At 45.1% G+C, this 144179-nt stretch overlaps 1 protein-coding gene across 3 annotated transcripts; it reads left to right on the forward strand.

Annotated features, from left to right (window-relative positions):
• Nucleotides 1-13095: 13095 nt before the first annotated feature.
• On the forward strand, nt 13096-84248 carry CHRNA6 (cholinergic receptor nicotinic alpha 6 subunit). Of its 3 annotated transcripts, none has more exons than XM_063919494.1 (6): nt 13096-13425; nt 65558-65697; nt 68694-68738; nt 72613-72722; nt 72806-73784; nt 82982-84248. In XM_063919494.1, the coding sequence occupies exons 1-6, from the start codon at nt 13350-13352 to the stop codon at nt 83108-83110; spliced, it is 1479 nt and encodes a 492-aa protein (XP_063775564.1). In that variant the 5' UTR covers nt 13096-13349; the 3' UTR covers nt 83111-84248. The 3 variants fall into 3 exon arrangements, with proteins under 3 accessions (XP_063775564.1, XP_063775568.1, XP_063775567.1); XM_063919498.1 differs by lacking the exon at nt 13096-13425 and adding an exon at nt 16359-16493; XM_063919497.1 differs by lacking the exon at nt 13096-13425 and adding an exon at nt 24157-24350.
• The last annotated feature ends 59931 nt before the right edge of the window (nt 84249-144179 follow it).

Genomic DNA, 144179 nt, shown 5'->3' on the forward strand with positions numbered 1-144179 from the left:
AAATAAAATAGTTCAACAGAGGTGACACCAATCATATTGATTCTGCATCTAGCCCTAACAGCAGTCTAAAGGGCCCTAGACACTGGCCGATCCGCCGCCGAGCTGCCCGACGGCGGATACGGCCGACGGGCGAACCCGGCGGCGGAGGGGCAGTGATGGGGGGAGTGAAGTTTCTTCACTGAAGTGCAGGCAAATACGGACGAGATCGTCCATATTGGCCTGCATGTACAGCCGACGGGGGACCAGTGATTAATGAGCACGGGGCCACGCATCGTTCATCGCTGGAGCCTCCACACTCAAAGATATGAACGGTATCTCGTTCATTTATGAACGAGATCGTTCATATCTTTGACTGATGTTGGCCAGTGTGTAGGGCCTATAACTGTAATTCTAGCCCTTAAATCGACTGTCGATATTCACATCATAAATGTATACTCAAGTATGTACAAGGGTAGTTCAATATAGCAACAGGACCCCTCATGTGTGTAATGTTCTCTATTTCATTCTAATTTCCCACCAATCCAGAGCAGGTAGACCACTGCTTCCCCACTCAGCCAATAGACTGCACCTTATATCAGTCATACTGTCCCAACATTAGTCATAAGGTGGTGGGACTGGTGGAAACATGGTCAAACATTGAGGTGCGTAAGTATGATCAGATTTCTGCATCTAAAGGGCACATCAGCAGCTGAAATGTATTGCCAATTTGTCCAGGTGTACGGTGATAACGTCCTAGCGTGTGCAATGCTGCTAAAAGCAGCTAGCGAGCGAACAACTCAGAATGAGGGCCAATGTTCAGGAGTTCAGCTGGCGGACCGCTTGGGGAAATAAACTTTTGCCTCTGGTGGACCCGGCGGGGATGGCCCTGTAATGCCTGCCTGAAGGAAGCAAGTTAAACATGCTGTGGCCGGGGTGTAGCTGGTCCTTTACTATCTTCATTGCCCGTTTTTTAGCTCTGGACAAGTACAGGTCCTGGATTGAGGGAAGGTCAGCCCAATGATCTTCTCTGCATTTCAGACCACCTTTTGGAGCTGCATCTGTCCCTCATGCTGGCGGAGCCGTACCATGCCAGTATCGAGGGGCACAGTACCAACTCCACAATCGCGGAGTAGAAGAGGAGCAGAAGCTTCTGTGGGATGTTGAACTTCCTTGGTTGCCTGAGGAAGAACAACCTCTGCTGTGCTTTCCCAACAGTGGCATCCATGTTGGATCCCCATTTAAGGTCCCGGGAGATTGTGGTCCCCAGGAACTTGAAGGTGTCCACTAGGGAAACCCCACTGTCAGCAATCGTTAGCGGAGGTGCACTAGCTGACTTCTTCCTGAAGTCCACTATCATCTTGACAGTTTTGAGGTGGTTGAGCTCAAGGTTGTTGTGGTTGCACCACTGGGCCAACTGGTCTACTTCCCGTCTATAGGCCAGTTCATCCACGCCCTTGATGAGGCCAATGACGGTGGTGTCGACGGCGAATTTGATGATCTTTACTGATTGCGCCACTGAGGTGCAGTCATTTGTGTACAGGGAGAAGAGCAGGGGTGACAAGTCGAAGCCCTGAGGGCCCCCTGTACTAATGGACCGTGCATGAGAGGTGAATTCCCCCACTTTCACCACCTGTGTCCTATCTGTCAGGAAGTCTACTATCCAGGAACAGGTAGCTTCAGGGACTCCTAACCAAAGTAATTTGGGGTGGAGGATGCTGGGGACGATTGTATTGAAGGCCGAGCTGAAATTGACAAACAGGACCCTCGCATAGGTATCCGGAATGTCTAGGTGCTGTAGAATGTAGTGCAGGCCCAGGTTGACCGCATCCTCGACACACCAATTCCATCGATAGGCAAACTGTAGGGGTCCAGTTGGTGACCAGTCACAGTTTTCAGGTGGTTCAAAACCAGAAGCTCAAACGTTTTCATGACCACATACGTCAATGCTATCAGCCTGTAGTCGTTCAGGTTCGTGATAGAGGGTTTCTTGGGGAGCGGGATGATAGTGAACCTTTTGAGGCAGGAAGCGACTTTCTGTAGCTCCAGTGATTTGTTGAAGATCTTGGTGAATATGGGGGCGAGCTGACCCCACATGCTCTCAGGGCAGATGGTGACACTCCGTCAGGACCCTGAGTTTTCCTGTGTTTGGCTCTTTTGAACAGTGCCTCCACCTCTTCTTGGATGACTTGCAGTGCCTGAGTTGGCTGTCGGTGTTCGGGACATCGTAGAGGTGATTGTTTGGGTTGCAGGAGACTTCTTTTGCGAACCTGCAATACAAGTGATTCAGCTCGTCTGCTAGGTCTTGGTGCATGGTGCGCGGACTTCGATGTTTTCTTGTAGTGGTTATGGATTGCATCGCTTTCCATACAGATACGGGGTCATCGGTGGAGAGATCGTTTGTCAGCTTGTCCGAGAACCGCTTTTTTTGCAAGGTTGATTTCTTTAGTCAGAGAGTTCCTAGTTTGGTTGTATAGTGCTCTGTCACCGCTGCTGTATTAAATGTTAGTAGGGGTGGTTCGCCTATAGTGCCCACAGGGAAGACCTCAGTGGACTGTTGTGTCCATGAGACCTCTTTCATTTGTTGACATATGACCCCGCCCCCAGTCGACAGGCAATATTTAGATTTAGAACACTTGCTGTGTGCTGGTGGGCAGATAGTACAGGTAAGGTGTAGGGGTGCTGCTGCTGCCCATGTAAGGCCACTTCTACAGATTTTTCAAAGGCCACTTTTCTTTGTTTACACAAATACAAATTTACATTTTTCACAAATTTCGTACAAAATCATTCAATATATTATACATACATACCTACATATAACAATCTCCCCCCCCCCCCAAAAAAAAAAGAAGAAAGAAAGAAACGGGATTCACTTCCCCTAGCCCCCCCCCCCCCCCCCCCTCCTTACAAAGAAATCTCAGCATGTCACTGTGTATTTTCTTTCTCAGGTTGTCTTTCGATCCACTTTTACCTTTTTAGCCTTTTATACTGTGCTGGACTCTCTTACATTAATAGATCCTCTTTTTGAGACTTTATGCTGATTCCACCTTTTATTCTACCCTCCCTCCTCCCTTTCCTTTACCCCGCCAGTGTTACCACCTCTGTTAAAAAAAAAAAGCAAGCACCATTTACAGTGATACATATATTCCTTAAATTATTAGCCCTATATATTAGGAAGTATCATTACTGTCACGATCCAGATAATTTCTCATCTGTATTTACCTTCCAAATGCCTCCTGAGACTGTCACAGTGTTCCAAGCCTGGATTCCATCTGCGCTGTCTGCATGCAGCACGCTGCATCCCATTGCCTCAAGTCTCTTCATTGTGATTCTGGCCGCATCATGGTTAAAACTCACATGAAAGTTACAAACAGTCTTTCCCTCCAAATTCAAACATGGGTGCAGCCATGTTTCTTTACTTCACATGTTACTTTTCAGCCTATCAGCTGCACTCTGGTCTCTGTCTAATTACCTAGCAGCTGCACTCTGGACTCTGCCTAATTATCCAGCCAATGCCTGCTTCCCAGCAGGTATAAATATCCTGTTCCTGGGCTAGAAAGATGTCAGTGCTTCGGTTGTCAAACCCAGTGATACAAGTCTCTCCTGCCTGTGGTTGTTCTGCTATTGTTCCAGGTATTCCATCTCCTGAGTTCAGCTTCACTAGAGACCCGCACCTGCTACCATCTTGCGGTGCAGCCTGACTCTGCAGTGTCCCAGCATTGCATCCTGTGACCGGCAATTACCTGACACCGGCTTCCAGCATCCAGCTTCCAGCGGTGCTCTGCCCTGCCAGTAACCATCGGTGGTCCGTCATCGATCTCCAGTCACCATTGGTGTTCCGCCATCGATATCCAGTCACCATCGGTGTTCCGTCATCGATCTCCAGTCACCATCGGTGTTCCGTCATCGATCTCCAATCACCATCGGTGTTCCGTCATCGATCTCCAATCACCATCGGTGTTTCGTTATCGATCTCCAGTCATCACCGGTGTTCCGCCATCGATCGCTAGCTTCACCGGTGTTCCATCATCGCTCTCCAGCATCACCAGTGTTTCCTCAGTTCATCTCCTACTACATTGGTGTTCCAACATCATCTCACCATTCACCATCGGTGCTCCTATCAGCTAAACCTCACTTCATCCATGAGTTCCATAGCACCCTCACCACCTGGGCCAGTTCCACCCGGCATCCCTGGCAGTTCACAAGCACACACCTCATTCAGCATTCCACCAGCTTCCAGTGTGTCATCTGCTGGTCAGTTCCTACTCATACTATCTAAACAGCAAATGGCTGTTGGTTCTCTGGACTATTCCATTTCCAGGTCTTCCAAAACTTTACTGAGTTACACTACTCCCAACAGCATCCTACTATACCTATACTTAAGGAACTGTGTTTTCTCCTGTTGTGCTACAACTCCATAATACTGAGTACCACTGTCTTCCGTGAACTGTCAATGTGCAAAGATAACTGTGTTCAAAAAAACACTTTAAACTTTTACAAAGTTGTCTTGGTCACGCCTTCGGGCCTCTGTGCTAAAGGTTCATGTACCCCTCAGCCCCTACAACTGAGGCTTCCCCTGGTCAGCACCAGCCCTCAATTGTGACAATTACCCTTTCCCAGTTTGTGACTAACAAATGTCTAATAACAGTCACTCTACATATTGTAGCATGTTTGTGAAAATACCTTTACTTTTCATACCCCTCTTGATATTTTATATTAAACTTTATATTCCTTTAACTTGTATGTGCATTCAAATTTATTGATTTAACTACCATTTCTAATTATAAAGAAGAATTATTTATATAAACATATCCCCATCCTATTTTTTCCCACCTGCTAATTACCCATTTCAGCTATATCCACATTAACTTCCTCCGGTTTACCAAGTCTCGAATTTCTCCATCTATCCCATTTATTACTGAATTTCCCCCTAGCATTTCGAGATACAAACATAAAGCTCTCATGCCTAATTGTTTCATTGACCAAAGCCCTCCACTTAACTATTTCTGGAGGGTTGCATGAGAACCAACCATGCGCTATAATTACTTTAGCCAGTGTAGACAGACTCATTATATAGCTATAGATCACATAGGAATGCGTCTCCACCACACCAATACCATACAGACATGTCTGAGGATTTAAACTCGGTAATGATGGAACAGTATGTAATATATCCCTTCATATAAGTTCCCAGGAAGAGTACACCAATGGGCATTCCCATAACAGGTGCCAAAATCCTGCATTTTCCATTTGACATCTGGGACATAATGAGTCCACTTTTAGTTCCCCTCCGTCCCTGCATGTTAGCAGTGATAACCTCATGTAACATATCAGACCTCATGCAACATATCAGACCTCATGTAACATATCAGACAGGATCCTGAACTAGTCAAGATACACTTCCAGATGCCAGATAATAAAATTGTTTGTTTAATTGCCCCTCTACCTTGGCGTTAAGACTCCTTAAGGTCTGGTAGTACAACACTCTAGTATTCAATGCATTTTGTTGCCTTTGTGCCCTTTTGCCTTTTATGAGGGTAATCTGGTAACCTGAGGTCAACTTTTTCTGGGTAAGCAAGCAGAAGCACTCATGAGATGCATTGATGACTAGAGTGACATACTACCTGACTACAGTATACTTTTTTCCCATTTTATTTGGACTAGTGCTATCTCGTAGACATTTCACATGCAACTATGCACTGTGCAGATCCACAGCATTCATTAGAGCAGTGGTTCCCAAATGTTTGAATCACAGCACCCTACAGTATCAGATTTTTTTTACACGGCACCCCTAGGCCAAAAGTTTCTTATTGAGATATTAAATTAAGTAAATTGTGTTTATATGTCATCCTTAGGTTCAGTTATGTGGTGTGAGACAGGATTTGCTTCTGTTTGTCCACATAATTTAGGATTGACATCCACCAGCACTGGTTTTGCCTATTACATTGGCCACAAATCATTTGAATTGGTTCTGGACCACCAATCCAAGGCACCCTTGCAAGTGTCCTGAGGCACCCCAGGGTGCCACGGCACACAGTTTGAGAATCCGTGCATTAAAGCCTTACCAGGTTGATGTTCAGTATATAGTGACACATAAATGTTATTCAGCCCAAAAGGAATATCATTTCTGCAAAACTTTAACGGTAATGGAGACACACAATGAAAGCTGCTATTTTGTAGGCTGAGCTAACATTTATGAGAATGCAGCATACAAATTCCATGTAAGATAGTAATGTGAATGAGGCATTATGTGCTTTCCTGCATCAGGTACGCGATGGTCCTAATATAGGAGAATTGAAACTATGCATTGACATGGATTGCTGCTCCCACTGTGGTATACAGGGGAGGGGTCCTGGGGTGCACACCGGTAATGAGAGGTGCGACCCTGCTGAGACCTTTCAGTAGAACTGCATACAAAGAAAAAGGTTGCAGGTGCACAATTCAAACATTACCAATTTATTAATAATAATCATTGCAATAAAATGTTGCATTTTAAGCGAGGTTCTTCGCATAGTTATGGCCATAAGTAACGGCTTGCCCACCGCGTCCAGGTGACCTCATTAGTCGGGCAAGTCCCTAACATTTTGGGGGGTACAAATCTAGTGTGCGGGACCCCCCAAAATGAATCAGCTGAGTGACCCCAGGGCAACACAAAAGTGAAAAAATATATAGTGAAAAAGTGAAAATAGGTTAGTGAGATAGGCTGCTGAAAACAGCAGGTTTAAATTAGTGTGAGGTAATGAAGGGGGAGATAAAGTAGTGAGAGGTAAAGTAGTGAAAAGTGAAGGTAGGAAATGAATTACATTGAAACAAAACACACGATAGGGATGAAAGTAAATATGAAAATAAGTGTTAATATGTGTTGCTCTTGAGGCAAAACAGCCACAACAGTCCAGGGGGACCCACACCCCGGAAATGCACCCCCATCTGATAATCCAATATACATTTGTGCAGGACTCACCCTGCTCTGCATACAGTCTAAGAAATGTCAGGAACCTAATTAAAACCAATATATAGGACAGGTGGGTGTGGGTGCTACCACCAGGCAAAAGGGGTCTCTGGCCTTCTATTGTGTATGTGAATACACAGCATTAGGTATACAGGGGAGGGGTCCTGGGGTGCACAGTAACAAGTGTATTTTATGCTAATTATATATATTGTAAAAATAATGATAGTGTCACATGCAATAAAGACAGTCCTGATGTCTGATAATAAATTTAAGACCAAATTTACCTTTCTTCCTGTAACCACTTCTTTGCATCCTATCTCATGTCACCAGTTGTCCGTAATCTGTCTCCACTTGACCAACTGCTTTCTGAAATTGAACACTTCAATATCTAGTCACTGCCCCCTCCTTCCTTACATTTTCTTCCTAGGTCCTCTTATCCGTCATTCACTCTTTCTCTATTGGAATACCTCCCTCTCTTCTGTCCATCAAATCAACTCTCTTTGCTCCATCTGACTGTGCACTCAGTTCCTCTCGCAGTCCTGCCACATTGACTTCTGTAATATCACCTTTCTAACCCCAGAAGCTACAAAAACTTTTACTCATACTCTCTTTAGTTCTTGCTGACATTATTGTAGCCTATTACTCACTGTCATACCAATATCCTGCCTTTACCTTTCTCTAGTCTAGGATCAACAGCACTACCTACCTTATATTCCTCTCTTGCCCCTATGTTTCTGCTGTCCCTTTCAGCAAATGGCTCCACTGGATCCCTGTCCTTTACAGAAGTAATTTCAAACAAATTTTATTCAGTTACAAAGCACTCAATCTCCCTTCTCTCTCCCCTACATGACCAATCTTATTCCCACACACTCCCTCCCGCTGACTCCATGATTACCTTTTCCTCCTCCCACCTTGAGTATTTCTCCCACTCTGCCCTCAACCTCTGTAATGCCCCATGCTCAATTAAACTATGATCCAACCTTCATGAGACATGCCTATAAACATGCCTTTCTTAAATCTAGGCATGTCATTATGGGATGTAGTTACGTCACCGGCAGTCAGGAGACCGCCGGTCACAATAACGGCACCTACATCCCGCTCACCCACAATCCCGACAGTCGGCATGTCCATGACAACCATAGAGTGGGAATAGAACCTGTGCCCCTGAGCCTGCAAGGGGCTTCGTTGCGCTATCCCCCCCATCCCCACAGACATCTCAATGCCGGGATGCCGGCGTTGGTATTGTGACCGGCGATCACACAAAACACACCCGTTAGTACAATATAGAAGCAAAAAGAAGTATAATGGAGTGGGATTGGTCAACAGTAATATACAAGATTAGACATTAGTAATAAGGAAAACTGTATGGGAGTCGAGAAAGGGTCATAGCATCGGATAACAATACACAATTAAGTTAAAATGGGAGAGGGTTCCTCCAGTTAAGATAAGATTGTAAGGTTCTTAAAACATATATGAAATATTATGGAATGCAATTTCATCAATTGGTATTTCATATATAAATATATAATGCCCACTAAAATAATATAATATGCTGATAAGAATAGATAGATAGATAGATAGATAGATAGATAGATAGACAGATCGATAGATATCTACAGTATATATATATATATATATATATATATAGGGTGGAAGAGAGAATATTTACCCTTCATTTTATCATCTGACACTCACCAATGTTATGTGTTTGTGAAAGGGTCATCTCTTTTTAGTAATATGTGCTTTTAATAAATTGTTATTATTTATTTATTGATGTGGTCAATTGCTTTGCTGGTCAAGTAAAGGAGTGATTATTAGAGCCATCTGTTACATTTTTTGGAGGTAGTTTAGTTTGGTCCTGGCTAACAGTAGGACCGTTTCAGAAGGCAGCTATTTTACAGCGCAGGATAAGGGTGTTCTTGGTTTTCATATATATATATATATATATATATATATATGTGTGTGAATAAAGAGTAGAGAAGGGGCACTTCCACAGTGCATGAATGTTTTATTTAAAAAAAAACCCACTTAAGGTACTGCAGATATAAATAGTAAGATGCCCGTACCAAAATGTATCCGGTGTGGGCTGGTTACCACATGATATAAAACAAATTCCCACTGGGAAAAACAAATTCCCCCATGGAACATAGGGGCGCTAGTGCTCCAAAACGTTGGCTGTTTTATTGATGTGATGTGATGTGATGTGATGTGATGTGATGAATTAAATCACACCTTTCTTTGGGAACATTTGCTGTGACAGTCTCTGAGTGCAGCTGCTTGTTAGAGGTATACTTTTATATAAATATATAAGAGTTTGGATCTGGCACTCGAATGGTAAACTTGAAGATGTAAACAAATACATATATACACGCAGATTGAGTGTATCCCATATCCAAATATTCAGAGATACAGAATATTCAGAAATACAGAATTTTTTGGGTGAGACTGAGATAGTAAAACCTTTGTTTTCTGATGGCTCAATGTACACAAACTTTGTTTAATACACAAAGTTATTAAAAATATTGTATTAAATGACCTTTAGGCTGTGTGTATAAGGGCCCTCATTCCGAGTTGTTCGCTCGCTAGCTGCTTTTAGCAGCATTGCACACGCTAAGCTGCCGCCCTCTGGGAGTGTATCTTAGCATAGCAGAATTGCAAACGAAAGATTAGCAGAATTGCGAATAGAAAATTCTTAGCAGTTTCTGAGTAGCTCGAGACTTACTCCTACATTGCGATCAGTTCAGTCAGTTTCGTTCCTGGTTTGACGTCACAAACACACCCAGCGTTCGGTCAGACACTCCCCCGTTTCTCCAGCCACTCCCGCGTTTTTCCCTGAAACGCCTGCGTTTTTTACGCACACTCCCAGAAAACGGTCAGTTTCTGCCCAGAAATACCCACTTCCTGTCAATCACACTCCGATCAGCAGAACGATGAAAAAGCTTTGTTATGCCGTGAGTAAAAGACCTAACTTTTGTGTAAAATAACTAAGCGCATGCGCTCTGCGAACCTTGCGCATGCGCAGTAAGCGACTAATCGCAGTATAGCGAAAATCGGCAACGAGCGAACAACTCGGAATGACCCCCAAGGTGTATATAAAACATAAATGAATTGTGTGTATGTACACAAACTTTGTTTGAATGCACAGTTATTAAAAATATTAGCTAAAATTACCTTCAGGCTGTGTGTATTAGATGTAAATGAAACCTAAATGCATTCTGTGCTTAGACTTGGGTCCCATCGACATGATATTCATTATGGTATGCGATTATTCCAAATTACAGAAAAATCCGATATCCAAAATACTTCTGGTCCCAAGCATTTTGGATAAGGGATACTCAACCTATATATATTTATATATGTATATGAATAAATATGTCTGTCCCTAATTAATGAAAGAAAGCCACAGTCTGTTGTAGAAATCTGAGCAGCAAAACTACAAGTCCCAGAATGTTCAAATAAGGAACATTAGAAGTGCATTCTAGGATTTATAGTTTTTCTGAAATTGCATTCTATTTTTTCATATATATGTTTTTAATTGACTGCCTTACCAGTCGGACGTTTATTATTTGATAAGTTATTTAATTTTATTATTATTATTATTATTATTATTATTATTATTATTATTATTATTATATATTCAGCGCAGTTTTCGAATTTTTCTTTCTTATTTTTTGTTATTGGCTTGTTTAGTGGGAATTACATCACTAATTAAAATTCAGGAACTAACAACTTTTGGTAATTTTTTTATGTATCTTTGTACTTAGCTATTATAATTTTTATATTTATACATATGCATTATATATTTTCCATTAGTAGCACCTTGGAGACTTTTTTTTTATTAACAAAGCAAAAAAAGCAAGTAACTTTCTACCAGGGCAAACCACTGCAGATGGTGTAATAATAATAATAATAATACTTCTTCTTCTTCTTCTTCTTCTTCTTCTTATCATCATCATCATCATCATCATCATCATCATCATCATCATCATCATCATCATCATCATCATCATCATCATCATTGTCATGCAGATTAAACACTGCATGCTTTTGCATGAAGCCCACACATGGAGGACAGCTTCACTTTTACACTGCAATTTAGATTGGAGTTTGGACTCTCCTCTCTCATATTTAAGGGACATATTTAAGTGGAAGTGTTAATTACTTTTCTTCCTGTGGCACACAAAAGTTTGGGCAGACGTGCAGGTTTTGGTATTCAGTTAGATGTGAGAATTATAGCCCTGGTAATTTCTATAGAAATGAACATGTTTTTTTTATCCTTGCAGGTTAAGAACATGTGCATATTTAGGAAAAATGTGTTGTATGGCTGGCATAGGTGTTTTAATTGCTTTGCAGGGGGTTACAGCAGCTTTAAAAAATAATGATACTAATAATGTGCACTCAAAATACCCCAAAATCTACTTTTTCCAATGATGTTTCTCGCATTTATTTAAACAAATTTTCACGTTAAAAATGTGCAAGTATTGGGAGTGTGATTACCTGTGGTAATTGAAAAATGTGCGTGGTAGGCGCTTTAATGTTTTCTGCAAAAATCTTGCATCTAATTGCTAATTGAATATGCCTCTCAATCTCTCTGCACATTTTAAATGTGTACAGTGCAGCATGGTTTTGCCCAGGTGCAGTTACTTGTTGTTATTTTGCACAATCAGCCCCACTATGTACAATGCTATGGAACTTCTGTGGCAACACATACTGTACATAATAATAATAATAATAATAATAATAATAATAACAACAACAACAACAACAACAACAATAAAAACAATGCAAGTAATTTCCCTTAGCTGTAACTTACTTGAATTACTTTAGGGAGAGATGTACTAAATACAGAGATGTACTAATACATTACAGAGAAATTGCAACAATATCCTGATCTTCTAACAGCCAGGTAGGCAATTGGGAATATTAAACATGTTTAAAGTCCAGATTCCCCAAGCCTTACCAATAACGGTCGTTACTGATACATTGGCCATTTTTAACATGTTTAATTCTCCCAGGTCCATAACAGATTGCCAATCATCCCTGGCTGACGGTCGCAGTGCTAGCCAGGTCAGGGAATCGGATAGGGGCCTTAAGCCTTGGACTGTGATAAAGTGAAGAGAGATAAAGAACCAGCCAATCAGCTCTTAACTGCCCCGGTATAGGCTGTGGAGTCTATGTACTAAGCCTTGGTGAGAGATACAGTGGAGATAGATAAAGTACCAGCTTATCAGCTCCTGCCATGTTACAGGCTGTGGGGCAGAAGTATTAAGTCTGGAGAAGTGATAAACCAGTGATAAGTGCAAGGTGATAATGCACCAGCCAATCAGCTCCAATATGTAAATTGACAGTTATGTGTTGATTGGTTGGTGCATTATCACCTTCCACTTATCACTGCTTTATCACTTCTCCAGGCTAATACATCTGCCCCTGTGTTTGAAAAACGACAGGAGCTGAAGGTTTAGTACATCTACTCATTAGTATGAAATAAATTAGTTCAACTACAGTATGAAGTAAATTGTATATAAGTTTCTTCATGCTCTGCGGCTTCATTTCACATATCTATCCAATATAACAGAGACCCGCAGGGATATGCCTGTTCTAATCTAACCTGTAGAAAGAATATAAAGGTGTCTAGGAGACTACAGATATCCACATGTGTACTATACATTAATATAAGGAATCTGAAGGGAAAATAATGTCAGCCTTTGTGCACTGACCTATAAAACACCTGCTGTAGTCATTCACGTATTGAATAGTGATGAGCGGATTCGGTTTTACTCGGTTTTACTCGGTTTTACTCGGTTCTCAAAACGGCATCTTATTGGCTCACGGATGTCACGTGTTTTGGATAGCCAATAAGATGCCGTTTTGAGAACCGAGTAAAACCGAGTAAAACCGAGTAAAACCGAACCTCGCTCATCACTAGTATTGAATTCCAGCGAAGTCGGTGAATTATTCCTATGCCAAGCCATGCAATGTAACATAGGTATACAGTGTCATTTCATGTTTAAATTGTTTGTGGTAACACCCAGTCTAGGCGGTTTAAATTGGTAGCAAACATCTGGCTATCAGTGCAGAGTTGATTCAGGTTGCTTCCTGTTGCTCTGCATCTCTTGCTTTTTCTCTTAATATTCTGTGTTTGCTGCGTTTATCCCCTGGGGCTGTATTCTCTATCACATGAACGGGTACTTTTCCCTGTGAATCTTTTGCTCATGAAACACACATGCAGTCTCTGTGAAAGGAGAGCAGATAAAATTCTTCCAGTTACCTGTACGTGTTTTAGGAGCATTTCTGGCTGTCGTATCACCTGTGTCTAGTCTCTGAAGATCTTGATTTTCAACAGCGTTTAAATCCATCTATTTATCTGGATCCTGACATCGCATTTGTTTGCTCACCTCCAGTTTCTTTTTCTGCTTCAGGAGAAATGTTGCTTCGCAATGCTAACAAAATGAAAATATTGTTCTACAGCCATATACTTACTTTGCTGATGGCTTTTAGAGGTAAGACAATTTAATATAATTACCTGCAATGTTTTGTATTAAATATTGTTTGTTTTATTTTAAATGTAGCTCACATAGAAATGTTTATATTTTTTGTTCTGTGCACTTAAAGCGTAATATACATATTGTTTTTCTCTCCTTATTTTATATGTATTTAAGACTTTTGTGACATTTAGAATGTATGATGTAGAAATTAGTCATTGATTTCATATAAGTGATATAATTGTCGTTGGTTAATGTACGCTTTATTTGGAATACTGTATGTTTATTTTAAATCATCAGTCTTTTAGCAGGGTTTATATTTATGTAGTACTTTTGATCAATGAGCATTATTGTTTATTTACTGTAACATTTTTATAGTTGTTTGGCTGAATAGTCTTTTTAACAGATGTGTTTTTCAATATATCTTATGAAGGTTTACTTTGTGTTGTTGGTATTATAATACATTAATATATGATAATTATTATACAGTAATGAAAAGACAATAATTTAATTGCCAGAATATGCTGCAGTGAATTGTGGGGAATAACAGGCCCGCTGGCACTAAAAGGGTTGAAAGACCAAGACAATTTAGTCAATGAAATTTTAATATGGTTTAGCCATGCATTAAACAAGGACTTAGGGGAGAGTTGCAGTCACAAGTACCTTGCATAACATCTGCTTCACTTGTCATATCAAGATTAAGTGGATGCTGCAGAAATGCTCTGTAAACCTATTTCTGGGATCCTTTCAGTTCAATGTTTGTTCAATAAAACTTGAAACGCCTTGATGTTACTAGGCTTTTAACCTAATTTACAAGTCGAACAGATTACTCTGAAGATGAGTGGTCTATCTTATCTATCTATTTTATCTGTCTTGCGTGTGTATGTATGAGCCTGTGATTGTGGGCATTGTGGCAATGACAGCAATGTCATCTCTCACCTACATATATACATACCTATAATTTGTGTAAATCCATTTATATATAGGTACATAGTATACTGTATATATAGGTAAATAGTAAAGGCACAGCAAAGATGAAAGTGCAGCTACTCTATGTGTCTGCTAGGGCGGGTATTTATTGGAAACAGAGACCCTGCTATTCCCCTATTTAGTTACTTCATATTTGTCTATGCCAATGGCGGTTTAAGAGAAAAGGGGTCCCGTGTGCGCACACTGGCGTAGTAGACTCTGCACATGTGCAGGTCTGCGGAAACATGGCGCCTGTCATGTTCCTGGTAACAAAACTTTACTGTGCATGCACAAATCACAGGGAAAATGGTCGCTGTGACATTTTCCAAGTGATTTCTGCTGCAGAAGCATTGCCGACACAGGACTCCAGAGTGCTGCAGGGTGTGTGGCGTGGGCTCCCCCGCCCATATGCACCGCACACATTGCACCCATTATAGATACGCCTATGGTTTGTGCAGATATTTTGCATGACATCTGGATGGATTTCTATGACACAAATGTGCATATTGACAAAAACTAAAAATAGGACCTAAGGTTCTCCATAATACCACATTTTGAGGCCTATTTATTTAATTTATTTTCATACCTAAGCACTGCAATAAGCAATGCTTCTTCATTCCAATTTATTAAAAGTTGTTTTCAGCTCCAATAAGTGGTAATCATTTTACTGCCGGCCAGGACACCGCACATACAGAAAATATAATGTATGGGAGGTGAGGAGGAGGAGGAGAAGGATGAAGGCGGATGTGCAGGGATCAAAAGTTTCCTCTTCAGAAATAATCAGCAGATAAATCAGCAAGATAAGCGCTAACACCAATTGCAAAAAGCAAAACATTGTGAAACTTGGTAAACATAGCCAAGCTGCAGCCCCATTGAGAATCATGGGCACTGGGATCTGCAGTGTTCATAAGGGTTGGGTATGTGTGTCAGGAGACCGCCAGTCACAATACCGACGGCAGGATCCCGGCATTTAGATGCCTGTGGGGGGGCATGCGTAACGAAGCCCATTGCAGGCGCGCTGCGCTCGCCACACTCCAGGCTAGGTGGTGAGCTGCATCCGCCACAGGTTCTGTTCCCACTCTATGGGTGTCGGGGACTATGCTGACCAACAGGAAAAAGTCCCTATTGGTCGGCATGCTGACCTTCCAACTGTCGGGGTGTCGTGGACTATGCCGACCAACAGGGAATAGTCCCTGTTGGTTGGCACGCCACCCGTTGGGATAGTCAGGGTTCGGGATGTAGGTGCTGGTATTGTGACCGCTGGTCACATAACTACATCCCAACCGTAGGACTATTGTAGAAGATATATCTGATAGCTCCAACATTAGCCATACTTGCTGTTTCATTTTCCACACAACGTTAAGGAAAAAGGGACTTATTGTAATAAATAGGTCCCTTGCACTGCTGCCTAAATGATAAGTGTTACTGTTTTTCCTTAAAGCGCACATCACTACGGACAAATTCGGACAAAATAAGCCCAGCCTCCAATTTGCACAAACCAGGCCCCCGCTTTCCCTCATCCCCACCATGACCACTCTCTGGCCAAGCCAGTTTTACGCTGTCCCACCACACTCCGCACTACTGTAAGGTATGCGCAAACTGCTGGTCTTATTCATTTTGATATTTTTTCTACATTAGTTTAGCTGGGCATATCAATGCACTTAGATGACTGTGACCTCTAGTATGTATGGGGGTATTCAATAGTATTTATGCTCCACAGTGGTCTTTCGTGACATATGTATATATTATATGTGTACATAAATGATTTGTAATAATTATTGTATATTTATTTATTTGTAAATGCATGAATTTCATGATGTGAACAAGTAACCAATGCCTGCATATTCGGGGGCATAGAGTGGCATGCGAGGGACGGAGAGGTTGAGCTGGAGGCTCCCCGTGCACAAGGGTAACTGCCTGGGGGGTGAGCTGAGACTGATTCGCGGGGAAGAGAAAAAGACAGTTGCTCGTGTGAGGTCGTCGGTTGGTGGTGCAGAGAGGAGAGACAGCAGCAGCGGAGGTGTGAGCACCGGACGATAGAGGAGAGGTGAACTTACGGAAAGATTTGGGGGAGTGTATCCACGAAGCTCCCTGCCACCCGCATTGATCGATCCGAGGTAAGCCGAACAGAGGTGGGTGGATCTCGTCTATGCCCCGTCAGAAACCGCACTGAAGTCCGCCTCCTAAGTGAGTGGGCGGTACGTACTGGCAAGGCAGAGAGCTAGGAGGGAGGTGCGGCTGGGATACTAAGAGCGACGCGACCCTCCGGAGCTGCTGGATAGAGGACACAGCCTCATAGAGACTGAAGGGCAGCTGTCCTGGCCAATAATTGAGTTGGGAGGAGGAGTCGAGGGAGAGGCTATTCCCCTTTCAGGCTGACAGATGAATACGTAAGTGTTTAATACAGCCACACTGCACACAGGTATAGCACCTATCTGAGCTCATGATGTAAAGGTGACAGGACTAGAAACTGTCAGGAGGAAGCTATTATTGCCAAACATATTTAACACTACTATTAGGTACCAAGAGTATAATCTGCTGTTCCCTGCTGTTCTCACATGACTGCCATAGAGTGCTGGTAATCATCTGTAGACTACTAAACCATTAAAATCAGATGAGGAGTGCCCGAAACAGTAGAATCATAATACACCAGACTATTTGAACTATATTCGAGAAATTATAATCTCTACAATTATACAACTACTTAACGAGATGGTGAGAGGAGGAGGAATCTGCGATACTCAGTGATGTTGCCTGAACCTGAATACCTTAACAGTCAATATTTATGGATACTGTCCGTGCATATAACCTACTAGTGGATAGTGCATAGGGTCCTATTGCGTATAACCGGGGCCATTACTGGTTAACCAAAGTCTAGCTCCGGAAAACAAGATATCTTCAGTAATAGTACAGCTCTGATGAGGACTCAGAGAAAGAGTTGAGTATAAAAGACTAGGAACACAGAGTACCACTGAAGGACTCCCTGAATGCGGGTCTGTATTATTCAATTAAATACCCTTCAAGCCAGCCCGCTAGCAGAAGGAAGGAGGACCAGTCAAATTTAAAGGGAAAGCCACTTCAATTGCACGGGAGTAACAATAGGAGCCGTGAACCCATTAGACTTCTAATATAATTTGCAGCTTGGAAAGTATACTGTCTAACAGACCTATATTTAATGATACAATTCTATCATAATCATAATGAACTGCAGTGTGCACACTATAACCGCGGGCCCAAGTAACTGAGTATATATATAATTCATGTATGAGTACCCGGGTCACTCTAGGTAAAAGTTTTGGGTTTCACCCACAGTTTTTATGTCTTGCATGCATTACTGATTGTATAGGCGGAATATTTTTTTCAGTATATGTATTATATGTTATGTTGTGAGTACCATCAATATAACCCTAATTGTTGTAGAATTAAACCTGTTGGTAATAAAATAACCTTAAGAATACTTACCGGTGACGTTGTTTCCACATCCAAGGAAGAACCTGCAACGAAGAAATAGAAGGTGTAAAAGGTAACGCCGTGATATGAGGTACTTTATTATTAAGCAATTCATCATATTAAAACACTATTCACTCCTCCTGTAGAGGGTGTACTGGGGTAATTGGATTGGTGTACTGGGTGGAAATTACTCCAACACAATCACAAACGGCAGTCCTAAGCTAGCCGGGGAGATATACCAAAATCCCAAATAGTTTAGGTGGAGGCACTGGGCGGTGATACAGGGTACCCCTGGGCGAATAGAGGGGTTACATTGGAGGCACTGCTGAGATCCGGAAGGGAAGTAATTCCACAGACACATCTGGATCTCCTGTTTACCAAATCTGTGAAGTATGGAGTAGATTAATATGGAAGACATCTACCGATGGTGTAGAGAAAAAGGGGTGGAACCACTGTGCAGTTTTGGATTGGGGGGACCTCTAACATCAGTCAACGATGAAACTGTACTAAAATGGGTGGGAAGTCTTTATGGGATCTGTCAACCCTGGGTGGTGGAACGGCGGAGAGGACATGCTGGCGATACCCTTGCTATATTGGTGAGCAATCGATGTCCATTGGATCCCACTCTATTCCCCCATATGGTGATCATGGAGGGCGCTCCAGGGCGGAAGATACAATTATTATGGCCCGAAGGGAGAGATAGTGAGGATGCCACCTCGGAGGACCATGGGGATAATGCCCCCTCTACTGGGGAGTGTTTCCACACCAGTGTGGGAATGGAACCAATGGAATCACCAGAGATTCGAGATGGAGCTATTGCGTCTGGGGTGGATACAGTAGTAGATAAAATGGTTAGCCAGATGGAACGCTGGCATTATGAAGGCGGATACAGATGGTTAAGAATCTTCTCTGGGATCACTCCGGTGCCTACTGGCGAAGAGAATTATGACACTTGGCGTGAAGCAGCGGTACAGCATTCAGAAGAATGGCAATGCCCAGAGCATATAAAGAAACAACGCATTGTGGAAAGCCTCCGCGAACCAGCTATATGGGTGGTACAGGCCACCAGACGGAGTAAGATGACCGCGACGCTCAAAGATTATATTGAAGCCTTAGACTTTTCTTTTGGCACACTTGAGGATGTAGGGGATCTAATGGCCAGATTGACCCGCACATATCAAGAGCCAGGTGAGACCCTAACTCATTATATCTATAGAGTGGACCGTTTGCTTTACAAAATTATAGATAAAGGAGGAATTGATAAGGATGCAGTTGATGCCAGTAGGATGAAGCAGGTGCTTAAAGGGGCGTTGACCACCAATCCTGTGGCTCAGAGGCTCAGATGTACACGGGCTACTGGTCCCCCCCTACATTGACCGAACTGGTAAAAGAAGTAAAGTTTGAAGAGGTACAAATTGAAACTAGAGAACGTAACATAAAGAAAGTGAAAGTGGTAATACCAGCTGCCACTCCTCCTCCGATGGATGAACGACTACTTAATTTGATTGAGGAGCAAAATAGGAAAATTGATCAGTTGATTGCGCTTCAAAACTCCTGACACTTCCAGCCGCCCATATTGGTCTCTGGGAACAGGGCGAGGAGGGAATCGTGGAAGGGGAAGTAGAAATCCTATTATCTGTTACAGTTGTGGACAGCCAGGACACCGATCTTTTGAGTGCCCGGGTAATGGGTCACGGAGAGGAGAAAATAGTGAATTTCTAAGGAGACACACTACTCAGTTGGAAAACCCAAACTGTATTTCTATGACTCCCTCACAGGCTCCCCAATTATAAATGTTAGAGCAATGGGGAGGCACCGCTGGCCAAAGCAATGATCAATGGCCAAGATTGTAATATACTAATGGATAGTGGCTCGCAGGTCTCTATTGTGTTCGAGTCGTGGTATCGGGATCATTTGGCTGACATCCCCATTCAACTGCTTAGTGGACTTACTGTCTGGGGCCTAAGTGAGCAGAAGTACCCTTATTTACGATACATTATAACCCAGATTACGTTTGAACCGGGACTAATCACTCCCAACGAGACTGTTCCTCTGGTAGCCCTGATTTGTCCCGACTCTCCTGGGGACAATGGTCAGCTTCCAGCAATCGTGGGTACCAACACTCACATGTTCAAGAATCTTATCAGATGGTGTGAAAAGCAAGACAAGGATAATCTGCGTCTCTTGGGAGGGTTATCTAACAATGGGGACTATCGATGCCACCGGGTAGAAAGCCACGTAATAGCTGACTCAGAAAGTCCTTACGCATCACCAATTGTGGTAGCTCGCAAGAAAAATGGAGAAATACGGTTGTGCATCGACTATCGTACTTTAAATAGCTGTACTGTGCCCGACCAGTACACCGTACCAAAAGTTGACGAAGCACTAGATTGTCTCCAAGGAAGCCAATGGTTTTCAGTGCTGGACCTGAGGTGTGGATATTACCAGATCCTGATGAGTGTGGCTGATAGAGCTAAGACTGCCTTTATATGCCCCATAGGGTTCTTCGAGTTCCTGAAAATTCCTCAAGGTATCAAAGGAACTCCTGTCACTTTTCAGCGGGCAATGGAAAAAACCGTAGGTGACATGTGTTACCAAGAGGTTTTAGTATATCTTGACGATATCATTGTGTTTGGTAAAAACCTGTAAGAGCACAATCAACGCCTATTGAAAGTATTGGATCGTCTTCAAGCGCGTGGGCTGAAATTATCAATTGAAAAATGTAAATCATGCCAAACTTCGGTTAAAAATTTGGGGCATATTGTGAGCAGACAAGGTATATCTACGGACCCTGATAAGGTGGCTGCGGTGAAGAATTGGCCCAGACCCGACAACCTAAAGGATTTACGGTCGTTCTTGGGGTTCTGTGGTTACTATAGGAAGTTTGTGCATCACTACTCCAAAATTGCGCTACCATTGACTGAGTTGACCCGTGGCTATCCCCCGGCTCATAAGAACCACAGTCGTGCAAAGGACAAGGAGCGGATCTACTATAAACCTCGGGAGTCATTTGGAGTACGGTGGACTGAACAGTGCGAAGAGGCTTTCTGTCAATTAAAAGATAGATTGACACAAGCACCAGTGTTAGCCTATGCTCACCCTGAGCTACCCTATGAAGTGCATATAGATGCGTCATTTGACAGTCTGGGGGGAGTACTCTATCAAATCCAGGATAACCGACTGAGACCCATTTCTTATGTAAGCAGAGGACTGTCTCGAAGTGAGAAGAACTACCCAGTTCATAATTTAGAATTTCTAGCACTGAAATGGGTAGTCAGTGAAAAGTTCCATGACTACTTGTATGGGGTGTCATTCGTAGTTCAAACCGACAACAATCCTCTGACCTACTTCCAGATGTCAGCGAAGCTGGATGCAACTGGCCATAGGTGGCTAGCAGCTTTAAGTAATTATGACTTTACGATCAAATATCGACCTGGAAGTAATAATCAGGATGCTGATGCATTGTCCCGAATGCCACACTGTGAAGCTGGTAATGTAGGGGATGAATGGATTGAGGTGCCTGCTGCTGCAGTAAGAGGATTATGCCACCAAATAAGCATCAATCGGTACACTGATTCTGCTGCCATAATGTCTCTGGGAGCTTTGATGGCTGCTATCCCTTCCGCCTATTGTCACTTGAATCGTATTGCATTGGATGGGCTTAGTCGGGTTACTAAGGAACAAATGGCGTGGGAACAGTGAAATGATCCTACCATTAGTCCCATTCTAAGGATGGTAGAGAATTCAACCCTACTGGTTGACCAAGAGACATTGTCCTTGGAATCCAAGATCTTGTGGAGGCAACTAAGAAAGTTGAGCTTGATAAAGGGAATATTATATAGGAGAACCCAGAGACCTGATGGAACTTGTAAGCTGCAGAAGGTATTGCCCGCTATGTATAAACAACTGGTGCTTAAGTCATTACATGATGAACACGGGCACTTAGGATACGATAAAACCCAAGGCTTGGTCTCGGATCGAGTCTTTTGGCCGTTTATGAACCATGACATCAACCAGTTCTGCAGAATGTGTGGAAATTGTATCCTCCGAAAGATATTGCCAACTAAGGCCGCACCACTAGTGAACATTCAGAGTGCTGGACCGATGAAGTTGATTTGCATTGATTTCCTGACTTTGGAGGGTACACGGGGGCAAGATTGTCATATATTGGTGGTAACCGATCATTTCACCAGATACGCCCAAGCTTATATGACCACCAATCAAAAGGCTGTGACAGTTGCGAAAACTCTTTGGGACAAGTTTTTTGTCCACTACGGACTTCCCGTCAGAATACATTCTGATCAGGGAAGGGAATTTGAGAGCAGAGTGATCAGAGAATTGTGTCAATGCTGTGGTATTCAAAAATCTCGTACAACGCCTTACCATCCCCAAGGTGATCCACAGCCTGAGCGCTTCAACCGGACCCTGCTGAACATGCTAGGTTCTTTAAATGCCCAACGGAAGCTGCAATGGAACCGCCACGTATCCCCGCTAGTACATGCGTATAACTGTACAAAGAACGAGGCCACTGGATACACACCATATTATCTAATGTTTGGTAGAGAAGCTCGGCTCCCAATTGATGTTTGTTTAGGAACTCAGATGACCACCCTGCCTACGTCACATACCCAATACGTTAAACAGCTCAGACAGCAATTAAAGGAAGCCTATCATCTGGCACAAAATACTGCCTATAAAATGGGAGAAAAGAATAAAACCCAATATGATCGACATGTAAAAGAACAGCAGCTGAACCCTGGAGATAGAGTGCTAATTAGGGTTACCTAGGAGGCAAAAACTAAATAATCGGTGGAAATCAGAACCTTATATAGTAATGAAGCAGTTACCTGGTATACCTGTCTATCAATTGAAGTCTACAGATAGTACCGGGCCCATATTAACCTACCATAGACAACATTTACTGCCCATAGCAAAAGATATTCGGTGGGAGGATTGCAGAGACTGGGACCTGCGGGAGGAGGAGTATCCTGTAGCTACTGTCCCTACTCCCATTATTACTAATACAGGTGAAGATGATGATAAGGCAGAGTCGGAGGAATACACTTCGGGATACTACTATCAGGATAGTGCTGAGCCCACGGAACACCTTGTGCCTTCTCAAATTCACCAATCTACTCAGCTAGGTATGCCTGATGACTCTGATAGATGGGGACAGGAGGATGATGATATGGACAGGGACGAAAGTTGGGGAATAGGTGGAAAGGGGTCCCAGTTACCAATCAATCTGAGTAATGATTCAGAGGGTGCTGGTGGACTACCGCAATGGTCCCCTAGGCCTCAAAGGGCTTGGAGGCCCCCTAAATTACTTACCTACGATCAATTAGGAACTCCCACGGTAGTGCCGTGGGTACTACAACCCCATCTAGTGAGGTCCTGGCCCTATTTTGGGTATACTGTTTAAAGCAGTGAGATAGAAAGTGAATAGAGTGATTAAATTCGTAATTAGATGGTGAAACCCATTTTTAACAAGAAAAAAATTTATTCACCAGGGGGAGAGTGTAACCCCTAGTATGTATGGGGGTATTCAATAGTATTTATGCTCCACAGTGGTCTTTCGTGACATATGTATATATTATATGTGTACATAAATGATTTGTAATAATTATTGTATATTTATTTATTTGTACATGCATGAATTTCATGATGTGATCAAGTAACCAATGCCTGCATATTCGGGTGCATAGAGTGGCATGCGAGGGACGGAGAGGTTGAGCTGGAGGCTCCCCGTGCACAAGGGTAACTGCCTGGGGGGTGAGCTGAGACTGATTCGCGTGGAAGAGAAAAAGACATTTGCTCATGTGAGGTCGTCGGTTGGTGGTGCAGAGAGGAGAGACAGCAGCAGCGGAGGTGTGAGCACCGGACGATAGAGGAGAGGTGAACTTACGGAAAGATTTGGGGGAGTGTACCCACGAAGCTCCCTGCCACCCGCATTGATCGATCCGCTGTAAGCCGAACAGAGGTGGGTGGATCTCGTCTATGCCCCGTCAGAAGCCGCACTGAAGTCCGCCTCCTAAGTGAGTGGGTGGTACGTACTGGCAAGGCAGAGAGCTAGGAGGGAGATGCGGCTGGGATACTAAGAGCGACTTCTAATATAATTTGCAGCTTGGAAAGTATACTGTCTAACAGACCTATATTTAATGATACAATTCTATCATAATCGTAATGAACTGCAGTGTGCACACTATAACCGCAGGGCCAAGTAACTGAGTATATATATAATTCATGTATGAGTACCCGGGTCACTGTAGGTAAATATTTTTGGTTTCACCCACAGTTTTTATGTCTTGCATGCATTACTGATTGTATAGGCGGAATATTTTTTTCAGTATATGTATTATATGTTATGTTGTGAGTACCATCAATATAACCCTAATTGTTGTAGAATTAAACCTGTTGGTAATAAAATAACCTTAAGAATACTTACCGGTGACGTTGTTTCCACATCCAAGGAAGAACCTGCAACGAAGAAATAGAAGGTGTAAAAGGTAACGCCGTGATATGAGGTACTTTATTATTAAGCAATTCATCATATTAAAACACTATTCACTCCTCCTGTAGAGGGTGTACTGGGGTAATTGGATTGGTGTACTGGGTGGAAATTACTCCAACACAATCACAAACGGCAGTCCTAAGCTAGCCGGGGAGATATACCAAAATCCCAAATAGTTTAGGTGGAGGCACTGGGTACCCCTGGGCAAATAGAGGGGTTACATGACCAAAAAATCCACAGAAAGTAGTCAGACGTGTTTCCTGTAATGGGTATAGCAGGATGGGTATATGTTCGTATGTGTGTGTGTGGGGGGGGGGGGGGGATTGGTGCTGCGCTAGCGCAAACATTCCTAGTTCTTATATAGTTGACCTAAAAAAATAAGATTTTACTTACCGGTAAATCTATTTCTTGTAGTCCGTAGTGGATGCTGGGGACTCCGTAAAGACCATGGGGAATAGACGGGCTCCGCAAGAGACAGGGCACTTTAAGAAATAATTAGGATACTGGTGTGCACTGGCTCCTCCCTCTATGTCCCTCCTCCAGACCTCAGTTAAGGAAACTGTGCCCGGAAGAGCTGACAGTACAAGGAAAGAATTTTGGAATCCAGGGTAAAACTCATACCAGCCACACCAATCACACCGTATAACTCGTGATAAACTTACCCAGTTAACAGTATGAACAACAACAGAGCATCAGATAACCCTGATGCAACCATAACATAACCCTTATTTAAGCAATAACTATGTACAAGTATTGCAGAAGAAGTCCGCACTTGGGACGGGCGCCCAGCATCCACTACGGACTACGAGAAATAGATTTACCGGTAAGTAAAATCTTATTTTCTCTAACGTCCTAGTGGATGCTGGGGACTTCGTAAGGACCATGGGGATTATACCAAAGCTCCCAAATGGGCGGGAGAGTGCGGATGACTCTGCAGCACCGAAAGAGCAAACACAAGGTCCTCCTCAGCCAGGGTATCAAACTTGTAGAACTTTGCAAAAGTGTTTGAACCTGACCAAGTAGCCGCTCGGCAAAGCTGTAATGCCGAGACCCCTCGGGCAGCCGCCCAAGAAGAGCCCACCTTCCTTGTGGAGTGGGCTTTTACTGATTTTGGAAGCGGCAATCCAGCCGCAGAATGAGCCTGTTGAATCGTGTTACAGATCCAGCGAGCAATAGTTTGCTTTGAAGCAGGAGCACCCAGCTTGTTGGATGCATACAGGATAAACAGCGACTCAGTTTTCCTGACTCTAGCCGTTCTGGCTACATAAATCTTCAAAGCCCTGACTACATCCAGTAACTCGGAATCCTCCAAGTCACGAGTAGCCACAGGCACCACAATAGGTTGGTTCATATGAAAAGATGACACCACTTTTGGCAGAAATTGCGGACGAGTCCGCAATTCTGCCCCGTCCATATGGAAAACCAGATAGGGGCTTTTATGTGACAAAGCCGCCAATTCTGACACACGCCTAGCCGAAGCCAAGGCTAATAGCATGACCACCTTCCACGTGAGATATTTTAACTCCACGGTTTTAAGTGGCTCAAACCAGTGTGATTTCAGGAAACTCAACACCACGTTAAGATCCCAAGGTGCCACTGGAGGCACAAACGGGGGCTTAATATGCAGCACTCCCTTTACAAACGTCTGAACTTCAGGAAGAGAAGCCAGTTCTTTTTGAAAGAAAATGGATAGGGCCGAAACCTGGACCTTAATGGACCCCAATTTTAGGCCCATAGTCACTCCCGACTGTAGGAAGTGAAGGAAACGGCCTAGCTGGAATTCCTCTGCAGGGGCATTCCTGGCCTCACACCAAGCAACATATTTTCGCCATATACGGCGATAATGTTTAGCCGTCACGTCCTTCCTAGCCTTTATCAGCGTAGGAATAACCTCATCTGGAATGCCTTTTTCTGCTAGGATCCGGCGTTCAACCGACATGCCATCAAACGCAGCCGCGGTAAGTCTTGGAACAGACAGGGCCCCTGCTGTAACAGATCCTGTCTTAGAGGTAGAGGCCATGGGTCCTCTGTGAGCATTTCTTGTAGCTCTGGATACCAAGTCCTTCTTGGCCAATCCGGAACAATGAGTATTGTTCTCACTCCTCTTTTTCTTATGATTCTCAGTACCTTGGGTATGAGAGGAAGAGGAGGAAACACATAAACCGACTGGAACACCCACGGTGTCACTAGTGCATCTACAGCTATCGCCTGAGGGTCTCTTGACCTGGCACAATACCTCTGTAGCTTTTTGTTGAGGTGGGATGCCATCATGTCCACCTGTGGGAGTTCCCATCGCCTTGCAATCTGCGTGAAGACTTCTTGATGAAGTCCCCACTCTCCCGGGTGGAGGTCGTGCCTGCTGAGGAAGTCTGCTTCACAGTTGTCAACTCCCGGAATGAACACTGCTGACAGTGCTCGTACGTGATTCTCCGCCCATCGAAGAATTCTGGTGGCTTCCGCCATCGCCACCCTGCTCCTTGTGCCGCCTTGGCGGTTTACATGAGCCACTGCGGTGATGTAGTCTGATTGAATCAGCACCGATTGGTTGCGAAGCAGGGTCTCCGCTTCACTTAGGGCGTTGTATATGGCCCTTAGTTCCAGGATATTGATGTGAAGGCAAGTCTCCTGACTTGACCACAGACCCTGGAAATTTCTTCCCTGTGCTTGCATCCGTGGTCACCAGGACCCAGTCCTGAATGCCGAATCTGCGGCCCTCGAGAAGGTGAGCACTCTGCAGCCACCACAGAAGAGACACCCTGGCCCTGGGGGATAGGGTGATCAGCCGATGCATCTATAGATGCGATCCGGACCACTTGTCCAACAGATCCCATTGAAAGGTCCTCGCATGGAACCTGCCGAAGGGAATGGCCTCGTATGACGCCACCATCTTTCCCAGGACTCTCGTGCAGTGATGCACCGACACCTATTTTGGTTTTAAGAGGTCTCTGACCAGTGTCATGAGTTCCTGCGCCTTCTCCGTCGGGAGAAAAACCTTCTTCTGGTCTGTGTCCAGAATCATGCCCAGGAAGGGCAGATGCGTCGTAGGAATCAGCTGCGACTTTGGAATATTCAGAATCCAGCCGTGCTGTTGTAACACTTCCCGAGAGCATGCTACACTGATCAGCAACTGCTCTCTGGACCTCGCCTTTATGAGGAGATCGTCCAAGTATGGGATAATTGTGACTCCTTGCTTTCGCAGGAGCACCATCATTTCTGCCATTACCTTGGTAAATATTCTCGGTGCCGTGGAGAGACCAAACGGCAACGTCTGGAACTGGTAATGACAATCCTGTACCACAAATCTGAGGTACTCCTGATGAGGTGGATAAATGGGGACATGAAGGTAAGCATCCTTTATGTCCAGAGACACCATAAAATCCCCCTCCTCCAGGCTTGCGATGACCACTATGAGCGATTCCATCTTGAACTTGAACCTTTTCAGGTATATGTTCAGGGATTTTAAATTCAATATGAGTCTGACCGAACCGTCCGGTTTCGGTACCACAAACATTGTCGAATAGTAACCTCTTCCCTGTTGAAGGAGGGGAACCTTTACCACCACCTGCTGGAGATACAATTTGTGAATTGTAGCTAACACTATTTCCCTCTCTATGGGGGAAGCTGGCAGGGCCGATTTGAGGTAACGGTGAGGGGGCATCACTTCGAATTCCAGCTTGTATCCCTGAGACACAATCTCTATAGCCCAGGGATCCACCTGTGAGTGAACCCACTTGTGGCTGAAATTTCGGAGACGCGCCCCCACCGGGCCTGGCTCCGCCTGTGGAGCCCCAACATCATGCGGTGGATTTTGTGGAAGCCGGGGAGGACTTCTGTTCCTGGGAACTAGCTGTATTGTGCAGCTTCTATCCTCTACCCCTGCCTCTGGCAAGAAAGGACGCACCTCGGACTTTCTTGCCTTTTTGTGATCGAAAGGATTGCATTTGGTAATACGGTGCTTTCTTAGGTTGTGAGGGAATATATGGCAAAAAATCTGACTTTCCAGCCATAGCTGTGGAGACCAGGTCCGAGAGACCGTCCCCAAACAATTCCTCACCCTTGTAAGGTAAAACCTCCATGTGCCTTTTTGAGTCGGCATCGCCTGTCCATTGCCGAGTCCACAGGACCCTTCTGGCAGAAATTTTATATGCCCCAGGGTCAGTATTATAGTATCCTTATCCAAGGTATCAAGTTCCTCAGATAAGGTATCTGTCCATGCTGCTACAGCACTACACATCCAGGCCGACGCAATTGCCGGCCTTAGTAGGGTACCTGAATGTGTATATATGGACTTCAGGATACCCTCCTGCTTTCTATCCGCAGCATCTTTTAGGGTGGCCGTATCCTGTGACGGCAGGGCTACCCTCTGGATAAGCGTGTTAAAGCTTTATCTACCCTAGGGGAGGATTCCCAGCGTAACCTGTCCGTTGTCGGGAAAGGATACGCCATAAGCATTCGTTTGGAAATCTGCAGTTTCCTATCTGGAGATTCCCAAGCCTTTTCACATAACTCATTTAACTCATGTGAAGGGGGAAAGGTCACCTCTTGCCTTTTTTCCCCATACATATAAACCCTCTTGTCAGGGACTGGGGTTTCCTCTGTGATGTGTAACACATCTTTCATTGCTATAATCATGTAGCGGATGGCTTTAGCCATTTTAGGCTGTAACTTTGCATCATCGCCATCGACACTGGAGTCAGAATCCGTGTCGATATCTGTGTCAACAAGTTGGGATAGTGGGCGCTTCTGAGACCCTGATGGCCTCTGCGCTGTAGGATCAGGCATGGGTTGAGACCCTGACTGTCCCAAGGCTTCAGCTTTATCCAACCTTTTATGCAAGGAATTAACATTATCATTTAAAACCTTCCACATATCCATCCAATCGGGTGTCGGCGCCATCGGCGGCGACCCCACATTAATTTGTACCCGCTCTGTTTCCACATACCATTCCTCGTCAAACATGCCGACACAAGCGTACCGACACACCACACACACAGGCGATGCTCTATTTGAAGACAGTTCCCCCACAAGGCCTTTTGGAGAGACAGAGAGAGAGTATGCCAGCACACACCCCAGCGCTATATTACCCAGGATTCACACAGTAACTTAGTGTTAACCCAGTAGCTGCTGTATATACTGTTTTTGCGCCAAATTTATGTGCCCCCCCCTCTCTTTTTACCCTCTTTCTACCGTGATTCTGCAGGGGAGAGCCTGGGGAGCTTCCTCTCAGCGGAGCTGTGGAGAGAAAATGGCGCTGGTGAGTGCTGAGGAAGAAGCCCTGCCCCCTCAGCGGCGGGCTTCTGTCCCGCGTTTTGTGTAAAAATAATGGCGGGGGCTCATGCATATATACAGTGCCCAACTGTATATATGCTGCTTTTGCCAAGAGGTACCTAATTGCTGCCCAGGGCGCCCCCTTCCTGCGCCCTGCACCCTACAGTGACCGGAGTGTGTGGGTTTAGTGTGGGAGCAATGGCGCACAGCTGCAGTGCTGTGCGCTACCTCATATGAAGACTGGAGTCTTCTGACGCCGATTTCGAAGTCTTCTTGCTTCTCATGCCGGCTTCTGTCTTCTGGCTCTGCGAGGGGGACGGTGGCGCGGCTCAGGGATCGGACGACCAAGGGTGCGTTCCTGTGTACGATCCCTCTGGATCTAATGGTGTCCAGTAGCCTAAGAAGCAGGACCTATCTTCTAGTGAGTAGGGCTGCTTCTCTCCCCTCAGTCCCACGTAGCAGAGAGTCTGTTGCCAGCAGATCTCTCTGAAAATAAAAAATCCTAGCAAAATACTTTCTTTTCTAGCAAGCTCAGGAGAGCTCACTAAGGTGCACCCAGCTCGTCCGGGCACAGATTCAAACTGAGGTCTGGAGGAGGGACATAGAGGGAGGAGCCAGTGCACACCAGTATCCTAATTCTTTCTTAAAGAGCCCGTCTATTCCCCATGGTCCTTACGGAGTCCCCAGCATCCACTAGGACGTTAGAGAAAAGGTATGAAGTCATCCCATTTGTATTATTGGTAGCAAAAGACCCCTTATTACAAAGAGGAGTCTCTTCATTCAGGTTAAATTCCAAGTTGGTAGAAGGTCTCCTGGGACACATATAATAAGTGTCAAACAAAAAATAGGATTTTAATTACCTACCGGTAAATCCTTTTCTCGTAGTCCGTAGGGAATACTGGGAATCCATTTAGTACCATGGGGTATAGACGAGTCCACTAGGAGCCATGGGCACTTTAAGAAATTGATAGTGTGTGCTGGCTCCTACCTCTATGCCCTTCCTACCAGACTCAGTCTAGGAAACTGTGCCCGAGGAGACGGACATACTTTGAGAGAAGGATCGATAAGGAAAGTGGTGAGATTACGAACCAGTCCACACAAAACAAGAGGAAAGCCATGCTAACCAAACTTGAAACATGAACAGCAATAGCTGAACAAACCAGAATACTTAACCAAGTAACTGTGCAGGAAACACGAAGCACTGGACAGGCGCCCAGTATCCTCTACGGACTACGAGAAAAGGATTTACTGGTAGCTAATTAAAATTCTATTTTCTCTTACGTCCTAGGGGATACTGGGAATCCATTTAGTACCATGGGGAAGTACCAAAGCTCCCAAACCGGGTGGGAGAGTGCTCAAGTTCCTGCAGAATTGATTGACCAAACTGAAGGTCCTCAGAGGCCAAAGTATCAAACCTGTAAAACTTAGCAAACATATTCGAACCTGACCAAGTAGCTGCTTGGTAAAGCTGTAAAGCCGAGACGCCGCCCAAGAAGAACCAACCGACCTAGTAGAGTGGGCCTGTATAGATTTTGAAACCGGCAAGCCTGCCGTGGAATAAGCATGCTGGATAGTGAGCTTTGAAGCAGTGTAAAAATGTAAAAAAAAAGTAAAAAAGAAAAAGAAAACCATACTCAGCTGTCCAGGGAACCGGTGTCCGCTGCTCCGGTGAGCGCTGCCGTGCGCCGGGCCCCCCATATGCTGCAATGTGACCTCGGTGCAGTAAAGTGACGCTGCAAAATGGCAGTGCACTTTACAGCACCGGGGGTCACAGCGCAGGAGAAGTGCCCAGCGGCCCGTCAGCCTCCTGAAGCAGCGCGGACTGGCTCCCTTGACAGGTGAGTATATTATCCTGCTGGGGGGGTCCGCGCCAATCGGGGGTAGTCACGAAGAGGGGGCGGTCGATCGGGCGGCAGCGGTAGTGGCGATGTCGGCGGGGGCGGCGCATGCGCAGCAGGTCATCGGGGTATTTTTTACGAAAAATACCCGATGATGCTGCAAAGAGGCATCGCAGGGACTGAGCTTGACCGCAAGCTCTGTTCCTGCATGTGATAATTGATATATCCCTGCCATGTAATCAATTATCGCAGTGCGAGTTTGGGCGATTTTATCACCTGTCATTCTGGATGCGGATGGTGATAAATAGGCCCCTAAGTGTGTGCTGGCTGTGAAACATACAGCACAGACGGGACTGCATCTCTCCACAGAACATGTACTTTGGGAATACATACCATGTACCGGCAGACGGGATGCCGGCTGTCAAGATCCCGACAGCGGCATCCCATCCGCCAGTATGCCGGCAGTGGGGTGAGCGCTAGGAGTATGTCAGGATCCGGACTAGAGCCAGCCGTTACTCACCGTTATGCGGGTTTCCGCGGCACAGGGGTACTGTCAGTCGGCAGCTGTGGTGTCGACCAAGGGTTGCGATACATGCTTCTGTTTCATCTTATGTCTTAAGTGTGGAATGCTTGGTGTTTACAGAATGCTGGGCAGTCATGTTTAAAGTCAGCTGACTGCAGTAATACCCAATGGAAACCCTGGAAGTGCTTAGCTGACTACTCTATCCAATGGCTGTCTGTCTCAGGGTATATAAGTGGGATCCTGGGAACAGGAAGTCGCCTGTACAACTTCTTCCTCTAGTGCATGCTGTTGGATATTGCTGTTCCAAGTTCCAGGCTCCATTCTGTGGGCCTAATTCAGATCTGATCACTGGGCTGCATTTTTTGCTGCCCTGCGATCAGATAGTCGCCGTCTACAGGGGGAGGGGAAAACGCTGTGTAAGTGCGCGTATGCTTTGGTAGAAGAGCTGCACATAAAAGCAGCCCAGAACTTACTCAGCCGCTGCGGGGCCGGAGCTTACGTCAAACACTCTCCCTAAAAACGTCTGATCCCGTCTGCGTTTTTCCGGACACTCCTGTAAAACAGTTGTCATTCACAAATGGCCTCTTCCTGTCAATCACCTTGCAAATACCCGTGCGTTCGGATTTTTTGCCCCATCCCGTCGCTAGGCGCCGAAGTCTGTTGGTGTTGTGCAATGCCCGGGCGCATTGCGGCTCACACGCATGCACAGTTCAGATCTTATCGCACTCTGTGCAAAAACGCACAGCAGCGATAAGATCTGAATTACCCCCTGTGTCTCCACGTGTTTTCCAGAGCATTACTACGTGTTCATCAATTAGTGCTTCTTAACATCAATTGCACATCGATTCTACATTGTTCTTCGCCCTGAGTGATTTAAACTTTGTTTCTTCAAGTGTTTTCAAGTTCTCCAGTTCGCAAGATTTTGAAAGGGGGGTTTCCAAACAATTGTTTACAGATCAATGAAAAAATGTATTACTTTATGGGAGTTGCATAAGGTATGCACTAAAGGGAATTCTTATTTTATAATTTAAGTTGTATACTATGGAACCATATAGTAATTAAAATTAATTCTCTAGCTGCTAGTGTCTAAACCTAACCTCCCCCTTAGTGCCGAAACCTAACCCCACTCTTTCCACAGCCTAGCCCTCCATTTTTAGTGCCTAAAACCTAACCTTCCCCAGTGGTGCCTAAACCTAACCCCCCTCCCCGCAGCCTAACCCTATCCCCCCCCCCTCCCCACAGCCTAGCCCTAGCCCCCCTCCTGCATCCTAAACCTAACCTGGTGCCTAAACCTAACAAAAAAAAATTCCTTGAACTGAATAACACTGAAACGCTGGTGAACCCATCATTCGTTGACTGATTATTCAATAGTGTTTTATATATATATATATATATATATATACTCCACTGTCTGGCGGCACTCCCTGGGCTGAAATAAATTCTCCACAACGTGTATTACATCAACGTTTCAAAGTTTTCAGGATCATGAACACTTTGAAACGTTGATGTAATACACGTTGTGGAGAATTTATTTCAGCCCAGGGAGTGCCGCCAGACAGTGGAGTGTACGTGGCTAAATGCATTAGCCGGGACGGGCACTGGGCGCAGCATAGCGGAGGTAACTGCGGAGTGCCGGCTGGAGGAGAATTGTATATATATATATATATACATATATTTATATATATATATATATATATATATATTATATGAGAACAACCACCATCATTCCCCCCAGCACCCCCTATAAACAGACAGCATAGCCACCATCAAACCCCCCCTTCCCTTCATAAAAAGACAGCAAGGGCACATTATTCCCCCCAAGCAAACCCCCCCCCCTTCCTGGACAGACAGACACAACACTAAAATCCCCCCCCCTTCCCCATTGAAAGACAGGACAGCGCCATCACCTGCTCCCCATAGATAGATAGCGTAGCACCATCATTCTCCCACCCCTCCCCCATAGGCAGGACAGCACCATCAAACCCCCCCCAATAGACAGACATAAGAGTGCCAGCGCTGCACCAGCATATGTGTCATCTGGCTCTACTCCACTGAGTGCCTGGCTGCTGGCAGGTGCAGTGAAGCTATAAGCAGTGCCGCTACAATGTTGCTGCACCACTGGCATCAGTGTCTCTATCCTTTCACAGCACGTAAGAGGAGCCACTCCTCCTATGTTCCAGCCTGAGTGGCCAGTCTCGCGAAGCGCACGGAGTGACTGTGTCACACTGCAAGCCGAGGCTGAGCTGCTCCTCCGTGACAGATCAGCGGCCGGGGGGAAGGGGTTCTAGGTACTCTAACCCCCCTCCCCCGCATGCGCATATGAGTGCCATCAGATGGACATCGTTTGTATCTTCAAGTGTTTTCAAGTTCTCAAGTACCAAGTGCCATCAGTTAATCATCGGTTGTTTCTTCAAGTGCTTTCAAGTTCTTAAGCGCCAAGTGCCATCGGTTAGACATCATTTGTTTCTTTAAGTCTTTTCTAGTTCTCAAGAATCGAGTGCAATCAGCTAAACATCGATTGTTTCTCCAAGTGCTTCCAAGTTCTCCAGCTCACAAGTACCAAGTGCAATCGGTCATCATCGATTATTTCTTCCAGTATATTCAATCTTCAGTTATTCTTTGGAGTGTTTCTATCCTCTTTAACCCTCAAGATCTTCTCAGCGGTTCCTCTCAGTGCTTAACTTTTTCAAAGACTCTCTCATTATCAGTCTGCCACTAGTTATTTCTTTATAGGATTCCTCAGCTATTTCCGGGTACCTGTCCGTGACCTGCCTATTGGAAGCAGCGAAACCCAAATCCCTATTGGAGGGGGCCACTGGTGAAAACCTTCCGGTGGGTTAGACTCCGCACCTCTGGGCAGGTCTCGTAAACACTCAGTTCTAGCGGTATATGAAGAAGTCCTATATTCGTCCACCTCGATTAGTGTGGAATTCTGATCCAGTGACCACATCACAGGGGTCACCAGCTGAGTACACAGGGACCCAGGACGTGACAGTTTGTACAGGCCAAATGGATATGCAGGATTCTCACAGTGCTGGGGCTATTCAGAACCTAGCTTCCTGTGTTGAGAAACAAGAAGCCACCCAGCAACAGGTGGTTCAATACCTGCAAGACTTTTCAGCTCAGCTGTTATCTATTCAAAACACTTTAGCTTCCATGTCTCCTGCTTCAACAGTTCCAGTGCCAGCCCCAGTGAATCCATCTAGTGCACATTCTCCTTCTAAGTCTTGCCTTCAATTACCGACCCCAAGTCATTTTGATGGCAGCCCCAACCTCTGTTGGGGTTTCATTAATCAGTGTGAGATCCAATTTGAACTTCTCCCTCAGAATTTCCCTACTCAAAGGGCTGAAATTGCATACATTATTTCTTTGCTTTCAGGTTCAGACCTGAAATGGGCTTCTCCTTTGTGGGAAGGATCAGATGAGTTTGTTTATATTATACAGACTTTATTTAATCCTTCAAGAGGATTTTTGATGAGCCTTGTAGGCTCATGTCAGCCTCGTCTGAGATTCTACGTGTACGCCAGGGGTCTCGCAGAGTGGGACAATACATTGTCCAGTTTCAAACTATTCCTTCTGAGTTGGAATGGGATGTGACAGAGTCCCCTTGCAGGCTCTGTGGCTTGCTGCGCTTGCTACATGATCTATTCCCACTCTATGGGTGTTGTGTACACCCATGAGTGGGAATAGTCTTGTTTTGCCGGGATTCCGGCTGGCAGCATTGCTGGCTGGCGGGATTTCGGCAACGGTATCCTGCCCACCAGGATCCCGACAGCCGGCAAATTGAACGGATCCCGTACATTGCTACAGTGTCCATATAATTATGGTTGTATTCCCTTAATAAATACAGGGGATATCATCGGACACAACAACTTTTTTTTACATATATGTGGAATCTGGGATTATATTCTAGCAACAGCGAGACTGTGCACCGGTTTATTTCAATTCAGTACATTAAGTATTTACACTTAATGGGGGAGATTCAAATGTTTGAAAAGTCAGTTGGGAGTCTGTTTTTTCCTATCTAATAGACAGAAAAAACAGACACCCAACTGACTTTCCAAACATTTGAATTCCACCCATTTAGTTGTGCTTTCTGTTCTTGATGAAGACATATACGGAATAAGTGGATGCTTTTATTATCCTTTTTAAATACTTTTTGTTTATGATTATGTTATTAAACATTTATTTCTGCATTGGTTGAGTGAGCATTTATCTATTATGTCTTTCCCACCATTCCTGAGCTGCATTTATGCGTTAGGTATTGCATTTCTACATCTTTGTTTTGAATTCATGCATTTGAAGATATGTACAGACTTATTGTAGTGAACAGAAGCGCTCATAGCAAAAATGACAATCATCATCGGGTTCTAAATTTGTGCCCGGTTTATGTAGGTACAATACTTCCTCTAGCAGCTATTATAATGATCCATGTAATTCAAAATAGACCCTTGGAGATGCTAATACAGTATGCATTACCAAGAGGCATGCTTAACTATGTGTGCTAGAAATAAATGTTGTAAGACAATGTAGTGTCCCAATTAGTCAGAATAAAGTATATTAAACTAAAACATTGTAAGGATATTGGTATAAATTATATTTTTCTATTTTTTCAGACTTTTTTTTTAAATTAAATTAATATAATTTGCAACCATATGGCGTTTATGTAAATTAAACAAATGTTTTAAAGTCTGAAAGATAAATTTAAATGATTTATAAAAGTTAATAATAATAATAATAATAATAATAATAATAATAATTTTATATATTTTATAGGGAATGTTGTTGTGACTGATGTAACTTGAACATAGTCCTTATCCCCTCTTTACCGAGCTGCTCAGTAAGTGCAGTGCTTTCATGTGACGGACATCTGGAGATTCCACTTCCAAGGCTAAAACTTTTCATGATTTTCCACTTAACTCTTTTTCTAATCTGAATTTTATTATGTTGTTGCTTTTTTTAAATTCTGACTTAGAAAATGAGTTCTATTAGATGGCTTGTTCACTGGTCCAGGTCATCCTCCAGATCAGGGACGTGCAGTCAGGGGAGGCAGGGGAGGCAGTGGAGGCAGTGCCTCCCCTGTCATTAATGATTAAGATAATACAAAGAAGATGCATATGACACATATTCTGTGTCATATGTATCTTCTTAATATTATTCTGATCATTGCTCCCCTCCTTATGTGTTTGGGAGGCACCGATCGTGGTGCCTCCCGTTATCTCTGGGGATAATATGGGGAGCGGGGGGCGGACACGGGCGGGGACTAGCCATGGGCTGTAAAAGCCCATTGAAAATGTATGGGAAAGCGGCACCATTAGTGGTGCCGCTTTCCTACAGGGACGTGCTTTCAACCTATGAAAGCACGTCCCTGTCAGTGAGGCTACAGTGATTGGATCCGCTGTCAATCACTGTGCGGGCGGCTGAATGCGGCGATTGTGCGGGCGGCGGGATGCGGCGGCGGTGGTGCGGGTGGCGGTGGAGCAGGCGGCGGGTTGCGGCGGCTGTGCGGCGGCGGAAAATTACCTTTATCTGCAGAGTTTGGCAGCGGAGCGGTTCCAGTTTCAAAAATGGCGCCTCAGCGTCATTTTTGAAATTCAAGATGGCCGCCGCGAGCCAATCACGGCTCGCCGCGTCATCGCCCCGCCCCCTCCGGCTGACTTATATAAGTCAGCGCGAGGCGGAGGAGAGTCAGTCCGACGGCGGAGGAGGAGCTGTGAAGAGCTCCTGAAGAGAGAAGACGGCTGGAAGGCGGCTATGCAAAAGAGCTTAGCAGCCGCCGCCCACCAGGTGAAGACGCTGGAAGCCCAGGTGAAGACGCCGGAAGCCCTGGGAAGGCGGCGGCCACGCAAAAGAGCTTAACGGCCGCCGCCCCCAGGTGAAGACCCAGTTAAATAAAGCTTCTTTTCAAGACGTGTGGCGTTTTATTTTAATATTTTCTTTACAGGTGGACTATAGGTGCCAGCGGGCCCTTTATGTCCGGGCATGCTGGCACTTGTGGTTCTCCAAGTGCCAGCATGCTGGGGCAGGCTTGCTGGGACCTGTAGGCTACCTGTAAAGAACAATATTACTATTCTTTGCAGGTGGACTACAGGTGCCAGCAGGCCCTTTATGTCCGGGCATGCTGGCACTTGTGGTTCTCCAAGTGCCAGCATGCTGGGGCAGGCTTGCTGGGACCTGTAGGCCACCTGTAAAGAACAATATTAACACACAATGAACCCCGCACCCACCGCCACCAGGGGTGCGGGGCATAGCACTGGGCTATCAGCCCAGTGCTGGTTATTGCTCGGGAGGGGGGACCCCATTTTTATTTTTTGGGGTTCCCACTTTCCGAGGAATTCCAACCCTGGGCTGACTGGCTGGGGGGGCAGATTAATGTTATGGCAGGGGGACCCCACACTGAGTGTCTCCCCTGCTATGGCATTACTCCCCCTGGCTGGTTCTGCCTAGTGCTGGTTTTCCTGATGTGTTGGGGGACCACACTTTTTTTTTTTCCGGGGTGGGGGGGCTTGTTAGCTGCCAGTGCCTCCCCAACCTGTGATCCCACCGCACGTCACTGCTCCAGATCTTCTTTTTTTTTCAAATGTGTTTATTGAAAAATGACACCCAAAGTATAGAAGGCAAACAAATATGTATAAGAACAAGGGGCCTAATTCAGATCTGATCGCTGTGCTGCGTTTTTTGCTGCCCTGCGATCAGATAGTCGATCAGATAGTCGCCACCTACAAGAGGAGGGTAAAATCGCTCTGCAAGTGTGCGTTCGCATGTGTTGCAGAGCTGCACAAAAAATCAGTTTGTGCAGTCTCTGCACAGCCCAGGACTTGCTTTTCCAGTGCGATTAAATCCTGCTGATCGGGGCCGGAGCTGACGTCAGACACCCTCCCTGGAAACACTTGAGCCCGCCTGCGTTTTTCCGGACACTCCCTGAAAACGGTCAGTTGCCACCCACAAACAGCCTCTTCCTGTCAATCACCTTGTGAACGCCCGTGTGTTAGGATTTTTCGACCCATTCCGTCGCTAGGCACTGAAGCTCGTTGTAGCCGTCCGACAAGCCGGCGCATTCATAAGCGCAGTTCAGATCTGATTGCCCGCTGTGTAAAAAACGCACAGCAGCCATCAGATCTGAATTAGGCCCAAAGTCCACTTCTATCACAGAAAGAAAAATAAAATTAATAATAGCAGAGATAAATTTCAACATGTGAAGTAGCAACTTCTTCAGTGCAAAACAGCAGTACAACTAAGCACATGGAATAACCTAGAAAGGCGACCCATTGGCGAGAGTTTCCACATTATACCTAGTAGTTAGTCTGACCATTTTGTGGACACTGGGGTAAATTTACTAACATTCGTTTTTTTGCCGATGTCAGCCGAGATCAATCTCGGCTGACATCAGCTGTTTGAGAGTGCAACTTTTTTGAAAAAAACACGGTAATTTACTAAACTACTGTGTTTTTTCAATTTACACTCACTGATGTCGATTCCATTCGTATTGTTGCGCAGCTCGTAAGGAGAACAGGAGTTCAAGCGATCCTCATTGCTCCAGACTGGCCAAGGCGGGCTTGGTACGCGGATCTTCTGAGTTTCTTGCAAGAAGAGCCGAGGCCTCTTCCTCTTCGGGAGGACCTGCTGCAGGGGCTGTTTCGCCTATCAAGTCTTACCGCGGCTACGTTTGATGGCATGGGGGTTGAACGCCTGATACTTGCTCGGAAGGGCATTCCGAAGAAGTTAATTCCTACCCTGATACAGGCTAGGAAAGGGGTAACGTCTTAACATTACCATCGTATTTGGAAGTAATATGTCTCTTTGTGTGAGTCCAAGATGTTTCCTGCGGTGGAGTTTCAACTGGGACGTTTTCTCCTCTTCCTGCAAGCAGGTGTGGATATGGGCCTGAGGTTGGGATCTGTGAAGGTCCAGATTTTGTCCCTATCCATTTTCTTCCAGAAACAATTGGCTGCCCTCCCTGAGGTTCAGACCTTTTTGAAGGGAGTTCTGCACATTCAACCTCCCTTTGTACAACCTACGGTGCCTTGGGACCTTAACGTGGTGTTGCAGTTCCTCCAGTCGGACTGGTATGATCCTCTACAGAAGGTTGACGTCAATTTCTTACATGGAAGGCTGTCACTTTGTTGGCCTTAGCTTCTGCTAGACGTGTGTCAGAATTGGGGACTTTGTCCTGTAAAAGCCCTTACTTGATCGTCCACGAAGATAGAGCTGAGCTCCGGACACGTCAGCAGTTTCGTTTGAACGGTTGTGTCGGCATTTCATATCAACCAACCTATTGTGGTGCCAGTGGCTACTGACTCCTCAATTTCATCAAAGTCTTTGGATGTTGTGAGGGCTTTGAAAATCTATGTGAAGAGGACTGCTCGTCACTGGAAAACGGACTCTCTGTTTGTCCTGTATGATCCCAAGAAAATTGGGTGTCCTGCTTCTAAGCGGACAATATCTCGCTGGATTAGGTTCACTATCCAGCAGGCTTATTCTACAGCGGGATTGCCGTGTCCAAGATCTGTTAAGGCCCACTCTACTCGTAAAGTGGGGTCTTCCTGGCCATTACAACTTTGCCGAGCGACAACTTGGTCTGGGTCAAACACGTTTGTTAAGTTCTACAAGTTCGATACTTTGGCCTCTGATGATCTGATGTTCTGATCAGTTCTGCAGGAGCCTCCGCGCTATCCCTCTAGTTCTGGAAGCTTTGGTACTTCCCCATGGTACTAATGTGGACCCCAGCATCCTCCAGGACGTAAGAGAAAATAGGATTTTGGTTACCTACCGGTAAATCCTTTTCTCGTAGTCCGTAGAGGATGCTGGGCGCACGCCCAGCGTTTCGCTTTCCTGCAACCGTTGTCGGGTTCAGTACAACTGTGTTTAGTTATGTACTGCATTATTACTTGGTAAGTAATGTTTCAGCAGTTGCTGAGTTTTCAAGCTGGTTAGCTTGATGTGCCTTGTATGTGTGAGCTGGTATGAATCTCACCACTATCTGTGGTAAATCCTTCTCTCGAAGATGTCCGTCTCCTCGGGCACAGTTTCTAGACTGTGTCTGGTTGAAAGGAAATAGAGGGAGGAGCCAGCCCACACTCTCAAACTCTTAAAGTGCCAATGGCTCCTGGTGGACCCGTCTATACCCCATGGTACTAATGTGGACTCCAGCATCCTCTACGGACTACGAGAAAAGGATTTACCGGTAGGTAACCAAAATCCTATTTATTCCTTCATGATAGATAGATAGATAGATAGATAGATAGATAGATAGATAGATAGATAGATTTGCTGAGGTAGCCTTCAAATACACTAACAATTTATATTCAAGTTATGTTATTTTTTTTTTGTAAATACAGGTCATATGATTTCATCATAAGTTCCATGTTCCATGATTTCTATATTCTATGAAATAGACTTAAACATACTTAGGATAGCCCATATCAAGCCCTTTGAGCAGTGCAGACACAGCTTATCAGAAAATGTCAGCACATTACCTCAGCATCATGGATATTATTAGTGTGAGCCTGTGACTCAGAGATACAGCACTGTGTGAGCCATCATGGTCACTTGCCATCTCTAGCAATAGCAAAAGGTCCGTACTCGCTCTTTGCCAAAAGCAGCACAGTAACTGTGTGGCTGCATGTGCATGATTAACTGAAGGAGATCATCTGCATTGTCTGTCCAATATAGAAAATACAATGTATTCCTAAGAGGTGGCATAACTTACTTAGATCATTTCCTTGCATAAACCATGAAATATAAGCTCAAAACAGTTTTATTCCATATAATCACACTTTAACCATGTGCAAATAGCCACCATATAAGCCTGTTAAACACGCTATACTTTAGCCTAACAGCAATGCGGTTTTACAGTGATTATTCATAGCACATTATTATTCTACTTGTCACATTAGACATTCAATCCAAATATTCTACAATAATGATAAGGTGTCTGTAGAGGGATATTTATGCTTCTGGAACAATATATATGTAACAATAAGATAAGATACAATTAGTAAAAAAGGACAAAACAATATTAATATACAGTGCATACGGAAAGTATTCACAGCGCTTCACTTTTTCCACATTTTGTTATGTTACAGCCTGGAATAAATTAATTTTTCCCTCAAAATTCTAAACACAATACCCCATAATGACAACGTGAAAAAAGTTTTTTTGAGAGTTTTGCAAATTTATTAAAAATAATAAACTAAGACATCACACGTACATAAGTATTCACAGCCTTTGCTCAATACATTGTTTATGCACCTTTGGTAGCAATTACAGCCTTAAGTTTTTTTCAATCTGATGCCACAAGCTTGGCACACCAATCTCTGGGCAGTTTCGCTCATTCCTCTTTGCAGCACCTCTCAAGCTCCATCAGGTTGGATGGGAAGCGTCGGTGCACAGCCATATTCAGATATCTCCAGAGATGATCAATCGGATTCAAGTCTGGGCTCTGGCTGAGCCACTCAAGTACATTCACAGAGTTGTCCTGAAGCCATTCCTTTGCTATCTTGGTTGTGTGCTTAGGGTCGTTATCCTGCTGAAAGATGAACCATCGCCCCAGTCTGAGGTCAAGAGCACTCTGGAGCAGGTTTTCATCCATGATGTCTCTGTACATTGATGCATTCATTTTTCCCTCTATCCTGATTAGTCTTCCAGTTTCTGCTGCTTAAAAACATCCCCACCACCATGCTTTACTGTAGGGATGGTATTGGCCTGGTGATAAGTGGTGCCTGGTTTCCTCCAAACACGACGCCTAACATTCATGCCAAAGAGTTAAATCTTTGTCTCATCAGACCAGAGAATTTTGTTTCTCATGGTCTGAGAATCCTTCAGGTGCATTTTGGCAAACTTCAGGTGGGCTGCCATGTGCTTTTTACTAAGGAGTGGCTTCTGTCTGGCCACTCTACCATGCAGGCCTGATTGGTGGATTGCTGCAGAGAAGGTTGTCCTTCTGGAAGGTTCTCCTCTCTTCACAGAGGAATGCTGTATCTCTGACAGAGTGACCATTGGGATCTTGGTCACCTCCCTGACTAGGGCCCTTCTCCCCCGATCGCTCAGTTTAGACGGCCAGGCAGCCAGATCTAGGAAGAGTCCTGGTGGTTCTGAACTTCTTCCATTTACGGATGATGGAGGCCACTGTGCTCATTGGGACCTTCAAAGCAGTAGATATTTTTTTTTTACCCTTCCCCAGATTTGTGCCTCGAGGCAATCCTGTCTCGGAGGTCTATAGACAATCCCTTTGACTTCATGCTTGGTTTGTGCTCAGACATGCACTTTCAAGTGTGGGACCTTATATAGACAGGTGTGTGCCTTTCCAAATCATGTCCAATTAACTGAATTTATTGCAGGTAGACTTCAATTAAGCTGTAGGTACATCTCAAGGATGATTAGTGAAAACAGAATGCACCTGAGCTCAATTTTTAGCTTCATGGCAAAGGCTGTGAATACTTATGTACATGCGAATTCTTGTTTTTTTTTTTTAATGTTTTTATTTCGATTTTACATTTAAAACATTTTAATACAATGTCAACAAAGCAGTACTTGAAAAGTAGTTGAGAGACATTACATTATATAATGACTATAATATAGGACGTTGTATTCATAATATTAAGTATACAGACTATCCGTAAGGTGTATAACCAATGAGGAAAGAGCAGTCTCTTCCAAGAGAAGGGATAGAAAACAAGACAATCAAAAGGAAGAGGAAGAGGTATATAAAAGTAGGAAGAAGAGTGAGAGAGTAGTTGAGGGAGAGAAAAGAGGAGGGGGGGGGAGGAGGATGAATCGCCTGCAGCCCCATAATTCCTGATCATTTTAACTCAGTCGAATGGGGGGGGGGGGGGGTCAGATAGAAGCATTGTAGCCTCATACCATAAAGTTGTACGAAAACAATTGTGAATCTGTGTCTTTATTGAAATGTTTAAAGTATCAATAAAAGATTCCCAAACATCAAAAAATTTCTTAATGCGTTGTTCTTTATGTAATGAAGTCTCCATACAATCCATTTTAAATACATAAAATAGTTTATCCTTGAACATTTGTAATGAAGGAGGGGATGGATGTATCCATTGCTGTAAAATAAAAATTTTTGCCACGGCTGAAAGAATCAACAATAATTTGCAACAACCCGGGGAAACCTTAGAGGTCGTTGGTAGTATACCAAAAATGGCCCATTCAGGGGACAATGCAAAAAATTAACTAGTTCTGCAGTGGCAAACTGTTCTACCTGAAGCCAGAATTTTTTAATATGAATACAATCCCACAAGCAGTGAAAAAGAGTAGCCTCAGGTCGCGCGCATTTTAAACATGTCGAAGTGGAAGACAACCCCATTAATTGACATCGAGAGGGTGATAAATAGCCCCTATAAAAAAATTTAAAGAACATTTCTTGGTACATCATAGTTGGGAGAGTGCGATTGGAATGTAGAAGCGCCCTTAGAATTACGGCTTCGCTAAGATCAGGAAAGTGTCTCTGCCATCTAATGCCAGTGTCATAGTGGCCTCCATAATACGGTGTTCGCAATATTTTGTAAAACAGAGAAATAGCTCCTTTAGCATTAAATGGAGACTGAAAGGCAATATCCAACTGGTTCACCCAGTCCATGGGAGAAAGATAGGAAATTACTTTGGAAACATAGTGCTGTGCTTGCAAAAAAGCTAAATTATGAATCTGTAAAAAGGGAAATTTAGAATGAGCCTGAGAAAAGGTAAGAGTACGCTGTGTAGTTGCATTGGCAAGCTGACGAACTGTCGTAAGCCCTCTTTGAGCCCACAAAGTAAAAGGGGCGGAGGCCAACCCATTTTGGAAGTTCACATTACCAATTAAAGGAAGAAACAAGGAATATGAAGTGCTAAGTTTCCACTTATTGCGGATCGTATGCCAAACCGACCATGCTGACATCAAGAGAGGGTTATCTAATATTTCCGGCAGGACATCAGACTTCTGAGAATGCAAAAAAACAGACCAAATCTATATTGGTAAGAAAGGATTGTTTTACTGAATAATTGGAGTATAAGTCAGAATGTGAAATCCAATCCTTGATGTGCCTACATATAGCAGCATAGTTATAGATTTCCATATTTGGAAAATTAACGCCTCCTTCAGATTTAGTTCTTTGTAACAACCGAAGACTAAGGCAAGGTTTTGCTTTCTTCCAAATAAATTGTCGGAAAGCCGCATCAATTCGTTTAAGATCCGTCTTAGTAAAACAGTAATGGCAGAACCTGAATGGGATACAGCAGTTTCGGAAAAGTAATCATCTTTATGAGGTTGGCTCTTCCCAGATAAGATAATCGTAAATGTTGCCAACCATCCAACTCCTTAAGAACTGTATCAATAGTACTTTTTATATTAATGGTATAGAGATCATAAATATTTCTGGGAAGGCGAATCCCCAGATAAGAGATATAAGAATCTTCCCATTTCAGATCACCAACCTGTAACGTATCCTTACGAAAAGAGGCGTTTAAGGCCATAATAGTAGATTTAAATGTGATTTATGGTGAAACCCGATATCCTACCAAATTCCTCTAGTTTAGAAATAAGGGGTAATAAACACTCATGGGGATTAGAAATAAAAAGAAGAAGGTCATCCGCGAAGGCAGCTATCTTAACTTCTGTATTGCCATAGGACATACCTCGAAAAAGGGGCCAGGATTGGAGAACTCTTAGCAAGGGATCTAATGCAAGGTTGAAAAGTAATGGGGATAAAGGACACCCCTGTCTAGTTCCCCTAAACATTTGAATGGAGTCACCTAAAAGACCATTGATTAACAATTTTGTCTTGGGGGAATTATATAGATATTTGATTAAGTTAATGAAAGAAGAATCAAACCCCCGCTTTTGCAATACAACATATAAATGGGGCCATAGAATTTTGTCGGATGCCTTTTCGGCATCGAGGCTTAACAATATATTAGAGGATTGTTTCTGAGTAACTGAAGAATATAAGGCCGCTACCGCCAAGCGAACATTGTGAACCATGTTCCTACCATGGGTAAAGCCGGATTGGTGGGGCGTCAGGAGAGAAGGAAGGATTGTTTGCAAACGAGTTGTCAGAATTTTTGAAAGAATTTTGTAATCCTGATTCAAGAGCGTAATAGGTCTATACGAGGTTACTAAATCAGGGTTTTTATTGGGTTTCAGTAACAGTATAGTATAAGCATCATTAAATGTAGGATATTGAAGGTTACCCTCCTGAATCTGTTTGAAAATATGAGTCAGAGAGGGAATAATATCATCCCTCAGTAATTTATAATAATTCCCGTTAAATCCGTCCGGACCCGGCGATTTGTTAAAACGTAAGCTGTCAATGGCAATCCCAATATCTTCCTCAGTTATATCGCTAGAAAGGAATTCTTTCTGTTGAGTTGTTAGACATGGCAGGTTGGCTTCTTTAAAAAAGGAATCCGACAAAAGGGGGTCAATTGGAGAGTCCTTATAAAGAGAAGTAAAGTATGAATGAAACACACTGTTAATATCAGCAGGGTCAGCAGCCGGCACATTAGAGTTTGGGTCCACAATTTTCATAATAAATTGTTTCTTCTGTTGTCTACTTGCCATATAAGCTAAAACTTTTCCCGATTCCCCCCCCCCCCCCCCCCCCCAGCGGTAATAAGTGTTTTTAGAATAATCCAATTTGGTTTGAGCTTCTTTCATAAGAAAGGACTCTAAAATTTGTTTGTGATGTAAGTAAATTGATTTGTTATCTGCCGTTGAAAATCTCAAATAGTGATGGTAGGCTTCTTTCAGTTTGTTTTTTAATGAATTTAATGCTTTCCTATGATTCCGATTATGTTTGGCTATGTAAGAGATCACATGCCCTCTCATCACTGCCTTTGAGGTCTCCCAAAATAAAACAGGATCATCCCAATGTTCTAAGTTATCATCTACATATTCCCTCCATTTAGCCTTCAAATATAATTGAAAATCATCATTCTGGGAGAGGAAGGAGGGGAAACGCCAAATGCGTGAAGAGTACCAGGGAGTAGATCTATTTAAATCAAAAAGTATAGGGGCATGATCGGAGATAATGATAGGATCTATTATGGTATTACGAACTCGCTGGAACAGAGTATCCGCCACCAAAATATAGTCTATTCTAGTAAATACATCATGAACCCTAGAATGAAACATAAAATCCTTACAGGAAGGATTATGCAGTCTCCACTGATCTACCACATCATGGTTGGAGCAGAGAAAATCAACCCCATTCACACAGTTTGAAGAGGTAGGGGAGGGAAAGGTGGAGTGATCTAATAGGGGGTTATGTAGACAATTAAAGTCTCCTCCAATTATTAAGTTAGGAGTCTCATGTTTCATGAGAAGATTTGATAGCTTTTTATAAAAGGCCAAACTAGATGTGTTAGGGGCATAAATATTTAGAATAGTAAATTTCTCACCATGAACTGAAAGATGCACCAACAAGAACCGCCCCTCCTTATCTGCCACTACATTGTCAATGGTGTACTGAAGATGCTTACTAAACAAGATCGCTACACCACGTTTCTTCTTATCAAAGGAGGCTGAGACACATTCCTGAATCCATGTTGCTTTAAGGGTCGCATGGGGACCACGCAGCCAGTGCGTTTCCTGCAATAAAATAATATCAGGGGCTAATCGTTTGAGATGGGACAATACCCGTCGTCGTTTACATGCTGAGTTCAATCCGGCTACATTCCATGACAAAAACCGGATAGCAGAAGATGTCAATTGGGGGGCTAAATTAGAAGAGTCAACATGAGTTGTCATCCAATTCCACACTTACCAAAAGAAATTGTAGATAGTGTATCCTTGATTAGCGCACCCGTCCCATCCCAGCTAGTGAGACAAGCGCTCCGAACACAAATTGGATATGGCAGCGGCATGGAGATAATGGAGAGGGGCCACAGGCAATCCAGGAAAAGAGAAGGAAGGGGAGAAGAAAAAGGAGAGAAAAAGAGTAGAGAACACCAAAAATAGCGTATAAACAAATTGTAACACATTTCCAACAGTTTATCTATGAGAGTTCAACCCCTCTAGCACAAGAGAGGTAGGAAATTAGCATTTATTCGTAAAACCAGAGTAAATTGTAAATATCTGAGATGATATACCATCAACTCATCCATTTGGAGGTGGATTTGTAGAGGAACCATGTAATGAAATCTTTAGATGATCTCTAGCTTGATCAGGAGTGTCAAAATTAAGGGTCTTCCCATCAATGAAGACCCGCAATTTAGCTGGATATAAGAGGGCAAATTTAACATTTTCATTAAACAAATGTTTGCATATTGGGGTAAATTCTTTCCTCCTCTGAGCCACAGAGGCCGAAAAGTCCTGAAATATCAACACTTTAAAGTTTCGCACTTCAAGCGTGCGTTTTTTTCTGTATGCCATGAGTATGTTCTCTTTATCTCTAAAGTTAAGAAATTTGGCAATCACAGGACGAGGACGTATTTGGGATGAGGGGGGACCCCTATCGAGGCCAATACGATGTGCTCTTTCAATGAGCACTGTTCCCGAGGTACTAGGAACATTGAGGCTTTGAATTATGTCAACACTCAATAGGTCGAAAAGATCCGAACCAGAAATTGACTCTGGGATGCCTATAAATCTAAGATTGCTCCGCAATCCCTATTTTCAAGGTCATCTATCTTTGAGGTCAAAAATGCTATTTGCTGGAAGTGAGAGTCATCAGAATTTTGCAGAGATACAATAGCATCTTCTGCCGTGCTAACACGTTGCTCCACCTCCACTAATTGTTTGGTATGTGATTCTAAATGGGATAAGACCGTGTTTAAAGTTGTTTGAATCGCGTCTAATTTTTTTTCCAGGGTTGGGTTTAGAGGTAAGGAACTTTCCCCAGAAAGGGAGGGTATAATGGGTGTGGAAGAAAAGTCTTGAGATGCTGAGGGAGGTGAGCGATTAGGCTGGGGTGTGTTTACCTTTTCCCTAACAGAAGGGGTTTTGGATTGAGATTTCCCGTTTCTGACCATGGTATCAGTTGGATATTTCTACATAACTAGAAACATACAAGTGGCAATAGTTGAATTCAACCACTGAAGTTGTGAAAAGTAAACTATACTTACTGAATTACACACACACGAAAAAAAAAAAAAAAAAGGGGGGGGGGGGGGAGGGGAGGGAAAGAGTAGGAGGGTGGGGGAAAGAGGGTGGAAAGAAAACACTAAAACAGTACCCAATGGGAACTACCCAAATATATAACTGATAGTAAAAACAGTAAATAGGAAATTATACCCCAAGAATCAGCACAGTTTGTGGTATAATAACAATAATATGTAGTAAATGTACCTACAGATTACCTGATATGTGTAGGATCAAACAAAACAGTTGCAATTGGTAGCAGTAAACAATGAATATACATATATACCATGTATATAACTGCAGTCATAGGGATTTGTCACCATTAATAGCAGGCTTTTTGGTGTGAGACAAATTGTATAAAATATACTGGCCTTTATTATTATCTATCACCCAATGGCAGTATTTATCTTCTATTGTAGGGATGGTTCAAGTGTTATCAGTTGTGAAACCGTGATCCGTAATGTATTATAGAGGCAAAGTAAAGAGCCCAACACTATGGTTACACATGTAAAGTTTTGGCGTGAGATATATTATGAGTATTCAATTTGTGTATAATGACACCAGTATGTCCTGCATCTGTGCAGTCACTTCAAGTAGAACATCTGCCTAAGTAAGAACTTTCATATATTTGAGCTATATAATGTAAAAACTGTAGGTGGCACTGTTGTATAAGAAACGTGTGTCTGAATCTACAATACTTAATAAACAGTATAAAACATTATACCCCTATGTCTATATCCAAACAGAATACTTGTCATATGGTAGTAGCAGAAATTAGAACATGACAGCAAAAATTAAAAGAAAAGTCTGGTATCTGATCGCTGATAACAGCCACCCTGGTGTAGCCAAGGGAAGCAGTCTCTGTCGAAGGAATGGCTGCAAGTTCCGGGACGTTAGGTGGAGAGTACACTGCCCTGCGCTATATCTCAGCACGCGTATAGCGTAGCAAAAGGGCGGCTCAGGTTTGTCATAGGGTCGATCATAGGGTTTCAATCAATTTCCCTCAAAGGTCAGCACCCCCAGTCCCCAAATATTATTCAATGCCCAAAAGAGGGTTCAAGCTAAGGGTTGCTAGCTTTTTGCTGAAACCTGCTTCAGGGGTAACATTGATCCTTGGTGCAGTGAGATCGGGTTAGGCACTGACACCCCACAGCCGCTCATCTGTGTTAGGTAGAGTAGGGCCTGGCATCCAAGTTCAGGGGCGGGCGAAGCGGGCGCCGTACGGAGCTATCACCGGGCTCCCACCCAACTCCAGGGACTCAAAACAGGGAAGCAGGGCCCAGCCTAAAGGGTAATCACTAACCGTTCGGTCCCGGTGTCATGCGCCCGCAGCACCGATCCCCAAGGTCCCGGCAGCGGAGACAAACGCGTCGTCAGGCACAGGTCGGGTGAGGCCGCAGCGGCGCGCAACACCGTCAGGCCTCTCGTCACGGTAAACAGCGCCACTGGGGAACACAGGGGTCTCGATCCTTCAGCCCGTCGGCCGCCTCCCGGTTCAAGCACTGCTCCGGTTCTCCCTCCGTCCCACTACGGTCAGGGACGATGCGGATCCCGCACTTACCGGCCGTCCATCCACCATCAGATCTCCGCGGAATAACCAACACCTGGTTAGCAGAGGCAGTGTCCACTCCGTCCCCCACCGACTCTGATGCAAAGGACACAAATGCAGATTGTCTGGTCCAGGGCTCGATTTCCAGTACAAGTGGCCGTCCATCCACTATCAGATCTCCGCGGAATAACCAACACCTGGTTAGCAGAGGCAGTGTCCACTCCATCCCCCACCGACTCTGATGCAAAGGACACAAATGCAGATTGTCTGGTCCAGGGCTCGATTTCCAGTACAAATGTCCGTCGTGTCACCTTCAGGATCTTCAGCAGCAAAAGCCTATTCAAGGACCGGACACCAACAGGGATAATCAGCAGGCTGGACGGTCCCAGACGATTCAGTCGACGGAGGTGAAAACAGGGCACAGGTCTCCCGGGTTCTACCCGGGTCGTCGCGACAGACAGCAGGTCCCCGCGGTCACTCCAGCAGCATGCCTGATTGGCCCTCGGTAAGTCAGCAGGGCAGAGCTTTGTCCCTGGGGTGTACGGGTGGTCCGACCTCACCGGAGCGCTGCCGCACCTTCACCGTATGAGGAGTCACGGGGAGTTCATCAGAGGTCGGCTCCGGAGTCTTCCACAAAGGTAAGAGATTTTCCGTCCCCTCTCTCTGCTCGTTAGAGACAATCAGCACAGCAGCCGCTATAAATCCAAGGGAAGGGGTTAGGAAGTAGATGTTTCGGGTGCCTCCCGTTGTTCCGTACCAGATCAGCAAGGTCCCGGTCCCCGCTCACACCACGCCGGCCCCGCCTCTACACGGAAAGTCAATCAGGGGACTCCGTAGCTTTCCTAAGGTATAATCAATGTGCCACATAAAGGCCACGCTGGATGAAAGTCAGAGCAAACAATGGCTGCTTTCCTCGCCACGAGGTCACAGAGAGGCCCAAGCTTTGTGAGCAAGATTCCGGTGGAAATACTTTTCCGTTGCTCCCGATATGCAGCTTGTTGTGTAGGGCTATCCTTCCCACGGTTACAATAGGATTTGTATCTGCTAATCAGCAGTTTTAAAGAAGGATGGTGTAAGATTCTGTAGAAGGGAGACGGAGTAAGGACTAAAACGTGGCCATCTCGATGCTCTGCCTGGTTTTTTATTTTTAATAAATTTGCAAAAATCTCAACAAAAAATCTCAACAAAACTTGTTCACGTTGTCATTATGGGGTATTGTGTGTAGAATTTTGAGGGAATAAATGCATTTTTTCCAGTTTGGAATAAGGCTGTAACATAACAAAATGTGGAAAAAGCGAAGCGCTGTGAATACTTTCCGGATGCACTGTACATTAGTGAACAGAAAAAACAACAAAAGGAACAAAAGGAGGAATAATCAGTATACAATTAGAAATAATTAATAAGTATGTTTGCTGTGATTTTACAAATTTTGTAACACAACTAATATTCCAGATGGGGGTAAAAAAAATGTGCCTAGGGGAGTAGAGGAAAGGACTAAAGTGCGGAATCTTAAATATAATGCATCAAAATGCAAAATAATGCAAGTGGGACACAAGAATGCAAAAGCAGAATGCAGAATGTATAGTGATATAAACAATAATAGAGGAGAGGGGCCTTCGAAATATATAAATAGTGAATATTTACTTTTGCTTCAGCACTGTGATTTCTCCCAGATTTGTAATCACTGTAAAACAATACAGAAATAAAAAAATATTAGTGGATTCCCCTATTAATATAAGAACACCCTAGTGTCCAAAGAAATGGAAAAAGTGATTAGCTGTTCCCCAGTGCACACACAGTTTGGGACTGCTGAGAGCCAGGGTGGATTTAATCTCAGCGGGGAGAGCTGAACTTGTTTTGTTGCTGCGCCCCTAATATCTAAAGCCCTGCTGGCAGTGCAATCTATTTGTTTTTATCGCCTGTTTTCAAATGTATAAACCTTTTATATTAAACATAATTGTGAGATTTATAAAGTTTTGTCCTAGATTTTTTTCACCTTTCTTCAATTCATGGCAATTGAAAAAAAAAAAAAACTGAAAGAAAATAAATCTAAACATAAACTGATATGCCTCAAAGTTTAAACTTCAAGTATCTGTATTTAGGGCCTAATTCAGATTGGATTGCAGTGTGCAAATCCAGGGAGGAGAAGGAGCGTTGCTGGTGAGCTGCGGCACGAACAGTGGGCGGTGGCGGACAAATGGGGGCGTGTCGGGGACGTGATGGCAGCGGGACTCCTGTGGGCGCAGCTAAGCTGCGCTGACAGGAGGCTTCCACAGTTTCTGCTAACAAGCACAAATTGTGATGCGTTCGCAATTTCTGCTTGTTTAAGTAGGGGAAGTGCCGGTCAGCATGCTGGGCGGCCTTGCCGTGCGATGGGCGGCCGCCAGCATGCGCTCCAAAAGATTGCAAATTCTGCTAATTAGCAGAATTTGCAATCTTTACTGAATTAGGCCCTTAATCCTTATTTATAAAAGGTGCCGTGGGATCACATCCTGTGGATCACATCTTCATATATCTGGAATAAGGAGAATCATTATTTCATTTCTTTGGATACTAGGATGCCTTTGCATTATTACGGTGGTGCACTATTGTTTTTTATTTGTGTATTTGTTACAATGATTACTATCCAGGAGTATGCACAACACTAAAAAAGTACAAATTCACTATTTGTATAACATTGTATTTGGGTAATTGGTTCTGCCTCATTTGCTTTTTTTCCGTTGCAGTGGGGAAGGTATTATAAGATTACTGTTTAATAACCTTGGAATTATATCATTTTAGATTATATTAAAGAATGACAGAAAGTAAATGTATGGGGCAGTTTAATACTTGATTGTACAGGAAGCGGTTTTGTATCAGGAAGAGGGAGGTTATACTACAATTCTAAAGGTTACTTGCATGACCTTACCTTGGGTTCTGAAGTGCCTATCTAAAAAAATGATATTAATAATTAAATAATTAACATAGTTATAAAATAATTCACAGAATTAATCTATAATGGTGCACTGACTGCAAATCAAGGTTGTCAGGAAAGACTTCAAGATCTCAACATGTACAGCTTAGAGGAGAGAGGAGAGGGAGAATATATGATAGAAACATTTGGGCGGTATTCAATTCTTTCAATTCGTTCTGTTTCTGATAATGGGCATGGTATCATCATTTCAGTGCGCTACCCCCGGGGTAGCAAGGCGCCCTAACCCTTTATGCAGCTAAACCTGATGGACAGGACATGAGCGATAACGGCGATCACTTTAGAAAGGAGATTCGGCATGATATATCATTTGAATACCACCCACAGAGATTTAAAAAAAACAATAGAGGTGCGGTGGACGTAATATTGGGCCTAAGTCAGACCTGATCGATGTTTTGCGAAATCACAAGGTGACCGATTATCAAACGACTGCGCATGCGTACGGATCGTAATGCGCACGCATGAGGCAAAACTGAAATAAATCAGCGTCTGTTTTGATCGGGAGTCATTCGCAGGTTGATTGACAGAAAGTGGACGTTTGGGGGTGGTAACTGTTCGTTTTCTGGGAGTGCCAGGAAAAATGCAGACATTACCAAGCATATTCAGGGAGGGTGTGTGACGTCAGCTCTGGCCCCAATCAGCCAGTTCTGATCGCACTGTAGGAGTAAATCCTGGGCTACGCACACACTGCACAGACTGGAATAATCATTAGATGGTGAGTGAGTTGTTAACGGATTTACAGCTGACTGGCGTTTGCAAAGCTTTTCAGTTGGCGTACGCAGACTTGCACGGAACGGTTTCTCACTCTGTCTGGGCGGCAACTATCCAATTGCAAACCTCTGCAAATTCACAGAATAGCAATCAGGTCTGATTTAAGCCCAATATCTGATGTTTTACTATCCTGTTTTTTATGATGATGATAATGATGATGATGATGATTATTATTATTATTATTATTATTATTCTGCTCTAAAAGAATCAGCCCTATACAGTAAAATAATTACTATTGCCCTATACAGTAAACAAATTACTATAGCCCTATACAGTAAAATAATTACTATAGCATATAGGGATGTAGTTATGTGACTGCCGGTCAGGAGACCGCCGGTCACATAACCGACGCCTACATTCCAGCCCCCTCTAAATCCTGACAGTCAGCATGCCGACTTGCAGTGACTATTCCCGCTCATGGGTGTCCACGAGTGGGAATAGAATCTGTGACGCAGCTCGCCAACGAGCCCACAAGGGGCTTGTTGCGCTTACTCCCCCCCCACCCGCACACCGGAATTCCGCCACCGCCAGGATCTCGTGGTCGGTATGCTGACCGCCGGGATCCCCAGCAGCGGTCACCCATACCGAACCCCACACATTCAGCAAATTAATTACTATAGTCCTATACAGAACAAGAATTTTGGACTATATCAACAGCAGAAATATGCTGAAACAAACATATTTCTACAGCTAATACACAGAAAATCTTAAATAACAGAGAAACAAAAAAAATGCCCTCCTTCAAAAAATCAGATAAAACCAAATAGTACCTAAAATGACAGAATACAGCGTAGTTTTCTGCTATCAAATTCTATGGGGTAAATTTACTAAAGCTCCTAAAAAGTGGTGATGTTACCCATAGCAACCAGATTCTGTATATCATTTCTCTATTGCATGCTAGAAAATGATAGACAGAATCTGGTTGGTAGCTATGGGCAACATCACCACTTTTCAATGTTAGAATCTTTAGTACATACTGTATATCCCTATGTTTTTTAACCACTTGCCTGGCATGGTCGCATCAGATGCGACCATGCCTGCAAGTGCTTTATTTGACCTGGTCGCACAGGATGCGACCAGTCAGATAAACAGTGTTAACAGCGGCAGGGAAGAGAAACTTCCCTCTGCTGCTGCTGTAAGAGGAGGGTCCCTCTGCCTCCCTGCACTCTCCCTTACTGATTGCCGTGCTGCCGATCACTGCTGATCGGTCAGCATGGCAGGATCCCCCCTTCCAGCAGCTGCAGACAATCGCAACTACTGGGGAGTGTAAATTAACCCCCCCCCAAGCCCCCCTGTGTACCTGGACGCTAAAGTCGCGATGGTCGCGATGTTACCAATGTTCCAATTAGAGATGGGCGGGTTCGGTTCGTTGAGATCCGAACCCCCCCGTTCTTCACCTATTTTACACGGGTCCGAGGTAGCCTCGGATCTTCCCGCCTTGCTCGGTTAACCCGAACGAGGACAGATGTCATCATCCCGCTGTCGGATTCTCGCGAGATTCGTATTCCATATAAAGAGCCGCGCGTCGCCGCCATTTTCACTCGTGCATTGGAGATTGAACGGAGAGGACGTGGCTACATTCTCTGCCTGAAAAGCTCCATATCTGTGCTCAGTGTGCTGCAAATATCTGTGCTCAGTGTGCTGCAAATATCTATGTTCTCTGCCTGAAAACGCTCCATATCTGTGCTCAGTGTGCTGCAAATATCTACGTTCTCTGCCTGAAAAGCTTCATATCTGTGCTCAGTGTGCTGCAAATATCTGTGCTCAGTGTGCTGCATTGTGGGGACCACCAGTATATAATTATAGTAGTACAGTACAGTAGGCCATTGCTGTATCTTGCAGCTCCGTGTCAGACTCAGTTGTAGACAATATCCTGATCATCAGTGCTCAATGGCCCTCATTCCGAGTTGTTCGCTCGTTCTTTTTCATCGCATCGCAGTGAAAATCCGCTTAGTACGCATGCGCAAAGTTCGCACTGCGACTGCGCCAAGTAACTTTACTATGAAGAAAGTATTTTTACTCACGGCTTTTTCTTCGCTCCGGCGATCGTAATGTGATTGACAGGAAATGGGTGTTACTGGGCGGAAACACGGCGTTTCAGGGGCGTGTGGCTGAAAACGCTACCGTTTCCGGAAAAAACGCAGGAGTGGCCGGAGAAACGGTGGGAGTGCCTGGGCGAACGCTGGGTGTGTTTGTGACGTCAACCAGGAACGACAAGCACTGAACTGATCGCACAGGCAGAGTAAGTCTGGAGCTACTCTGAAACTGCTAAGTAGTTAGTAATCGCAATATTGCGAATACATCGGTCGCAATTTTAAGAAGCTAAGATTCACTCCCAGTAGGCGGCGGCTTAGCGTGTGTAACTCTGCTAAATTCGCCTTGCGACCGATCAACTCGGAATGAGGGCCAATATCTGCTGCATTGTTGTGTGACCAGTATATACTATTATATATATTATATATAGTAGGACAGTGCAGCATGTTGGTGACCACCAGTAGTAGTACAGTACAGTAGTCCATTGCTGTATCTTGCAGCTCCGTGTCACTTCAAGTATCCATATCTGTGCTGCATTGTTGTGAGCAGTATATAGTAGGACAGTGCAGCATTTTGGTGACCAACAGTATATAGTTGTACAATACAGTAGTCCATTGCTGTATCTTGCAGCTCCGTGTCACTTCAAGTATCCATATCTGTGCTGCATTGTTGTGAGCAGTATATAGTAGGACAGTGCAGCATTTTGGTGACCAACAGTATATAGTTGTACAGTAGTCCATTGCTGTATCTTGCAGCTCCATGTCACTTCAAGTATCCATATCTGTGCTGCATTGTTGTGAGCAGTATATAGTAGGACAGTGCAGCATTTTGGTGACCAACAGTATACAGTTGTACAGTACAGTAGTCCATTGCTGTATCTTGCAGCTCCGTGTCACTTCAAGTATCCATATCAGTGCTGCATTGTTGTGAGCAGTATATAGTAGGACAGTACAGTAGGCCATTGCTATTGATATAATAATATTACTGGCATATAATTCCACACATTAAAAAATGGAGAACAAAAATGTGGAGGGTAAAATAGGGAAAGATCAAGATCCACTTCCAGAAAAAGGACGAACACACTGCTAAATAGCGCCTCAAATAGTAAGAATAATATAAATATATAATTGTTCTATCACCTGCGCTTCCGTAAAACACTGTGTGTGTGTTTGTTGTAAATAAATAATAAAAAAGATAGAACGGCTGCGCAAATGTGGGAGAACAATTGACAATGATTGATAAAGGATAATTGATAATATTAAGAGCTGACGTGTAGTATAAAAGTAGTATTTATTGTGTTGATACCATTAATTATAACACTTTAATTCTAAAAATATATAATTCAATAAAAACATTCAAGCACAATTTCATGTAATAGAGCCTTGATCATGGACTAGGTAAGCTGTAAATTCAGTTTGCTTATTGGGAAGAAGAATCTCAGAATCCAATAGTTAAATAACTGAAAATGTCCACAGTTCAAAGAATGCAGCCGATCAGTATATTACTGATAATGAATGCCGAGGGAGGTTTTCACAGGCAGATGAATAGTGGGTTACACATGAGATAAATTACCTCTCCTAGGGCTGGTCCGTACCGAGCGTCCTCGGTATTACGGTCCTGCAATGCCCAAGTGTCCGTCTGCGCGGCAGGGAGATGTGCATGTCGTAACCGGGCAACCAGCGGTGAAGGGTGCAGTTGTAGCCGCGTATTGAGGAAGGATGCCCGCAGCCGTGTGAAAGACCAATACGTGGAGCCGAAATATCGGAGAGCTCTGCGGACGGCTCTCTGCCTTGTAAAAGACAGTCACCACAATGTATTGTAAGGAGTAGCTGGCGGCCGTATATTGAGCCGGAAGGTAGCGTCGGTGTGGAGCCGGTATGTCTGTGGCTCAATGAGCAGCTTGCTACCTGCTGGGTAACATGATCAAGGTGTGCAAAAAGGCGGGGTCCTGACGCGTTTCGTCACAAATCATGTGACTTTGTCAAAGGTATATCCAGCCTCAGAAGTAGTCAGTATTTAAAGCATAAGTATAATGATAAACATATGTCAGCAATTAGCTGATGAATCAATCAATATAAAAGCACATACACGTCAGCTCATAAGAAATTAACTCTCTGATAGTGCAAATGATTATAAACCCAATGAACATGAATTCAGTAAGCTTAATTTATAAATAAAAAGATAATAATAAGAAAATAGATTTAAATGAAGATAACATGCTTGTCTGAGTGTGCATGATTAGACATTATTAACAAATTTTATATCAGGTATTGATAAAAATAATAGTACCAATAAAACAAAACAGAATAAAAATAATAAATATCTATAACCTATATAAAAATTATTATGACAAAAAATAAACAATGAAAATAATAAATATAGAAACTGTGGGGATGTCGGGAATCGAATACCCAGTCAGACCGAAATGCATTAAGGTCTACATTCAAAGAATCAACAGTATACCAATTGTGCCACAGGGCTCATCGATAAATTCCACTGAGGGGAATAATAATAACATTTAATAAATTAACTGATATATATAGCAGCTATGTCACAGAGTTGTGCTAATAATATGTAAATAAAGTATGAACAATGATTACATTTACTGATCATTCAAAAAAACAAAATAATAAAAAAATAAAAATAAAAGGTAGGTAAATAAAATATGTTATACCAGGTATCAGTGGTGTTAAAATTATATACCAAGAACAGAACAATTTCTGTCCTATTTGAGCAACAGTGAAAAATATATAATAAAGAACAGGAATTTAAAGGACACTAGGAGTTTTAACATAGATCCATTTCAATGGATTCATTGAGTCCTTCAGGGGTAAGGGTCCTCAGTTTGTGGATCCAATAGTTTTCTCTAAGGCAGAGTTTCCTGTATCTGTCACCACCATGAGGGGTAGGAGGTGTGGTCTCAATGCCAATAAGTTTGATATCTTCAGGATTCTTATGATGTGTTTCTAAAAAATGACGGGAGACACTATGAAAAAGAAATCCTTTAAGGATATTGCGTCTATGTTGCGTACACCTAGTGCTGAAGCTGCTGCCACTAGTCATGGCAGAGATGATGAAATGCCATCAACGTCGTCTGCCAAGGCCGATGCCCAATGTCATAGTAGAGAGCGTGTAAAATCCAAAAAGCAAAAGTTCAGTAAAATGATGACCCAAAAATCTAAATTAAAAGCGTCTGAGAAGCGTAAACTTGCCAATGTGCCATTTACGACACGTAGTGGCAAGGAACGGCTGGGGTCCTGGCCTGCGTTCATGGCTAGTGGTTCAGCTTCACATGAGGATAGAAGCACTCATTCTCCCGCTAGAAAAAGGAAAAGACTTAAGCTGGCAAAAGCACAGCAAAGAACTGTGCATTCTTCTAAATCACATATCCCCAAGGAGAGTCCAATTGTGTCGGTTGCGATGCTTGACCTTCCCAACACTGGACGGGAAGAGGTGGCTCCTTCCACCATTTGCACGCCCCCTGCAAGTGCTGGAAGGAGCACCCACAGTCCAGTTCCTGATAATCAAATTGAAGATGTCACTGTTGAAGTACACCAGGATGAGGATATGGGTATTGCTGGTGCCGAGGAGGAAATTGACAAGGAGGATTCTGATGGTGAGGTGGTTTGTTTAAGTCAGGCACCCGGGGAGACACCTGTTGTCCGTGGGATGAATAAGGCCATTGACATGCCTGGTCAAAATACCCAAAAAATCACCTCTTCGGTGTGGAATTATTTCAACAGAAATGCGGACAACTGGTGTCAAGCCGTGTGTTGCCTTTGTCATGCTGTAATAAGAAGGGGTAAGGACATTAACCACCTAGGAACATCCTCCCTTATACGTCACCTGGAGCGCATTCATAAGAAGTCATTGACAAGTTCAAAAACTTTGGGTGACAGCGGAAGCAGTCCACTGACAACTAAATCCCTTCCTCTTGTACACAAGCTCCTGCAAACCACACCACCAACTCCCTCAGTGTCAATTTCCTCCTTAGACAGGAAAGCCAATAGTCCTGCAGGCCATGTCACTGGCAAGTCTGACAAGTCCTCTCCTGACTGGGATTCCTCCGATGGATCCTTGAGTGAAACGTATACTGCTGCTGCCGCTGCTGTTGTTGCAGCAGGGAGTCGATCATCATCCCAGAGGGGAAGTCGGAATACCACTTGTAATACTTCCAGAAAGCAATTGACTGTCCAACAGTCCTTTGCGAGGAAGATGAAATATCACAGCAGTCATCCTGTTGCAAAGCGGATAACTCAGGCCTTGGCAGCTGTGTTGGTGTTAGCCGTGCGTCCGTTATCCGGCGTTAGTTCACAGGGACTTAGAGAATTTCTTGAGGTAGTGTGTCCCTGGTACCAAATACCATCTAGGTTCCACTTCTCTAGGCAGGCGATACCGAGAATGTACACAGACGTCAGAAAAAGACTCACCAGTGTCCTAAAAAATGCAGTTGTACCCAATGTCCACATAACCACGGACATGTGGACAAGTGGAGCAGGGCAGACTCAGGACTATATGACTGTGACAGCTCACTGGGTAGATGCATTGCCTCCCGCAGCAAGAACAGCAGCGGCGGCACCAGTAGCAGCATCTCGCAAACGCCAACTCGTTCCTAGGCAGGCTACGCTTTGTATCAGGGACGTGCAGTCAGGGGAGGCAGGGGAGGCATTGCCTCCCCTGCCATTAGTGATTCCATTAATGATTAAAATAATATAAAGAAGATACTTATGACACATTCTGTGCCATAAGTATCTGCTTCATATTATTTAAAGCAATTTGGCTTTTAAATTGACTTTGGGAGGCACCGATAGTGGTGCCTCCAGCAGTCAATGGGACAGGGGACAAAGCGGGGGGCGGGGCCATGCTGCGGGCTGTAGAAGCTTGTTGGAAATCAATGAAGAAGTGGCAACATTAGAAGTGTCGCTGTGACACAGGGATGTGCTTTCACCCATGAAAGCACACCCCTGTCAGTGAGGGGGGATGTGATTGGCAAGCGGCTCCGTCACTGGAGCCGCTGTCAATCATCACTGGGTGGTTGCGGGACGGGCATATGCGGAGGCGGTGTGGGCATAGTGGTGGTCAGGTCCGGATTGGCGAGTGCCCCTACAGGGGAACTCCCCGGTGGGCCGAACAGTGTATGGGTCCGCCTATCATATGTGCGCCACCTCCCCATCCGTGTCGCCTCTGTGAACTGTTTAATTACTTAACTGAGTGCGCTGTGCTGAGGCCATCGGCAGCTCAGTACATCAGCCCCCCCCCCCTGCTGTGACCAGCAACCCCCCCCATCCCCCCCGTCTGTGCGTCCACGACCACCCACCCCCTTTTAATCCGCTCCCGCGGCACTCTGCGCTGGTCATATCGGCGCAGTGGAAGGCTGGCTCACTAGCCTTGGCCTCCCTGCACCGCATACGTAGTGTGATGTCAGGACGTGTGACATCACTGGAGCACCACCCCGGCACCCATGCGCGCCTGGAATGACAGTGTCTGCACCTGAGGTGAGGAGAGTCCTGCTGGCTGCTGATCCACTGCTAGTACTATGATTTAGGCACTGACTCCAACACATGGCTATTAACACATAGACATATATATATATATATATATATATATGTACTAGCTCACAGCCGCCCACCGATCACCACCGCCAGCCAACCACCACCCGCCGCTCACCGCCGCCTGCCACCCACCGCTCACCGCCGCCAGCCGCCTGCCGCTCACCCCCGCCAGCCACCCACCACTCACCGCCGCCAGCCACCAGCCGCCCGCCGCCACCTGCAACAAATGGCGGTCACCGTCAGCAGGACCTCACCGCTGCAGCCCATGGGTGCCTCCGCTGACCACAGTCATGTAATGCTCCCTTGCTGTCACCCTCTCTCCCTGTCGTTACTGTCTCTGTCCCTACTGTCACTCTCTCTCTCCCTGCTGTCACTCTCATCACTCTCTCCCTGCTGTCACTCTCGTATCTCTCTCCCTGCTGTCACTCTCGTCACTCTCTCCCTGCTGTCACTCTTCCTGCTGTCACTCTCGTCACTCTCTCTCCTTGTCGTTACTCTCTCTCTCTCTCTCTCTCTCTCCCTGCTGTCACTGTCGTCACTCTCTCTCTCCCTGTCGCCACTCTCTCTCCCTGTCGTTACTCTCTCTCTCTCTCCCTGTCGTCACTCTGGCTGTCCCTGCAGTCACAATTTCAGCTCATTCAGTGTGCTATAATGTGAATTTCAGCTCATTCAGTGTGCTACAAGGTGAATTTCGGCTCATTCAGTGTGCTACAATGTGAATTTCGGCTCATTCTGTGTGCTACAATGTGAATTTCGGCTCATTCAGTGTGCTACAATGTGAATTTCGGCTCATTCAGTGTGCTACAATGTGAATTTCGGCTCGTACCGTGTGCTATAATGTGAATTTCGGCTCGTACCGTGTGCTATTATGTGAATTTTGGTTCGTACCGTGTGCTATAAGGTGAAAGGGGCACCAGTACTAGATAGTATAAGGTGTTCTACTACAGTGGACATGCCCCCTTTCGGTGACCACGCCCCTTTTGGGTGACCACGCCCCTTTTCTGGAGCGCGCGCATAATTGCATCCTTGACTCTTGCTTAGCCCCACTTCAAAATTTCCACTTCGACCACTGTGTATGTGTGTGTGTGTATGTATATATATATATATATATATATATATATATGTGCCTCCCCAGACAATGACCTCACCGCACGTCACTGCTTTGTAATTCCATAAGAGGCACACAACTGACAACCTCTTACGGAAACTGAGGAACATCATCACAGAATGGCTTACCCCAATTGGACTCTCCTGGGGATTTGTGACATCGGACAACGGCACCAATATTGTGCATGCATTACATGTGGGCAAATTCCAGCACGTCCCATGTTTTGCACATACATTGAATTTGGTGGTGCAGAATTTTTAAAAAAACGACAGGGGCGTGCAAGAGATGCTGTTGGAGGCCCGAAGAATTGCGGGCCACTTTCGGCATTCAGCCACAGCGTGCCGAAGACTGGAGCACCAGCAAACACTCCTGAACCTGCCTCGCTATCATCTGAAGCAAGAGGTGGTAACGAGGTGGAATTCAACCCTCTATATGCTTCAGAGGATGGAGGAGCAGCAAAAGGCCATTCAAACCTATACATCTGCCTACGAAATGCACCTAACTCAAGCGCAGTGGAGAATGATTTCAACGTTGTGCAAGGTTCTGCAACCCTTTGAACTTGCCACACGTGAAGTCAGTTCAGACACTGCCAGCCAGAGTCAGGTCATTCCCCTCCTTAGGCTTTTGCAGAAGCAGCTGGAGAGATTGAAGGAGGAGCTAAAACGGAGCGATTCCGCTAGGCATGTTGGACTTGTGGATGGAGCCCTTCATTCGCTTAACCAGGATTGACGGGTGGTCAATCTGTTGAAATCAGAGCACTACATTTTGGCAACCGTGCTCGATCCTAGGTTTAAAGCCTACATTGTATCTCTCTTTCCGGCAGACACAAGTCTGCACATGTTCAAAGACCTGCTGGTGAGACACTTGTCAAGTCAAGCGGAATGTGACCCGCCAACAGCTCCTCCTTCATTTTCTCCCGCCACTGGAGCTGCCAGGAAAAGGATCAGATTTCCAAAACCACCCGCTGGCGGTGATGCAGGGCAGTCAGGAGTGAAAACTGACATCTGGTCCGGACTGAAGGACCTGGCAACGATTACGGACATGTTGTCTACTGTCACTGCATATGATTCTGTCACCATTGAAAGAATGGTGGCGGATTATATGAGTGACAGCATCCAAGTAGGCACCTCAGACAGTACGTACGTATACTGTCAGGAAAAAGAGGCAATTTGGAGGCCCTTGCACAAACTGGCTTTATTTTACCTAAGTTACCCCCCCCCCCCCCCCTCCAGTGTGTACTCCGATAGAGTGTTTAGTGCAGCCGGTCACCTTGTCAGCGATCGGTGTTCGAGGTTACTTCCACAAAATGTGGAGAAGATGATGTTCATCAAAATGAATTATAATCAATTCCTCCGTGGAGACATTCACCAGCAATTGCCTCCAGAACGTACACAGGGACCAGAGATGGTGGATTCAAGTGGGGACGAATTAATACTCTGTGAGGAGGGGGATGTACACAGTGAAAGGGGTGAGGAATCGGAGGATGATGATGAGGTCGACATCTTGCCTCTGTAGAGCCAGTTTGAGCAAGGAGAGATTGATTGCTTCTTTTTTTGGTGGGGGCCCAAACCAACCATTTCAGCCACAGTCGTGTGGCAGACCCTGTCGCTGAAATTATGGGTTTGTTAAAGTGTGCATGTCCTGTTTATACAACATAAGGGTGGGTGGGAGGGCATCCATCTTGCACCTCTTTTATTTATTTATTTATCTTTGCATCATGTGATGTTTGGGGCCAATTTTTTTAAGTACCATCCTGTCTGACACTGCAGTGCCACTCCTAGATGGGCCAGGTGTTTGTGCCGCCCACTTGTGTCGCTTAGCTTAGCCATCCAGCGACCACAGTGCACCTCTTTTTCTCTTTTCTTTGCATCATGTGCTGTTTGGGGACTATTTTTTTAAGTGCCATCCTGTCTAACACTGCAGTGCCATTCCTAGATGGGCCAGGTGTTTGTGCCGCCCACTTGGGTCGCTTAGCTTAGTCATCCAGCGACCTAAAAATAATATTGTGAGGTGTTCAGAATAGACTGGAAATGAGTGGAAATTATGGTTATTGAGGTTAATAATACTATAGGATCAAAATTACCCCCAAATTCTATGATTTAAGCTGTTTTTGAGGGGTTTTAGAAAAAAAACAACTGAATCCAAAACACACCCGAATCCGACGAAAAAATTTCAGGGAGGTTTTGCCAAAAAGCGTCCGAATCCAAAACACGGCCGCGGAACCGAATCCAAAACCAAAACACAAAACCCGAAAAATTTCCGGTGCACATCTCTAGTTCCAATTGTCTCGATGTTCCAGGTCAATGTTTTGATGTTTGGAAAAAATAGTATTATTTTTTTAATTTTTTTTTTTTTTTAACTAAAATCACTTAAATTCATGTTCTTCACCTAATTCGCTCATTAAAAAAACCCTGACAATTTCGGAGCGGTTTTTGGGGGAAAAAAATTGTCAGTTAAGTGGTTAAGTTAAGAACAAAAAGCTGTGCTGATTTATATGTTTTCACTCAGAAACACTCATTATACTGTTCTCAGGTTCCTCTCAGTGTGAGACTGAAGAGAGACTGTTCAGCAAGCTCTTTGCTCATTACAATCAGTACATTCGGCCAGTGGAAAATGTATCTGATCCTGTTATGGTACAGTTTGAGGCTGCAATAACTCAGCTTGTTAATGTGGTAAGTCCTATTTTACTCTCAAATAATGTATATTCATTTACTATGGATCTATAATCCCTATACTATGTTATTTAATAACTGATCTTATTATCAACAGATTACAAACTGTTCCTATAACAAACTGAAATGATCATGACAGTTTAAAAATAAATTGTACTTGTTTCATGAGGCAATAAGCAGCTGTTGTCATTTTTAAGAAGTCCTGCCCACTTGTGTGACATGACACACACATTCATATTGTACAAGCATCTTAGCATATCTGAAGTGTTTTATCTTGCTTGTAGACCGACCCACCCTTAAAGAGTAATAATGCATACCTCCCAACTTTTCCCTTCTGTAAAGAGGGACACACGCGCGGCGAAGCCCCCGTTTTCATCACCGAAGGGGCATGCCCAGCGCTCTGTGAGCTGCTGGCATGCCCCCTCTCCCTCTGTCTCCAATGAATAGACGGTGTGCGCATGCGCACAGAGTCTATTCACCGCTGCTCTGCTAAGCAGGGCAGCGAGAGACAGAGCCTCCCAACTGCCCCCCCACCGCGGGACACTGCGGCCCGCGGGTGGGAAGCGGGACAGTCCCCAAAAAACGGGACTGTCCCGCGAAAATCGGGACAGTTGGGAGGTATGATAATGGCTTAACATTACTTTGTTTACACTGACTTGGAGGTATATTCAATTAGGGTCGAAAACTGCCGTCTGTCGAAAAGACAGCAGTTTTCGACTTTTTAAGGTGTAAATCGTGATTCGACCTATTCAGTCCCAGCAGTTTTTATTCGACAAGTCGTGGAACGGGGCCAAATTCGACAGGATTCCGACCATTTCAGTCCGACCATCCGACCATCTCAGTCCGACCAGCTCAGTCCGACATAAAAAAATGTCGGACTGAGATGTGGAGATGTGGGACCCAGAGGAGGAGGGGGGGGGGGGCCGCAGGGAGGGGGGGGACAGCCGCGGGCATACAGGGGAGAGCAATGCTACAGCACAGCGCTGTCAGAATGAATCCGATGGCAGCGTCCACCCAGCTCCAGCAAGTGAGATCACGCTTGCTGGAGCCGGGAGGACACTGCCGTGAGGTCGGTCGGCTGTGTGACATCCTCCTGCAGCGCTGATCTCCTCAGTCTGCCCGCGGCTGTCCCCGCTGGTCTCCCCGCGGCTCCCCCCCCCCCCCTCTCCTCCTCTGGGTCCCTCATCTCAATTTGACTTTTTAAAAGTCGAATTGAGATGAGATTTGAATAGGGGTTGCCGGATTCATTCTGACAAATGCATGTCGGAATGGATCCGACCCTAATTGAATATACCCCTTGATCCTAAACTGGCAACAGCAGTTTTACATGTACCTGTACTTTGGAGAAATAGAGGTTATTTGTCGCTGCACCCACTGGAGGTGCTTTAGCCGTTTATGTGTTGTTTTTGTTGTTTTTTTACATTTTGATTGTCATATTGAATATCTGTTATAATAATTATGAGCCACTTTTAGAGTATTGTTAGATTTATTTTCAAGTTGATACAGTGCATGTTGTTGCTTCTTTTCAAGAGATATATGCAGGGGTGCCGACAACTCTGCCAGGCATCGGGAATGGGAGGGGGCATGGCCAATGCAGTGATGTGTGGCCACTGGCCATACACCTCCTCAAAAAATCTGAAAAATGAAAAGCTATGTGCGACCACAAAGGGGTACACTGATGAAGGATCTGGTGGGTAGAGGACTGCAGGAATGGTGCGATCTCGGGAGAGAGAGGACTGACTGCTGCTTGCTGCAGCTGCCTCTCTCCCCAGCCCAACACATGCAGCATGTTCCGTGTGCTGGGCTGGGGACAGAGGCTGCGCTAGCAGCAGTCAGACCTCTCTCTGCGTGCCTGACGTGCAGTGTCGGACTGGGGCATGTAGGGCCCACCGGGGGAATGCAGTGGTAGGGGCCCATGTATAGGGGTGTGGCCAGTCTCTAGAGGGGGTGTGCCCAGCCACCACATTGATTTACCTAACCCTTTTGTAAGTGTTGGTCCCCTAGATAAATATATACAGTAAATACTGTAGTGCATGCAAGATAATGTACTAGATTAGTAACAGCACCGTCTAGAACCTGTTTCCTAGAGGAGGGGGTGGGCCCTTAGGCAGTAGGGCCCACCGGTGGTTTCCCCTCTACCCCTGTGAGCCAGTTCAACCCTGCTGACGTGCCTACTGTCTGCAAGAAGGGGGGGCAACGGGAACGCCGATGGGTCCCTCCAACCGGCCCAAGCCAGGGTAAAGAGTACCCCACCAGGCACCACTGGATATATGTTTGTGTCTGTCAGGATAAATTATACTGGTGTAAGAGTTGGGAATGCTTTATGAGGTAGAAATTCCAATCTCTAATGTATTCATTTGTATTTTTTTTATTTTATTTTGTTTTATAGAAACTCAATAGAGCCCTATCCAGACCTTAGCCCTAACATTTGCACCTATTGCAGATTACCTTTACATCTTGATTATTTAGTAACATCCTCTAATGGTACATAATCCTGAGTATATTTTACAAAAGCACTTGTCAAAATAGTGGTAAACACAATGCCATGCAATATGTTTACAGAAGCCCTAATGGACCAAAAATGTAAAAAGTTGTGCCCATGGACTGTTCACCATTTTTTAAATTGCATTTATCAAACTTATCTATGGATCACTACTTTGACAAGTGTGGTAATGCAGCACAAGTCAAGCTGCCTGCATATTTGTACCCTAATCAGGGATGCACGAGACTGAGATCGGTATCACTGATTCACAGTTAGAATGTCAATAAGCAGAAGCTACCTACAACTACATCCATAATGTATAAATGTTAAGAATATATGAAATGGACATGTACCTTTTAAAGCAGAAGTTCACTCAACTTTTTGTTGGCCATGCCTAAATAATAAATATAAAATTTTTAAGATCTAGTTTAAAATAAAACAGCATATAGACTATCTAGATATATAGATACAAATAAACATACATAATCATTTTGTACATTTCTTTATTTTAAAGGATGAAGTCAATCAAATCTTGGAGACAAACTTGTGGCTTCGCCATGTAAGTATCAGACTATGGGGCACATTTATTAACATTGGGGGTAATTCAGAGTTAATCGCAGCAGCAAATTTGTTAGCAGTTGGGCAAAACCATGTGCACTGCAGGGGGGGGGGGTAGATATAACATTTGCAGAGAGAGTTAGATTTGGGTGGGTTATTTCGTTTATGTGCAGGGTAAATACTGGCTGCTTTATTTTTACACTGCAATTTAGATTTCAGTTTGAACACACCCCGCCCAAATCTAACTCTCTCTGCACATGTTATATCTGCCCCCCACTGCAGTGCACATGGTTTTGGCCAACTGCTAACACATTTTCCGTTGCGATCAACTATGAATTAGGCCCATTATTTTAGTTTCACTCCAATGTATTAAAGGGCTTTTGGAGCAGTTTTCGTGAAAAACTGCTCCAAACCCTTTAATTGTCATTTTTTTTTTAGTAACCCACATCGTATCCCCCATACTTATAATGTGAAATGCAATGTGGCCGAATTTCCTAAAAAAAAATTGTAAAAAATGACCGCAGTGATAATTACGCCAGCTCAGGCTGGTGAAATCACAGGGCAGCACTGCGAGATCCCTATTTCTGCACAGATTTCTCTGCCCCCTGGAAGAGAAAGCTGTGCGGGGACCGGCCAGTGTGATCAGCTATGTGTGTTCGATAGAAACACAACCTATTCACTTGTAAAAACAAATAAAAAACAAAAAACAAAAACCACACTTACCAGTCCAGGGAGTCGGTGATCGGTGCTCCGGTGCGGGCTGTCGGGCGCCGGGTCTTCCATGTCTTGCGCTGTGACCCCCGGTGCATTAAAGTGACGCTGCAAAACGGGATCCGGCAGCCCTGCAGAAGCAGCGATCACTGGCTCCCTGGACTGGTGAGTATATATACCATGGGGGGGTCAACCCGGCAGCAGTGGTAGTGGCATACGCAGCAGGACATCATGGTATTTTTCCCGAAAAATACCCTGATGATGCTGTGGACAGGCATCGCAGGGGCAGGGCTTGCATGTGATAATTGATAATTGCATGTGATAATTGATACATCCGTGCAATGTAATCAATTATCGCAGTGTGAATTCGGGTGATTTTATCACACCACATCAGCATCCTTGAATGCAGATGGTGATAAATAGGCCCCTATGTCTATTCTATAAAGGGAATTTAGGAAAAGTGAACTTATGCTTTTTGTGTGTATATTGGCCTGATCGCTGTTGTGAGAAATCACACAGAGGCCGATTATTGAACGACTGCGCATGTGTACGGACCGTAATGCACAGGTGTGAGGCCAAACTGCGAATAAATCCTGCTTTTTTTATCGCTAGGCGAACGCAGGCTGATTGACAGGAAGCGGGTGTTTGGGTGGGTGGTAACTGGCCGTTTTCTGGGAGTGTCAGGGGAAACGCAGGCGTTCCCAAGCGTTTTCAGGGAGGGTGTGTGACGTGAGCTCTGGCCCGATCAGCCTGTTTGTATCGCACTGTAGGAGTAAGTCCTGGGCTACGCACAGACTGCAAAGACTGGAAAAATCATTTGATGGTGAGTGAGTTGCGAACGGATTTGCAGCTGACCGGCGTGTAAAAAAAGTTTTTGCACGGAGTACGCAGACTTGCAGGGGGCGATTATTCACTCTGTCTGGGCGGCGACAATCCAATCACAGACCTCTGCAAATTCGCAGAGGAGCGATCAGGTCTGAATTAGGCCCATAATGCCTTTATTAAACCCTCATTATTGTTTTAGGAGCTGCAGACATTAAAAATCATTTTGTGCAGAGGAAGAGTCACTGTAGCCACCGGATAACTATTCTAGAATGTGTTGCTTTTGCATGTAGGCACAGTTCTAGAGACATGAGAAGATTATAAGCTTGCGAGCAGGGCCTTTCTAGCTCTATGACTGTTTGTTTTTACCCAGTTCTGTCTTCTAATTGCGTCCAGTTGTAAAGCGCAACGGAATCTGCTGTGCTAAATAAACTATTAATAACTAAATAAGGAGTGCTTTCAGTTCCACTGACACCAGCACCGCCCATTTCCATACATGTGCTGAGAGCTGTAAGTGCAGATAAATGACCTTACAATAAAACAGCATCATGTGTGCAAAAAAAAAAAAAAAAAAATTATACTTCTGATGTCGCCAATTTGTAAAATGATTAATTGGTGGTAGTGTCTCTTTATCTTGTTATCTGTATTTCAAATGCAATAATTGATACAATAAGATTCAGGTTTATCTTTTCTTATATACTAATTACTAATATGACTAAGCTGCCTATTTATTAACATTATTTTTACTCACCTGAATGTATTAAATGGCATTTGGAGCAGTTTTCATGAAAAATTGCTCCAAACCCTGTAATTGTCATTTTTTTTTTTAGTAAGCCATATCTTATTTCCCATACTTATAATGGGAAATGCAATGTGGCCGAATTTAAAAAAAAAAAATGAAAAAAAAATACGGTAGTGAGATCTGTGATAATTTTGCCAGCTCAGGCTGGCGAGATCACAGGGCAGCACTGCGATGTGCACCCTTTGCCCAGCTTTCTCTACCCCATGGCAGAGAAAGCTGTATGGGAACTGGGCTCATAGCCAGATTAAGGGGGTGATGCAGGGCATACTGTACCCCAGGCCCCCCCTTTGTCAGGGGGGGGCCAGCCAGAGCACACTGACATCACTAGCTCTCCCTTTTATGCGGCAGCAGCCAGAATGCTAGCAGGACAGTATGTACAGTATGCAGTGCTGGCAGAGACACAGGAGTATCATGTTTCATGAGCTACCGATGGAGCAGTCCGACTAGAGGACAGATAGGAGGGTGGACAGAGCTGTAAGTGGCACAGGGATCTCAGCCTCTCTTCCCCTCCACCTGGAGTCCTATGTTATCTAAGGAGGGTTTAGAGACACACACACACACACACACACACACACACACACACACGGTCCTCCTTAGTCCTGTCCCAGTGTGTAAGGCTGCTGCTATTCTTGCATGTGACAAGATAAATTATAGATTTTATTATATGTGTATTTTTTTTTTTGTCCTTGTTCCACTACAAGAAAATTTGATAAAATAGTTGTCTTTCAATTAGGTGGCACTATAAACAGCCTCAGGCATTATTAAACTATTAGTTTAAAACTAATATACACCATTGGTTTAAATTTAATGTACACAATCCATACCACCCAACATGACCTGTTTCAGGAGGGATAAAATGCTCTCTACCTGGACTTCCCTCTTAATTTATGATTGCAATCACCTGTGTTGAAATACCTTCTTATAAATAAAATAGTTCAACAGAGGTGACACCAATCATATGTTAAGTAGGAAGTCCAGGTAGAGACTATTTTGACCCTCCTGGAATTGGTCATGTTGGGAGGTATGCACAATCTAATATACACCTCATTACCTTCCACAGGGGCCCCCCTGTTTTAAGTGCCCTGGGCACCCCCCATTCTTAATCCGGCCCTTACTGGGCTCCAGTGATCAGCTACTGTATGTGGACATACAAGCTGATCACAGTGTAAAAAACAAAGAAACAAACAAAAGTTTAAAAAAAAAAACCATACTTACCAGTCCAGGGAGCCGGTGTCCGCTGCTTCGGTGAGCGCTGCTGGGCGCTAGGTCCTCCATTTGCTGCGCTGTGACTCTGGTGCAGTGAAGTGATGCTGCAAAGCTGCAGCACAGTTTACAGCACCTTGGGGTCACAGCGTAGAAGGACCCAGCGCCCAGCAGCCTCCTGGAGAGCAGCGGACACCGGCTCCTGGACTTGCAAGTATAAAACCCAGGTGGGGGGGAGGGTTGCGGCACTGGGTAGTAGCAACGGATAGGGGGGGGGGGGAATATGATTCCTATCAATTTTAAATAAATTAATAGTTTGTATTGCTTTGCTTTGTAGATTTGGAATGATTACAAGTTGCAGTGGAATCCTGTGGACTTCGATGGCATTGAATTTATGCGTGTCCCAGCAGACAAAATTTGGAAACCTGATATTGTTTTATATAATAAGTATGTAGTGAACTTTAATTGCTGTATGCATGTGTTTTACAATAAGACAACATCATCATTTCCTCAATGTTCTCGTTCTACAGTGCTGTCGGAGACTTTCAAGTTGAAGGAAAGACAAAGGCCTTACTTAAATATAATGGCTTAATAAACTGGGCTCCACCAGCAATATTCAAAAGCTCATGCCCAATGGATATAACTTTTTTTCCATTTGACCATCAAAACTGTTCAATGAAGTTCGGGTCTTGGTCTTATGATAAGGCAAAAATAGATCTCTCCATCATTGGGTCAAAAGTTGACATGAAAGATTTTTGGGAGAACAATGAATGGGAAATAATAGATGCTTCCGGGTACAAACATGATATCAAGTACAATTGTTGTGAAGAGATCTACACAGATATAACCTATTCTTTTTATATCAGAAGACTGCCCATGTTCTACACCGTTAATCTTATAATGCCCTGCCTCTTCATTTCATTTTTAACAGTGCTGGTCTTCTACCTTCCATCAGATTGTGGGGAAAAGGTCACTCTTTGCATATCAGTATTGCTTTCCTTGACTGTGTTTTTGTTGGTAATCACTGAAACAATTCCATCTACTTCTCTTGTAATTCCACTTGTTGGGGAATATCTCTTATTTACTATGATATTTGTAACTTTGTCTATAGTGGTCACAGTATTTGTGCTCAATATCCACTACCGCACTAGAACAACGCATAAAATGCCTGGGTGGGTAAAAGATGTCTTCTTGAAACATTTGCCTAAATTGCTCATGATGAGAAAGACTGTGGGGAAGAGAGATCGACCTGGTTCCAAAAGAACCAAGAAGAGAACTAGCAGTAAGACAACAAAACTGACAACCTCCGAGTGCAGAGATGTCGAAGTGTTTGAAGAGGAGACATATTATCACTGTATGAAATCAAGGGAAAGAAGTGCCAGAAGCCGCAGACTACAGCAGCGGGAACTTTGTAATGCAGCTGAACAATCTCCTGGTGAAATGAAAGATGTTGTCGACAGTATTCAGTTTATGGCGGAAAACATCAAAGATCATAATGAAAGGAAGGAGGTAAAAATTATATTTATTCTAAACAGGTTGTCTCACAATCTTGCAGTTCTTTAAGTCGTTCAAAGGTAATCCACTACAAGGGCCAACAGTACAAGGTGTCAGGATAATAATATTTGGAGTGATTCACTGTGGGTACTCCAGCACTGCCGTTAAATAATGTTACTGTAAACTGCACTGTCACCAACCTTTAAATTAGAAAAGAAAGATATCCATGATCGCAATTTTATTTATTTACATCAGAGGGCCTTGTTAGAGACTTTTTGGCATGATTGCAGATAGGACTATAATTAGGAGTGATGGAACCACATAGTAAGAGGGACCTCTAGCTCTGTACTATACACTTACTTTATTTTACTCATTTTAACAGGACATAACAAGTCACCAACACAATATACATTTTATCTTTAAGTCAAAACGTCATTGTAATATGCTACATTCCTATGCAATACCAATCATTGCATTCTATTCATTGTGTTCACAACAGTGTGCAATAATGCAGTGCGGTGCCTGACGTACATATAATCAATGTCTAATAATGCTTATATTGACATTAATTAGACCTTTTATGGCAATATTGCTAAAGCTGTGTGACCATACTGACAATCCCGATTGATGCTAGAAGTTATCGATGATTATGTAAATTGATAAACTTGTTTGAAGAGTTTCAGGTTCAATGAATGCTTCAAGGTTTGGAGATTGTGGGGAAATTTTATATGAGGGAGGGAATTCCACACAGTATTTGCAGTCTGGAAATTCATGTGATCAGACATGGAGCAAGCAATGAGTAAGCATGAAAGCCGTAGGAGGAATGGATCGAGTTGGGGGTCACTTTGAGACAACTGAAGAACATAAAGTTAGTGTACATTTGATATTGACTTTGTATGTTGGCAGAATTATATGAGATTTGATTTGGTAGATTTGTTAGTGTTTGATAGAGCAGTAGAAAAATGTTTGCTGGTGGAAATTAGTATAGCATTTCCCTTCAAAATAGTTTGTAGAGATGAAAGTCTGGTTACAGGAAGACCAGTATGAAGATAATTAAAATAGGCAATACACAAGTTTAGGACTGCATGTTCTAAGGACTTTGCCATGTCCTGTTCCGGAGATGTTTCTTAGATGCATGTAAATATAAGAATTAGGATTGATTATAGCGGACAATGGAAAATTGTCCAGGGTGACACCTAGGCAGTGATCTTGAAGGAAAAGTTTATTGTTGTGTTGTGATTGTTGTGTTGTGAAAAGAAAATAGGATTTTAATACCTACCGGTAAATCCTTTTCTCTTAGTCCATAGAGGATGCTGGGGTCACTTCAAGAACCATGGGGTATAGACGGGATCCGCAGGAAACATGGGCACTTTAAGACTTTCAAAGGGTGTGATCTGGCTCCTCCCTCTATGCCCCTCCTCCAGACTCCAGTTTAAAGAAACTGTGCCCAGGGAGACGGACATTTCGAGGAAAAGGATTTATTGTTAAACCACGGTGAGCATCTTACCAGCTCACACCTCAAGCATGCCGCAGAACGTGGCATTCAATAGAACACAAGCCAACGGCATGAGGAATTTTCAGCACTATGCTGGCAAAAACAAACTGTAACACAGCCTGTGTGAAACCACAACCAATAACTGCAGATACAGTACGCACTGGGACGGGTGCCCAGCATCCTCTACGGACTAAGAGAAAAGGATTTACCGGTAGGTATTAAAATCCTATTTTCTCATACGTCCTAGAGGATGCTGGGGTCACTTCAAGAACCATGGGGGTTATACCAAAGCTCTAGAACGGGCGGGAGAGTGCGGATGACTCTGCAGCACCGATTAACCAAATTTAAGGTCTTCATCGGCCAAGGTGTCAAACTTGTAGAACTTTGCAAATGTGACCAAGTAGCTGCTCTGCAAAGTTGCAATGCCGAGACCCCCTGAACAGCCGCCCAGGATGAGCCCACCTTTCTAGTAGAATGGGCTTTCACCGATACCAGTAACGGCAATCCAGTTGTGGAATGAGCGTGCTGAATGGTGTTCCAGATCCAGCATGCAATGATCTGCTTGGAAGCAGGACACCCAACCTTGTTGGGAGCATACAGGACAAACAGAGCCGCTGTTTTCCTAATCTGAGCCGTTCTGGTGATATAAATCTTCAAAGCTCTGACTACATCCAGAGATTTTGCCTCAGCGAAGGCGTCAGAAGCCTCAGGCACCACAATAGGTTGGTTGATGTGGAAAGAGGAAACCACCTTCGGTAGAAATTGCTGACGTGTCCTCAATTCAGCTCTATCTTCCTGGAAGATCAAATAAGGGCTCTTGTGAGACAAGGCCGCTAACTCAGACACCTGCCTTGCAGATGCCAAGGCCAATAGGATGACCACTTTCCAAGTGAGGAATTTCAACTCCACCTTTCCGGAAAGGTGTAAACCAATGTGACTGAAGGAACTGCAACACCACATTACAATCCCAAGGTGCCCCTGGAGGCACAAATGAAGGTTTGACACGCAACACGTTTTTCACACAAAACTGAACTTCCGGAAGGGAAGCTAATGGTTTCAGAAAGAAAATTGCCAATGCTGAAAACTGGACCATAATGGAGTCCAACTGCAGTCTGCATTTCCCCCAGCCCATAGGAAACGGAGAAAAACGCCCTAACTGAAACACTTCCGTTGAAACGATCTTGGATTCACACCAAGACACATATTTTCTCCAAAAATGGTGGTGATGTTTAGACGTTACTCCTTTCCTGGCCTGAATAAGAGTGGGGATGACTTCCTTGGGAATACCCTTTCGGGGTAGGATACGGCGCTCAACAGTCATGCCGTCAAATGTAGCCGCGGCAAGTCTAGGTACACGCACGGTACGTACCGTAATAGGTCCTCGCGAAGAGGAAAAGGCCCAGGATCTTTTAATGATCAACTCCTGAAGATCTGGGCACCAAGCCCTCCTTGACCAGTCTAGGGCAGTGAAAATTGCCTGAACCGTTGTTGTTCTTATTATCCCGAGAACTTTTGGGATCAGTGGAAGTGGAAGGAATACACTGACCGGAATAGACACTGGGTCACCAGAGCATCTACTGCTAGTGCTGAGGGTCTCTTGACCTGGAACAATTTTTCTGAAGCTTCTCGTTGAGACGAGAAGTCATCCTGTCTACTGGAGGAACTCCCCAAATACTTGTCACCTCTGCGAAAACTTCTTGGTGGAGGTCCCACTCTCCCGGACGTAGATCGTGTCTGCTGAGGAAGCATGCTTCCCAGTTGTCCACCGAAATGAAAATTGCCGACAGAGCCCTTACATATTTTTCTGCCCAGAGGAGGATCTTCGTCACCTCTGCCATTTCCGCTCTGCTTTTTGTTCCGCCTTGCTGTTACCTTATCCAACTGGATCTGCACGGGGTGATCTTGAAAAAGATGTACCGCCTGTTGAAGGCCATTGAAAATGGCTCTCAATTCCATCATATTCATGTGAAGGCAGGCTTCCCGACTTTAGCATTTTTCTTGGAAGCTTTTCTCTTGAGTGACAGCTCCCCAGCCTCGGAGACTTGCATCCGTGGTTACCAGGACCCAGTCCTGAATCCCGTACCTGCGTCCCTCTAGTAAGTGCGAGGTGTGGAGCCACCACAGGAGCGAAATCCTGGCTCTTGACAACAGGATTATCTTCCAGTGCATGTGTAGGTGGGAACCGGACCCACTAGAACACCTTGGCAAGGAACCTGCCAACTGAATGGCCTTGTAGGCCGCAACCATCTTTTCTAATGTATTGATGGATTGACATTCCAGCTGGTCTCGGAATTTGTATGACCAGACTCTGGATCTCCAGAGTCTTTTCCATTGGAAGAAAAAAACTCTCTGTAGTATCTAGTATTATTCCCAAAACCGACAACCGCGTCGATGGGCCATCACTGATTTTGGCACGTTCAGGAGCCAACCCTGTTGAAGAACTGTCAGGGAGAGTGCAACGTTTTGCACCAACTGGTTTCTTGATCTCGCCGTTATCAGGAGACCGTCCCAGTACGGGATAAATGTTACTCTGTACTAGAGAAGGAGAACCATCATTACCGCCATCACCCTGGTGAAATTGGTAATGACAATCCTGAATAGCAAACCTCAGGTAAATCTAATGCGGAGGAAAATGTAATTAGACCTCCTTTATTCTTTTTTCAGATTGGATCTTACTGCCCTGAGAGATTCCATCTTGGATTTGATTTCTTTAAATAGAAATTAAGGGATGTCAGCTTTAGGATTGGTCTGACCTAGCCGTTTGGCTTCGGGAGCACGAAGAGGCTTGAATAACAGCCTACTCCCTATTGTGACAGGGTACACCAGGACCATGACCTGATCCTGACACAACTCTTGTGTTGCCTCGCATACTACCTACCCGTCCGGAGGAGAATCGGTAATAATGAAGAATTGGTGAGGGAAAACGCCTGGAAACTCCAGTATGCACCCTTGGGACACTATTCGTAAAACCCACGGGTCCAAGTCCGTTCCTGGACCGACTGAAAAGTTTCAGACGTGGGCTCCCGCAAGAGAGTCCCAGCGTCATGCGGTGGATCTGGCAGAAACAGAGGATGATTTCTGCTCCTGTGACCTTGAAGAGGCTGCTGACCTCTTCCCTTTTCTCCTTCCTCTACCTGCAAAGAAAAAAGGGGAACCCGTATCTATTGGGCCGACATGACTGCATCCGACAATTATGCATCATCATCCGTTGTGAGGGAACATAGGCCCAGAAGGTAGACTTACCAGCGGCATCTGCCGAGATCAAATTAACTAGGCCGTCACCAGGCTTCACCTTCATCGAGAAGAGTCAGCCTCAGCATCCCATTGGTGAATCCACAACGCCTTCCTTGCCGAGACCGCCATGGAATCGGCCCGCGAACCCAAGAGTCCTCTATCCCTTGCAGTCACACGAAAGCATGCTGCAGCGTCCTTGATATGACCCAACGTAAGGAGTATTGCATCTCTCCCCAGGGTATCTATAACGGATGACCAGGCAACCGACCATTTTTGAATACTACTACTCCCCATGCGCATGTAATGGCAGGTCTAACTGACGTACGCGTGGACACATAACTAGAACATAACGTAGCTTCCTACATATGATCCGCTGGCTTTGTGACAGGGCCCCGTGCAGAACAGGGGGTGACACCCACTTTATTCTATCCGCGGCGGGAAAAGAATAAACAATCGGAATCCTCTTGAGGATTTGAAATCATCTTGTCAGGGCTGACCCAGACCTACTCAAACAGAGCGTTCAGCACATGAGAATGAAGAATGTTACTTCAGCAGTATTATAAATTTATATATATGTATAAATACATATACATATATATACATACATACAAGTATACATACATATATACACACATAGACCCCTTTGTTCGGAACAGCAGGGTCCACAGTGACGTTAATACGTCCTTATTATGTACTAATCATGTACTAAATGCTCTTCTTCTTTTTTTCGGGATCTCATCAGGAAGCATTATGGTCGACACCGGAATTAGTATCTGTGTCGGTATAAGGGAGTAGTAACTGGGCAAAATAACCTGTTTGCGACCCCGAGGGGTCCGAGGAAAATATAGCTATGAACAAGACATTCATAGATATTCCTGTGTCTATTACACCGATTTATTCAACCTTACTATAGATATATATATATATATATATATATATATATATATGTATATAGACATAGCCCTTTCTGATATGCATCACATTAACATGCAATTTTTTACCCAGTCATATATCGGTGGTGCCGACAGGGCCACCCACCCGCGTCTGTGTCCCTAATATGGTTTTCACTTGGGAAAAATATTCATCCACCTACATGTTGACACACATGTACCAAGTACCATCAGGAGTCGGCCGTGCCGACAGGGTCACTCCCACAGCCGTTTGTGGGAAGCACTCCTCTTCAGACATGCCGACACACGTGTACCAAACATGTCAGAGAGACACAGATAGAGTTTGCCAGCTCATAACCCAGCGCTTAATCAACAGTTCTGAACATTATAGAATGCCCCCAAACCTGCAGCGCTTTTATATTAAACATATATTGCACCAATTTGACTGTGCCCCCCCCCCCCCCCCCGGTTTTGCACCCTGATACATTCAGCAGTGTGAGGAAGGACCAGAGTCTCTGCAATAGAAAATGGCGCTGGCTGTGTGAGCTGTGAGTGCTAAGCCGCGCCCCCGTAATGGTGCGATTCAGTCCCGCTATTTTAGTTAAAATCTTTATACTGGCGGGGGTTAGGACAGTGCCCCAGCAACTATGTCCCCTGTTGCCAGTCTTATAATTGAGGTATATATACTGCCCAGAGCGCCAGGGCGCCCCCCCCCCACCCTCCCCGCCCCCTGCACCCCGGAGTGCCTCTGAGTGTGGGAGCATGGCACGCAGCGCGGGCGCTGTGCGGTACCTCAAAGCCGTCACTGAAGTCTTCTGATCTTCTTCTACTCACCTGTCTTCTGAATTCTGGCTCTGCAAGGGGGGTGACGGTGGGCTCTGGGAACGAGCATCTAGGCGTACCTAGCGATCAGACCCCCAGGAGCTAATGGTGTCCTGTAGCCAAAGAAGCAGAGCCTTTAAACTCACAGAAGTAGGTCTGACTTCTCTCCCCTAAGTCCCACGAAGCAGGTAGACTGTTGCCAGCAGTTCTCCCTGAACATAAAAAACCTAACATAAAGTCTTTTCCGAGAAACTCAGTAGAGCTCCTCAGTGTGCATCCAGTCTGCCTGGGCACAGATCCTAAACTGGAGTCTGGAGGAGGGGCATAGAGGGAGGAGCCAGGTCACACCCTTTGAAAGTCTTAAAGTGCCCATGTCTCCTGCGGATCCCGTCTATACCCCATGGTTCTTGAAGTGACCCCAGCATCCTCTAGGACGTATGAGAAATAGAGATATCACCATCCACTCTCTGGTGGATGGTGGAAAGATTTATAGCGCAGTCTAGCAAAGATTGTTGTGGTGAGAGGACATGCAAGATGAAATAGCAAAAATACATACACTATCTTGGGCAAACAGGAATGGTGAAATATCCATAGAGCTTATTTGTTTTCCAAGAGAATTTGTATAGATAACGAACAGTAGAGGACATAGAACCATGCCATATGTCATTCCAACTATTAGAGGAAGCGGAGACAAGGTGGGTGCACAGAAATAAACAATGAAGTAACAATTTGAGATGTAGAATGACATGTACAAAAGTTCGACGGGGTATAAAGGTCGGCATGCAAATGGTCAACACAAGTTTTTTACGTTTTTAGGGTGTCATTTTGTATGTTTCAGCATATATGACCACAATTAGTGTACTGTGTACCCTTGCAAGGCTCGCCACGCTACGTTTCAGACAAGGAGCCATTGGACAATGACAGCAAATATATCAACGAGTGTCAGTACTTTGTAGGTCCACCATGTGCAGTGATTAAAAGTTCCTGAACAACAGCATGCAGTATGTTTTGCCATTCTGCCTTAATTACAATGGTCAACTGCGATAGAGAAGGTCAAGTCGGTCTAGAAAGCACCCATGCAGTTGGGTTAAGATCTGGAGCAGAGCACACCATTTTGCATGTGCGGGGGAGAGGGAAGGGGTTGTCCAATCGCATTTGTCTGCATCTGTATATATAAATGTGAAAGCCCTCACTCACTGACTGACTGACTGACTTATTACTAATTCTCTTACTTCCCGATATGTTAGGAAGCTGAAATGTATCATAGGTATTCTTCAGGTGGGAAATACGAAAACAAAATAATTAGACGTTTAATAAACCTCCGCTAAGGCAGAGGTTTTCACATTTTTTGAATCATGGCGCCCTAGAGTATCAGAATTTTTTTCACAGCACCCTAAGGCCAAAAGTTTCTTTTTGAGAAATTTAGAAAGAAATAATAAATTAAGTAAATTGTGTTTATATGTCATTAGGTTTAATTGTGTTTGCTTCGGTTTGTCCACATATTTTATGACTGACAGCCACCCAGGACACCCCTGCAAGTGTCCCGAGGCACCCCAGGGTGCCACGGCACACAGTTTGAGAACCACTGCCCGAAGGGGATGAAAAGGGGTTGAACTAAAAACAACATTACCAATGCGTGGCTTACATTGCATGAACAATAACGGACAAACAGACAATCGGATCAAAATTTGGATTGCACCTCAACGTACATTAACACCTCTCAAATTTACATCTCTATAGATTTACTAAATTATTAACACTCATGTATATGTACAACCGTTAAAATCAGAAATGCCTGTGCGAAGAATGGATAGAACAGCTAGTGTGTATATATATATATATATATATAGGTAGCAAACTGTGTAACAAACAGCGGCACTCAGAGACTGACACAGCGTGAATAAAGTGCTGGTGCTTTTAATTCATGGCTGGTAACTCCGTTACCAGCCATGAATTAAAAGCACCAGCACTTTATTCACGCTGTGTCAGTCTCTGAGTGCCGCTGTTTGTTACACAGTTTGCTACCTGCATTAATTCCTCCAGATGGCACCTGAGCAACATATCCATCGCTAGGAGAGTGCCGATCCGACAATTGCAAGTATATATATATATATATATATATATATACATATATATGTATATATATATGTATATATATATATACATATATATATATATATATATGTATATATATATGTATGTATATATAAATAAATATATATATATATATATATATATATATATATAGTTTATATGGTGCCCGGCACCCTCTCTAAACAATACATTAATACCTGGGTGCCCTCCGCGATCAGTATGAATATACAGCATGTAGAGAAACAGCGGCACTCCATGGTTTGTTTAGTGTAAAAAATTGTATTGAAAAGCGTCACATTACAGCCGTCTTTTCGGGGCCCATGATAAAGGGGCTATGGGCCCCGAAAAAAACATCGGCCGTAATGTGGCACTTTTCAATACAATTTTTTACACTGGGCAAACCCTGGAGTGCCGCTGTTTCTCTACATGCTGTATATATATATATATATATATATGAGTGTCAAAAGTAAAACTCATACTCTATTGATGCAAATGCTGTTAAAACTTAGTAAAAGTCATTTACTGCAAGACTGGTGAGTGCGCTTCCCTATTATTGGATATAAACCGCTGATACCCTCAAAGGGTTGGGATCCCAGCAGTCTAAGTCCCGATGCCGTAATCCCGACACTACCCACGATCACAAAATTTTGCAATTCATTTTCTTTCTCTTGTTTTAGGAAGAAGATGACTGGAAGTATGTTGCTATGGTCATCGATAGAGTCTTTCTCTGGGTGTTCATTATCCTGTGTGTATTAGGAACCACCGGTTTGTTTCTACAGCCTATGATGGATCTGAAGAAAACATAACACTTTTATATAGGGAATTTTTACATGTCATTCTTATAGAAATCATAAAGACACTACTCATACAAACTCACAGATGTTTATTTCATTAAGTCCATGTACAGTCACTCCTAGTAACAGAAGAGAGTGCACTTGCATATCATAATAGATGCCAAATACAGATTCAACAAATAAGAGATATAGGGTGGAATTCAAATGTTTGAAAAGTCGGTTGGGTGTCTGTATTTTCCTGTCTATTAGAGTGGAAAAAACAGACTCCCAACTGACTTTTCAGACATTTGAATCTCCCCCATAATGTGCAGTAAAGAGTACATCCAGGTGGAATTCCCTTAGGCTGAGCATTGTTAGTTGATTGCACCCTATAGTTGAGGTGATTCTTAGTAGAGTCCCAGAGGAGGGGATCATTAGTTAGTGGCTATGTTGATTTATTTAAGAATGTCCCTGTCCAATCCCTATGAGAGGCACAAGAGAAAAATAAGAGAGAAAACCCCACTACAAGAGAGGTGTGTAGCTTCTATGGGGAAAACAATTTAAAAGTATGTGACTATTTCAGCAGATTATAGAAGCATATTGATTCAAGTTCAAGTAGTTCAACATCCTACTTTATTAACTTCCTACTGTGAGCTGACTAGTCAGCAAAGAGACTGTTTGTGACAGTATAAGTAAAGTCAGGGCCGTATCCAAGTTCAAGTCGACTGACATTGTCTTGACCTTGTCTGCTTGTTCAGTGGCATTTTGCTGAGCAGACTATAAACAATGTACCGAAAAAGAGTTAAGTCAAGATAAGTAGTACTAAGCCAAGCTCAGAGTAGAAGGTTAGTGAAATCCATGCAGAGCTACAGAGACATTAAACACATATGCAGGATGATGGGACTAGCGTACCAAGCCTGGAGCTGTTAGGTCAACCTATTGAGTGAGCAACACTGACTATAGTGACCAAAGTACTTGTGGCCTGTGTAAAATTCCTGTCTAAGCATACACTTAAGTGATGTGGGAGAAACCTGATGGTGGGAATCAGGGGAACTGCTACATTGGACAATGTAAAGGACAAACGTGAGAGCGATTATCTCAAAGATGTGTATTGTTAGCTCTTGTGCAACATCTAGGAGACACTGTAATATTTATAGCAACTACTAAGTATGTGGGATGTTCAATAAAACAGTGGACTTCATTGAGAGATGGTCTAGCATTTATTGCAAAAACAGTGAACTGCACTTTTGAAATGGTGATTTTCTACTGTCTGACAGGTTGTTTACATGTGCAAGTGCCATGTCCTCATTATAACCCACAGTGCCAGGGCTGTGCAGAGACTGAGCTAGTCTGGTGGAGTAGGAGGTAAGTGCAATGGTTATATTACATACCCTCCAACTGTACCTTTTTTTTATGGTCTGTACCTGCCAAAAAGGGCTTTGTACCGATTTTTGACTCTCGAAATTTACATTGAAAGTATAGGAAAGGCCTCCATTGCCCGTGGCCATGCCCCCTTTCCTAATTTGTACCAGTTTTTATGTGTAAAATGTTGGAGGGTATGATATTACATGTCATTCGGTACAATGCGGAAGGAGCTATACAGTGTTGGTTGTCAGCTGCAGAAGATCTATATTTAAAAACCATGTCCAAAGAATTTAGAATTAATAGTAAATTTGTTCAACTTTGTGTCCAGAACTATGAGAATCGTACGGCCTAGTTCAGACCTGATCGCTGTGTTGCAAATTACACTGTCCTGCGATCAGATAGTCGCTGCCCAGGGGGAGTAAAAATGCACCCTGTGCAAGTGTGCAATTGCATGTGTTCGCTGTGCGAAAATTCCCTTCAGTCAGCGGACAGCTGCAAAACCGTTCGCATCACACTCACCATCTAATGTTCTTCCCATTCTGTGCAGTGTGTGCAGTCTCTGCGCTGCTCATTACTTACTCCTCCAGCGCAAAGAAATCAGGCTGATCGGGGCCGGAGTTGACGTCACACGCCCTCCCTGAAAATGCTTGGGAACTCCTGCCTTTATCCTGACACTCCCAGAAAACAGCCAGTTACCACCCAAAAAGTCATCTTCCTGTCAATCACCTTGCTAGCGCCCATTCAATCAAAATTTTCGCATCATCCTGTTGCATTATGGAATATGCATGTGCAGTAGTTTGATAATTACTTATTTATTAACAGTTTCTTATGTAGCGCAGCATATTCCGTTGCGCTTTACAATTAGAACAGTAATAGAACAAAACTGGGTAAAAACAGACAGAGGTAGGAAGGCCCTGCGCCCAAGCTTACAATCTATAGGGAAATAGGCATTGATACACAAGGATACATGCTACCTATTGCATAATGGTCCACCAGATTGCTAGGTTCTTAATGGGTTGTATGATATGATCACTCAGCAATGTTGGCCAAGTGTCAGGAGAGTGTGAGAGTAAAGAAAGACAAGATATGTGATGTTATGTGTACTGTACAGAGAGGATGTAATTGGATAGGGAAGCACTGATGGTTATGTGGGTGGGTCTGGAATTTGATAGGCTTGTCTGAAGAGGTGAGTTTTCAGGGAACGTTTAAAGGTTTGGAGACTAAAGGCGAGTCTTATTGTGCATGGGAGGGCATTCCACAGAGTGGGTGAAGCCCGGATAAAGTCATGTCATTTTGAGTGTGAACAAGTAATGCGTGTGGATGAGAGACGCAGATCTTGTGCAGAGCGGAGTGGTCGGGTAGGGAGATATTTTGAGATGAGTGAAGAGATGTATGTTGGTGCAGTTTGATTAATAGCCTTGTATATCAGTAAAAGTATTTTATATTTAATACGGTAGAATACCGGTAACCAGTGGAGGGACTGACAGAGCGGATCTGCAGAAGATGAACGTCTAGCAAGGAAGATTATCCTCGCAGCTGCATTCACAATGGATTGTAGTGGTGAGAGCCTATGTTTGGGAAGACCGGTTAGGAGACTATTACAATAATCAATGCGGGAGATAATGAGAGCATGGATTAGAGTTTTAGCACTGTCTTGTGTAAGATACTGTATGGTCGTATTCTGGATATGTTTCTTAGATGTATGTAACATGATCTTGTGACAGATTGAATGTGGGGAACAAAGGACAGTTCAGAGTCAAGAATGACACCTAGGCAGCGAGCTTGTGGGGTAGGGGTGATTGCCGAGTTCTCAACAGTGATAGAGTTATCAGGTTGGTAACTACTATTGGCCGGTGGAAATATAATTCTGTTTTGGAAATATTAAGTTTGAGGTGGCGAGATGTCATCCAAGATGAAATGGCAGAAGGGCATTCAGTGACACGGCCCAATACAGAAGGTGACAAATCTGGGGAAAATAGGTAGATTTGAGTATCATCCGCTGTGCGAAAATGCACAGCAGCGCTCAGGTCTGTATCGGGCCCTTAGTGCTGATTAACAATGTCAGGAAAGTACAATATTTGGCACAAATGTCCAACATCAAATAATAAACATATCTATGACGCAATTATTCTATACATATTAGCAACAAGTATTTCTCCGGCAGGGTCCACAGGTTATCCACAGGATAACAATGGGATATGATGGAACGACAGCAGATTGGCACCAAACGATCAAAAGCTTTCAGGCCTCCCAGGATGCAACGGGCCCATCCATATATCCCCACCCACTGGCTCAGGCAAATCAGTTTTTTGTTTGGTGCGGCAGGACCCGGACCATGGTTAGAGGGCTGCTGTTCCTTTTAGCAGTCCTAAGCTTTCTTATGTTATTTTTTAGTCTTACTAGTTTTTTGAGTGATATTTCTAAACAGTGTCTTATACGCTTAGAAAGAGTCGCTCCAATAACTCTCTGCTGGTCCGTGACAACGCTTACCCACGAGTACAGTGCTGTTTTGGCGGGTGTCTGTGTCGGATATACTAGCAGGTCCAGCAGACATTACCAGGCTGTGGCCAGAGCACGGAGAGAAGGTAAGGCATGGATTCCACTTAGTAGATGGAATACGGACACAGCCGCACTGTACTGGGTGGAGGCTACCCAACAGTAGCTGACGGGGCTGCCACTGCGGGTGCACCAGCGCTAGGCCTTAGGGATCTTAGGCACCAGGAATAGCATGAGGCAGCGATCCCTAGGGTTGATGTCAGCAGGGGGAGTTAGACGCTCTCCTAGTCGCCCTTCCTCCCCGGTTCATGACCAGTTTCCGCCGAGTCTCCCACCATGAAATGTTTCCTCGCTTCCGTCCCAGACGCTACCACGAGGGGTCTCGGTCACAGCATAAGCCACTGCATCTGTGTTAACTAAGCGCTACTGCGAGGAGACCCGGTTGCAGCATAGGCGGTTGTGTGACCGGTGCGTCTATGTTCACTGAGCGTCTGTGTTCACTATAGGTTCCCGGAGCGTCAGTGTACACTAGTAGCGTCTGGATCCACTCAGCGTTTGCTAACGTATTGATTGATCCTGGAAGCGAGGTGAGTCTCCCTGTATCCCACTCTACTGAGTACGGGCTATACAACACTAAATTTCTATCTACTTTTTTCAGTATGAATAGTTAAGTTAAGTGCCTATTGCATATGAGTCTGTGTACATTTACTGTGGTTTTCTTCGCATTGCGCCTGAATACGTTAGATATGTGTAAAACAGGTTTCAGTAATATGTACTCCTACATACTTTAAAATGTGTTTGTAGTTGATAATGTGCTCATATGACTAATATATAACATGTGACTGACTGCTAGTGTGATTGCTGACTTTAATATATGTTTGTCAGTTGTTTCTTCTGATCCTCAATGCTGGTGCATGGGTAGATTCAGATTGATATCACTTTAGAAGATTAAAGTGATTACAGTCACAAATTGTGTAGTACACTGTGAAAGTGCTGATTATTTATCATATCTAAGAGCAGCAAAAGTGACAAAGGTACACTTACAGTAACACCAACACTAATATCATGTTTGTCTTGCAAAACTGCATTATCCTCTCAGGATCTGGTTCAGGATGGTTTATGTGCAAATAGTTTTGCTTTTCAGCAAAATACAAGGCAGATCCCTGTACAACGTCAGGTACAGATGGATCCACCTTGAGCTATGTTTGCACAGACCTTGTCCAGAATAGCTGAACGGCTAATTCCTACAGCTTCTTTACCAGGAATGGGGTACACTATTAACCCATACATGCAGCTCCCTACCTACGGTATATCATTTCCCCAAGCAGCTTCTCATATAAAACAAGCTGATAAACCGATGGTAAGTAAACCTGCACCTTCACAGGCTACACAAGATGATTCATCGGAAGATGAAAACTCAATTTACTTGGCATACTTCAGCATGCACAGGCTCTGCTAAATCCTCTAAGGATAGAATGGCCTTCATTGCTCTAATTAATTCAGCTATATCCACTGACTGAGACCTTTATGATTCGGAATTCTAGCGATCACAAATTGTCTGAAAAAAAGTAATATAAGTCAGGGTTTACAAGAGTTCCTGGTGGGGGCTGTCAGATTCATCTTGACAAATAATTATTTTGTCTTTGATGAACAATTCTATATACAGAAGATAGGGACCGCCATGGGCACCACGTTCGCTCTGAATTATGCTAACATCTTTTGGGGCAATGGGAGGAAACCCATATTTGAGGGGACCATCCCCACGGAGCAAACCTGGTGTCCTGGTCAAGATATATAGATGATGTCCTATTTGTATGGAAGGGAGAGGAGACTTCCCTATTGGATTTCTGTGCATATCTAAATAATAATACTTCCAATATTGAATTTACTTTCCATAGTAGCAAAGAATCAGTTAATTTTCTAGATATTTCCATTTCCATTGATAATGGAGTATTACAAACAAAGAATTTCACGAAACCCACTGATTCTCTTTGCTACATAGGAATAGATAGTTGCCACCACCATAATTGGATAGAGTCTATACCTGGGGGACAAATGAAATGAGTAAGGAGAAACTGTTCTCAAAAAGAAACGTTTTTAAAACAGGCTGATCAACTATGTGTAAAATTTGAGGCTAGTGGCTATGAAACAACAAAACTTAATAAAATAAAGGAGGAGGTAGGTAATATTTCAAGACAAGATCTATTAAAGATCAAGCAGAAAAAGGACAAAAGAGAAAAATCAGGAGACTACGAATGGGCATTTATTACCACCTATAATAGACAACATAAATTAGTTGAACAGTCTATTGATAGAAATTGGAATATCTTAAAACAAGATCCGATTATAAGTAAAACATCTACCAAAAAGATCAAAATACATTTACAGACGGGCCCCTAACATTGGTACGAGCATAGTGAGAAGTGTACTTCCCTCGAACAAAACCCTTGGTAGGGGTCAAAACAATAGGTTTCTTCAGGTGTGGTGCATGTTTGGGTTTTAAAGCCATCAAAGTAAAAAGTACTGGTAAAATCTCGCAAGTGATAATTAACAATACCAAAAATGTAATTTACAACATTGAATGTATTTGTGGCCTATCATATATAGGTAGAACGTCAAGACCCCTTAAGGTCCGCATAGGGGAGCATCTTAGAAACATTAGAAATGGTTTGGAGAGTCATGCATTGTCAGACCATTTCTGAAAATGTCATGATTGCTCCCCCACAGCTATAAGACATTTCATTGGTATTCAGTGGGTAAAAGGGCACTGGAGGAAAAGAGATATAGGTGCCCAATTGGCAAATGCAGAAATGAAAAGAATATATGATTTTGGAACACTGAAACCAGGTGGTCTCAACACCGATTTTGAAGTGAAATGGTTCCTTTAAACCCTCTAATTCCTTTTAACCCTCTAACTCTCACTATTGGTTCCTTTCTACTATCATATGTGCACACGATTTTAAAAGCGGTGAAGGGTATATAAGCTATAAACATATACTATTGATGTACCCATGCCGGATTTGTACTAATAGAATGCATCATTCTTTTTATTGTTATTGATTGTTATTTATTGTTATGTTCCACGTGTCACTATGGTAATGGGACGCAATACAAAGGAAACAGATATGACGGTCCCCGCGCAAAGAGTCATGGGACTTGTAGTTTTCTGATACTTAGAGACTCACGCGCTGGGACCAATCATAGCTCGGCGGGAGGTTTTTAAAGATCACTGAGGAGACACGGACACATTCACAATAGTGATGGGATATCTAGTTCACTTTGGTGATTAGTTCATTATGATCTAGTTCACTCAAAAGATTAGTTCAGAAGATTAGTTCATGTAGTTCATTTAGTTCATCATTTCACTCACTGACTCTGAGACTGAAAGGAGTGATTAGATTTAGAGCTAGTCTAGACTATTACACATAGAGTAGGTATTTCTAATACTAGCTCATTGTAGGAGTTATAATCTTTTTCAAATGATCAGATATGTTTAAAATTAGTGATGTGCACCGGACATTTTTCGGGTTTTGTGTTTTGGTTTTGGATTTGGTTCCGCGGCCGTGTTTTGGATTCGGACGCGTTTTGGCAAAACCTCACCAAATTTTTTTTGTCAGATTCGGGTGTGTTTTGGATTCGGGTGTTTTTTTCAAAAAACCCTAAAAAACAGCTTAAATCATAGAATTTGGGGGTCATTTTGATCCCATAGTATTATTAACCTCAATAACCATAATTTCCACTCATTTCCAGTCTATTCTGAACACCTCACAATATTATTTTTAGTCCTAAAATTTGCACCGAGGTCGCTGGATGGCTAAGCTAAGCGACACAAGTGGCCGACACAAACACCTGGCCGGTCGCTGGATGGCTAAGCTAAGCGACACAAGTGGCCGACACAAACACCTGGCCCATCTAGGAGTGGCACTGCAGTGTCAGGCAGGATGGCACTTCAAAAAAATAGTCCCCAAACAGCACATGATGCAAAGAAAAACAGAGGCGCAATGAGGTAGCCGTGTGACTAAGCAAAGCGACCCAAGTGGCTGACACAAACACCTGGCCCATCTAGGAGTGGCACTGCAGTGTCAGGCAGGATGGCACTTCAAAAAAATAGTCCCCAAACAGCACATGATGCAAAGAAAAAAAGAGGCGCACCAAGGTCGCTGTGTGACTAAGCTAAGCGACCCAAGTGGCCGACACAAACACCTGGCCCATCTAGGAGTGGCACTGCAGTGTCAGGCAGGATGGCACTTCAAAGAAATAGTCCCCAAACAGCACATGATGCAAAGAAAAATGAAAGAAAAAAGAGGTGCAAGATGGAATTGTCCTTGGGCCCTCCCACCCACCCTTATGTTGTATAAACAGGACATGCACACTTTAACGAACCCATCATTTCAGCGACAGGGTCTGCCACACGACTGTGACTGAAATGACTGGTTGGTTTGGGCCCCCACCAAAAAAAGAAGCAATCAATCTCTCCTTGCACAAACTGGCTCTACAGAGGCAAGATGTCCACCTCATCATAATCCTCCGATTCCTCACCCCTTTCACTGTGTACATCCCCCTCCTCACAGATTATGAATTCGTCCCCACTGGAATCCACCATCTCAGGTCCCTGTGTACTTTCTGGAGGCAATTCCTGCTGGTGAATGTCTCCACGGAGGAATTGATTATAATTCATTTTGATGAACATCATCTTCTCCACATTTTCTGGAAGTAACCTCGTACGCCGATTGCTGACAAGGTGAGCGGCTGCACTAAACACTCTTTCGGAGTACACACTGGAGGGAGGGCAACTTAGGTAGAATAAAGCCAGTTTGTGCAAGGGCCTCCAAATTGCCTCTTTTTCCTGCCAGTATACGTACGGACTGTCTGACGTGCCTACTTGGATGCGGTCACTCATATAATCCTCCACCATTCTTTCAATGGTGAGAGAACCATATGCAGTGACAGTAGACGACATGTCAGTAATCGTTGGCAGGTCCTTCAGTCCGGACCAGATGTCAGCACTCGCTCCAGACTGCCCTGCATCACCGCCAGCGGGTGGGCTCGGAATTCGTAGCCTTTTCCTCGCACCCCCAGTTGCGGGAGAATGTGAAGGAGGAGATGTTGACGGGTCATGTTCCGCTTGACTTGACAATTTTCTCACCAGCAGGTCTTTGAACCTCTGCAGACTTGTGTCTGCCGGAAAGAGAGATACAACGTAGGTTTTTAATCTAGGATCGAGCACGGTGGCCAAAATGTAGTGCTCTGATTTCAACAGATTGACCACCCGTGAATCCTGGTTAAGCGAATTAAGGGCTCCATCCACAAGTCCCACATGCCTAGCGGAATCGCTCTGCTTTAGCTCCTCCTTCAATGTCTCCAGCTTCTTCTGCAAAAGCCTGATGAGGGGAATGACCTGACTCAGGCTGGCAGTGTTTGAACTGACTTCACGTGTGGCAAGTTCAAAGGGTTGCAGAACCTTGCACAATGTTGAAATCATTCTCCACTGCACTTGAGTCAGGTGCTTTCCCCCTCCTGTGCCTATATCGTGGGCAGATGTAAACTGCATTTTTTAGGACACTGGTGACTCTTTTTCTGAGGTCTGTGTACATTTTCGGTATCGCCTGCCTAGAGAAATGGAACCTAGATGGTATTTGGTACCGGGGACACAGTACCTCAATCAAGTCTCTAGTTGCCTCTGAATTAACGGTGGATACCGGAACCACGTTTCTCACTGCCCAGGCTGCCAAGGCCTGAGTTATCCGCTTTGCAGCAGGATGACTGATGTGATATTTCATCTTCCTCGCAAAGGACTGTTGGACAGTCAATTGCTTACTGGAAGTAGTACAAGTGGTCTTCCGACTTCCCCTCTGGGATGATGATCGACTCCCAGCAGCAACAACAGCAGCGCCAGCAGCAGTAGGCGTTACACTCAAGGATGAATCGGAGGAATCCCAGGCAGGAGAGGACTCGTCAGACTTGCCAGTGACATGGCCTGCAGGACTATTGGCTTTCCTGTGTAAGGAGGAAATTGACACTGAGGGAGTTGGTGGTGTGGTTTGCAGGAGCTTGGTTACAAGAGGAAGGGATTTAGTTGTCAGTGGACTCCTTCCGCTGTCACCCAAAGTTTTTGAACTTGTCACTGACTTCTGATGAATGCGGTCCAGGTGACGTATAAGCGAGGATGTTCCTAGGTGGTTAACGTCCTTACCCCTACTTATTACAGCTTGACAAAGGCAACACACGGCTTGACACCTGTTGTCCGCATTTGTGTTGAAATAATTCCACACCGAAGAGCTGATTTTTTTTGTATTTTGACCAGGCATGTCAATGGCCATATTCGTCCCACGGACAACAGGTGTCTCCCCGGGTGCCTGACTTAAACAAACCACCTCACCATCAGAATCCTCCTTGTCAATTTCCTCCCCAGCGCCAGCAACACCCATATCCTCATCCTGGTGTACTTCAACACTGACGTCTTCAATTTGACTATCAGGAACTGGACTGCGGGTGCTCCTTCCAGCACTTGCAGGGGGCGTGCAAATGGTGGAAGGCGCAAGCTCTTCCTGTCCAGTGTTGGGAAGGTCAGGCATCGCAACCGACACAATTGGACTCTCCTTGGGGATTTGTGATTTAGAAGAACGCACAGTTCTTTGCTGTGCTTTTGCCAGCTTAAGTCTTTTCATTTTTCTAGCGAGAGGATGAGTGCTTCCATCCTCATGTGAATCTGAACCACTAGCCATGAACATAGGCCAGGGCCTCAGCCATTCCTTGCCACTCCGTGTCGTAAATGGCATATTGGCAAGTTTACGCTTCTCAGACGCTTTTAATTTTGATTTTTGGGTCATTTTACTGAACTTTTGTTTTTTGGATTTTACATGCTCTCTACTATGACATTGGGCATCGGCCTTGGCAGACGACGTTGATGGCATTTCATCGTCTCGGCCATGACTAGTGGCAGCAGCTTCAGCACGAGGTGGAAGTGGATCTTGATCTTTCCCTATTTTACCCTCCACATTTTTGTTCTCCATTTTTTAATGTGATGAATTATATGCCAGTATCAATAGCAATGGCCTACTACTATATATACTGCGCACAACTGAAATGCACCACAGGTATAGAATGTAGATGGATAGTATACTTGACGACACAGAGGTAGGTACAGCAGTGGCCTTCCGTACCGTACTGCTATATATACTGGTGGTCACTGTCAGCAAACTGCAAAACTAAAATGCACCACAGGTATAGAATGTAGATGGATAGTATACTTGACGACACAGAAGTAGGTACAGCAGTGGCCTTCCGTACCGTACTGCTATATATACTGGTGGTCACTGTGTCAGCAAACTGCACAACTGAAATGCACCAAAGGTATAGAATGTAGATGGATAGTATACTTGATGACACAGAGGTAGGTACAGCAGTGGCCTTCCGTACCGTACTGCTATATATACTGGTGGTCACTGTGTCAGCAAACTGCACAACTGAAATGCACCACAGGTATAGAATGTAGATGGATAGTATACTTGACGACACAGAGGTAGGTACAGCAGTGGCCTTCCGTACCGTACTGCTATATATACTGGTGGTCACTGTGTCAGCAAACTGCACAACTGAAATGCACCACAGGTATAGAATCTAGATGGATAGTATACTTGACGACACAGAGGTAGGTACAGCAGTGGCCTTCCGTACCGTACTGCTATATATACTGGTGGTCACTGTCAGCAAACTGCAAAACTAAAATGCACCACAGGTATAGAATGTAGATGGATAGTATACTTGACGACACAGAGGTAGGTACAGCAGTGGCCTTCCGTACCGTACTGCTATATATACTGGTGGTCACTGTGTCAGCAAACTGCACAACTGAAATGCACCACAGGTATAGAATCTAGATGGATAGTATACTTGACGACACAGAGGTAGGTACAGCAGTGGCCTTCCGTACCGTACTGCTATATATACTGGTGGTCACTGTCAGCAAACTGCAAAACTAAAATGCACCACAGGTATAAAAATGTAGATGGATAGTATACTTGACGACACAGAGGTAGGTACAGCAGTGGCCTTCCGTACCGTACTGCTATATATACTGGTGGTCACTGTGTCAGCAAACTGCACAACTGAAATGCACCACAGGTATAGAATGTAGATGGATAGTAAACTTGACGACACAGAGGTAGGTACAGCAGTGGCCTTCCGTACCGTACTGCTATATATACTGGTGGTCACTGTGTCAGCAAACTGCACAACTGAAATGCACCACAGGTATAGAATCTAGATGGATAGTATACTTGACGACACAGAGGTAGGTACAGCAGTGGCCTACTGTACCGTAATGCTATATATTATATACTGGTGGTCAGCAAACTGTGCAAAACTGAAATGCACCACAGGTATGGATGGATAGTATACTTGACGACACAGAGGTAGGTACAGCAGTGGCCTACTGTACCGTAATGCTATATATTATATACTGGTGGTCAGCAAACTGTGCAAAACTTAAATACACCACAGGTATGTATGGATAGAATACTTGACGACACAGAGTTAGGTACAGCAGTGGCCTTCTGTACCGCACTCCTATATATTATATACCGGTGGTCAGCAAAATTATGCACTGTACTCCTACTATATACTACACAATGCAGCACAGATATGGAGTGCTTTTCAGGCAGACAACGTATACTGGTGGTCACTGGTCATCAAAACTCTGCACTGTACTCCTCCTATATAATATTATACTGGTGGTCCCCAGTCCCCACAATTAAGCAGTGTGAGCACAGATATATGCAGCACACTGAGCACAGATAAGGAGCGTTTTTTTCAGGCAGAGAACGGATAAAACTGGTGGTCACTGATCAGCAAAACTCTGCACTGTACTCCTCCTATATTAATATAAAGCTGCTCCCCAGTCCCCACAATGATATAAGCAAGCACAAATATTTGCATCAACTCAACAATGAATAAACGGAGAGGACGCCAGCCACGTCCTCTCCCTAACATTTCCAATGCACGAGTGAAAATGGCGGCGACGCGCGGCTGCTTATATAGAATCCGAATCTCGCGAGAATCCGACAGCGGGATGATGACGTTCGGGCGCGCTCGGGTTAACCGAGCCATACGGGAGAATCCGAGTATGCCTCGGACCCGTGTAAAATGGGTGAAGTTCGGGGGGGTTCGGTTTCCGAGGAACCGAACCCGCTCATCACTATTTAAAATGTCAGATTTTTTTTTATTTTTAAGAAAAGCAATAAGTTATATAGCAACCTTATAGTGACATATGTATCTCTGCAATATTAATCCCATTGTTGGTACTCCTTTTTACTTCATAATATGCAAGTGAAAGACCCAAATTCAGAGTCATGTCATAAGTCACTTTTTTTTGCTTTTAAAATACAATAATTAAAAGAAAAAAAGTGCCTTTGCCCCAATGTAACAGACCTTAGAGAGAGAGATAAAGTGGAGATGTTGTAAAGTAACCAATCAGCTTCTGTCATTTATCTTCAACAGTATATAAAGTGACAGAAGCTGATTGGTTGCTAGGGGCAACTGCTATACTTTATGTCACTTGAAGGTTCATAGTACATATCCTCCTGTATCTTGTGTGGAGTAATCAGACCATACAGGATAGCATGCAGCACTCAGCACTGTGTCTTTAGCTGATTGGGAGTGTAGCTTGTCACCTAATATACTGGGGGAATGAATCATGGCTATATGCAGTTCAGTATCAGCTCCATAGAATGCATATACCTGTGCACAGCAGTGCCACACATGGTAGCTTAGAGGTACTGTACTGACTCGTATGGCTGTATGAATCATTGAGTCAGTGAGCTGATCAGTGATCTGTAATGAATCACTGAACTACTGAACTACGTGCAAGGAGAGTGACTCATGAGTCGTCAGGACAATGCAGTTCAATCAGCTCCACAGAGTCCACTGACTCCATGAGCACAGCAGTGACCCCTGTGACCCCTCTCACACACACACACACACACACACACACACACACACACACACACACACACACACACACACACACACTGATTGGTTGCTATGGGCATCATCTCCACTTCTATAGAACTACCTAAGTATATGTACCATCACATTTTTAATTATTTCAAGACTGAAGGTTCATTAGACAAACATACATATCCCCCTATGTCTTGTGTAGAGTAATCAGACCCTACAGGATAGAATGCAGCACTCAGAACTGTGTCTTTGGCTGATAGGGAGTGACAGTGTACCTTGTGACCACCTAATATGCTAGGTGAATTAATGATGGCTATATGCAGTTCAGTATCAGCTCCATAGCATATGCCTGAGCACAGCAGTGCCACACATGGTAGTTTAGAAGTACTGCACTGACTCGTATGGCTGTATGAGTCATTGAGTCAGTGAACTGATCAGTGAACTGTAATGAATCACTGAACTACTTGCAAGGAGAATGACTCATGAGTCGTCAGGACAATGTAAGTCAATCAGCTCCACAGAGTGAGTCCACTCCATGTCTGAGCGCAGCAGTGACCCCTGTGGCAGCAGAGATGTACTGACTCATAAGTATTGCTGAGTGAGAGCTGAATAACAACAGTGCTGCTGCAGCTGCACCTACACAACACCCAGCAGAAGATTTAGCACAGCAGTATGCACAGGAGCTAGTAGAACCAGAAGTAGCAGCAAGTGTTTGGACATCTGGACTAATAGGACAGTGATTGTATCACAGAAAGGTGAGCAGCATGACCACACATGCTCACTCACAGACACACATAGACTTTGGCTAGGCAGTGCAGATTATATATATATATATATATATATATATATATATTTTATTAGATCTGTATTGCTGGGCTGTGTTGTACTTTTAACTTTCATTACACAGCATCAGATTCAGGAAGTGAAAATCCAGTGAAGTGAATGAGACAGTGAGCAGCCTAATGCAGCTGCTGGCTCTATTCTGTCTGTGTCTAACTCCTCCTTCCTGATGAACTAATCTTTGCCAGAGCTGTGAACTGAACGAACTAGTTCACTTTGAAGATTAGTTCATTTTGAACTAATCATTCATGAACTACCCATCACTAATTCACAATCACCTCCTAAGGCTCACTTTGAGAAAGACCTCGTGAGGGTCGGAACGCGTGGGTGCCATTACTGGGGGATCGGACGATCGCTGTGGTGGACGTGACGGAGAGTGCTTGGAGCTGCAGCCCGGGACTTCCTTTCCTACACACACGCTTATAAGAACTGAGCGCTTCCAGTTATTTACTATGAACTGGTAATTATCCCTCCAGCGACTTTGTTCAGGAGACCCCAGCAATTCTATGTTTTATGTATGCTGTTACCATTCATGAGAAATTTCTGGTGTTTGCGCTTATGAGAACTATTAAAACAGTTCTCTTATTACATCGGTATTGCATCCTATATTATTATTATTATTATTATTATTACATTTTATTTATAGGGCGCCACAAGTGTTTCGCAGCGCCGTACAAAGGACAGTACAGGGAGACAAAACTTAGCATAACAATAAATAACAAAAATGGAGTGCAGGTAACAAAGAGCAACACAATTCTCAAAACATAATACAGCTTAGATGTAAGTAGCGAAGGAGTAATCATTGTACTACTTGGGGCTGGCGGCCATAGATAGAGATGAGCCTTTACCAGCAGGAGAGAAAGCAGGTAAAGATGGTCGCTGAGTGAAATGTGTCAAGAAGAGGGTTTAGACAAGAGGAAAGAGGGCCCTGCTCTGAAGAGCTAACAATCTAGTGGGGAGGGGCAACAGACAGATGACATGAGGTGCAAGCAGGTAAGCCTGATGGTGGTATGCGAGCAAAGCAGAGATGTCCAAGGCATGGGGCAGGGGGATGGAGGAGCAACCTAAGGACTAGGTTATGCATTGGAGGGGTTATTAATTCTGTATTAGAAATATTACATTTTAGGTGGCGAGATGACATCCAAGATGAAACAGCAGAAAGGCATTCAGTGATGCGACCTAATACAGATGGTGACTAGTCTGGGGAGGATAGGTAGATCTGAGTATCATCTATATACATATGATACTGAAATCCAAAAGAGCTGATTTGTTTGCCAGGAGATGTGGTATATATTGAGAAGAGCAGAGGGCTGAGCCTTGTGGTACTCCAACTGATAGAGGTAGAGAAGAGGAGGTGGATTCAGGGAGTGATTAGATAGGTAGGAGGAGAACCGAGAAAGGGCTGTGCCCTGAATACCTAGGGATTGTAGTGTTTGCATGAGATAAGAGTGGTCAACTGTGTCAAATGCAACAGAGAGATCTAGAAGAAGTGAGTAATTGCCTTTGAACCAAATCATTCACTACTTTAGTCAGTGCTGTCTCTGTGGAGTGTTTGGAAAGAAAGCCTGACTAAAGTGGGTCCAATAAGTTGTGAGAGTTTAGAAAGTGTGTGAGGTGAGTGTAGTCAAGTCTCTCAAGTAGCTTGGAGGGGCTTGGGAGCTGAGAGATGGTAGAGTTTAAGGGGGTCCTTCCGACCCGATCGCACGCTGCGCTTCCACGCAGCCGTGCAATCGGGTCGGAATGCGCATGTGTGGTTGCCACATTGCGCAGGTGCGTCGTTGCCCAGCGACAGCCGTCACCAGGCAGTGATGCCGCTAGCGAGGAAAGCGGTCGCAGCTGCGACCGCAAGTAGACTGACAGGAGGAAGGCGGAACTGGGTGACAACTCACCGTTTTCAGGGAGTGGTGAGTCCATCGCAGGCATGTCCAGGCGTTTGGAGGGCAGATGTCTGACATCAATTCCAGGACCTGCATCGCTGGATCGATCACACAGGGTAAGTAACTCTTACCCTGGTCTTCTTTTACAGGAAACTTTTTTTGCATAGCAGGGCTGCACAAGCATTCGCAGTCCTGCTATGCAGAAATACACTCCCCCATAGGCGGCATCTAGTTGATCACATGGGCAGCAAAAAGTTGCTACGTGCAATCTACTCGGAATGACCCCCTAAGAGAGAGTAAGGGTTAGAATTTTTTCAGAATGGGAGTAATCAGAAAGATACTGGAGAGAGAGAGAGAGAGAGAGAGAGAGAGAGAGAGAGAACAGATTTCTCTGACGTCCTAGTGGATGCTGGGTACTCCGTAAGGACCGTGGGGTATAGACGGGCTCCGCAGGAGACTGGGCACTCTTAAAAGAAAGATTAGGTACTATATCTGGTGTGCACTGGCTCCTCCCTCTATGCCCCTCCTCCAGACCTTAGTTAGTATCTGTGCCCGGCCAGAGCTGGATGCACCCTAGGGGCTCTCCTGAGCTTCCTAGAAAAGAGAGTATTTGTTAGGTTTTTTATTTTCAGTGAGATCTGCTGGCAACAGACTCACTGCTACGTGGGACTGAGGGGAGAGAAGCGAACCTACCTGCTTGCAGCTAGCTTGGGCTTCTAAAGCTACTGGACACCATTAGTTCCAGAGGGATCGAACACAGGCTCGGTCGTCCGGTCCCGGAGCCGCGCCGCCGTCCCCCTTGCAGAGCCAGAAGAACGAAGAGAAGTTGAAAATCGGCGGCTGAAGACTCCGGTCTTCATTAAGGTAGCGCACAGCACTGCAGCTGTGCGCCATTGCTCCCTTAGCACACCACACACTCCGGTCACTGATGGGTGCAGGGCGCTGGGGGGGGGGCGCCCTGGGCAGCAATTAGATTACCTTACTTGGCGAAAAGCACTTAATACAGTCTGATAAACTGTATATGTGCATTAACCCCCGCCATTAAAGTACATAAAAGGACAAAAGCCCAGAAGCTGAGGGGGCCGGGCCTTCTTCCTCAGCACACCGGCGCCATTTTCTCTTCACAGCTCAGCTGGAAGGAAGCTCCCCAGGCTCTCCCCTGCAGTATCCTGGTACACAAAGGGTAAAAAAGAGAGGGGGAGCACATAAATTTAGGCGCAAAACTGTGTATATAGGCTGCTATAGGGGAAAAATCCCTCAGTATAGTGTACATCACTGTATTATATAGCGCTGTGGTGTGTGCTGGCATACTCTCTCTCTGTCTCTCCAAAGGGCCTGGTGGGGGAACTGTCTTCAAATAGAGCATCCCCTGTGTGTGTGGTGTGTCGGTACGCGTGTGTCGACATGTCTGAGGTAAAAGGCTCCTCTAAGGAGGTGATAGAGCGGATATGTGTGTGGGAGGGTGTCTCCGTCGACAACGCCGACATCTGTTTGGATATGTGTAAGTGCTGAGGTAAAATTATTGCACAAAAGGTTAGGGAACAGAAAGGAAATCTACCCTGGTCTGTCCCTATGTCACAGAGTCCTTCAGAGTCTCTCTATGTTCACTATCCAAAATAACAAAGTATCGACACGGAGTTTAACTCCACTGTCGACTACGATAATGCAAAGTTACAGCTGTAAAAGCCTAATATATATATCCTATATTAAACACTCTAAAAGGTTAATGAACACAGTACGCAATTGGCGTATGGAATACCGTAAGAGTACGCACGTAGCGTACAAACGCTTAGCCGTGGACGAGACGCACGAGCGGCACGTTCGCTCACGGCTTAAAGCGTAAAGGCAAGCACGCTATAGGCTGCCGACTAACGTAATGATACGCTATCAGCGTAGCGGACGCTCGAGACCACGAGGAGATCACGAGCGGTGCTGACGCTCACAGAGTTAAACCTTTGTAACAATATCCTAAACAATATACTTAAATTGTAAACCTTTGTGCAGTGATAAGGTGTAAATGCAACACAGTGTAACTTTGTTAGTTTAAAAGCTGTATGAGCGATTCTTACGCTCTGAGAACCCTTTAGCAATATAATAATCACTCAAATACCGGTCTAAGGGTCTAACACCTTTTAAGGGAGAGAATGAACGTTCAATCGCAAAAGAATACACAATACAAGTTATACACTACCAAACTAACATAAAATACCTAACCGAGTTACTACACGTTAAAATACAACAAAGACACAATTACATTTAAGGGGGAAAGAGAGAGAGAATGGCTTACAACAAAATAGGAGATAAATATGGTTGCAGAGAACTTACGCACAAGGGGAAACAATCGCATGCGCCTTCCTGGATATCCAGCTCCCGATTATCAGTGATGAGAACCGTTGAGAAGAGTAGAGAGCTGGCCCAGGTCGGCTTGTCTTTATATACACTTACACACAGTACAGTACAATGGTCCCTACATTCTTATTGTTCATTGGACACAGGAATTCGTCTCTGCATTATAACAAAAGGTCATAGGTTGGTTCATACAGGTGGGCTGTGACTATTTCAAACTGCTCAGGTGGGAGGGAAACTGGGTTTCCCGCCGCATGGGTAATAAAGTGCAAATATAGTAAATGTCCATAAACTTCTTATGTCCATAACTATACGCACGAGCGAGTAATCCGCTTCAAACCAACACCGGAATATTGCTAATTATATTCTCTTCCGATGGATACTAAACACCACTGTGTAAACCCTGTCTGACCCTTCGTATCAAACAAAGAGGAATCTCTTTGTCCCCGAACATGCTATATTAACTAAACTTTCAGATTCTATCAAAGGGACCATAATCTAAAAAATACATTATATGACTAAAATATGTTACGATTGAGTCGCCCGCTAGACGCACACAAACGCTACCGTAAATGCGCATACCGCGCGCCTGCGAGTGCACGCGACCGCGAGTATACGCACGCACGGGAGAGCTCATGCTCGTGCAGCGGGCACACGCATGAGGTGCATATATGGCAATGTGCAGCGTGATATTTTTATGACTTTGACAGTCCACCCTTTGGCAGTCACCAATAACTACCACTTCCTAAAACAGTTCAAAAAGAGAAAAATATATGTCATGTATAATACATTTCTATGATTGGGTAGGGGAGGAGAGGAGAAGGTAGGAAAAGGGTATGACCTAGTGAGATAGCAGAAGCATGTGTGTATGAATCCATGTTTGGGGGGTCATGTATCATCGTGCCGTACGTGTTTTAAATCAAGCTTCGAGGTATTGCGAAGTATACATTTGAATTCCTTCTTATCCCGTGGTACGGGTCTGTGGATGGGCTGTCAAACTTTACCGAGCTCTTTTCGGCTTTTGGTTGCAACAAAATGGGGGAGCACATTTTAGTTGATGATACATGAATAGGGGGATATGTGAGTGCTGATATCTGTGCCTATATTCCCTATCGACTATGTGTGTTATTACCTGAAGGTTGTAGAGATGAAGATAAGGAGCAATTATGGTAAATGCAGTCATAAACTATGTGAGTTTAATATACATTTGCCGATTGAGGTCTTGTCTTGTGTCTTGTCCTGTCTTGTCTCGATGTACATGTTGACTGTAGTCTCCCGATGCTTTTGCTATAAACGGTGTGCAAAAAGCTTTTTTTCAATGTCCATAGACTTACAAAAAGTGTTTGGGCTAGCGTAAAATTAAAGGTACTAGGGATATGGGGGGTCTATGGCATAGTCCATCAGTTGTCTGTGTAAAAGGTTGTCAAATTCTTCTTCCAAGCGGATGTCTTTGTACCTTGGAGGAAAACAAAGGAGAAACGGGTGAAAGAAACGGACCGTGGAATCACATTTTCCTCACAACATTGTCTCTATCGTTGGGTCATAAACCAAATCAGTCGTTGTTATTACAGTATCTTCACTTCTTAAACTCATCACTCGGGCGCTACGTTTACACTTTGTTAAAACCCGAACGCATCTAAATATCAGACCGACCAATATGATGACACCCAGAATACACAAAAGAAATTTCCCTACATCCATGATAATTCCTTGAGCCCATTCTCCTAAACCAGAGAACCAATTTCGTGGGTTCAACCATGACACCCAACCGGTCAGCTCATTACCCACAGCGGCAAGGGTGAGATTGTGTTTCCTTCGGAACTCCCATTTTAATTGCAAAATGTCATCCATCTTTTGGTCTATGACCTCGGCCGGGTCCTCGGTGCTGTTTGTAATATACGTGCAGCACTTTATTCCATACTGAGTCGCTAGGGTAACACAATACCCGCCTGTCACAGCTGTGAGATAATTGAGAATCATCCTATGCTGAACCAGTTCTGTTTTATAAGCTTGGAGCTCCCTTCCGGTATACCTGAATGTGTCATCATACATTTCAGTGATATTGTCTAATAAATTTGCAAGCGCAGATATATATTTATAATTTATCACTCCTCTGGCGGTACGAGTGATATCTAACGCGATTAGGAATTGAATCCCGGTGGATTCATGGATCAGGTCAGAGGCCGGATGCTCTGTTCTTTCTATCAGGTGCCGTTTAACGATGTGCTCGTAATGAGTGTGAGTATAAGGAGCTTGGGCACTGCGGTGAATATCCTTCATTTTAGTGTGGGATACGGTCATTACCTCAGGCAGTACTTTTCCAATATAACATAACCCTTCTGAGTTTGGGGCAAGCCACTTATACGCCTTCCTCCCGCATATGAAATATGCATCATCGGGGAGAACATATGGGACGGAGTAGGACATAACCATATTACACATTTTCTATATAAAATCTCCTAACCCTAATTCTCCCATCTGTTTAGTACACGTATCAGTTTGTACGATATGTGCACAGTATCCTGGTGATACTTCTCCAACTCTCATGATCCTACTTCCTAGGGTATACCTATATCGGAAATATTTTCCACTATCGGCTATGTGGCGTATAAGTTCTGTATCTGTAGGCATTCTATCGGCTCTGTATGAAAAGGTCATGGTTTGGTTATTCCATGACACTTCCCAATTTCCCGGCTTTTGGGGATTGGAAATGTTAAAACATACTAGGGATCTATCCTCATGATATTGGTGGAGCTTCAAACTAGGAGGACTGGAGATATTAAACCTCCTGTCCACCGGCCTCCCACCACTTAGCTCAAGTACCTCCCCTATAGTTAAAGGGAATGGTACTAACCCTGATTTGCTATGGCCTTGAGGTACTTGAGAGCATACCCAACAATCTGTCTGATTTAACACTTTACCCACTAAGGAGTTATAGTCACTCAATGGATGCCGGTCCATGTGGATATTAAAACTGGATTGGCATTTCTTGATACACCCATCCTCAACTACACTGTCACAGAGTCTACAGATACAGTTCTCTTCAGCTAACAATCCTTCACAATTCCTTCTATTGTCAATGCTACCAGATCGTTTTCTGATACTCGCCTTTACTCGGTGATTATGTTGTTCTTGGAAATCTACGCCTCCATCTCTGTCATCAGAACCCATTCCAGAACCTCTCTCGACCTCCATGGTACTCTCGCCAGAACAGACTGCTCTGGTCAACATCATGGTCAACAGGAAAATCCGGATCACAGTCTCTTGGGGCAAGTCCATCTTATAGGAGGAAATGGAGAAGAATGAGAAGGGGGGAAAGAAATAATTGAGGGAGATGGGATGGGAAGTGGAGGAAAAACAATAAAAGGGAACGGGGAATCGACAACTGCCTCCGATCTTATTATTCTCAATGCTCAGGTGCCGTCTCAGTCCTCCTGAAACAGACACTCCAGTGATACAACTTCCTCTACCGTCTGTTCTTTATCACGGGACCTCTCTGGATCAGCAACCTTCTTACAATGGGACGAATGAACCCAAGTCTCTCTCTCGGCAACCTTCAATGCTGTCGTGCTAATCAATAAGACTTGGTATGGTCCTTCCCATCTGTCAATAAGGCAACCTGAGCGTAGAAAATTCCGTATCATTACATAATCCCCAGGTTCAATGTCATGACAATTACTATCTGGCAGATCAGGAATCACTAACTTCAAATTATCATTCTGATTCCTTAGCTGTTTACTCATCTTAACCAAATACTTTACAGTCACTTCATTGTTACACTTCAAATCATCCTGAGGGTTAATCATAACATGCGGTTGTCGACCGAACAGAATTTCAAAAGGGGACAGATTAAGAGGGGACCTGGGAGTGGTTCTGATGCTGTATAATACAATGGGCAAAGCTTCTGGCCATGTCAATCCTGTTTCTGCCATAACTTTGCTCAATTTATTTTTAATAGTGCTGTTCACTCTTTCTACCTTCGCACTCGCCTGGGGGCGGTACGGAGTGTGCAGCTTACTATCAATTCCCATCAACTTACACATTCCTTGAAAGACATCACCTGTAAAATGGGTACCCCTATCACTTTCAATTATTCTAGGGATACCGTATCTACACACAAATTCCTGTACAATTTTCTTAGCAGTAAACATTGCGGTATTTGTGGCCGCAGGAAATGCTTCGACCCAATTTGAAAACACATCTATACAAACTAGTACATACTTCAAATTTCGACAAGGGGGTAATTGTATGAAATCAATCTGTATTACCTGAAAAGGGCCGCCTGTAGGTGGGATATGAGATGGTTCTGTTGGTATTGCCTTTCCGATATTCTTCCTCAAGCAGGTGAGGCAAGTCATTGCCCTCTTTCCCGCATGGGAAGAAAATCCTGGGGCGCACCAATATGCTCTTACCAACTTGCACATCCCTTCCTTGCCTAGATGAGTCAGCCCATGTGCTGCTTCCGCTAAACTTGGAAGGTATGCTCTGGGTGCCACTGGTTTACCCTGTCCATCTGTCCAGAGTCCTGAGGACTCCTGGCCATATCCTTTTGCTCTCCAAACTACCTTTTCCTGTGTGGAACACAAATTTTGCATTTCACACAATTTCTGTGTGTTGACGGTATTAAATACCATCAGTTTTGTGGTGTCTGTTTGTCTGGGGGTACCAGCTGCTAACTTAGCAGCTTCGTCTGCTCGGCTGTTACCAAGTGATACCGGGTCTTGGCTATATGTATGTGCTTTACACTTGATAACAGCCACTCTGTCAGGTTCCTGTATCGCTGTTAGAAGCCTTTTGATGTGAGCTGCATGCGCTACCGGTGTACCAGCTGCCGTCATGAAATTTCTGAGGCGCCATAGGGCTCCGAAATCATGGACTACCCCGAAGGCGTATCTAGAGTCGGTATAGATATTGGCTGTTTTGCCCTTAGCCAATTCACATGCTCTGGTTAGGGCAACCAGTTCAGCAACCTGGGCTGAGTGAGGTGGGCCTAGCGGTCCTGCTTCTATGGTGCCTTGGTCATCTACGACTGCGTATCCAGTACACAAGTCTCCCGAGTCCGTCTGTCTGTGACAACTACCGTCAGTGTAGAAAGTAAGATCTACATCTTCCAATGGGTTGTCACTGATGTCAGGCCTTGCCGTGAAATTTTGGGTCAAATATTCCATACAATCATGTGAGTCAGTGTCTGTACTAAATCCTCCTTCACCATCACTCTCATCCCCCACCCTTTGTGCCTGTCCAGGCACACCTGGGAGATACGTTGCTGGATTTAGTGCACTGCATCTCTTTATGGTGATGTTTACAGGGGCCATTAGTGCTAGTTCCCACCTTGTAAACCGTGCGGATGAGACATGTCTAGTTTGGGCAGAATTTAGTAAGGCTGACACTGCATGAGGTGTATGGATTGTGAGGTTGTGTCCTAGCACTACATCTTCACTTTTCGTTACTAGCAATGCTATCGCAGCGACACTTCGCAAGCATGTGGGGAGGGATCGCGCTACCGTATCTAGCTGAGCGCTGTAGTATGCTACCGGCCTGCTGGCATCACCGTGCTTTTGGGTTAGGACGCCTGCCGCGCAACCAGCACTTTCTGTTCCGTACAGCTCAAAGGGTTTCCCATAGTCTGGCACAGTGGCGGAACAAGCAAGCGGTGGGCCCAGGTGCAACAAAATGCTTTGGGCCCCCCCCCCCCCCCCATCCCATCCAAGTCCACCCCATGGGCAGTGCGCGCCGTAGGCGCGCAAAAATACATAGTGGCGTGGCTTCGTGGGGAAGGGGTGTGTCCACAAAATAATACCAATTCATAAAACGGTGCACAGTAGTCTCCATTCTTCAAATTACGCCGCACAGTAGCACCACTACACCAGGTAGAGACCCTTTTACTCCTTACAGCGAACAGATTCCCCTTTTTACACATAACGGCAGACAGCGTGCACTTTTTACACATAACGGCAGACAGCGTGCCCTCGTTACACATAGCGGCAGACAGCATACACTTTTTACACAATGGCAGACAGCGTGCCCTCGTTACACATAGCGGCAGACAGCGTGCCCTCGTTACACATAGCGGCAGACAGCGTGCACTTTTTACACATTACGGCAGACAGCGTCCCCATTTTACACATTACGGCAGACAGCGTCCCCATTTTACACATTACGGCAGACACCATACACTTTTACACATAACGGCAGATAGCGTGCTCTTTTTACACATTACGGCAGGCAGATTCTACCTTTTTACACATAGCGGCAGGCAGATTCCCCATTTTTATACATAGCGGCAGGCAGATTCCCCATTTTTATACATAGCGGCAGGCAGATTCCCCATTTTTATACATAGCGGCAGGCAGATTCCCCATTTTTATACATAGCGGCAGGCAGATTCCCCATTTTTACACATTGCGGCAGGCAGATTCCCCATTTTTACATTGCGGCAGGCAGATTCCCCATTTTTACACATTGCGGCAGGCAGATTCCCCATTTTTACATTGCGGCAGGCAGATTCCCCATTTTTACATTGCGGCATGCAGATTCCCCATTTTTATACATAGCGGCAGGCAGTCCCCCCTTTTTACACATTGCGGCAGGCAGTCCCAACAAATAAAAAAAGAAAGAGAAAGAAAGAAAGAAAGAAAGAAAGAAAGAAAGAAAGAAAGAAAGAAAGAAAGAAAGAAAGAAAGAAAGAAAGAAAGAAAGAAAGAAAGAAAGAAAGAAAGAAGGAAGGAAGAATTATACTTACCCTCTCTGTTGGCTCAGGCTCCTCGGTGCAGCTTCCCGGGCAGTAGAGAAGAAGGAGGAGGGAGGTGAAGGAGGGAGCCGCAGCAGCGCTGTGTTACTGGTGGAGGCGCTGCTGCTGCTGCCCCTCTGCTTCCCTATAGGCTGTTCTCAGAGACAGCCTATAGTGAAGCAGAGGAGCAGCAGCAGCAGCGCCTTCACCAGTAACAAAGCGCTGCTGCGGCTCTCTCCTTCACTGAGAGACTGTGACCTGTTTGTATATGAGGGAGGGAGGGACGGACCCACCTCCCTCCTTCGTGTGCGGGTGGCCAGAATCGTTCCTTATGACGGGCGGGTCACGGGAGCGCTGGTGTGCGGCTGCGGCATGACATACAATGAGTCATTGTGACCAGTGGCGTAACTAGAAATTTTTCTCCCCCAAGCCAAAAAATCCTTCGGCGCCCCCCCCCCCCATACACCCCGTAATTGGCACTAGCAAAGGTAGAAAAATGCGTGCGCCGCATTGCCCGTTATACATTATGCTACACACTGCAATGCCCCTGATACATTATAGCACATACAATGTCTGTGACACGGTATGACACACACCACAATGATCCTGAGACATTATACCACATACCACAATGCCCGTGATATAGTATACAACACACCGTAATGCCTGAAACATTATGACACACACCGCAATGTCCGTGATACATTATGCCACACACCGTAATGCCCATTACACATTAAGTTCTACAGTAAGGCTTCCAATTACTTTTAAATTACCTGCTTGTTGCCAGGGGTTTCATGCACTTGGTTCCATGCACGGTGCCAGGATGTCATGCTCGTTGCCAGGGGTTTCATGCACTGGGTGTCATGCTCGTTGCTAGTGGGTAGTGCTTGTTGCTAGGGCCGTGCTCCCAGTGCCACATATGCTCCCAGTGCCAGATATTCCCCCACAGTGCCAGGTATATGCACCCAGTGCCAGATATTCTCCCACAGTGCCAGATATTCCCCCCCAGTGCCAGGTATATGCCCCCAGTGCCAGGTACATGCCCCCCCAGTGCCAGGTACATGCCCCCCCAGTGCCAGTTATATGCCCCCAGTGCCAGGTATATGCCCCCAGTGCCAGATATTCCCCCCAGTGCCTGCTTCCCCCCCAGTGCCAGGTATATGCCCCCAGTGCCGGGTATATGCCCCCAGTGCCGGGTATATGCCCCCCCAGTGCCAGATATTCTCCCACAGTGCCAGATATTCCCCCCCAGTGCCAGGTATATGCCCCCAGTGTCAGGTATATGCCCTCAGTGCCGGGTATATGCCCCCCCAGTGCCAGGTACATGCCCTCAGTGCCGGGTATATGCCCCCCCAGTGCAAGGTATATGTCCCCAGTGCCAGGTATATGTCCCCAGTGCCAGGTATATGTCCCCCCAGTGCCAGGTATATGTCCCCAGTGCCAGGTATATGTCCCCCCAGTGCCAGGTATATGCCGCAGTGCCTGCTCCCCCGGCCCCCCCTCCCCCCTCTATGTGTTGGAGGGACACGAGCGCATCGCGCGTCTCTCCTGTGTCCCTCCTGGCTCTCCCCCCGGCCGGTCTAATGAAGGAAGTGCCGTTCGTGAGCCAATCAGAGCTCACGAAGGGCACATGCTTCCTTAGATCGGCCGGGGGAGAGCCAGGAGGGACACAGGAGAGACGCGCGATGCGCTCGTGTCCCTCCAACACATAGGGGGGGGGGCCGGGGGAGCAGGCACCACAGCAGGGAGGGAGAGGAGACTGCAGATTGACATGCGGACGTTCGTCCGCATGTCAATCTGTTCTAAATGCCGGCCGGCGGCTGTGGGCCCTTCAGTGCGGCGGGGCCCCAGTGCAATGCACTGCCTGCCCCGCCAGTAATTCCGCCCCTGGTCTGGCATACCTAATGCTGGTGCCTGCGTTAGGCACTGTTTAAGTCTCTCAAATGCCATCTTGGATTCGTCTGTATGCGAAATCCGATCAGGTTTGTTTGATGAGACCATCTCCTGCAAAGGTAATGCTAGAATGGAAAAACCTGGGATCCAGTTACGGCAATACCCACACATTCCTAGAAACGTTCTGATCTGTTGCTGGGTTTGTGGCAGAGTCATGTCTCGAATTGCTTGAATTCTATCAGCGGTCAGGTGTCTCAGTCCTTGTGTCAGACAGTGTCCCAGATATTTTACTTTAGTCTGGCATAATTGCAACTTATCTTTGGAAACCTTGTGTCCTGTGTGTGAAAGATGAAACAGGAGCTGTTTCGTATCTTTCAGGGACGCTTCCAGTGAATCTGAACATAGTAGTAAATCATCCACATATTGGATCAATACTGATCCACTCTCTGGTTGGAAAGACTGTAAACAATCATGCAAAGCCTGTGAAAATATACTTGGACTGTCTATGAAACCTTGTGGTAATCGAGTCCATGTGTATTGGACTCCTCTGTATGTGAATGCAAACAAATATTGGCTGTCAGGGTGCAGAGGTACCGAGAAGAAGGCGGAGCAGAGGTCAATAACAGTGAAAAATTTCGCAGTGGGAGGGATTTGCATAAGGATGACAGCTGGATTTGGCACTACGGGGAACTGACTCTCAACTATTTTGTTAATCCCCCTTAGATCCTGCACTAGCCTGTAACCCCTCCCCCCACTCTTTTTCACAGGGAAGATGGGACTATTGGCAGTGCTGGATGTTCTTACCAGAATGCCCTGTTGTAGCAAGCGCTCTATTACGGGGTATACTCCTAACTCCACCTCTGGCTTCAGAGGGTATTGTGGGATTTTTGGAGCTATCCTACCATCTTTTACTTGCACAACGACTGGAGCTACGTTTGCCATTAATCCAGTGTCTTGTCCATCTTTAGTCCAAAGTGACTCTGGTATTTGGGATGTCATTTCTTCTACCTGGGATGAACTCCTATTTATCATAACGGTATGTGACATTAATTTTGATGGGGAGTCTAGCATGTCTCGTACTTCCTGAGCGTGATTCTCAGGTATGTCTAAGAATACACCTTCAGGAGTACAATAAATGACGCACCCAATTTTACACAATAAATTTCTTCCCAGGAGATTAGTCGGTGCCGATGCAGCCAGCAAAAAGGAATGCTTGGTATGCAAGGGCCCTATTGTAATCTCTGCTGGTTTGCTAACAGGGTAGTGCTGTACTACTCCCGTTACTCCCATGGCTGGAATTGTCTTACCAGTGGTTCTCATGCCCACTGTCGAATTTATCTCTGATTTGGCCGCCCCCGTATCTACAAGGAAATTTAATGATTTACCAGCTACATCAATTGTGATCTCGGGTTCACTTCCAAGACTTGCAATCAATTTCACTGGCTGCAGATTACAGGTGTGGCCACACCCCTATTGGGTATGGTGACCTCCCTGAATCGCGCTGGCAGCAATTACTTGTGGTGGGGATAGATGGGAACTATCAGAGATTTGCCAGTCTCTTCTTGGGGGATACCTTTTTGTTTCCCCTGCATGTGGCTCATAGCTCCGCCCTTTCGGTCCTTGATCCCAATGTCTCGTATCAGGTCGGTGTCTAGGGGATTGATATGAATTTTGTATTTGTCTTGCTTTACAATCACGTGACATGTGTCCCTCTCTGTGGCAACTATAACATTTTATACCTCTTGACTTACCCACAGGGGTCACAGTTCTGGGCTGAGGTGGCCAGGTAGTGAGGGCCTGTATGCTCACAGCCATTAACTTATCACTCTGTGACTCCCTGTGTCTGATGATATTCCGATCATGCCCAGCAGCAGCCTCTCCCAATGCATCCACCGACATACCTCTCCAATCAGGCCTAGTAGTTTGTATTCTATTCCTTAAAACCTCCTTTAGACCGTCCATTAATACTGAAACAGCTACTTCCCTGTGGTGTACATTAGTTTTAATGTCATCTATACCAGTGTACCTAGCCATATCCTGCAGAGCCCGGTGAAAATACTCTGGTGTGGATTCACCTTCTTTTTGTTTTATTGTAAAGATTTTATTCCACTTTACTACTGCAGGAAAATATACACCTAACTGTAAGTTGATTCTCTTTACATTATCCTGATTATACTCGTCTGTTAGTGGTATTTCCTCATCTAACTTGCAATCAGCGATAAATTTTAACGGATCAACACTGGGGGGTAAACATGCCCTCAAAACTGTCCTCCAATCTTTGTTATTTGGCTCTGCAGAATTTCCTAGCTCCCTAATATACTTTTGACATGCAACTAAGTCTTTCCTAGGATCAGGGAATTCAGACATCATTGATCTTAATTCTGCTCGGGAAAAGGGACAGTGCATGGCGATGTTCCTGACAGGAGTTGCTCCTGAAGTGTCAGTTTTCCCATTTGGCACTGCTATTACCCTAACAGGATTAAGTCCAACAACATCATTCTGAGTAGATTCTACAACATGTGGTGAAATGGTTTCAGCATAGTGTATGGTGCCGTACTTACCAGTCGATACGACCTCACCTGTCCCTCCGCTAGGGGCCTTTGATACTAATCTTACGGGTTGGGTCGTGCCTACTGCTGTTTCTGATATGATGGCTGCTAGGGAGAGTGCTGATATTGTTGTGGGCTCATCCTCTTGGTCACAATCCTGGGGAAAGTTCAAAACAGGGTACAACTTGCACGGATTAGTGTTAGCATGAATTACTTTGGTTACATTATCCTTAACTTCTACACATTTAACATAACCCTGAGTGCCATTCTCTGCAACCAATTTCTCTCCTGGTATGTACGGTGGTGGGGGTGCAGTGGCTATCAGTTTCCTGATAGGGTTAGATCCAGTGGCTTGCGCCAACCCCCTTTGTATTTCACCTTCCTGTTGCCACAATGTTAAATAATCATAATGTTTAATACGCTTTTTTGAAGACTTAATCAGGCAAACTCTTCTCCTTAAATTCTGTAACACTTCTGGGTTAAAACTACCTACCCGGGGAAACTTTTCCCCGTCATGCACAGTCATCCTTTCCCATTCATTGCACAACATTTCTGTGTGATGACCATATTTCTCACACATGATATACCTTGCCGACCCGATTGGTCGGTTTACCAAATCAACCTGAACCTGGGTTGATCGCCCCTTACCTGAACAACTGGCCCCCATCTCTGCAGGTGCTGCTTTCACTACCTCTGACTTCAAATCAGGGTCTTCGGCAACCCTTACAAAAACCAAGATGCTCGGGGTAAAGCTGCGGTGGGGGTTTTGCAACGAGGTCCGCCCACTTAACTCCGCCCACGCTGGCCAATACGGCGACCAAAGTTCCCAGAGGTTCCGTACCCAACCTAGGGCACCTAAGTACGTCTACTTGCTCGGGCGTGTGGGAGTGTCTTACCCTCCCCAGCAAGTATCAGTCGCTGGAATGTCCCTGAGTGATCAGGCTACTTCCCTTAAAATAAAAAATTACACAAATCACGTTAACAATGTGCAAGCAGCGTTCTTCTGAATTCAAGACACGCTGATGCACACAATCACATGCGGTACAATCGTATCTGCACACAAGCAACTAATCTTATGTGCGGAACGATCAGTGGAATCGAAAATTTTGGCTGCGAATTCCTTCAGCAATGAGCTTCTTTGGCCTATATGGGTCTCGCACCAACCCTCTTTGGTTGTGCTTCTCTACTTCTAGTCTGCTGTACCTGAACCTCCTGGTCCTTGACCTCCTGGTCTGTTATGTACAGCAGACTCTACTGCTCATAAATGTGTCGAGATTAACAAGGGACGCCTCCCAAGCCACCCCACGCTATCACTCTCGTTGGTGTACCTCTTTCTACTGGCCTATGGTTCCCACTTCCGTAATAAAAGAGAAATCTTATATATACACACTCTTACATTTGAACACTCTTATTTCTGTACAGAATTCCTTTCATTCAGTAATAGTCTAACCCAGAAGAATTACAACAGAGAAAGTCTTTTTCTTTTAACTTTAAACTTTTGGATTTGAGATAGATTTGTGTTATTTTCGCGTTACTTCCTTATCGCCTATTAAAACAATACTATCGTGCGGTTTGTATTATGTGGGCGTATCCGTACGCTCCGTTGCGTGATATACGCTCCGTGAGTCGACCCTTGCGTTGCGTACGCCCTGCCCTTGTAAGGACACATGTACGCAGACCAAGTACGTCCACAGTAACACACTACACGTTTATCAATGTGAATGATCTTTAACAGTAATCCTTCACTGAACACCACTCAAATCTCCCTTGTATTCTAGGCGAGATTGTGTGCGTGCCTTTTACAATTATTCCCTTAAATATTATGTCACAACTGAGGGCCTGAGCTGACGGGAGGCAGCCTCAGTTGTAGGGGCTGAGATGTACCGGAACCTGGGAGGTTGTATCAGACCCCTGGACATGTAAGTAACATGAATAATAACTGCCCGAAGGCGTGACCACGACAACTTGGATAAAAGTCAATGATGTTTATTATGACAACTCCGCAACACAGCAGCAGTAAAAGAAAACGTAAAAGTCAGCAAAGAATAAATACAGTTCCTGGGTACTACAGGATGGCAGGAGCCACAGGGCACTGGTAGTGTGAGATAGTTCTTATGATCTTCTAGATGGAAAGTCCTTACCAGGCCCGACTGTAGCAATGGAGATAACCCAGGATTGTGCCAGCTGGTGTTCCAGGAAAAGCTGGGTTGCTGAAGATAAAACAGCTGCTGTGGATACTGGCTGGAACCAGACTGTTGTTAGCACGGAGTGGATACTGGCTGGAACCAGTTAAATAATAAATGAACTTGGGAGCGATGAAATATGAACTGAAATGTAGAACTTGAGAGCGGAGAAATAATAATACCGGTGGAGAGTGGTAAAGTGTAGAAAGGACACCGGCCCTTTAAGGGAAGCTGTACTCTGCTGGAAGCTGAGCTGGAAGCAGGTAATGTTGTAGCTGGAAACAGATGAATCCACAATGGATTGGAGAGTCAGGCTACACCGCAGGTGGAATGCTGGTGCGGGTCTCTATAGTGGAAGTCTTGAGACAGGAGCTGGAACCTGGAAGACAATCACAGGAGAGAGACAAACAGGAACTAGGTTTGACAACCAAAGCACTGACGCCTTCCTTGCTCAGGCACAGTGTATTTATACCTGCAGCAAGGAAGGGATTGGCTAGGCAATTATGCAGATTATCAATACTGAGAACAGATTGGTGGAAATGATCAGCTGACAGAATCCAAGATGGCTGCGCCCATGCAGACACTTGGAGGGAAGTTTGGTTTGTAATCCATGTGGTAATGAAAACAGTAATGGCGGCGCCGGCCACCGGAGACAGGAGGCGCCAGGCTGACAGATGCACATCCAACCACGCGGACACAGCGGAGGCCGCGGCTGACATAATCGCCACTCAGACACTCTGCATGCAGAAGTTCAGGGACGGCGGCGGAGGCCGCGGGAGACGCCATGCCAGGTGTAATATGGCGTTTACTGTGACAGCGTCCCAGAGTGACAGGAGAGGATACAGGAATGTACACATCAGGATAACAGATGGAATCCGGTCCTGGAGCGCTGAGCCAGCCTTAGGAGGCATCTGATGGGTAAGAAATGGCGTCCAGATACCCGGATCGTGACAGCACCCCCCCCTTTAGGAGTGGCCCCAGGACACTTCTTTGGCTTTTGAGGAAACTTGGAATGGAATCTCTGGACCAAGGCAGGAGCATGGACATCAGAAGCATTGGTCCATGAACGTTCCTCAGGACCATAACCTTTCCAGTCAATAAGATATTGTAGTTGACCGTAACGATGACGTGAGTCCAGGATCTTGGCCACTTCATACTCAACGCCTCGTTGAGTTTGTACTTTCGGAGTTGGAGGAAGTGAGGAATGAAACCGATTCAAGATCAGCGGTTTCAACAGGGAAACATGGAATGTCCTGGGTATTTTTAAGAAGGGAGGCAACTGGAGTCTGTAAGCAACAGGATTGATGACTTGTTCAATCTTGAAAGGACCGATATAGCGAGGTGCAAACTTCATACTGGGAACTCTTAACCTCAAATTCTTCGTGGATAACCATACCCGATCACCCACCTTGAGAGCAGGAACTGCTCGACGCTTCTTATCCGCAAACTTCTTGTACCTGAACGATGCCTTGAGCAGAGCTGATCGTACGCTCTTCCAGATATTGGCAAACTGATGCAAGGTGATATCCACTGCGGGGACAGAAGTTGCTGGAAGCGGTTGGAACTCAGGGACTTTAGGGTGGAATCCAAAGTTAGTGAAGAATGGTGTTGAAGCAGATGAAGAATGATACTGGTTGTTATGACAGAACTCGGCCCAGGGAAGTAATTGAACCCAGTCATCTTGAGAGGAGGACACATAGATGCGGAGGAAGGCCTCCAAGTCCTGATTCACCCTCTCGGTTTGACCATTGGTCTGAGGATGGTAAGCCGTGGAAAACTTTAGCTTGACTTGGAGGACTTGACATAAACTTCGCCAGAATTTGGCTGTGAATTGAACTCCTCGATCTGAGATAATTTCTTCAGGAAGACCGTGGAGTCGGAAGATCTCTTGTATGAATACTTGAGCCAACTTGGAAGCTGACGGAAGACCGGTGAGAGGAATGAAGTGTGCCATCTTGGTGAACCGGTCAACTACCACCCAGATGGTATTGAACTTGTTGCACATGGGTAAGTCTGTAATGAAATCCATCGACAAGTGGGTCCATGGTCGACGGGGAACGGATAGTGGAACCAGTTGCCCCGCAGGCGACTGGCGGGATACTTTATGTTGGGCACACTTTGGGCAAGATGCAATAAACTCCAAGACGTCCTTTTTCAGAGTTGGCCACCAATAGGACCTAGAGATAAACTCCAGGGTTTTTTGGATACCTGTATGTCCGGCAAAACGGGAAGCATGGGCCCAATGCATGAGCTTCTTCCATAGCATCGGCTTCACAAAACTTTTCCCTGATGGGGGCGTAGAGTCCATCCCTACCGTGGAGAATGCCAACGGATTTATAATAGGATGCTTGTCTGAAGACTCTGACTCATTTTCTTGCTCCCATGAGCGGGAAAGGGCATCGGCCTTGCGATTCTGAGAGCCCGGACAGAACTGGAGTTTAAAGTCGAACCTGGAAAAGAAAAGTGCCCATCTGGCCTGACGAGGGTTGAGACATTGTGCGCCCTTCAGGTATAAAAGGTTCTTGTGGTCTGTAAGTATGGTGATTGAATGAGAAGCTCCCTCCAACAGATACCTCCACTCTTCTAGAGCGAGCTTGATGGCTAGCAACTCCTGGTCGCCAATGGCATAGTTGCGCTCAGCTGGGGAGAACTTCCGGGAGAAGAAACTGCAAGGGTGTAAATGGCCATCTTTAGCCCTCTGAGATAACACCGCTCCTACTCCAACGGAGGAGGCATCCACCTCTAAGATGAAAGGAGAGTCGATGTCAGGCTGTTTCAGAACAGGCGCAGAGATGAACCTTTGTTTTAAAAGATGAAATGCTTGCATGGCTTCTTCAGACCACTTGGACGGGTTAGCACCCTTCTTAGTGAAAGCAGTAATAGGTGCCACAATGGTGGAAAAGTCTCGTATAAACTTTCGGTAATAGTTGGCGAACCCTAAGAACCTCTGGACCCCTTTGAGGGTTAAGGGTACCGGCCAATTTTGGATTGCTTGTAGTTTCTCAGGATCCATCTCTAGTCCGGAACCGGACACAATGTACCCTAGAAACGGAATGGACTTGACTTCAAAGACGCATTTTTCTAATTTGCAATAGAGATGATTGACACGGAGACGGGACAGAACCTCTTTAACCCAAAAACGATGTTCCTCTAAATCGTTGGCAAAAATGAGGATATCGTCTAGATAGACCACGACATGACGGTATAGAATGTCTCTGAAGATCTCATTGACAAAATGCTGGAAGACAGCTGGAGCATTGCTCAATCCGAAGGGCATGACGAGGTACTCATAATGTCCGTCACGGGTGTTAAAGGCGGTCTTCCACTCGTCACCCTCACGGATCCGGATGAGATTGTATGCACCTCGCAAGTCCAGCTTTGTAAAGATGGTAGCTCCGCTAACTCTGTCAAAGAGCTCAGTAATCAGGGGTAAAGGATAACGGTTCTTGATGGTAATGTCGTTCAAACCTCTGTAGTCGATGCACGGCCGCAGACCACCATCTTTCTTTTTTACAAAAAAGAAGCCTGCGCCGGCTGGAGAAGAAGAAGGTCGAATGAACCCCTTTGCTAGGTTCTCTTTAATATATTCCTCCATAGAATGCGTCTCAGGCAGAGACAACGGATAAGTTCGGCCTCGAGGTGGAACCTTCCCTGGAACGAGATCAATCGGACAGTTCCATTCTCTATGAGGAGGAAGGATATCAGCAGAAGCTTTACTGAACACATCCGTGAAATCTTGATATGGAGGAGGTGGAACATCAGACGACCTGGGGGAGGAAGAACAGACAGGCAATACTTTAAACAAACATGTCTCAGCACAGGAGGAACCCCATGCCAGGATTTGCGTAGTCGTCCAATCAATTGTAGGATTGTGAAGACGGAGCCATGGAAGGCCCAGGACCACAGGATGTGTGGCTCTTGGAATCACTAAAAAAGAAATAAGTTCGGAATGAAGAACTCCCACTCTCAGACAAACTGGTAGAGTCCTTAAAGAAATAACTGCATCAAAAATTTTGCTGCCATCCACGGCAGTTAAAGAAATGGACGAAGGAAGTCTCTCGGTGGGTAGGGACCACCGTTTAACATAGGCTTCGGTAATAAAGTTCCCAGCTGCTCCGGAATCAAGGAGGGCAATGACGTTCCGATAACGTTGAGCAACTTGAAGCGAGACTGGGAGATTACAATCTTGAGGAGATGGAGAGGAGATCATTACTCCTAGCCGGCCCTCTCCTTGGTGAGCTAGGATTTGGAGTTTCCCGGACGTTTGGGACAGGCATTAATGGTGTGAGACGGAGCTGCACAATAGAGACAGAGAAACTCGGAGAGACGTCTTCGGCGCTCAGCAGGAGTTAAACGGGAACGGCCAAGTTGCATGGGCTCATCTTTAGATGGTGACAGTTGACGAGGAGGAGGAGCAGAAGATTTTGGAGCAGATGATCTTCCACGCTCAGTTGCTCTCTCTCTGAAACGTAGATCAACTTTCGTGCAGAGTGAGATTAGCTCATCTAACTTAGAAGGTAAGTCTCTGGTAGCTAACTCATCTTTAATACGCTCAGATAAGCCATGCCAGAATGCAGCATACAGGGCCTCGTCGTTCCATGCCAGTTCGGATGCCAGGATCTGGAACTGTATCAGATATTGTCCTACAGTACGTGACCCCTGGCGTAAACGGAGAATCTCGGATGAAGCTGAGGTTACCCGGCCTGGCTCGTCGAAGATGCGCCTGAATGTTGACACGAAGGCAGTGTAGGAAGATAGCAGGGTGTCGGACCTCTCCCATAACGGTGATGCCCAATCAAGGGCTGAGCCACTGAGAAGAGAAATAATGTAGGCAATTTTTGTACGGTCACTGGGAAAATTGCCAGGTTGTAGCTCAAACTGAATCTCACACTGGTTGAGAAATCCCCTGCAGAATCTTGGAGATCCGTCAAATTTTGCTGGCGTTGGAAGATGAAGACGTGGAGCAGAAATGGGTAAGGTGGGTGGGGTTATGGCTGGAGTCACTGTGGTTGACGCACCAGACGCGCCTGATCCACGGAAAGTTGTCTGAATCCCATCCAGCCGAGTAGAGAGATCCTGGAGACAGCGGATGATGTGGCCCTGTGCAGCCTCCTGATGTTCTAGTCGGGCTGCTAGTTCTTGCATCGGCCTGGCCGCTTGATCCTGGTCTCCGGCTGGATTCATTTGGTCAGTGCTTACTGTCACAACTGAGGGCCTGAGCTGACGGGAGGCAGCCTCAGTTGTAGGGGCTGAGATGTACCGGAACCTGGGAGGTTGTATCAGACCCCTGGACATGTAAGTAACATGAATAATAACTGCCCGAAGGCGTGACCACGACAACTTGGATAAAAGTCAATGATGTTTATTATGACAACTCCGCAACACAGCAGCAGTAAAAGAAAACGTAAAAGTCAGCAAAGAATAAATACAGTTCCTGGGTACTACAGGATGGCAGGAGCCACAGGGCACTGGTAGTGTGAGATAGTTCTTATGATCTTCTAGATGGAAAGTCCTTACCAGGCCCGACTGTAGCAATGGAGATAACCCAGGATTGTGCCAGCTGGTGTTCCAGGAAAAGCTGGGTTGCTGAAGATAAAACAGCTGCTGTGGATACTGGCTGGAACCAGACTGTTGTTAGCACGGAGTGGATACTGGCTGGAACCAGTTAAATAATAAATGAACTTGGGAGCGATGAAATATGAACTGAAATGTAGAACTTGAGAGCGGAGAAATAATAATACCGGTGGAGAGTGGTAAAGTGTAGAAAGGACACCGGCCCTTTAAGGGAAGCTGTACTCTGCTGGAAGCTGAGCTGGAAGCAGGTAATGTTGTAGCTGGAAACAGATGAATCCACAATGGATTCGAGAGTCAGGCTACACCGCAGGTGGAATGCTGGTGCGGGTCTCTATGGTGGAAGTCTTGAGACAGGAGCTGGAACCTGGAAGACAATCACAGGAGAGAGACAAACAGGAACTAGGTTTGACAACCAAAGCACTGACGCCCTCCTTTCTCAGGCACAGTGTATTTATACCTGCAGCAAGGAAGGGATTGGCTAGGCAATTATGCAGATTATCAATACTGAGAACAGATTGGTGGAAATGATCAGCTGACAGAATCCAAGATGGCTGCGCCCATGCAGACACTTGGAGGGAAGTTTGGTTTGTAATCCATGTGGTAATGAAAACAGTAATGGCGGCGCCGGCCACCGGAGACAGGAGGCGCCAGGCTGACAGATGCACATCCAACCACGCGGACACAGCGGAGGCCGCGGCTGACGTAATCGCCACTCAGACACTCTGCATGCAGAAGTTCAGGGACGGCGGCGGAGGCCGCGGGAGACGCCATGCCAGGTGTAATATGGCGTTTACTGTGACAGCGTCCCAGAGTGACAGGAGAGGATACAGGAATGTACACATCAGGATAACAGATGGAATCCGGTCCTGGAGCGCTGAGCCAGCCTTAGGAGGCATCTGATGGGTAAGAAATGGCGTCCAGATACCCGGATCGTGACATATTACTTTTAACTATTAATAACAACAAATGTCTCAGCACGTTTATCACTAGTGTGTGGCAATCAGGAGAATGAGGTACGGACAAATAATACTAAACAAGGAATACAGGTGTGTGTGCTTATGCGTACGTTCGCAAAACAGAAACTAAACAGGTTTTAAAAGACAATAACGTACTGTTCCTACCTTTTGGTTCCGGATTCCTTCAGCACTCCTTACTAAGCGAAGCAGACGCTTATCTGGTCAGCACTACGAGGAATATTACCTCCCGCCTTTTGCTGACCGATAATGTCTGCTAAAATTACCTAGTGCAGATATGTGAAGAGCGGGCGAGTCCCCAATTGTAAAAGCCTAATATATATATCCTATATTAAACACTCTAAAAGGTTAATGAACACAGTACGCAATTGGCGTATGGAATACCGTAAGAGTACGCACGTAGCGTACAAACGCTTAGCCGTGGACGAGATGCACGAGTGGCACGTTCGCTCACGGCTTAAAGCGTAAAGGCAAGCACGCTGTAGGCTGCCGACTAACGTAATGATACGCTATCAGCGTAGCGGACGCTCGAGACCACGAGGAGATCACGAGCGGTGCTGACGCTCACAGAGTTAAACCTTTGTAACAATATCCTAAACAATATACTTAAATTGTAAACCTTTGTGCAGTGATAAGGTGTAAATGCAACACAGTGTAACTTTGTTAGTTTAAAAGCTGTATGAGCGATTCTTACGCTCTGAGAACCCTTTAGCAATATAATAATCACTCAAATACCGGTCTAAGGGTCTAACACCTTTTAAGGGAGAGAATGAACGTTCAATCGCAAAAGAATACACAATACAAGTTATACACTACCAAACTAACATAAAATACCTAACCGAGTTACTACACGTTAAAATACAACAAAGACACAATTAAATTTAAGGGGGAAAGAGAGAGAGAATGGCTTACAACAAAATAGGAGATAAATATGGTTGCAGAGAACTTACGCACAAGGGGAAACAATCGCATGCGCCTTCCTGGATATCCAGCTCCCGATTATCAGTGATGAGAACCGTTGAGAAGAGTAGAGAGCTGGCCCAGGTCGGCTTGTCTTTATATACACTTACACACAGTACAGTACAATGGTCCCTACATTCTTATTGTTCATTGGACACAGGAATTCGTCTCTGCATTATAACAAAAGGTCATAGGTTGGTTCATACAGGTGGGCTGTGACTATTTCAAACTGCTCAGGTGGGAGGGAAACTGGGTTTCCCGCCGCATGGGTAATAAAGTGCAAATATAGTAAATGTCCATAAACTTCTTATGTCCATAACTATACGCACGAGCGAGTAATCCGCTTCAAACCAACACCGGAATATTGCTAATTATATTCTCTTCCGATGGATACTAAACACCACTGTGTAACCCCTGTCTGACCCTTCGTATCAAACAAAGAGGAATCTCTTTGTCCCCGACCATGCTATATTAACTAAACTTTCAGATTCTATCAAAGGGACCATAATCTACAAAATACATTATATGACTAAAATATGTTACGATTGAGTCGCCCGCTAGACGCACACAAACTCTACCGTAAATGCGCATACCGCGCGCCTGCGAGTGCACGCGACCGCGAGTATACGCACGCACGGGAGAGTTCATGCTCGTGCAGCGGGCACACGCATGAGGTGCATATATGGCAATGTGCAGCGTGATATTTTTCTGACTTTGACACAGCCAAGAGGGCTAAAAGATATTCAATATATGATTATTGGAATAAAAGATGATTTGCATATCACTGATGACTCATCTGTCCCTGACACGAGAGTACACATGTTAAGGGGAAGAATTTTGAGGTAAATTTCCCTCCTCTCATGAGGAAAAAGAGCGGGAATCTCCAGACAAGAGACGGCAGCTTCCCACAAGAGAATTCTCAGGCTGTATCCTTTCCCCACTAGGGCCAGGATGGGTTGAGAATCTTCCCCTTGGGTGTCCTGTTTGCACTAGCTATTCTCAGGGATCCTGCAGATAGTGTGCACATTCTAGTATACTACCCAGACCGGCGATTGTGTCAGCATAAGTTTATAGCGCTGTGGCAGCGTGGACAGGTACCTTATCAGCAGAGATTGAGACCCTAGTATGCATATAAATATTTTAAGATGCTGTCTTAAGTGATAGATATATAATTATAAAGCATGCCCAAAGGGACATGAGTATACTGGGTCCTAGAGACAAAAGCTATGTCGAATTCTGCTTGACGTGTCCTGTAGAATATACATTGGACAGATGATGCCGACTTAAGAGGCATATGGAAGGCTGAGGATTGTGTGGAGAAAGGTTCTTGGGCCTGGTCTCCACAGCTATAGCTGGTAATTCTGATATTTTGCCTTATATTCCTGCACAGCCTAGGAAAGCACGACATTATTAAATGCAGCTTTTCGAATAAAGAAACAAGAAAGTCTGAGGTGCGTCCTTTCTTGTCAGAGCCGGCGGCAGAGGAAAGAAGCTGTACAACACAGCTAGTCCCCAGGAACAGAAGTCCTCCCCGGCCTCTACAAAAATCCACCGCATGTCGCTGGGGCTCCACAGGCGGAGCTAGGCCCGGTGGGGACACGCCTTCGTAAGTTCAGCCACAAGTGGGTTCACTCCCTGTTAGATCCCTGGGCAATAGAAATTGTATCGCAGGGATACAGGCTGGACTGTGAGAAGATGCCCCCTCACCGAGGACCCGGCGGGCTTCCCCCCAAGAGAGGGAGCCAGTGTTAACGGCAATTTGTAAATTGTATCTTCAACAGGTGGTGGTCAAGGGTCCCCTCCTTCAACAAGAGGGTGTTATTATTCGACCATGTTATAATCCCGAAACCAGACGGTTCGGTTAGACCCATATTGTATTAAAATCCCTGAACATATACCTGAAAAGGTTCAGGTTCAAGATGGAATCGCTAAGAGCGGTCATTGCAAGCCTGAAATGAATCGGGACATAAGGGATGCATACCTTCGTGTCCCCATTTATCCACCTCATCAGGCGTACCTCAGAATTGCGGTACGGGATTGTCATTACCAATTTCACCAAGGAAATGGCGGATATGATGGTGCTCCTGCGGAAGCAAGGTGTCACTATTATCACATACTTGGATGATCTCCTCATAGAAGCGAGATCAAGAGAGCAGTTGCTGGACAGCGTATCACCTTCTCTGGAAGTGAAACGGCAACACGACTGGATTCTATATATTCCAAAGTCGCAGTTGGTTCCTACAGCTCATCTGCCTCGCCTAGGCATGATCCTAGACACAGACCAGAAGATGGTTTATCTCCCGATAGAGAGAGCTCAGGAGCTCATGACACTGGTCAGGAATCCATTGAAAACCAAAACAGGTGTCAGTGCATCACTGCACTCGAGTCCTGGGAAGGATGATGGCATCATACGAGGCCATCCCCTTCGGCTGGTTCCATGCAAGGACAATGGAACTTACTGGACAAGTGGTCCGGATCACATCTTCAGATGCATCGGTTAATCACCCTATCCCCCAGGGCCAGGGTGTCTCTCCTGTGGTGGCTGCGGAGTGCTCACCTTCTCGAGGGCCGCAGATTCGGCATTCAGGACTGGGTCCTGGTGACCACGGATGCAAGCCTCCGAGGGTGGGGGGCAGTTACACAGAGAAGAAAATTCCAAGGTTTGTGGTCAAGCCAACAGACTTGCCTTCACATCAATATCCTGGAACTAAGGGCCATATACAACGCCCTAAGTCAAGCGGAGTTCCTGCTTCGCGACCAACCGGTTTCTGATCCAGTCAGACCGCAGGGGCTCATGTAAACCGCCAGGGCGGCACAAGGAGCAGGGTGGCGAGGGTAGAAGCCACTAGAATTCTTCGCTGGGCGGAGAATCAAGTAAGCGCACTGTCAGCAGTGTTCATTCCGGGAGTGGACACGACCTCCACCCGGGAAAGTGGTGACTTCATCAGGAAGTCTTCTCGCAGTTTTGCAAATTGATGGAAACTGCCTCAGGTGAACTACATGGCGTCCCACCTCAATAAAAAGATAAAAAAGGTGTTACGCTGGGTCAAGGGACTCTCAGGCGATAGCTGTGGTCGCACTAGTAACACCGTGGGTGTTCCAGTCGGTCTATATATTCCCTCCTCTTCCTCTCAGACCCAAGGGCTGGGAATTGTAATAAACGGAGGAGTGTGAACAATATTCTGTGCTCCGGATTGGCCAAGAATGACTCGGTACCCGGAACTGCAAGAAATGCTCTCAGAGGACCCATGGCCTCTGCCTCTCAGTCAGGACATGTTGCAACAGGGACCCTGTCTGATCCAAGACTTACCGCGGCTGCGTTGGACGGCATGGCGCTTGAACGCCGGATCCTAGCGGAAAAGGGCATTCCGGATGCAGTTATTCCTACGCTGATAAAGGCTAGGAAAGACGTGACAGCAAGACTTTTTCACTGTATATGGCGAAAATAGGTTGCTTGGTGTGTGGCCGGGAAGGCCCTACAGAGGAATTCCAGGGGGGTCGATTCCTGCACTTCCTACAGTCAGGAGTGACTATGGGCCTAAAATTAGGATCCATAAAGGCCAAGATTTCGGCCCTATCCCTTTTTCTCTCAAAAAGAACTGGCTTCACTGCCTGAAGTTCGGACGTTGTTACAGGGGTGCTGCATATTCAGCCCCTTTTTGTGCCTCCAGTGGCACCTTGGGATCTTAACGTGTATTGGATTCCTAAAATCCCACTGGTTTGAGCCACTTAAGACCGTGGAGCTAAAATATCTCACGTGGAAAGTGGTCATGCTTTTGGCCTTAGCTTGGACTAGGCGTGTGTCAGAATTGGCGGCTTTGTCATGTAAAAGCCCATATCTGATCTTACATATGGAAAGGGCAGAATGGAGGACTCGTCCCCAATTTCTCCCTAAGGTGGTATCATCGTTTCATTTGAACCAACCTATTGTGGTGCCTGCGGCTACTAGGGACTTGGAGGATTCCAAGTTGCTGGACGTAGTCCGGGCCCTGAAACTTTATGTTTCCAGGACGGCTAGAGTCAGAAAAACTGACTCGCTATTTATCCTGCATGCACCTAACAAGCTGGGTGCTCCTGCTTCAAAGCAGACTATTGCTCGCTGGATCTGTAGCACGATTCAGCTTGCACATTCTGCGGCTGGACTGCCGCATCCTAAATTAGTAAAAGCCCATTCCATGAGTAAGGTGGGCTCTTCTTGGGCGGCTGCCCGAGGGGACTCTGCATTGCCGAGCAGCTACTTGGTCGGGTTCAAACACTTTTGCAAAATTCTACAAGTTTGATACCCTGGCTGAGGAGGACCTTGAGTTTGCTCATTCGGTGCTGCAGAGTCATCCGCACTCTCCCGCCCGTTTGGGAGCTTTGGTATAATCCCCATGGTCCTTACGGAGTATCCAGCATCCACTAGGACGTCGGAGAAAATAAGAATTTACTCACCGGTAATTCTATTTCTCGTAATCCGTAGTGGATGCTGGGAGCCCGTCCCAAGTGCGGACTCTCTGCAATACATGTATATAGTTATTGCTTAACTAAAGGGTTATTGTATGAGCCATCTGTTGAGAGAGTCTCAGTTATTGTTCATACTGTTAACTGGGTATAGTTATCACGAGTTGTACGGTGTGATTGGTGTGGCTGGTATGAGTCTTACCCTGGATTCCAAATCCTTTCCTAGTAATGTCAGCTCTTCCGGGCACAGTTTCCCTAACTGAGGTCTGGAGGAGGGGCATAGAGGGAGGAGCCAGTGCACACCAGATATAGTACCTAATCTTTCTTTTAAGAGTGCCCAGTCTCCTGCGGAGCCCGTCTATACCCCATGGTCCTTACGGAGTACCCAGCATCCACTACGGACTACGAGAAATAGAATTACCGGTGAGTAAATTCTTATTTTTAGTAACAGTTGGGATGAGCACAGAAGACAGGGCTTTACTGATTTGTTAGGGTATAGGATCAAGAGGAAAGGTAGTAGAATGAAAGGGTTAGAAGAGTCTTGATACTTCATCTTCATTTGTGGGAACAAATGCAGAGAAGGTGCCAGAGGGTTCAGGTAGGGAATTGAGTTGGTCACTGGCTAAGGAAGAGCATAACATTTCAATCTTGTCCTTGAAGTATTGTGCATTGATAGTGGCTGGTAGGTAGGGTGAGGGAGGTATTAGAAGTTATTTAAATGTATTCAAAAGTTGCCTGTGGCTAGTGGCTTGAGCAGAGAGATTGGAAAATGTTTGGTAATGTCCAGGGCACTATGATAGGAGTGGTAGATAGTCTTATACTGTATGTGAGGAAGTCACTTGGAGTACGAGATTTATGGCACTGTTGTTCTACTTTATGTGAGAGTTTTTGTAGGTGTCATGTTAATTTTCAGTGCCATAGTTGACATCTAAGTCTACGTGGAGTGCAAAGGGTAGCTGGAGCAACTTCATCAAGGGTTATTTCTAGAGCCTGATTAAGGTGTGATACAGCAGTCTCAGGCGAAGTGAATGTATACATTTGTGAGAGCAGTTATTGCAGGGAGGTGGAAAGTTCTTGAAAATTAATAGTATGAATGTTTCTGTGCGTTTGAGGAGGCTTGAAGAACATTCACATTGACTTTGCAGTAATTGAGGAGAGCATGCAGGTGATAAAATTGTGATCTGTGAGCAGGTGATAAGATTGTGATCTGAGAGAGGAAAAAGAGTGTTAGTGGATTCAGAAACCGAGCATATTCTGGTTAATACAAGATCAAGGCGGTGTCCCTCCTTATGAGTACAGAAGTCGGTTCACTAGGAGAAACTGAGAGAGGAGATTATGGACTGTCAATTGAGATAAAGAAATCACCCAAGATGATGGTGGGGAATTCACGGGGTAAGAAGTAAGGGAGCCAGGCAGCGAAATCTTCTAGAAATTGTTTGGATTGCCCATGTGCACGATAGATAGCTGCAACATGCAAAGAGAGAGGAGTGAAAATCCTGACAGAATGTACTTCAAATGATGTAAATGTGAATAATGGAATCTGTGGTAGAGCTGTGTACAGTGGGCTTAATTCAGCATGGATCGCTATTCAGAGAAATTGCAAATTGATCGACTGCACATGTGTAGCGTTCGCATTGCGCAAGCGTGAGGGGTAATAGCAACACAAGTTGTATACAGATCATAATCGCAATGTCGCTGCTGTTTGACTGACAGGGATACAGTGTTTCTGTGCAGAAACCTGATGTTTTTTGGGTGTTTTAGAAAAAAACGCAGATGTGCCCAGGCATTTTTGGGGAGGGTTTCTGACATAAGCGCAGACCACTTTCCAGGCCGCCTCAGTGGCAGATTACTGGCAGCCTCAGAACTACTCACATTTTCTCAGACGGCAAAGATTCTTCAATGTTCCAGGAATTGCGTATGCATCTGCGAGTGGATACTGATCTGTGATGTAGTCACAATTTTGCACAAGGTGTTTATTCTTCGTGTTGGGACGACGCTTTTCTACTCGCAGACAACTTCAATTTCTCAGAATAATGATCCATGCTGAATTTGGCCCAGTATGTTAAAGATTGGGATAGTAATATTCCAACCCCACCTCCTTTACTGTTACCTGGACAGGAGGTGTGTGTGAAGTGGAGAACACAATCTAACAGTGCTGAAGGGGAGGCTGGCTCTGATTGTGTGAGCCATGTTTATGTTATAGCCAGAAAGTTGAGGTTGCTGGAGATGAAAAGATCATGGATGGATATTAATTGTTACAAACAGAGCATGAATTCAATAAGGCAAATTTAAGTGAATTGGAAGGTGAGAGGATACGTGATATTTATGAGGTTAGCTGGATTTCTATATTGCTTCGAATCAGCTGAATGTGAGTGGAGCAAGTGGTTGATGCCTGGACTTGGTGATATTTCACAAGCTAATAAAAGCAGGAGAGATAGATAAATATAGTTATAGGATGTTTGTGAGTATTTTTTAAGGTGAGAGATTGTGGATGTTACTGTCAATGTATAAAGATAAGTAAAAAGCTCATAAGTGTTAATGGGCGGTATTCAAATGATATATCATGACCAATCTACTTTCTAAAGTGATCCCCATTATCACTCATATTGCGCCCATAGTAATCAGGTTTAGCTGCGTAAAGGGTCGAGCTCCCTCGCTACAACAGGGGTAGAGAGCTGAAATGTTTATACCATGCCCATCAAAAAAAACAGAACGGGTGTGGAAGCGGGTGAAGAGAATTGAATACCGCCCAATGAGAGGGAAGTGGATAATTGAGGCAGCAATGTGCAAAGAGGGGTGAGTTGCAGGTAGTGATGTGCACCGGACATTTTTCGGGTTTTGTGTTTTGGTTTTGGATTCGGTTCCGCGGCCGTGTTTTGGATTCGGACGCGTTTTGGCAAAACCTCCCTGAAATTTTTTTGTCGGATTCGGGTGTGTTTTGGATTCGGGTGTTTTTTTACAAAAACCCCTCAAAAACAGCTTAAATCATAGAATTTGGGGGTCATTTTGATCCCATAGTATTATTAACCTCAATAACCATAATTTTCAGTCTATTCTGAATACCTCACAATATTATTTTTAAATTTGCACATAGGTCGCTGGATGACTAAGCTAAGCGACCCAAGTGGCCGACACAAACACCTGGCCCATCTAGGAGTGGCACTGCAGTGTCAGACAGGATGGCACTTCAAAAAAATAGTCCCCAAACAGCACATGATGCAAAGAAAAATGAAAGAAAAAAGAGGTGCAAGATGGAATTGTCCTTGGGCCCTCCCACCCACCCTTATGTTGTATAAACAGGACATGCACACTTTAACGAACCCATCATTTCAGCGACAGGGTCTGCCACACGACTGTGACTGAAATGACTGGTTGGTTTGGGCCCCCACCAAAAAAAGAAGCAATCAATCTCTCCTTGCACAAACTGGCTCTACAGAGGCAAGATGTCCACCTCCTCCTCATCGTCCGATTCCTCACCCCTTTCACTGTGTACATCCCCCTCCTCACAGATTATTAATTCGTCCCCACTGTAATCCACCATCTCAGGTCCCTGTGTACTTTCTGGAGGCAATTGCTGGTGAATGTCTCCACGGAGGAATTGATTATAATTCATTTTGATGAACATCATCTTCTCCACATTTTCTGGAAGTAACCTCGTACGCCGATTGCTGACAAGGTGAGCGGCTGCACTAAACACTTTCGGAGTACACACTGGAGGGTGGGCAACTTAGGTAAAATAAAGCCAGTTTCTGCAAGGGCCTCCAAATTGTCTCTTTTTCCTGCCAGTATACGTACGGACTGTCTGACGTGCCTACTTGGATGCGGTCACTCATATAATCCTCCACCATTCTTTCAATGGTGAGAGAATCATATGCAGTGACAGTAGACGACATGTCAGTAATCGTTGGCAGGTTCTTCAGTCCGGACCAGATGTCAGCACTCGCTCCAGACTGCCCTGCATCACCGCCAGCGGGTGGGCTCGGAATTCTTAGCCTTTTCCTTGCTCCCCCAGTTGCGGGAGAATGTGAAGGAGGAGCTGTTGACGGGTCACGTTCCGCTTGATTTGACAATTTTCTCACCAGCAGGTCTTTGAACCTCTGCAGACTTGTGTCTGCCGGAAAGAGAGATCCAACGTAGGTTTTAAATCTAGGATCGAGCACGGTGGCCAAAATGTAGTGCTCTGATTTCAACAGATTGACCACCCGTGAATCCTGGTTAAACGAATTAAGGGCTCCATCCACAAGTCCCACATGCCTAGCGGAATCGCTCTGTTTTAGCTCCTCCTTCAATGTCTCCAGCTTCTTCTGCAAAAGCCTGATGAGGGGAATGACCTGACTCAGGCTGGCAGTGTCTGAACTGACTTCACGTGTGGCAAGTTCAAAGGGTTGCAGAACCTTGCACAACGTTGAAATCATTCTCCACTGCGCTTGAGTCAGGTGCATTCCCCCACCTTTGCCTATATCGTAGGCAGATGTATAGGCTTGAATGGCCTTTTGCTGCTCCTCCATCCTCTGAAGCATATAGAGGGTTGAATTCCACCTCGTTACAACCTCTTGCTTCAGATGATGGCAGGACAGGTTCAGGACTGTTTGCTGGTGCTCCAGTCTTCGGCACGCGGTGGCTGAATGCCGAAAGTGGCCCGAAATTCTTCGGGCCACCGACAGCATCTCTTGCACGCCCCTGTCGTTTTTAAAATAATTCTGCACCACCAAATTCAATGTATGTGCAAAACATGGGACGTGCTGGAATTTGCCCAGATGTAATGCACGCACAATATTGCTGGCGTTGTCCGATGTCACAAATCCCCAGGAGAGTCCATTTGGGGTAAGCCATTCTGCGATGATGTTCCTCAGTTTCCGTAAGAGGTTGTCAGCTGTGTGCCTCTTCTGGAAAGCGGTGATACAAAGCGTAGCCTGCCTAGGAACGAGTTGGCGTTTGCGAGATGCTGCTACTGGTGCCGCCGCTGCTGTTCTTGCTGCGGGAGGCAATACATCTACCCAGTGGGCTGTCACAGTCATATAGTCCTTAGTCTGCCCTGCTCCACTTGTCCACATGTCCGTGGTTAAGTGGACATTGGGTACAACTGCATTTTTTTGGACACTGGTGACTCTTTTTCTGAGGTCTGTGTACATTTTCGGTATCGGGAGACAGGATGGGGATTAACCCCTGGTGTCCCCCAGCACACCAAACTATATGGGTAACATGACTTGAAAATCTACATATAATAGAAATCCAGAGGTCTTCGTTACATATATCTGCAGAAATATGGCAAAGCCACCAGGCCTCGACAAGGCTCCTCTGATGCTGGTGGTCCTAAACCTAATACTATATCTGGGCCTGGGGTGCAGAACCCCACAAACCGGCATAGGCCAGCCACCCCAGGGCAGCACACATGTGAGAAGGTAAAGTGTTAGTATGTGTTAATTAAAGGGAACGCAAAATCTGTATACAAAAAGTGATACACTAGTGACGGTGTAATTAAAAGACCTAAAGGATTAATAACAGTGTTAAGGGGGGTGCTAAATAAATATAATAGTGTGCTACCCCACAGCAGCCCAGCCACTCCAATCAGGGGGAACCGCACCCCAGACCCATTTCCAGTACTAATAATAATAATAATAATAATGATAATAATAATAATAGCCCTTCTGGGTCATACTAAATATAGTGCCACATGATAATGGCACCTAACAGATATACCCAAATTGAGAGCTAACTTACCTGGAGCCACCCCTGGGATCTCCATATGGCACTGTAGGAACCAGCATGCCCTCCAAACACTGGTCCCATCTATGCCTCTCATACTAGCAAAACAGAATGCAAGTTGCTCATATCAATTTGACAATATACTTCAGGTGCTTGAAAGGGAGGGGTAATTCTAAGCAAGAGACAGGATGGGGATTAACCCCTGGTGTACCCCAGCACACCAAACTATATGGGTAACATGACTTGAAAACCTACATATAATAGAAATCCAGAGGTCTTCGTTACATATATCTGCAGAAATATGGCAAAGCCACCAGGCCTCGACAAGGCTCCTCTGATGCTGGTGGTCCTACATTTTCGGTATCGCCTGCCTAGAGAAATGGAACCTAGATGGTATTTGGTACCGGGGACACAGTACCTCAATCAAGTCTGTAGTTGCCTGTGAATTAACGGTGGATAACGGAAACATGTTTCTCACCGCCCAGGCTGCCAAGGCCTGAGTTATCCGCTTTGCAGCAGGATGACTGCTGTGATATTTCATCTTCCTCGCAAAGGATTGTTGGACAGTCAATTGCTTACTGGAAGTAGTACAAGTGGTCTTCCGACTTCCCCTCTGGGATGACGATCGACTCCCAGCAGCAACAACAGCAGCGCCAGCAGCAGGAGGCGTTACACTCAAGGATGCATCGGAGGAATCCCAGTCAGGAGAGGACTCGTCAGACTTGACAGTGACATGGCCTGCAGGACTATTGGCTTTCCTGTGTAAGAAGGTAATTGACACTGAGGGAGTTGGTGGTGTGGTTTGCAGGAGCTTGGTTACAAGAGGAAGGGATTTAGTGGTCAGTGGACTGCTTCCGCTGTCATCCAAAGTTTTTGAACTTGTCACTGAATTCTGATGAATGCGGACCAGGTGATGTATAAGGGAGGATGTTCCGAGGTGGTTAACGTCCTTACCCCTACTTATTACAGCTTGACAAAGGCAACACACGGCTTGACACCTGTTGTCCGCATTTGTGTTAAAATAATTCCACACCGAAGAGGTGATTTTTTTTTGTAATTTGACCAGGCATGTCAATGGCCATATTCGTCCCACGGACAACAGGTGTCTCCCCGGGTGCCTGACTTAAACAAACCACCTCACCATCAGAATCCTCCTTGTCAATTTCCTCCCCAGAGCCAACAACACCCACATCCTCATCCTGGTGTACTTCAACAGTGACATCTTCAATTTGACTATTAGGAACTGGACTGCGGGTGCTCCTTCCAGCACTTGCAGGGGGCGTGCAAATGGTGGAAGGCGCCACCTCTTCCCATCCAGTGTTGGGAAGGTCAGGCATCGCACCCGACACAATTGGACTCTCCTTGGGGATTTGTGATTTAGAAGAACGCACAGTTCTTTGCTGTGCTTTTGCCAGCTTAAGTCTTTTCATTTTTCTAGCGAGAGGATGAGTGCTTCCATCCTCATGTGAAGCTGAACCACTAGCCATGAACATAGGCCAGGGCCTCAGCCGTTCCTTGCCACTCCGTGTCGTAAATGGCATATTGGCAAGTTTACGCTTCTCCTCAGACGCTTTTAATTTTGATTTTTGGGTCATTTTACTGAACTTTTGTGTTTTGGATTTTACATGCTCTCTACTATGACATTGGGCATCGGCCTCGGCAGACGACGTTGATTGCATTTAATCGTCTCGGCCATGACTAGTGGCAGCAGCTTCAGCACGAGGTGGAAGTGGATCTTGATCTTTCCCTATTTTACCTTCCACATTTTTGTTCTCCATTTTTTAATGTGTGGAATTATATGCCAGTATCAATAGCAATGGCCTACTACTATATATACTGCGCACAACTGAAATGCACCACAGGTATGGATGGATAGTATACTTGACGACACAGAGGTAGGTAGAGCAGTGGCCTACTGTACCGTACTGCTATATATTATATACTGGTGGTCAGCAAACTGTGCAAAACTGAAATGCACCACACGAGTGAAAAATGGCAGCGACGCGCGGCTCCTTATTTAGAATCCGAATCTCGCGAGAATCCGACAGCGGGATGATGACGCTCGGGTTAACCGAGCAAGGCGGGAGGATCCGAGTCTGCCTCGGACCCGTGTAAAAAGGGTGAAGTTCGGGGGGGTTCGGATTCCGAGGAACCGAACCCGCTCATCACTAGTTGCAGGGAGAGTGAATGATGTTATAGATTTGAGAAAATACCATGGAGTGATATGAACAAAAGCAATTTGTGGTACAGTACATTGTGTGTTTGAAATTAAACTAAAATCATTTAGGTTTAGAGCATAATGTTTACTGATGTTCAACTGTTCATTTTCAAATACAGTGTTATGAACATTCTGTTCATTTGAATGCACAGTTGACCTTAGACTGCATCTAAAGAAATACCATGGCTATTTAACACAGGCTACCAGTAAGGCAAATGTTTAGATGATTAAGGTGATAAATTACTCTGTATTTGACAACGCATATTAAAGTATATAAGAAACAGTGGTAAGCTTTGTTTACCAATGTTTGCCCCTGTATAACTTTTGCCATCTACAGTATAGATAGTAAGAGTGATACAGTCCCCATTGCTGACAATGGGGACCAATAGCAGCCATTCTGGTTTCAGTGAAGCCTTCCAGGCTTTGTTGGGTAGCCACCGTGAGAAAGTACAGTATGATGCACATGTGCAGACTAGCTGTCTTGGAAGTGCATATCAGAGCACCCTGTCACTGGCAGCAGCAGTCTACAAGCAACAGAGTGGAGGATGCCGTTGAGGAGGAGGACACAACTGGGCTGTACCAGAGGGGTATGTAATGTTAAATCTTGTTAATAAATGGGGCTCTAAGGGCTAGAGTTCTGAAAGCTTGGAAAGAGATAAAGTACAGTCCGCTTCTAACTGCTATGTTACAGGCTGTGTTTGAAAAATGACAGGAGCTGATTGGCTGGTACTTTCTTTCCTTTATCTTTCTCCAAGCTTTGATAAATTCTCCCATAAAACACTAAAGTGACTATTGCCCAAAAATTTCGCATTGGATTCCACACTGACAATGCATACCTCCTAACTGTTTGATTTGATGGGACTGACCTGCATTGTTTTGATCCTATGACTGGTGGGAATTATACCCTGCTAATCATTGCTGCAATCACCTTCTACTGGTGTATGTGTGACACTGAGGAAAAAGTGGTGCAGTATGATCATGCCCCTTCTCTTGCACACTCCAGATTAGAACAGTTGGCAGGCAATGGGACATCCCAGTTGGTACATACTCCAATTGAGTTTCTCTGCTGTGCACATTAATGCTACTGAGACTGTCACTACAGTGGTAAAGTACTAAGGTAAGTGTCCTTCTGAGGGTTTATGTTCTTGTACTGTAGCTTAACTGAAATATACTTAAAGGCTTACTTATTTACTGCATTACATGTACATGTGCAGCCTATTGCATTTATTGAAATACACTCTAAAGGTGGGTACACACTAATAGATATATCTGCAGATCAATTGATCTGCAGATATATCTATGGACGGATCGAGCAGTGTGTTCAGCATACACACTGCTCGATCCGTCGGGGACTGACGTCATGAACTGGGCGGGCGTGTACACACGCCCGCCCAGTTCAGCTGTCAATCACCGCCAGCCGCCGCAGCATGTGTACGGGCGGTCGGCCGACCGCCCCGTACACACACAGCGACGCGGCAATATATCGGTAGATATATTGGCCATCGGCTGTGCTGCGCGGACGACGCGATACGTCTGTGAACGACGGAGTTCACAGACGTATCGGCCGTACACACTGGCCAACGGTCCCGCGATATATCGGCCATTCAAGAGAACGGCCGATATATCGACCAGTGTGTACGGGCCTTTACACTCGGCATCAAATAACATGCCCACCCACAGTCACAGGTTCGCTTGCTGACAAAAGTAGAAAAAAACAACAAAGTCCTGCCTAATAGCACTTCAGTACAATCCCATAATTCATGTAAACTGTTCTATTGTTCACTAAAATAATGCTCAATCCCTTACATAATTTATTTCTTGTGTTACATTAGTACATTGTAATGTTCTTATTCCAGTTAGATTGTACTTTATTGTATCAAATGTGCCTGAAAGGTATCATTGGAAATACATGTTGACCAAACTCTGCCACTATATTCAAAATCCAATCTTTTTGCATGGGGAACAACCAGGTATCACCACCATATATGTATGTACCTACTGTCCACTCCCAGAATCATTATATATCTCATTCTATTAAATAATATCTTGTTTTTGCTCTGGGCACCTAGTATGCATTCTACAAGCAACACACTGATCCCACCCAGCCAGGGCCGGATTAAGGGTGGTAGGGGCCCGGGGCAACGGAGTTTGTGGGGTCCCCACCACTAAAGTTGCTGGCAAAGTCCCCACACACACACACCTGCGCCACACACACACCCACTCTGTCCACACACACATCCACGTCACACACACTCTGTCCACACACACATCACGTATGGGGAGAGCAGCAGCAGACAACGCGCCTCAGCAGCCGGCGGCTCACACTGTCTCGCAGGATTTCCCTATCCAGCGAGATTGTTCATGCACAGGGGAGCTCTTTGGCTGCCGCTGACACTAAGCAGCTGAGCCAATGGAAGGAGCTTTTGATTCAATAGGGGTGGTCATTCCGAGTTGATCGCTAGCTGCCGTTTTTCGCAGCGCAGCGATCAGGCTAAAAATCGGACTCCTACGCATGCGTATGGTATGCAATGCACATGCGCGGCGTACTTTCACAACAAACGATGCAGTTTCACACAAGGTCTAGAGACGCTTTTCAGTCGTACTGCTGCCCGCAGAGTGATTGACAGGAAGTGGGTGTTTCTGGGTGGTAAATGACCGTTTTAGGGGAGTGTGTGTAAAAACACAGGCGTGTCAGATACAAACGCAGGCATGCCTGGGAAAACGCGGGCGTGGCTGGCCGAACGCAGGTCGTGTTTGTGACGTCAAAACAGGAACTAAATAGTCTGAAGTGATCGCAAGCTAGGAGTAGGTCTGCAGCTACTCAGAAACTGCTCGAAAAATGTTTGCAGCAGAGCTGCGATCCTTTCTTTCGCACTTCTGCTAAGCTAAGATACACTCCCAGAGGGCGGCGGCTTAGCGTTTGCACAGCTGCTAAAAGCAGCTAGCGAGCGATCAACTCGGAATGAGGGCCAGTGTGTGGTGGCTTCAGGACAGCTGCCCCTGTCACCCCTCCCTTAATCAGGCACTGCAACCAACTCCATTGCAAAAATAAGAATGTAACATAATTCAGATGCTGCCAACTTGATCTGCAAATTATAATCTTTGATTAAATATTTATAATCATTCACATTTGGGCAAAACTACTGGGTGTATTAAATCATAAAACAGCATTTGCAATGTAGAGGCAGTATTTTTGCCGCTCCATAAAACCCTATTGTCTTTATGCTGTTTGTATTATACACCTGCCCTAAGACACTTGTAGTATATATTTCAATAAGTAACTATCCTAACTATCTATCGGTGCCAGTGCACTTTTCCAATCCTTGGATGCTAGAAGGGTTTTGCTTATAACTATATAATTGATACTAGCAAAAGTATAACGGAGAATGGGGATAAAAAGTGTAACAGTGTGACAAATAAATGTAGACATATCTGGGACACTCGTTTACTAAGCTGCTTTGGCCAACGGCAAAACTACTGCTTTGGTTGTATTTAATGAAAAGAGATAAGCATTAATGTTTTCTCTCTGAGTATACTTCTGTAGAATTAAGCAAATATAGTATCCATTCTCTCTACTTCCACGATCAGCTAATTAATAAAAGGATAACCCTTTTTAACAAGTTATGACGTTTCAATGCTTTAGTCCCAAAAAAACATATTACACACACAACAAAGCATAGAGTTTAATTTAGAAAGCGCAAAAATAGGATTTTAATTACCTACCGGTAAATCCTTTTCTCGTAGTCCGTAGAGGATGCTGGGGTCCACATTAGTACCATGGGGTATAGATGGGTCCACTAGGAGCCACTGGCACCTTAAGAGTTTGAGAGTGTGGGATGGCTCCTCCCTCTATGCTCCTCCTACCAGACTCAGTCTAGAAACTGTGCTCGAGGAGACGGACAACTTTGAGAGAAGGATTTTCCACAGATAGTGGCGAGATTCACACCAGCTCACGCACAAGGCAAACCAAGCTAACTAGCTTGAAACATCAGCAACGGCTGAGCAATATTACTTACCCTAACAAAACAGTACTTAACCAAGAACTAAGCAGTACTGAATGAAGTAACCACTGCAGGATCACGAAGCGCTCGGTGGGCGCCCAACATCCTCTAAGGACTACGAGAAAAGGATTTACCGGTAGATAATTAAAATCCTATTTTCTCTTAAGTCCTGCTGGGGCCCACATTAGTACCATGCGGATGTACCAAAGCTCCCAGAACGGGAGGGAGGGCGCGGAGGCTCCTGCAGAATTGACTGACCAAACTGGGTCCTCAGAGGCCAAAGTATCGAACTTGTAGAGCTTAGCGAACGTGTTCGACCATGACCAAGTAGCCGCTCGGCAAAGCTGTAAAGCCGAGACACCCCGGGCAGCCGTCCAGGAAGAACCCACCTTACGAGTAGAGTGGGCTTTAACAGACGTAGGAAACGGCAATCCTGCCGTAGAATGCGCATGCTGGATAGTGAACCTGATCCAGCGAGAGATCGTCTGCTTAGAAGCAGGACACCCAAGTTTCTTGGGATCATACAGGACAGAGAGTCCGATTTCCAGTGGCGAGCAGTCCTCTTCACATAGATTTTCAGAGCCCTTACAACATCCAAGGACTTTGATGAAATTGAGGAGTCAGTAGCCACTGGTACCACAATAGGTTGGTTGATAAGAAAAGCCGACACAACCTTCGAAAGGAAAAGCTGATGTGTCCGGAGCTCAGCTCTATCTTCATGGAAGATCAAGTAGAGGCTCTTACAAGATAAAGCCCCCAACTCCGACACACGTCTAGCAGAAGCTAAGGCCAACAAAGTGACAGACTTCCACGTGAGAAACTTGACCTCAACCTCCGTTAGAGGCTCGAACCAATCCGATTGGAGGAACTGTAACACCATGTTAAGATCCCAGGGCGCCGTAGGCGGCACAAAGGGAGGCTGGATGTGCAGAACCCCTTTCAGAAAAGTCTGAACCTCCGGGAGGGAAGCCAACTGTTTCTGGAAAAAAATGGATAGGTGTTAGGGTCTCCTGCCCTGTGCTGCCACGTCGTCATGGCAACCGGGAGACAAGTGCTAGTGGAGTAACCTGAGCGCAGCTGATACTCCGGTTCGGGTCTTTTGCTGTGCAGTGGTTATAGGCTCTGTGCACGGCAGGGGATCCGGTGCTGGTTTTTGTGCTCACAGTCTGTGAGGTCTGAGTGGGGCGTGGACAGCACCTGCTTTATAAGGCCTCTTTTCAGGGTAAGCAGATGCTGCTGAATCTTTGTTGGTTAGTCAGTTCATGAAAGTTAGCCAGTACTGTGTAGCTTTGTATTTGTTTGTTGCTTACTGCAAATAGGCCTGGGGATTTGGTATTACACTCTGCCAATCCAGACCTAGCAGTAAGACTGGAGTCAGTCGTTTAGCTTGCTAGGGTTCTGTTACTACTCTGTGAACTTAGCAAGTTTGCGGCTGTATTCTAAGACTTGCCTGTCTAATCCTGTCTCACTGTGCTAGGTGTCAGGGGTCAGTTTAGTGGCAGTAAGCTAAAACCTGTGCACTGCAAGTGAGAAATAGGATTGTGGAGACTCTCCTTGTGTCTATCATTCCATCTCTGACCAAGGAGTTTACTGCCACACCCGTTGGTAACCCTTTAGGGTTTTGCTGTTGCCCTTAGCAACAGCATTTCGGGTTCTCTACGTATTAAAACACAACATCTTGCTTTTTCCATCTGTGCAGTTCTAATACAAGGGAGATACCCAGTTCCTTAGCCTCTGGGCTTCTCTGTTCACTTTGTGTGTATTTTGTTACCCTATTACCTTCTGTGTACGTTATGTCATATTTCCCAGTTTGTCTGTGAGTCCATTTGTTTTGCATAACAGTTCAAACACCAGTACATTCCTGCAGACACTGGAGTGCATAACAGTTCTGACACCAGTACTTTCCTGCAGGCACTGGTGTGCATAACATATTCAGCAGCCTAATACTCCTGTTGAAATTTTGTGGGAATATGGAGCATACCCCTCAAAATACGTTGCAACAGGTGGTCGATCAGGTGCAGGTCCTGACTCGACAATTTAATGATTTGTCCATTAAAATGCACACCTCCCAGGCTGCTGGCGGAGCTCCCGCAGCAGCAGCACCTGCAGGGGTTAAGAAGCCGAAAGTAAATCTCCCGGATCGTTTTTCTGGAGATCGCTCGCAGTTCTTTTGTTTCAAGGAGAGCTGCAAGCTATACTTCCGGCTTAGGCCTCAGTCTTCTGGGTCGGAGATTCAGCGGGTGGGCATAGTGATTTCCTTGCTACAAGGAGACCCACAGGTCTGGGCATATGGGTTGCAGCCTGACTGTCCGTCGCTTAAAAGTGTTGATGCTTTTTTTACGGCACTGGGCATGTTGTATGATGACCCTGACAAGACGGCCTCAGCCGAGGCTCAGATTTCGATCCTTAAGCAAGGGCGAAGGCCAGTTGAGGTTTACTGTACGGAGTTTCGGAGGTTGGCCCATGATACCCAGTGGAATGACCCAGCCCTGAGACACCAGTACCGAAGAGGTCTTTCTAACCAGATAAAGGACCAACTGGTACAATATCCCTTGCCTGATAGCTTGGATCAGCTCATGCAGTTATCCATCCGGGTGGATAGACGGCTGAGAGAGCGTAGGCTTGAAAGGGAGACTGAGATTTCCTTCCTTCCCAAGGGAACCTCAGACTCTGAGGAATTTTCTGAGGAGCCTATGCAGATTGGGGCTACCCGCCTCTCCTCGCGTGAGAAGACGCGGAGGAGACAGCAGGGGTTGTGTTTGTACTGTGGGAATAAAGGTCATGTGGTAGTATCATGCCCAGAAAAGCCGGAAAACTTCAGGGCCTGAGGGTGATGGGAAATATCCTGTCAGGCCAGAAGTCAGAATTTCCCAAGAAGACTTTTATCATTCCGGTGACCTTGAAGATCCTCGGTCAAACTGTCAAGACTGAGGCCTTTGTGGACAGTGGGGCCGACGGGGTTTTTATGGACCGCCAATTCGCCCTGAAACACTCTGTTCCCTTAGTACCCTTGGCATCGGAAATTGAGATTTGTGGGTTAAACGGGGAACCATTATCCCAAGGTAAAATTACCTCTTGCACTAGCCAGATTTCTTTGTTTATTGGAGCCACACACTCTGAAAAATTGTCCTTTTATGTGACTGTCTGTACTTTTGCCCCATTGGTGTTGGGGTTACCCTGGTTAAGGGCCCACAATCCTCAATTTGACTGGGTCTCTGGGGAGATTCTTAGTTGGGGTACTGATTGTTTCAGGAGTTGCTTGAGCCTTCCAGTCAGGCTCTCGCAGCTAAGTTTGCCAGGATTGCCAGGGTGTTATGCAGATTTTGCGGACGTGTTCTCCAAAAAAGTTGCAGAGGTACTACCTCCCCATCGCCCCTCTGACTGTGCCATTGATTTGTTGCCAAATGCTAAGCTTCCCAAGAGCAGGTTGTACTCCCTGTCACGTCCTGAGACTCAGGCTATGGCAGAGTACATTCAGGAGAACTTGGCTAAGGGATTTATCAGACCTTCACAGTCTCCAGTTGGGTCGGGGTTCTTCTTCGTGGGTAAAAAGGACGGTTCGTTGCGACCCTGCATCGACTTCAGGGAATTGAACCGTATCACGATTAAAAACTCATACCCACTGCCTCTCATTTCGGTCTTGTTTGACCAGCTTCGTACTGCCACCATTTTTTCTAAGATTGACCTACGCGGTGCGTACAATCTAATCCGAATAAGAGAGGGGGATGAATGGAAGACTGCCTTTAATACCCACTCAGGGCATTATGAATATTTGGTGATGCCTTTTGGGCTCTGTAATGCCCCGGCAGTCTTCCAGGATTTCATGAATGATGTGCTCAGGGAATATTTGGATAGATTCTTAGTTGTATACTTAGATGACATCCTAATCTTCTCCCATTCCCTGGAGGAACATCGGAAGCATGTACGCTTAGTCCTCCAGAAACTCAGAGACCACCGGCTTGGGGCGAAGCTGGAGAAGTGCGAATTTGAAGTTCAGCAAATCGCATTTCTAGGCTATATTATCTCCCCAGAAGGTTTCCAAATGGAGGGTTCCAAGGTACAGGCAGTCCTGGATTGGGTGCAGCCCACTAGTTTGAAGGCGCTTCAGCGTTTCCTGGGCTTTGCGAATTTTTATAGACGATTTATCGCTGGATTTTCGTCTATAGTGGCGCCCTTGGTGGCACTCACTAAGAAAGGGGCGGATGTTGCTCACTGGTCTTGTGAGGCTAAAGCAGCTTTTGCCCGTCTCAAAAGGGCATTTGTTTCGGCCAAGGTGCTGCGACACCCAGATCCAGAGCGTCCTTTTGTGGTGGAGGTGGATGCCTCTGAGATGGGTATTGGGGCAGTGCTTTCTCAGATGGGAGTGTCTGATAATCGCCTTCATCCCTGTGCTTACTTTTCCCGTAAATTTTCGCCTGCCGAGATGAATTATGACGTGGGTAACCGGGAATTGTTGGCTATTAAGGATGCACTCGAGGAGTGGAGACACTGGCTTGAGGGGGCTAAGTTTGTGGTCTCAATTCTCACTGACCATAAGAATCTGGCATATTTAGAGTCAGCGAAGCGTCTCAATGCCAGGCAGGCACGATGGGCTTTGTTTTTTGCTCGCTTTAATTTTTTGATAACATATCGCCCTGGGTCAAAAAACATCAAGGCTGATGCGCTCTCGCAGAGTTTTGCTCCAATCCAGGAGACCACCGAGGAGCCGTTGCCCATTGTTTCCCCATCATGTATTAAAGTGGGCATTACCCAGGACCTCTTATCATTAGTCCTTAGAGCACAGGAGCAGGCTCCTCCAGACCTTCCGGTAGGTCTTTTGTTTGTGCCTCCTAGGTTAAGACAGCGAGTGTTCCTGGAATTCCATGCCAAGAAGTCGGCAGGTCACCCGGGTATTGCCAGAACTCGGGAGTTGCTATCTAGGGCGGTGTGGTGGCCCTCGGTGGCTAAGGATGTGGATCAGTGGGTTCGGGCATGTGACATCTGTGCC

The sequence above is a fragment of the Pseudophryne corroboree genome, chromosome 1, assembly GCF_028390025.1.
Source record: "Pseudophryne corroboree isolate aPseCor3 chromosome 1, aPseCor3.hap2, whole genome shotgun sequence".
Lineage (NCBI taxonomy): Eukaryota > Metazoa > Chordata > Amphibia > Anura > Myobatrachidae > Pseudophryne > Pseudophryne corroboree.

What these genes read in the sequence shown, in the direction of transcription:
- CHRNA6 (XM_063919494.1), top strand. Translation starts at nt 13,350, where the DNA reads ATGTTGCTTCGCAATGCTAACAAAATGAAAATATTGTTCTACAGCCAT. An exon ending in TTTGCTGATGGCTTTTAGAG is followed by an intron (nt 13,426 to 65,557) that starts GTAAGACAATTT and finishes TACTGTTCTCAG; the next exon opens with GTTCCTCTCAGTGTGAGACT. An exon ending in ATCATAATGAAAGGAAGGAG is followed by an intron (nt 73,785 to 82,981) that starts GTAAAAATTATA and finishes CTCTTGTTTTAG; the next exon opens with GAAGAAGATGACTGGAAGTA.